At 37.4% G+C, this 144,179-nt stretch overlaps 6 protein-coding genes and 1 long non-coding RNA gene across 13 annotated transcripts in view; 2 read left to right on the top strand and 5 right to left on the bottom strand.

The window, feature by feature from the left end:
- Positions 1-42,422: 42,422 nt before the first annotated feature.
- galt (galactose-1-phosphate uridylyltransferase) lies at positions 42,423-73,284 on the bottom strand. 2 transcript variants are annotated; one of them, XM_008423850.2, is made up of 11 exons: positions 72,875-73,283; positions 71,801-71,970; positions 71,482-71,557; positions 71,304-71,352; positions 63,848-63,977; positions 63,225-63,281; positions 56,419-56,541; positions 51,269-51,401; positions 49,088-49,171; positions 43,580-43,734; positions 42,423-43,122 (listed from the first exon to the last, which is right to left on the bottom strand). In XM_008423850.2, exons 1-11 carry the CDS (start codon positions 72,909-72,911, stop codon positions 43,042-43,044), a joined length of 1,095 nt encoding a protein of 364 aa, XP_008422072.2. In that variant the 5' UTR covers positions 72,912-73,283; the 3' UTR covers positions 42,423-43,041. The 2 variants fall into 2 exon arrangements, with proteins under 2 accessions (XP_008422072.2, XP_081469619.1); XM_081613493.1 differs by lacking the exons at positions 71,304-71,352; positions 71,482-71,557 and having other exon boundaries at positions 72,875-73,284.
- Positions 73,285-74,167: 883 nt separating this feature from the next.
- Positions 74,168-78,531, top strand: sigmar1 (sigma non-opioid intracellular receptor 1). The gene is made up of 5 exons (XM_008423852.3): positions 74,168-74,430; positions 74,546-74,597; positions 75,726-75,874; positions 76,014-76,106; positions 76,680-78,531. The coding sequence occupies exons 1-5, from the start codon at positions 74,286-74,288 to the stop codon at positions 76,907-76,909; spliced, it is 669 nt and encodes a 222-aa protein (XP_008422074.2). The 5' UTR covers positions 74,168-74,285; the 3' UTR covers positions 76,910-78,531.
- A 635-nt stretch (positions 78,532-79,166) lies between these two features.
- katnal2 (katanin p60 subunit A-like 2) lies at positions 79,167-94,953 on the top strand. Of its 4 annotated transcripts, none has more exons than XM_081613445.1 (16): positions 79,167-79,327; positions 80,137-80,207; positions 80,497-80,660; positions 80,778-80,811; positions 80,906-80,984; positions 81,066-81,158; positions 81,505-81,567; positions 81,716-81,793; positions 82,649-82,747; positions 83,525-83,588; positions 84,122-84,240; positions 84,624-84,715; positions 84,839-84,949; positions 85,178-85,340; positions 85,473-85,575; positions 94,773-94,953. In XM_081613445.1, the coding sequence occupies exons 1-16, from the start codon at positions 79,190-79,192 to the stop codon at positions 94,922-94,924; spliced, it is 1,623 nt and encodes a 540-aa protein (XP_081469571.1). In that variant the 5' UTR covers positions 79,167-79,189; the 3' UTR covers positions 94,925-94,953. The 4 variants fall into 4 exon arrangements, with proteins under 4 accessions (XP_081469571.1, XP_081469572.1, XP_008422079.1 ...); XM_081613446.1 differs by lacking the exon at positions 94,773-94,953 and adding an exon at positions 85,679-86,015; XM_008423856.2 differs by lacking the exon at positions 94,773-94,953 and adding an exon at positions 85,704-86,015 and having other exon boundaries at positions 79,168-79,327.
- Positions 85,974-90,315, bottom strand: hdhd2 (haloacid dehalogenase-like hydrolase domain containing 2). Of its 3 annotated transcripts, none has more exons than XM_081613448.1 (9): positions 90,146-90,315; positions 88,312-88,421; positions 88,096-88,198; positions 87,743-87,848; positions 87,531-87,615; positions 87,141-87,306; positions 86,786-86,836; positions 86,485-86,548; positions 85,974-86,236 (listed from the first exon to the last, which is right to left on the bottom strand). In XM_081613448.1, the coding sequence occupies exons 2-9, from the start codon at positions 88,410-88,412 to the stop codon at positions 86,133-86,135; spliced, it is 780 nt and encodes a 259-aa protein (XP_081469574.1). In that variant the 5' UTR covers positions 88,413-88,421; positions 90,146-90,315; the 3' UTR covers positions 85,974-86,132. The 3 variants fall into 3 exon arrangements, with proteins under 3 accessions (XP_081469574.1, XP_081469573.1, XP_081469575.1); XM_081613447.1 differs by having other exon boundaries at positions 90,151-90,302; XM_081613449.1 differs by lacking the exon at positions 90,146-90,315 and adding an exon at positions 89,958-90,125.
- On the bottom strand, positions 91,688-93,302 carry ier3ip1 (immediate early response 3 interacting protein 1). Its single transcript, XM_008423853.3, has 3 exons — positions 93,141-93,302; positions 92,747-92,848; positions 91,688-92,052 (listed from the first exon to the last, which is right to left on the bottom strand). Exons 1-3 carry the CDS (start codon positions 93,229-93,231, stop codon positions 91,997-91,999), a joined length of 249 nt encoding a protein of 82 aa, XP_008422075.1. The 5' UTR covers positions 93,232-93,302; the 3' UTR covers positions 91,688-91,996.
- skor2 (SKI family transcriptional corepressor 2) lies at positions 93,837-107,305 on the bottom strand. Its single transcript, XM_008423858.3, has 9 exons — positions 106,194-107,305; positions 102,356-104,370; positions 101,707-101,770; positions 100,992-101,069; positions 97,707-97,772; positions 97,477-97,575; positions 97,156-97,223; positions 96,188-96,252; positions 93,837-95,318 (listed from the first exon to the last, which is right to left on the bottom strand). The coding sequence occupies exons 2-8, from the start codon at positions 104,339-104,341 to the stop codon at positions 96,196-96,198; spliced, it is 2,418 nt and encodes an 805-aa protein (XP_008422080.2). The 5' UTR covers positions 104,342-104,370; positions 106,194-107,305; the 3' UTR covers positions 93,837-95,318; positions 96,188-96,195.
- Positions 107,306-138,686: 31,381 nt separating this feature from the next.
- Positions 138,687-144,179, bottom strand: part of LOC103473544 (uncharacterized) — a 57,270-nt gene continuing 51,777 nt past the window's right edge. Inside the window, exon 4 of the long non-coding RNA XR_535039.2 lies at positions 138,687-138,901. This is a non-coding gene — a long non-coding RNA (uncharacterized LOC103473544). The remainder of the gene's footprint in view (positions 138,902-144,179) is intronic.

Raw genomic sequence — 144,179 nt, 5'->3', positions numbered from 1 at the left:
ATATTTATGTTAAAATCAACTTTAAAAAAAATCTGATTTCACATCAAATAGCCAAACCTGATGCCTTAAAATTGGCCTCAGTCTTTTTCAGAGTTTTTTTAAGAAGGAAAAAAAAATAAAAAATCTAGGATTCTGCACGCACAAGTCCAGCGTGCAATGAAAGGTTGAAAGTCTTTGGTCCTGGAGACCAAAGTCAGGTTGAAAGGGGCAACCAGCATGAACTTCTGGAAAAGTGAAATGCAGCTCTTTTTAACGCTGCCATGTTCCCTACTTGTTTATTTCAAAACATCTTTGTAAAGTAGGCTAACTGTCTCTAATGTACTAAATCTAAATCCAAATTCTGTTGCCGCTGTAGAAAGCTTTCTCATAAATCTTCATGACTTGACACTCAAGATATATTGAGTCACAAATAAAAATATTAAAAATATATATATTTATATGGTAGCCATCAGAGGCACTTATTTATTGAATAAACTCCTGTTCAGCCTCTCCACCTCCATGAAATGGGTGGAAAATACATTACAGAACCAGCGAAAGTGACATTTGGTTCTTTGTTGATAAAGTGCTGAATAAACTGCAATAACTGCTGAATCTATGGCCGCTGGTGACAGGGAAGGACCTTTTTAGCTGTGCATCAACGAGCATGCGGGAATACACCAAGACACCTACAAATTGAGGAAGTAGACGGGTATGCTAAAAAGGGAATCTTGCGAGTTCAGTAGCTACTCAGGTTTTTTTCTTTTTTTCTGCTTTTTAAGTCTGTTTTCTTTAAAGTTTTGGCATTGCATCACACTTTTCAGAACACATCTACACAAGATGAAAATTGCTCAACATTCCCCTGTCTCATAATTTGCCTTTTGAGAGGCAGGTGTTCTGTAGCTCGCGGGTACTTGTGAGATCAAATCTAAAGCCTTCACATTAATAAGACACTTTTACAAGCAGGTAAGACTTGGGGTGATAAATTGTATTTTTATTTATCGACGTCACTGTATAGAACCAAGGTTAAAAAGGACCTGAATATTATAAAGATGACAGACAAAGTACAGAGATGTGTGAATGTATTACTGGAGACAGTAAAGGATCAAGAGACAGATGGGGTGGGCAGAAAAGAGCAGAGGAGGAAAATGAAAGAGAGGCTTTACAGATCAAGCTGGAGCCTTGAATATGTAATAGACTTATGATGGATGGATGGTCCATAAGCACATCAACTGTTTCTTATATGTGCTATGAAGTCAGCGCATATATATATATATATATATATATATATATATATATATATAAAGTCAAACTGCAGAGCAAAGCATAAACATTCTTTGATGGACAGCTTAAGTAGCTGGGCAAGGAGACAGCCACATGAATATGCTCCTGAAGAGCACAGAGAATGAGGCAGATAGAAAAAAATGAAAATCAAATTAATAGATTATTTCAGCTGGACAAATAAACAGTTTTCAAATGGGGAAAAATGGAATCCAGACACAGAACAGGAAAATGCAGAGGCAGCATTTTCACAAGCCGCTCTTTCTCCATTACTGAGGATAATTAAGGTAAGCTAGTAGTTATTCTTTTCAAAGAGTAATAATCTTCATCTGCATTTACTTACCAGTTGGTGAACCTGGTACCATCTGCAGAGGACACAAAAACATGTTTTTGGGAAAAAAATACTAAGTTAGGACCATGAGAGTTTTATTTTTTATTTTTTGCTATGAAAAATATGTTTTGTTTAAATATTCATGCATTTCAAGTGTCATATTATTCTGGAAATTGCAGTGTTTGGGTTTCCTAGTAATTTTTCGACAAACACACACACACACACTCAAAAATGAAAAGAAACATCACAGTGGATGTGTTAACATACTCATATATTTTTTGATTAATAGTAGCAATGATTGTGACAAAAAAAGCTATCATCTACAGCTTTGCTCTCGAGCAAACTGATTTACTGCTGAGATTCGATTGATAATTCAACAGTGCATGTCAGATGGCTTTATAGAAAACTGCCATCACAGTCGGCACTACAGAGACCTACTGTGATTCTGCAAAAAGTCAGGCTTGCGCTGCCAGACAGATGACATAATAAAGATGAGGGATCAAGTAGCCAGGTAAAAACATGGGCTACGTGAAAAAGGTATAAACTGAATCAGTTTTGTGTTGCTGGTGTGTGGCCAAGCTGGGGAGGGTTTTCGTTTCAAGCAGTTTGTTTGGTCCTCCAGTTCATGAATATGCTCAAAAAACTGCTGGGTCAAAAACATGACTGCACTTGTTCTGGTAACCCGGTTCTGGGTGGATGTTTTCCATTTTTTGGAACTCTAATAATCTCCTCAATGACCCTGACTTTTCATAAAACTACTGATTAGCAGCTATGCAATAATGGGATTTTTGCAACAAAAATAACAAGGGGAGAGGCTGTTTAAGACTGCCAAAGGAGTAGCTTTGACCTCATGAAATTATTACAAAATGCTGCACATAGCTTTCCTGTTATTTGGTTAGATAATCAGGACATAATGCATACTGACAGGACCCAAAAACAACAAACTAACCAAAAACTTCTTAGCTTATCAATTGTTACTAAATAATACGAATTTTCTTCAAACCAGCAATCTGGTTCATAATAGCTCGTTAAAACTATTTAACTTCTATATAAAGAACATAAACCAGTAACTTATTTACAGAATGTCATAAAAAATACTTAATTTTCCTTCTAACTCCATTTTAATTAGTTAGCCAGATGCACAACAATGTTAATGGTATCAACCTCGTCTTGTGCCAGTCTTTACATATAGAAGTCTCCTACGAACATCAAGTCATCTCACTACAAAAAAGTTTATTTCTATGGATACTCTGGTTAAAACATTGCTAGCATGGTGTCTGGGATTTACTGAATGCTACTTGCCTTCAAAGATAACATTTTAACAAGTTTGTTGCTGATACTGACCTTGTGATGGTATATGTTAGGCTGTTTGAGTTTTGTCATGATAAAAATGGTTAAAAGTGGGTGAATGTAAATTCTTGAGATCGTAATTTTTTCCAACAATGATCTGCATTTTCAGTCTTTATTTACAAAAGAATGTACGTTTTACACAAGCAGAAACTAAAATGGCATTTTCAAAAAGAGGTTTCCAACTCCATCATCCAGATATTTTATTGAAGGGAAGTGTGTGCTGGAGTTATTTTTCACCCCGGGGGCCATCAGTTTTGCTTGGCAATGTAAGCAGTGCAATACTTTGCAGCATTGACCTGGTGACAAAGCGGCTATTCATCATCAGAACAGCGCATTGACATAAGCAGCTAATGAGGTCTTTGGTAAAGCTGAGCGATGGAAACTTTTAATAAGGAAAAGAGATGAATACAGGTGGAAAGAAGTATTGGATGACAAATTGTGCTTAGGGAGCATTTCATTAAAAACTGGACTTGAGTGGAAAGGTGTCCTGTAACTCTTTATTCTCTTTATTCAGTTTATAAGTGATTGATGAGAGAAGGTTCTTGCCATTTTTGCTAGAACTCGAGAAACCATTTTTATGTCCAGAAGCAGGTTAATTATTCGCTGTTTGCAACTTATTGGGAATGTTCTATTCTATTAAGATCAATACACTGTGCATTTTTTAGGATCTTCACCATAAGGGACCGTAGTTGTTCTAGAAGGTCACTTTGATTTGTTTTTGTATGGGAAAATCGGGTCTTGTGGTACATAAGTGTTGAATAATATTGAGGAAAAACAGTGTTGGTTCAGAGCTGCAGTGAAGAGGAGCTTATTCTGTCAGTAAGTGAGAGAAAGTTTACACACAAAAAATGGATAATCAGTTCATTAAGAAATAAGGATAAAAATGCTGGTGATTACCTGTATGGTTTACACACAGAAATTCACGGACCAATTTGGCTCGCTGGTGGTGGAAAAGCAATCAAGAGACACATGATTATAAACGTCTCATTCAATTATTATTCATAGATTCCCTCCTCTTGTGTTCTGTCAAGGACTGCAGTGCATGGAGACAATTTATCCACACAGATGTATTATCATCATATCCCATCATTCTTACAACTATGCGAACATTAATTTATTAATGGTGTTTTAAACAACCAGTGTTTGTGAATGCTTCACAGTCCTGGTCAGCTAATCTTGCATTTATAACAGCTGAAAAAGGTGAACCAAAAACAACTCTTGCAGCACAATTTATTAGTGTTTGAAGACCAGCAGTGTTAAAGAAGTGAGTCGGAAATAAATGTTAGGAGTAAAGAGTGAAATAATCAACTTACCGCTGCGAGTGCAAAGAGTTCACCTGCCGTTGAACGTTTCAAGAAAAGACTCCTTAGCGTAGCAAGTTGTTCTGGAAAATGTCAGTCCTAACTTTGTCACCTGGATAATTAACATTGTCAGCGTCCCATGTTAAACTACAATCCTTAAAGGAGAGCTGAAATTGCATCTTAAGCTGTCTTTTCTCTTCACACCTTTCACATTTGGAAGACGTGTTGTCAGAACGTCAAAGCTTTCTTGACCCAGTTAACCTCGTATAGGAGCAACATATTCATCTTCAGAAACTATCGCCAGTACAAGTTTTCTACTCCTATCAAGGAACACAGAAGAAACTCAAGCATCCTGAACATCGTTGTTGTTAACAGCAAACCTTATAATAAAGATGACTTCTTTTACATTTTAATAAACACGTTTGGAAACTCTAACATCTGATGTGACCAGGATTCCCAACAGAATCTGCACAGATTTTAGATTTTCACACCCCATTTAAAAAAAGTAACACCAGTGCAGTAGCTACTTGCTTTGTACAGAAACACAAAATGTAAAATGTTTAAAGCTGTGGGTTGACATCTCTTCATGACAGAAAACATTGCTTTGCTTTGGAATGGAGTTGAGAGCCTTGCAAACAGAAGCTCCTGTCAGCAGCTGAAGGGGGCAGTGATAAGATAAGAGAGCTGGTGAAAACTGGGTGGTGAAAAGCTGACAGACACATATTTACAGCAAATAATGTCCTTAGGGGCAAAAAAAGGGGGGAGAGTGAGTTGAGCAAATGGTGAAGAGAACAGAAAAGGGGACAAAACTGGGAAAAATGAGAAAAGGACAGACACACAGTTTCAGATTTGACGGGACCCCCTACCAAGGCCCACAGGGGAGTGCAGTTATTTCAGGAATAGATCAGTGGAGAAGAAAAACAATGACAAACATCCATACTGGATGGGCAGCACGCACAAGAGAGAATAAAAAGGAATAAAGAGAATTTTCAAGATTAGATCAAAGCCAGAATCTACTTTCACAGAATTACGCTGTAATTTGTGGGGCTTTCAAAATGCTTGTGGATTTCTGAAATTCAATCTGCTTTCACGCTTGGCCTGCTGTTGGCATCCTGTCGGCACCTACTCCGATTCCTTTCTACTTTTAAGTAAAACCAATACAGTTCATAAGATGAGAAACGGGCTGGGACTCTCTACACTGGTTTTCAAGCGAGTGTTTTTATTGACAGGTTAGTTTCAGCCAAATTGAGTTAGTAAACTTGTGTGTAAACCATATGTACCAAGGCGGCACCTTTTAAACTAATGAGGTTAGACGCCAATGGATTACAGTAATTCTTATTCACGCTCTTGGCAAACAGTATTGTAGCTGGGTTATGTGAGCACACAAGTAGACAAACAAAACCAAAATGGTGTCAGTTTGCTTTGTGCACATCCCCACTGCTGAATGGAGCTGAAACAAAAATAGAAACATGGGTCATGTAAGTTTAATTCAAAGGGAACTGAACCCAACAATGGGTCTTTCTCTTGTCTCTCTAACGGGCAAAACTGTGCAGTTGTTGACTTATGTTTGTCCTGTCAACAGATTTTCTCCTCCTTAACTTTGGATCTCTGTAGGTTCTCCAGAGTTACCATGGGCATTTTGGTCCCTTTTCCAGTTAATGTGCTCCTTGCCCAGTTGATTCAGCTAGTGGGTATTTGTACATATACATAGATTCATTTATTTAATACATCTTCTCAACTTTTGTTAAAGTTACAATTTTGCAGATTCAGAAGACCAAATTCATCAATTTGTTCTTATATTTGGCTAACATTTAATTTTGGAGTCCATATAGGTATGGAATGGATAAATAAATCTGGGTTGCATTTAGTCAACTCAAGTGGGTTCCACACAATGTGAAAATATGAAAAGAAAATAACCAATCAGTGCATACATATCCAGACTGTGCAAATCCATATGTTTGCTAAAGGGAGTTGGCCGTTTGTACTTTTGTTATCACTGTTTATGCTCATTTTCTTGTTAAACTACCATGACCCAATAAAGGACAGCACATTTTGTGGAAGAGAATATCCATCAATACAAGGGAAAATTTCCTTCCCAACATGTCAAAAAATAGTACAATAATAGAAGTACGGTTTATCTATAAAAGCCTGGCAAGCAGGTAAGTTGGCACAGCGACACATGGCTCCATTTGAAAGGACTTCAAGTCGTTCTACCACAGAGACAGATGAAAGAAAATCAAACGCACTCACCTCCAAAAATTGATTAGAAATAAATTATACTTTAGAGCTGCAATAAGGAGGTTTACAGAGTAGAGGGCACATATACTTACTGACCACTTAGTGCTTGTTAACAGAAACGGCTAATCAACCGATCACCTTGCAGCGGCACAGCGCATTTAGTTATTTCAAAGTTTTGAAGACAACTTGATAAAGTACAACCTGAGCATTTCAGTGAGGAAGAAAGGAAATCTAAGGCAATTTGAACATGACAGTTACTGATGCCAGACAGGCACGTCTGAGCATTTCAGGATTTTCACACACAACCATCTCTGATTTACAAAGAACGGACTGTAAAAGGAAAAAAAAAGAAAAAAAAATCAGTAAGCCAAAGTCGGGACAAAAATATCTTGTTTTTATTGGAGGTCGGAGTACACTGGTAAGACTGGTTTGATATGATGGAAAGGAAGCAGTAGTTCAAATAGCTACTTATTCCAGTCCAGGTATATGACATTCTGTCTTTGAAAGCAGGTTGAATCTTGAAGCAGATTGACTCTCATGGCAAAACACCACACCAGGTGCTACTCCTGTCAGATGACAACACACAGCCTAACAAAAATTGAAAGATGGCAGACTGGAAAAAATGTTACATGGTCTGAAGAGTCTCAATTTCAGCTGCAACATTCACATAATCAAGTCAGAATTTCACGAGAGCAGGAATCCATCCGGGATTTTATCCACCGTCCAGGCTGGTGGTAGTGATGAAATGGTGTGGTAGATATTTTCCTGGCACACTTAAGGCTCCTTGGACTCAGAATTCCATATTGTTGCTGACTACATCCATCCGTTTTATAACATAAGTGTACTCGTCCTCTGATTGGCTTCAGCAACTAGGGTATTGGGTAACACTTTATTTGAAGGGGTGTGCATAAGACTGACACGACACTGTCATAAACATGACATAACACCTGTCATGAACATAAAGAAGTCTTTATGAATGTTTATGACAGTTGTCATGCAGTGTCACTTGGTAAATAATGACACTTTTAATGCAAAGTTGCTCTAAAAGTTGCATTGAAAGTCCATTAAAAATGCCAAAAATGCATTAAATTATAATTTACAAAATCATGCAAAGTTGGCATTTTTAATGGACTTTTAACAACTGTCATAAACATTCATAAAGACTTCTTTATGTTCATGACAGATGTTATGTCATGTTTATGACAGTATCATGTCAGTCTTATGCACACCCTTTGTGTTACTGAGTATTGCTCCAATACAAAGCTTAAATAATCTACCAGTTTTTTGAACACATCAATAACTTCAGTGTATTCAATGGGCTCTATGTCACCATATATTAGTCCAACAGAGTAGCTATTAGGATATGGTGGAATAGCAGAGTTGCATCATTCATGTCATGTCAGGATGAACTGAATCTGAAGACTGATTAAACTATTCAAATATGTATGTAGTTTGCTCTGAAAATAAAATGTGGTCCAACGCAATACCAGCAATGCACACCTGATTAGGTAACCTGTGAATGGACTGGTGGTAAAAGAACATGATAGAACCTGTATTTCCTGGTTTTGAATATTATTACATAAATGTCAGTTGTGTAGTAACAAGTAGCTTATGGTCATTCCTTAAATGTCAAAAATATGCTATAGCTAAAAGAAACTTATGTTTTGTTGGGGTTTTTTTTCTTTGGAGCATAAGTGAAGAGCCTCCCTTCAGACGTAGAACTTTCCAAAGTCATCAGTGTGACTCCATTATCAGCAATGCCTGCTGCTAGCTGTATTCAATCTACATGATAGGCGAAAGCTACACTGGCTAATGCTTCGTTGCAGCCCTCATAACACTAAACCAATAAACAAAAATAAAGCTTCATGTTTAAGCAAAACTGTAAGTAATCTATCAGGTTATGTTAGGAAAGAACACTAGCAGGAAAAAGCAGCAATCAATATAATTTGTGCTCTGCTGCCCTGACTCCATTTCCATGAAGGCCTACATCTTATTCCTGTCTTGGTCATGCTCCTGGCTCCTCAGCAGATTGCTGTGCATCTTGTCTTCCTTGATGTATCATCTGATATTTTGCAAATTTAACAGGATATTTGCCTACCATTATGGAAAACTTTTAAGTATATTGGAGACTAAAGTAAAAGCAAAGGCTGGAGTTGCAAGTTTTAATACATTTTTATTTATTCATGTCTTATAATACCAGAGCGAAGATGTCTTCCAGTCCCTACTGAAGAAAGGCAACCTCACAGCTTGATGCTGCCACCTCTGTTGTTTGGTCCTGGTTGGGTTTCCGACAATCCAGTAGGCAATGCACACAAATGTAGACAATATTATCAACTACAGTATATTGCTGTAAACCCCCAGCCGCTCTATCACCTTAGTCACATTTTGACTGGTGTGAGCTTCTCACTTACTTGAAATAATTAGTTTTTCACAGCTCGCGAAGTTGTCATCCAGAGAGATACTTATTGAGATGCAGTTAATGAGTGTATTTTTGTACAAATGTTTTTTCTTTTTTCAAACCAAGTGGAGTTTAACCTTTGTGACTTGTGTAAGAACATCAGAAAAGCAAAACATATTTAATATTGCTAATAAAGAGATCAAAAGAGGGGAAAATGGTAAACCACATCTGTGAGAGGGCAGATATTTTTAAAACTGCAAAGGCATTGTACAGCTTAGACTAAAGTTGAAATTACTTTAGTACTAAAAAATACCTCCAATTAACATATTTACTAAAGTCAGGTGTTTATCTTGACCTTTTAGTTTGTATATCTTTCATTATGGTGAGATGAAGTATTTGAAATGTAACTTAGGCTCTTTAACTATCCGTCACTCTCAGAGCCGTCATTTTTCAAACCAACAATTCTGCATTAACTCGTTCTTCACCGTGCCTTCGAGATTCCACGCTGAGACTTGTGCAATTCATTATTGTGTAAGCACCCTGTATTTAATTTACTTCCAGCAGTGCGGTGTATGCTGGGGGCTCGGTTTAATTCCTGATCTCAACAAGAGCCCCCGCAGGATCTCGGCACGCACAGAACATGAACCAAAAGTTCCCCTCAGAGAGTCTGCAGGTGTGGTCTGCTGCAGATGAAGCAGCAATTAGCAACAATTAGCAGCTAGTGTTTACAGCCGATGCAGTAACTCACAGCCTGACTGAAAGGGAGATTTTAATTGTTGTTTCAATAAAAGGTAAGAGTAGAAATCACTAAAAGCCAACCCAACTTGGAAACTTTATCTAACCTTTTATTTGGAAATCAATTGAACAATTGCCTATTAAACAGTCAAACTTCTCAAAAATTTACTGGACATATGTGCCTTTCATCCTAATTGGACTGATATAAAATAAGTCAGGTTTGTGAAGTGATTTGCTCACACACTCCTGTTTGGATCATTTCACAAATTGTCTATGGGCCTGCGATGAGGAGTTTGTGATGGTCACTCCAGAACATCGAATCATTTCCATGAGCCACTAGACTTGTGGATTTGGTTTTACAAAGATAAAGTAAAATAAAAAGTATTCTAACTTTAAAGTAAAATTTATTGTGTTTACACACACATGCTCTTCACGTTCTTTTTAATATTTTATATCCTCCATAGTACATATATTTACAGTTAATATAACACTGTGGGCATGCAAAACCGGTCAAATTTGTGCACAGAAACTTGGCCAATAAATCTTATTCTGAATCTAAAATAAGTTCAAAGTAATGAAGTCATCCTTCAACACAAATCCTTAAATTTCAAATGCGTTTAATGAAACTGTGCACCTTCATAAATGATTCAAACATTGTTGGTCGGCATGTAATGATATGCACTGTTATCACAAACATGTATTTACTCAGCGATATGGAGGAATCACCTTGTTTTGGGCGAGGGTGTAGAGTCAGGTTTGTGTGCGATGTTAACTGAGAGCACAGACTGCAGTGTTGACAAACCAGCTAATTAACTGTTCAGCTAATGAGCCTAAAAGGAAATCGAGGCCTAATATAAGGCCTCTGTCAGGTTCAAACGAAGCATAGATTGTTAGATTTGGACCCAAATTTGCACATGTGAAGTACAAGAGCTGTAACTTGGGAGAAAAAAAAATTGCAACTCATAATTTTATATTCTCGGGGGGGTGAAAAATTCAGTTTAGTTTAATGTAATTTCTCACATAATTCATTGAAATAGCCTTTCGTCTGTTCCATTTCCTGCATTTAGGTTAAGGATACAGTGTACTTGTTATGAAAACTTCAATTGACAAGGTTTGAAAAAAAAAAAGCGTTTTTAGATGGAAGCAAAGATTTCTGAAATGTTGAACTCAATTTGAACTGTGCTGCCCTAATCGCACCAAAAACAGTTTTTCTGGAAAAAAGTTGTTTTTCCCTACAAAATATTAGACATGTTCACAAAAAAATTATTATTAAATTGAAAAATCAGCTTAGAAAGAGCATGTAAAAAAGCAGCATCGGTTGTTTGTAGAAAAAGAGTCCTAAGCCATTTTCATACAGGTTGTTTAAGACTGAATTGATGTTACAATTCAGTTGGTTAAAGCTGATTTTCCTGTGTGCAGCTAATGGTAGTATCCCAAGCTGAATCAAAATATGGTTGGAAGACCTGGAGAAGCACAGGTATTTTTTTTGACATCTCGCATCAAAGGAAAATTATCCCAAGTTTGATGAAAACATGTAAAACTTAAAACATTTGAAATGTTCATATTTGACAGTCAACGAAAAATATTTTCCCTGTAAAAAACAATAAACACAATTTCATATTAAAACAGTGGACCAAGAATATCATATTTTGTGTCTTCTAGACGTGGGGCACACAGTCCCCCAATGTCAAATGTGTAGCAATGATTCTGCACATTTTAGCATCAATAGTACTAGATTTTATTATTACCAATATGCTGAAGTTAGTGCTCCAATTATATCAAACAAACTCCAAAAATATTTACATACTGTATTTAGTTTTTTGGTCATCTTTGATTACAATGCTCAAGTTCCCTGTTTTATATTGCATATTTCATTTGTTTGATTAGGACATAGTGGAAATGATTGTTTTTCAACTTTGCATTTCTCACTTTCAAATGGCATATAATGTGTGGCAACAGAATTTGGGGCTCAGAAAATAAATATTATAAAAGCATATGATCGGAAAATCCAAAAAATAACAGGTCAACACCATAAAATAATTATTCATCTGAAGAGTTTAAAGAAGAAAAAAAAAGCAGGTCAAAAAAGCATGGGAAATGTTACAATAATACCATCATGAACACCATTTGTAATTTAATTGGTCCAAACAAATATGCTATTCATGAAAACAATACTGGGGGGAGAGTATGACTTTAGGTTAAATAGCTTAAAAGGCCTGAAGAACACAATATTTAGAGGAAAATTATAGTCTTTCATTCCAGAGTGATTCTTTGATTCGTAGTTTCCACAACTACTCTATGTTTAGTGGAAACTAATAATGTGAAAATTGCTTTCCTCCACTGTGAATAGCCAATGTGATTATAGCTTGATTTGGATGAGCCATTTTCATCTTTGTGAAGTGTAAAGGTGAGTTAACGGTTAATTACAGTCCACATTATCATGCTGTAGAAAATATTCCAATTTCTTTCCCATTGTACTCAGCAGGATGTGCCTTTTTCTGCAAAAATAGGTCCATTAAATAAGAGATTGTGAGGCTACTCCCCTTTGTGTGTGCCTGAATGCACCAAACATCCCATATTTCAGTTTTTTTAAGCAGTGTGAAAGAAATACTAAAGACATTAGTTCGCAGAGTTCAGCCCATATCTGTGCAAAAGCTTTCTATGTGCTGCAGCCATATGAGTTTGCGTCCCAGGAGCTGCCCTTAGTCAAGAAGGTGTGTGATGCCCTGAAAAGCTCAGACACGTGTGTACAAACAGATTCTCTTTCAAAACACACGTCGGTTGCATCCCACTACTTCTGTTTCTTTATACGAGATTTTTTGACTGGATCTCATTTATCGCCGCCTGGGGCTTTCGAGACTACCAACACCTCATCCATTTCCCCCCATGCCTTATCAGTTTCTCTTTCACACTTTTATCTGTTTAAGTATCCTTTTTATGTTTACTACTTTACTTTTTTTGTTGTTTTCACCTTTGCCTCCCATTTAAATAGATCCTTTCTGTAAACACATTCTCATTTTATTCAAAAGCGGTGTCTTGAAATGTCACTGAGCGGTAATGAAATTCATCAGCCCTCGCCTAACTCATTTCAGATTGCTATGTGGAGGGACTCTATGTGTATTTATCACTTTATTTCTAGAGTTAGATTGTCTTGAAAGCAATCTCATGAATAAACTCATGTGCATAAGGCTCATGTGTCCTTAGTATGACAATGACTTTGAAATGCATGTCCAACCCGTGCTGCAGAAGCAGCTACTTTAAGTAGACCAAGCAATAATAGTGTCATAGATCATCACGGTTAAAACTGAGACTCGATGTCCACAACGCCATCTAAAAAAACAATCAAAATACAAAATTATTTAACTGTGGAAATAAAATCATATAGGCCTGGTTAACTAGAAACATTCCAGTGATGGGGAGGGGGGACGACGACCCCTAATTTTCTTCTATTTACATGTGTTTATTTAAGGATGACATTAGCCTAAATTTATTCATTTTAGTTTTGTTTGGAAATGTGTGGAAATCACTATCATATTCACTGGTTCAGGATTTTTTTGGGGGAGAAATTGGATGAGGGAAAAATGTGGAGTAAAAACACTACCCCTCAACATAAGAAATCCTTCCACTTTGTAACCTTGGGCAGCATTACACTGAAGGTTCCACTAAACCCCCCCACCCTCTCATTTGCTGGAGGCTTCAAACTAGGAATGATGATTGCTTGGACTTCTCCTGGCACAGTGCAGCTCCTTGTTTTTCTTTCCATTCTGCCCTCCGCTCTGCACCTCGTCTGTTGGCTCCTGTAATGACTCAATTTCCCTGGTAGCATTCCTTGCCCTCCGGGATCAATAAAGTTAATCTCATGTTGCCTTACCTTATCTCGACTTGGATCCCAGCCTCATTAAGACGAGCTGAAACTTTTGCCACATGGTGGCTGGATAAATGTTGGCCTAGAACTGATAAATGAGGCCAGAGCCTTAAATGTGGTGGTGGCAGTTCTGTTTTTATATACAACTCTTGATTTGGAAATCATGCCAGATGCACCAATAACTTGTAAGCACATTTTTCCGGAGTTGTTAGTTTTCCCAGTGCATGCTGCAAAATGGGGCATCTCTTCTACTGACTGGTAGCAGACAGCAATCAGTGATGAGGGAAAAAAATGTATTCGCTCTGACAGTGTGTGTTTCGTTGTCACAAGTCTATTCTTGTTTAAGTACAAGAAAAAGAAAGATTCCAAGCTTTTTCTGTTTCTATGCAAATTATGCTTTCAACAAAAGAGGACAAAGCACCGCTGCTCAAACCTTGAGTTTTATTTTAAGGTCAAAACTATCTTTTCCTCATCCAAAATGTGCACATTGCCATCTTCAAAGCCGTGCTCCTTGTCCTTGAGATGTGAATGAACTATTGATTCTTGACCTGAAAAGTTTGCTGCTCTTTGTTGGGGCAGCAGCTCCGTTTGTGTAGCTGCTGTTAAGACCTCAGCACTGGACAAACTTAACATTCCTAGCTGCAATGGACTGGCATTCACAACACGACTTGTTTTCGGGTGTTTTTCTCACTGGGAAGAACATTTCTCTGCCTGAGTGTTGTCAGGTTTAAAATGCACTGTAATGATATGCTGGGAGAAAAATATTTCTTATAGTTTCTCAGATGTCACAGGTAGATATGGAAGGACAATTTTCTTCCACGTCTTTTCGTCTTTAGTGAACCGAGTCAAGTATTTTATTTTCATTTTGAAATCCTTAATGCTGTAGCATAAGCCCTAGTAGTGTATCCAAAAGCATAAAGTGCTTTTTGTGACGTTTGTGTTCTTTGCCTTTCACTTCCTTTCAGGTTGGGCAATAACACTGTGCTTAAGGGTTTGGTCAAGAGTGTGGATGTGCTCTTTTCTCATTCCTCACTCTACTGCTGTTCTGGTCAGTTCCTGTTTGGATTACTGTAACTCACTTATGTTTTGGCTTTCCACATAAAACCCGTCATAAATTACAACTGGTGTAAAATTCAGCTGCCCTTTAATCCATCATATCACGGCAATTCCACAACAGCTCAATTGGTGTCCCATTACATATCACTTCACACCAGCTATATGATACTCCTCCTCACCTTCAAAACTGAACCCTTCTAGACCCCTCACATTGCTACACTCGCCCGCACACTCAGATCCTCTTATTCTGTTCATCCCACTCTCCCCCCGGACCACCTTGTTACCAAAAGGAGCAGAGCAGTGAGCCGCTCTGCTCCCCAGCCCTGGAATTCACTCCCACCTGATCTCCTGTAACACACATGCACATACTGCCACATTTCAGATCCAAACTCATCAGTTTTAACTAGCTTACACCCCCTGACCACAGCTGCGCTGTCTCATTTAAATGCTACCTTTGTATGTCTTTTATTTTGTCTTATATTATTGATCCTGTTTTTATTCTTAATGATGCAAAGGGGACCTTGAGGGTCAAGAATCACTTCTGACAAATATGTAAAATATGTGCATTGCTTATTATGTACCCTATTTTGTACAGGCTGTATATAAGTCTATTGCTACAAGCATTCCTCAGAACAAGACTGGTCAACCTTCATTAGCAGAGACAAAGAATCTGCATAGCATAACATGATATTACATTATTATTGAGTAAGTGCTGCGTAATTTGAGTAACATCAACTGGGTTCAGTCATAAATACACAATTCTTAAAGTATTAAGCAGCTTAGTGTGTAAAAGTGACATAATTTTACAATGTAGATATTTTTTTTCCCAGTGATACTTGTGGAAAGGGTGCATGGCTCCTCTAAAACCTGCTAGAGAAACATGCATTGGGATTGTCATTTTCAAACAATCTCTATTGTTTTAAAATGATGTTTCTGTGTTTACAGCTTACAAAGGTGCTTTTTAAAGGCTTGTAGATAAAGTATATTTGCTCATCTCCAATTCTACCTTGCATGATCAGTGTCTCGTTTTTGTGTTTGACCTCGTCTCTTTTTGGCTCATTCCCACCATCACAGCAATAAGTCAAGGAGGCTAATTAACCTCCCACCTACACACACAGACACACACACACACACATAAACAGACATGTATCTCATCAGCATGATTGCTGTCTTTTGAGTGCAAATGCTGCGCAGCGCTTCTCGGGTCAAACAAACCTTGCCCCCTTGTCTTGGTGCACAGTCAAGCAGCCTAATCTCCCACCTCCAGCTTCCCATGCAAAGTCAACACTGGCTGCCTTCTTCATTTACCTTGTTAGCTACCTGACAGTAGGTTGACTGGCCCGCAGCTGAACAGCTTTAATGAGCAGAGGGCCTCGTTAGCACCATGCGGATGGCTGGAGACAAATGAGCTTGTTAAGTCCAGGCCATGCATATTCTTAATTAGCCTTTTGTAGTGTGCTTGATGGTACAGCCGTTCGTTCGGAAGGTGTATATGGGAGAAAGAGTGCTTCATGGAACATATTCTCGAATAATATCCCAGAGGTTGGTGGGCTGGATTTAGCTTTTAATCTTTATTTATGCAGGGCTATTTAACTAAGAGGCAACCTGTGTTTTACAGGAGCGCCCTAATCATGATCACACCACTAATCACATATGAAAACTATCCAATCTGAAAACACAGTTGGAAACAATCCAGCTCTCGTCCTGATTGGTAAGGTAGAGAACCACAATTGTTCCCACCTCTTGAGCTTTTTCGTGTTTTGTCAAGTTATAATTGCAAACCTCTTTCGGGCTTTATGCGACGGGTTCACACAAAGTAAACACCAGCCGTGAAGCAGAAGAAAACGATTATTGGTTTGCATTATGTTGTGCCAAAAACTTCTGAATATTGGCATTTAATTAGATCAATTAACTCTGAAAATATGATCCAGTACAACCAATTGTCTTGGAATGGGTACATGGAATGTTTTGTGAAGGAGGACATGTTTCAGGTTTATTTTTTGTAGAACAGTTTAAACCACATATATTTTTGTCTTTACTTCACCATGACTTGCAGCATTTTGTTGGTTCATCAGATAACATTTGTTGAAGCCTGTAGTTGTAATGTGACAAAAGGAGTGTGAACATGTTTGAAAGGTGCAGTCTGCGTTTTGTTATGACTTTACTTCCAACTCCTGTTATCTAGAGGATTGAACACAACAAATGAATTCTGTTGACCTCCTTGTAGACAGACAGTTAGATGGATGGAAGACTTTATTGATCCCAAGAGGTAAAGTTTCAGGAACAAATGGAACTCTGGGGGCGACATGGAAAGAATGTAGTTGTAGAAAAGTAAATGTACTACATCTGGGTCTTTAAATGGACTGCATAGTGTACATAACATAACATCTCTGTGTACATGAAATTGTGAATGAAGCTCAGCTCTATCTGTATTTGAAAAAAAAAAAAAAGAACACATCTGCAGCAGATTATGTCTTTTGTTTAGAGCCACGTCTTGGGGGAGAGACATCAGCCAAAGATTCAGAGACAAGATGATGGAAACACATTTCAGTCTTTTGCCTTTAGTTTGATTTTTATCCAGTATTTATTTATATTGCTGAAGTATGCAAAGTTTTGCCAAAGTTATCAGAATTCTTACCATTATCGTGTATGGTTTTTGTAAAACAGATGTCCTCGGAGAAAAAGGCGTAATGTAATTACTGGTGTAGATAAAATAATAACAAATGAAAACAGTAAGCTCTGTGTTATAGCATTTTGTGGAGCTCTAAGAGAAAATGAGAATGCTGAATAATGATGAAGAATACAGGATGGGCTCTTAGCAATGTAGTGATTAAATATTGGGGTATAATCAGCTATTGACCCCTTTATCTCTTCTTATCCTTCCCTGCGGTGGCTTCATTAAATGACTTGCCAAATGACTTTGTAATAGACATGTTTTTATATATTTAAACACACACTTACAGCCATAGAGGCATATTTCAAAACTATGCTTTCCAAATTTGCCAGGCTATAGTTGCTAAATGATGTCAAAGTCCAGCTAAACATTTAACTTTTACTGAATGTGTTGGTCATTTATATTGACTAATCTAACTTGTAAAGTAACAAGGAATATATATATATATATATAAACTAATCTTAATGACAGTAAAAACCAATTCATTTTTCAAATTATATTATTCAGTTTTGTTTTGAGTAACATGACTGTGACTCAAAATTAATTCAGAAGCCTGATGTGCCCCTTTTATGTATTACCACACTGCTGTGCCAGGGAAGCTGATATAAAAAGATTGAAATTCATGGGTTTTTGATAGTGTGGTACATCAACCTCATTAACATGGTTGACATCATTTTGGAGAGATAGTGATAAATCACAGCAGAGGAAAAGCCAGTAATTGGCTCCCTATGGTAATTAAAGAGTGGACCTTTGAAGCAAATAATCATATAAATCCCTAATATTTTGCCAAGATAACACTGGAAAACAATCTGTTCCCCCTACTCCATCTCAAATGTGGGCAAATTGATGGTTTATTTCTCTTTGCTGAACAAATAGAGATATTTTTTCCCCACACAGGGGACGGCCTAGATGAGGCCAAAGCTCAAGAGGCAGGAAGTAAAGAAAGTGGAGGGGTGGGGGGGGAAACAATCTTAACCAGAGACTGCAAAATATTATGTCCAATATCAAACTGTGACCACATGTTCTATGCATGAAAAGAGCAAAGACAAAACTTATTCACAACATGTTAGACTCCAAACACGAGGGAGTCTAAGACAAAGCTGGTTAAACCGAAATGTTTTTATCTATTTCAGAGTCGGCTAAGAAAAGTTTTAATAGCAAAATGTTCCAAAGTCTTCATGCCACAGGCTGAAAGGTGATGTCTGCCCTTGACTTTTATCTGTTTTCAGAAAATATGTAAATTCTTCACGCAGACTACGATTGAAGACTAAACATAAGTGTTTTTATTTAGAACACAGTATACATTTTATGGAACTTGGTTGTTCAGAGCTCTGCAGTTGAGTAAAAAACACCTAAAAGTGATATTATACATGGGAACTATAGTACAGAGCAGAAAATAGGTAATAGGATACTTACAAGACTTTATCAGAGGGGTGATAGTATTTTGAATAACTTGGCTACATAAAAAAAGATGATTATTAAATCTGGTATAGAAGGAATTGTGAAGATTCTAGCATGATGTCAGAAATGCAAAAATAACTGAAGAGACAATATCTAATGATTGGTAAATATTAGCAAAGTTAGAGCAATTATATGTACATTTATAAGATGAACTAAAACACACTAAACCATCAGATATTCTGCTATTAGAAAACTAGAGTTAGCCGCAGAGCAAAAAGGAGTAAAAAGGAGTAATAAGGGACTGACTGATTCTTCAATGCAATTCGGGCAGAAGGTATAATCATGGTCTCAGTCTTGTTGGCATTTAAGACAAGATCATTGTTGGAGCTAGTTCACGGTAAACAATGGCACACACTAAATAATCTATTCAACAGGCACGACTGAAAACACTGAGTTTCCTTTACATGGAATCCAATAGAGCAGAAAACCTCAGTCGAGTCTGATGGAAAAATGTATTAATAAAATGTAATGTCTCAAGGAAAGTATCCTGTGGAAGCATGCCACATGTTTTAGAGCAAGTGTTATTTTACCCATTCACATAAAGCAAAAATAAAACTTCCCAATAGAGAGAGTTGGGCAGTAAATCAATGAAAGATAGCAGGAACGATACTTGACCATTTTTCTCATAAGGACAAGGTTATCATATCAAAATCCATCCTAGCTCCATACTTCGCTTTGAATGATTTTACAAGAACTGCCAAGAAGAAAAATGGTTACAGGGAGCTGTGAGGGCACACCTGTTCATAACTGCTTGCCATTCTTTTTGTGGCACCAGTGGTCTTTATTGAAAAAAAACAAAAAAACATTTTTGACACATCTGACAGCATTGATGCTCATATGTTTATCAGAAGAAGTAAAAGAGGAATGCGTTGTACAAAGGAAGCCAATTTTTCATTAAAAGGGAGAAAACTATTCAAACTATTCAAAATCAACTTTAGGTGACTTTAAAAGGAAAATAATATTATCTAAATGTATTATTAGTGTGCTTGGCTGCACTACCTTGAGCATTGTTTTTTTTTATTTATTTATTACTGCGTTCACCTGAAGGAAGGAATTGGGTTTAAAAATTTCAAGGTCAAAAACTGATTTCCCATTATCGCTGACACAAGTAAATCTTAATGAAACCGGCGGAAATGTTATTTTTTTTAAAAACAAAAAGATGTTCTCATTTCATTAGTAACTTACAGTGTTAAATTAATAACTTGTATATTAAACTAAATAATTGATAATGAGACTCTGTTGCAATTTTCATGGCTAATTGATAAAGCAATTAGCCATCTGTTGATGAAACTGATTGCTAAACACATGCTGACTGCTGTAAACTGAAGACACACCGAAAAAGCTCAGAGGACACAGACTCACAGCTGTCACCAAAAGTTTTACTTTACACTGAGTGCTTGTGTATGTATTTGTCTACATAATCACCTCATGTTTTTTTTTTATAGGCGACCCAGCAAGATATGAGCTTTTGGAAGAGTTTAGAATAACTGTTTATGTGTGTATCAAGTGTTGCCATCTGGTCTTCCTGTTTTAGGGCAGCATGTGTGTTACGTAAATGAGTTTCAGTCAACAGAGCAGTTCAGTCACCTGTGACGAAGCCATCTGATCACCCTACTTAACACTTACAAGAGTAAATATCATTGATTAACTTCAACCTGGAACACTGCGCAACATTTACGGAGAATTAAAGGAGTCTAAGGGGAAGCAAAAGTGGCATAGATATAATTTAAAAGTTATGGAATCCAGTGTACATGTGCATATAGTGTACCTTCCTCCTGTCCCCACAAAAAAATTAAAATAATCAACCTCCATCTGATCTAGCCACGCTGCACCCAAGTTTTTTGAATCAAACCAGAACCCACACTGATGCACAAATTTGTGTAGTCTTGAATTAATGTTTTTCCTGCTGAGTGATTTTCTTTCATTCAGAAATCAACAAGGCAGGCATACAAAAAGTGTCTCCAAACTATTAGTCAGCATTCAAACTGGAGTTAAAGAGAAGCCTTAGATAATCACAGTGACATCTAGCAGCTTCAACCAGGAAAGAAGGATGTCTGTCACTTTGCTTGCTGCAAGTCTCATGGGTGGTAGTGTGAGATATAAAGACAGGTTAGAGGAAACATTCCATAAGAAGCCAAATGAACATCAAAGTCAACTGAGCAAAAGAATCAATGTCATGTTTGACATGCAAATCCTAGCCTGAAGGTAACAACAGAAAAGATGAGCCAAGTTGGGTGTGATGTATGGAATTCAGAAAAGTTTTCCTCAGACACCAACAGAAATATGCAACAGAAGGCATCAGAGTGGTCATCTTTCAAGTTATTTGGTCCTGGTCTTTTGGTTGAGTGATGCTATGGTCATGTTCTGAACTGAGATTCAGTTAGGCAAGTCTTTTTCAGTCGTAGCCTCATGGTAACCCTTTCCTGTAGGAACACCTGTGTGAACTTTCAATGATGTCTCAGCCTGATATTGATAAGTTGGTTTTCCAAGATCTCTTCTCTCCTCCTATTGAGCACCATTAAATCTACATGTTTCTATTCAGTTTATTCATAGAACGATACATTTTAACAGCATACTGTATGTATAAATATTTCGAGAGCCTGTGGTCTGACAGCGGTGAATTATTTTTAAAATATGGATATTGTGCTTGTTCCTTTTTCTGTTGATGTATTGTGGATTTTGTAGATCGACTCTTTGCTGTTGCCTTCCAATCCAATTCTGCTTGATTCTAATTTCCCTTTGGTGCTCCATCTCTACTTTCTCCCATTGACATGAATTTCTCATTGAAACCAGACTCAATGTATTGAGAAAAGAGTAGAACAAGGTTGTTTTTTTGTTTGTTTTTTTATTTTATCAGGCTACACGTGTTCTGGTGTTTGACAAAACTAGGATTGGTTCTAATTTTGCTGAATGGAGGCCACCCTCCATCCAGGTAGGAAGAATGAAGCATTTTCTGTCTTCAGCACTGAAGAAATTATGTGTCAAGTTTTGCAAAGTCTACTCCAATGAAAATTTAATTGTAAAATAATGTGACTATGTTCCAAACATGTGTTTGAAAATTTATTTAGACCTGTTTTAGCACTGGAAGCTTTTAAAGTAATTGTCAGTGCAACTTATTTAGATATCAACCCTTGTCGCAGTGAGAAGCAGCGGGCTAATGAATGACTCGCTTGTTATCATTTTCTAATCCATCTTTAATGATCTACTTGACATTTTGCTTTGAATTTTCCATCATATTCCTTGGAGTCATCCAGAAACTGCCATCTCTGCGTGCCTCTTACAACTTTCATCAGGTTTCTTTTGTTCCCACTCCCCAACTTGGTTTAGTCTGTAGTTTCTCCTTTTCCTTTATCTTTTATTACCTCTGAGTCGGTAATGTCCGCTTTCAGTTACTTTCAGTTCCGTAGATCCTCATTTCAATTTGTTTTGCCGTTTTATTCCCACTTGTTCTCTGTCATTTCTCTGATCAGCTCTCACCCAGCACCTCTCTCTTACCCCTCCAGGCAGCCAATTAATTTTGTTTAGTGCTAATTCCTCATGAGCACCATGTAGTGGCAGCTCAGTGGGAGGATCCATACGGATTTAATGTGTTTATTAAAAGTTTCACTGCAGGTCGATTTGAGAATTCTCCCCCTCGGTGCTTCATTTCTATCTCTGTCAGCGGGACAAGGCTCGGCATGTGTTTGTTTGTGAAGTCTCAGTGTCTGAATTCCTTAGGGCAGCTGCTTGGTAAATGATTTTCAGCGACTGTGACATGTTTGGTGGTTTGAAGCGAAATAGGCAGTCACAGGTGTTTGGGAAACAAAGGATTTAGCCTCTGAAAAATATCCACAAATAATGATTTAGCATAACCCTTGCTTAATTCCTTTTATTGTTATTTAACTATGTACAGCTGTCTGACGAACATCAAGGAGAAACGTTCATTCAGTCTGCAGGGAGTGTTTCTTTAACACCTGCTACCTAACATACAAACCACTTAAGCAGTGTGTTTGTTTTTTGAGCCGAGTAATTTTTGTGTTATTTTGCATCATTGTATGGAATATTTTTTTCCACACTGGAAGGTTAACTACACTTTTAGATTAGGTTTAAGTATCTCTAAAGAACATCCAACTCCTTCCCTCACTCTTCCACACAAACGAGATCAGCTCACAATGATCATGGGTCACCCAGACATTCTGTGACACATTGAACCGTAGAGCAAATATTGGCGATATCATGTCCGGTAAGAAGAGTAAATGGAGGCCAGCATTAGCACAGGTTCGCTAACCCCAAACAATAACAGATTGGAAAAATGTTCCCTGGCTGGATGAGTTATTGTTTCTGCTGCAACATTCAGGTAGTAGGGAGAGAATTTGATGTGGTAAATATGAAAAATATTGATCCATCTCGCTGTCTGTCAGTGGTTCACTCTGCTGATGGTGGTATACAACGCTTTTGGGCCCTTTAGTAGCAACTGAGTATAACTGAAACACCACAGCCCACATGAGTTTGGCTGCTGACGATAAAGTAGGCAGCATGAGGAATGTTTGCAACACCATTTTGAATCTGTCCACCCAGTTCTAGCCAGTTGAAAGTCTGGTGAGCTCATTGTACCGCCGAGTTCTTGTTCTTTAAATTAAATGTTACTCAAATGTAAATAAAAACAGTTAGGACACAAACTAAATATTACTAGTCGCTTGTAAATATTTAGATATAAATCACCAACCATATTTCTTTGCAGTCCTTTTAAAAATGTGTAACAATCCTAAAAACAATTTCATTTTTCAGTGTATTTCCTCAGTTATTTACTTTTTGTTGCCTTATAGGGGTAAAAATATAATATTATGGTAATTGCCACTCTTCAAAATGGTGTTGAGGGGAAGAAAGAGTATTATTCACAGTGGAAGATGATTGTTGATCTGATGCATCAGGAAATGAAAATGGCTTAAAAATACCTATTGATATGCCCATATCTACTGTGGCATCTGCAAGTGTAAAACAATTAGAACTGTGACAAACAAGATTGGGTGAGGACCTGGGTTACCCTCAAAGTTCACTGTTAAAGGAGTGCAACCTAAGTTTCTGTATCCAGTTATGCTCGGCAATAAATTATTTAGTCAATACTTTATGCACATCTTTACCAGATGTAGCAGTAATTGGTGTTGTAGTATTACTAATACATAATGCAACATGTACTTGTGGACATATAGATAATGAATGTGAAGAAGAGGTTCCACTTGACAGCTCTGGAGTAGATGGAAAAAGCTGCATGCAGTCCAAAACTTGTTCTTTAAAGAGCCCCTGCTCAGCGGATAATATGAAAATCAGCGAGGACACTGGATATGAGCTCTTCAGGACAAATGTTTGAAATGCCAAGGGAAGTGGGTAAATACCTTCCAGCTGGTACATACTCTCATGTGCACCTTGGTGCCCAGTAAAAATACAAATCTTAATTTACCCACCCACACTTCATCAATGCGTAAAGTGGATATCAAGATGTTTGCAGAATAAATTCTACTTTAGCTGCTGTGAGAACGGCTGTCTGCTTCATGGCTGCCTGACAGAAGTGCCCCTGGATTTAAGATCTGTGGAATGAAATTACGCCTTTCCTTTTAATAATGTCTGTCCTGAGTTCTTAATCCCTTATTGAGGTTGTGCTCTGACATCCTGTCTCACTTTATTTCAGTGCTGTAACAATGCCAGTGCAAAAGCTGGCAGACAAGATGAATGCAAATGGAAAACAAAATTTTGGCCTGGTTTCATTTGTTTCATTCACTTGGCAGCAATGTATGGGGTTGTTGATGTACGTAATTTTCAGCAGAACATCCAGATAAGAAAGCAGTTTGTTAAAGAAAAGGCTGAGCAAAGAAATAAATTGTTTATGCGATAACTACAATTGCCTCTAAATCTTAATACATAAAAAAATCCTAAAAATATTTAAATATTACAGAGGTGTGTTAATTAGCACTGGTCGGTTCAGATCTCTTTGCTATAAAGAGATCTGAACCGAGAAACAACGAGAAACAAAGACATTCATTGAAGTGCTTCCTTGAAGGCCTTGTCTTAGCATTATGCAACTTCTTTCAACGTTTTATATGAAAGGATAAATAGCTTCACACAAAGTTAATAGTTAGTGAAATGGTTTAAAAAAAATAGGGAGTAAAAAAACAGAATAGCTGAACAATCTCCTAAGGTCACTGATCTACAACTGAGACTGAGACTATGATCCACGCTAGTATCTTGTCATTTGGAGTGATTTTGTTTAATCTGTCAAATAAGATTAGCATTTTCCATGAGTTTGGCATGTTTTGAGAAATCAACGTTATTCTGAAAATTTTAAATCTGTTCAATCTAATCCTTGATTCGTAGTTACAAAACTGATTACACTTCTTACAGTCAGTAATTCGCAGATTCCTCCAACTCTTATCTTCCAAAAAGTTGTTTTTATTTTTTATTTTTAAGAAAACAATCGGTTCTATATGTACTGGTAATTGTTTTAAAATGATTATTTTCCTTTAAATATATGTAATTACAAATCTTTTTTTCTTTTATTATTTTTGTTGGAGTTTTGTTGTCTGTTGCATACATTTCCAATGTAAGTACAATGCTTTTCAGATGGGTACGTATAAAGAAAATAAAATCTCACACTGATCACAATGTCTTTTGCCAAGCAAGTTGTTCTGTCATTTGAGTTTTGCTTTAGATTTATATGATTCGAGATACTTCCCCGGTTTATAATTCACTTTGTTTTATGAGAAAGCCTGTGTCGAGTGGGGCAGCAACAAACACATTAAACAGACTTCCTGAGGAAATACAGAGGCTTGGTTGCATTACATCACAAATCACAAAAATATCTGTTTCCATAACCCTGGTACATGTGTGCATGAATTTGAATTTGTTATCTGGAGATGCAGAATAGTTAGAATAGTAAGGAGGCTGCGAGGCAAAGACCACCGAGGTTCACAGCTACCCTGGAGACACCCACAGGAAACTATAGGACTGAATAAACAAGAAACCCACTACAAGTCAAAATAGGCCAAGCTTCTCTTCATACAATATCACCATAGAGAAGAGAAGATTGGTTGGAGATGATGAGAAGCAAAGTGGTAAAGGGACACAGTGAAATACTTCTTCACACACGCTGCTGCAACTGTCACCCGACCCCCCAAAAACATTTTGGTATGAGGCTCACCATACACTCAGTGAGATACACTCAAATTCTTCCTCTTGTTTTTTTGTACTAGCAAACATTCTCACCATAGAAACACAATTCAATTTAAATACAAGCATAATAAATTACAGCATACTTATTATTATTTTTATTTTTTTATAAATACCTTGAACAAAAAGTGGAACATGGGATCTATTTGAGTTTAGCTTCTGTGAGACCGATATGCAGCCAGAGTGAAGGGGAGACTGGGTCCTTCAAGGATATTGATGGATCGTCACAAACCCAATTTGTGGTCAAATCCACTTAATCTCTGTCCTTTCCTGTTCATTTTGATGTCTATTATACACATAAATTCGATGTTCTTGGAGGCTTGCACTAACGGGCGCAATTAAACTTTGGTTAGCATTAAATTTGATCTTATTTAACAAACTCTTATATTTTTTTAAAAACGACATGGACTGCATAAATTATGAAACCCTATACTATTTTAAAGTCCACCTTAAAAACCCATGGGAAGTTTGAATTCATAATGATAAAACTGATTTGATTTTCACAATGAGGCTGGTAGAGTGATCAGCATTAAAGTCACAATAGTGTAGTGGAAAGAGTGCAGTTAATATTTGATAGTTGTAGTTGAGCTAGTTGATTTTTTTTTTTTTTGTGCTGTTCTGAATACACAGTATACTCTAGACGAACTACCTCTTTGCCACTTTTCAGTTCTCCTGTAGATGAATCACAGAATGACCTTTCAACCACAGATATGTGGAAGAGGAATGTGTTATGTATAATATTTTATCTTCTGACTGCTGAAAAATTTACCCTATGGCAATTTGGAGTTGACAGTAAAATCTAACATTTTTGCTAGGGGCCAATCTGTCAAACTCTTGGCAGCAAGCTAGAAGAAGATAACTTCTGGACAGTCTGAGATACCAGAGAGACCCACTGCCAAGATGAAAGAATGGAGCTGGCGGTTAAAAACAGTGAAGTGAAGATGAGGTTTGTTATGGATAGGTGATGGACAGGCAGAAAGATAGAGGGCCTCTAGGGTTGAGCTACAGACAATGTTTGACGTTTCTTTTACATGTCACAATCGGCAGTGATGTGCATGCATGAAAAGACAAAATCATCAAACTACAATGGCTTGAACAATATTTAATACCTCTACGATGTTTTTACATTTTGTGATGTTACAACCCTAAAATGTCCATTTATTCCTCTAAGAGTCTTTGATGGAGGTTTGATGGAGGTTTGTGATTGTAAAGGGACAAAATGTGGTAAAAGATTAAGACAAACCTCACAAAATGTTTCCTTTGTTTAATGATTCTTGTATGCTGAACATGTTCTAGCTCTAAAGTGTATTTAAGCAGCAACAATATTGCAGCTATCTGCTAGTACTCTTACTGTTAATATTGGGTTTGGAGTTATAACTGTGATTTAGAATTTGTCTTCAGATGTTCTTACATTTTGGATAAACTTTAGGAGTTTCTGAACTACCACCCATTATTCAAAATAGATGGAACACAAAAAGCCTGCAGCCTTGATAAAGTGCAGCCTGACGAGAGAAAGTACAGAGGAGGGATTCTGCTGTGACTGTAGCTGTCAATATCTTAAATCCTTTAACACATTCATTCAAAGTGAATAGATGGTGATTTAAAAAATTATCAATAATAAGTGTTCAACAAAAGGTAGCACAGCTAGACATAGTTGTTAAACAACATTTGTAAGGTAATTTTATTTACATAGCACAGTTTCAGCAACAAGGCAATTCAAAGTGTAATGTCATTTACAGATATCAAGTTGGTTACATGACGTTTAGCTTTATGGTTCCCAGTCTGCTGTTTGTAATCATGTGTTCATTGTATCTGTGCTTCCCCAAATCTGGGCATTTCCGAATCGCCAAATTACCCACACAGGTGTTTAGACTGAAAATCACTTTGATTTAAGCCTCCTTTCATTATTTTAAAGAATACACCTAAAAATGACAAAAAATAATGCTGCAAGATATTATAAGAAAGCATTCAAAGGTCTTAAAAGCAGGTAAATGTAGCATCAGACAAATAAAAAAAGCTTTTTCAATGTCATTGACTGAAATGTTGAAGCAATGTAAAACAAATAATAATTGGTTTATTTCTGCTCCAATGTATAAATTGAAAGAAGTGCTCTATTTTTTATTTATTTATTTATTTATTTATTTATTTATTTATTTATTTATTTATTTATTTATTTATTTGTGCCAAGGTCATTACAATTTTTTCTGTTGTGAAATGCGCTTTTATCCATTTTATTTACTCACCGTTAACATAACATAGACAGCAAAGAAAATGTCTTCCATGTAACCTGACTCAATTAAACCCCAAACTCCACAAATAATGGATGCAATGGCAGCAGTTATGACATCTTGTTTTTAACTCCAGGTCAGTTTGCCTGTTCAACAACATTCAACCAACATAAAACAGTTACATTTTCTTTATAATTAATTTTTTTACATATATATATATATATATATATATATAGTTGCTCAATGTGAGAGGACTGAGATGAAGATGGAAACTCAGTAGAGTGCATCATAAGGGGACTGTGAATGAATGACCAAAGGGTACAATATTATTGAGTATTGGAAGAAAAGCAGAATAGAATAATTTTTTTCAACTTGTACTGATCAGGTCTAATAAGAAAAGTTTGAAATGTAGCCAGAGAAATAATTGGATCACATGTCAAAGAAGCTCTATCTCACTTTTTTTTTATTACATTTAGAAGTAAACACATTTTTTGCCAGATGTCATTTATTGTCTTTTACCAAAACCAGACAGACTCACTCTAATAGTGCACAAAGACAAACTATCTAAGAACATAACTTTGAAACTTTCAAAAACCACTCTGAGGCATCTTATGAAAATCAACACACATCCACATTCATACACACGCACACACTGATGTTATACAAGTTGATGCACTCATCAATTTTTAAATTGCATTACTTAAATATACACTTTCCCTACTGCAACATCACCCAACAGAAATTGGCCACTCCGGGTAAATAGTGTGCTGATCCAGTGAATGCAAGCAGAAGTTTTATTTCTCTTTTCCCCTCTGCTCTCTCTGTTTGCCTTTCTCTTTTGCCATTTCCCTCTAGACATTTTTTTCCTCATACTATCCCCCTCTTTTTTTATTTTGTTTATCTGAACCTCATACAGTCCCATGTCTGTTTATTAAGAGCAACTATGGATGGCCATGAGCTCCCTTTTCTGAGGAGCTTTTGCTCAATAGCTGCATTTTTTTCTAATTTAAGAAACTATTCTTTTTTTTTTTTTCTTTTGGAGCGTCTGTTTTGCCTCGCTTCAAAATGACCCACACACTGCCGAAAATGCATGCGAGTTTAATTGACTGTTTTTCATTCAATTTTTTTTTTTTTTGATTGAATCATCCTTTGTATATTTTTTGAGCTTGGGGTTTTATTTGTGGTAACAGAATGAATGTATATAAAATGCTCACAAGATAAATCAAGAGTTACAGCGCTTATTCTAACATCTCAATTTTCTCAACAAAGCCAGTGTATTCTAAAATATATAATCATTTTTTAAATAATTACATGCACAGGAGCTGGAGTGCTAAATCTTTTTTTGTTGTTACTTCATCGCCTTGTTTTGATCCAGCTTAACGAAAGACGTTTGCTACAAAAATCTTCAGTTATCCAAACAGTCCTGAGCTACGTGGATTGAAGCAAACCAAAAAGCTGACATCTTCGAGAAGCTTGCATTTAATTTGCATGTGAAGGACTTTGTTGAAGAAGTAACAGCAGATTGCTTCCTCTATCACAGTGGTTTCAATCTGCAGTCCACGAGGACCAGAGTCCTGCATATTTAGATTTGTCCCTTGTCCTACACACTTGAATTAAATAGTGAAAATGCCTCACTAGCATGCAGTCGAGCTCTACAGAGCTCTGCTAATGAGCTAATATTGGAGCTAGGTGTGCTGAAGCAGAGAGACGTCTAAAAGTTGCAGGACACTGAACTTTGAGGAAAGCAGTTTGAGACCACTGCCACCATTTATGCTCATTTTATTATTATTTTTTACATGAAACTGCTTCTGCCAACATTTTACACTAAAAACAAAATAAGTAGTTTCTTATAGAAGAAGAAAAGGTCTTTTTTTAACTCAGCAGCTGGGCTTTTTGCTTTTTGCTTTTTGGAAAGAAGTTGGGTAGGTTTAACCATCTCTTAGGAGATGCTATTGTTAATGGGTTGAGTTTTATTAATTAACAAAGATGTTGAAATCCATCCATAATTTATAACGTATGAGAAAGGAGTCATCTCCAGTAGACATTGGGCAAGATGTGGAGTCCACAAAGGAGAGATCACTAGTCCCTCACAGTGTCGGTACATTCCTGACATGATGGCATCACAGCATTAAAGCAGATTTATCAGCTGCACATCCCAAATGTAAAGATATTACTCCTCAACATCTCACAGGTGCAATATTGGCCTTATTGAAATCTGGTGAGTGTGTAGTCCCCTACATACATTCAGCTTATTTTCATGTTCAAAAGTCCAGTTTAGAATTATCTGAGCTTTTCAGCGTTGCCCGTAATGCTGATTTTATCATATGAACGTCACAGCTGATTTTGGGTCTCGTTTATTTATTGTTTTTTCTAATCTGTTCTTGTCCAATCTTTGAGAGCCTGTGTGAATTATATCCTCTGTTTTCTGTCTCTGCTTTGTCTGCTGCTGCCCACCAACTGCCTAGCTTGGCAGTATAAACATTTGATCTGACATCGCTGCATGGGCTGCATTAGCAGTGGTCGCTGAAAATTACAAATCATTTTCTAAGGGATACAAATTAATTTCTGGAATTCAGTCTTAAATCCTTTGAAACTGCATAATAGGCATATCATTCAGAATTTTAATAGGGCCAAATAGGTTTTCAGATTTGTGTAAACAAGTCCATTCTTTGCATACATTTATTATTATTATTTTTTTCAAATTAATGAGATCTGACTTTCTCAAAACCATAAATATGATGTTTCTGGTCCAAAGCGTTTGTCAGAAAATAAGTGAGTTTGCTAACAGCATCTATGTCAGTAAATAAATGCATTTGGGCTTTTGGATGATGCAGAGAGGCTGCTTTTTTTCTGTTTCAAAAGTTGTTAATTGGGTGAATGCACAATAAGTGGATTAAAAGCATTTATCTAATTATGCAGATAAGGAACAATTTAAGTGAGGAATAAAGGACAAGTGTTCAAGAAGAGTTAGATCCTTCAATCATTTGAAACAACCCTTCTTTTAGCTTTTATTTCACTTGTAAAAGGCTGATTCCAATTTTCCGCCCCCCCGCCCACAGTACCACTAAAAGCTCCCCAAGTACCGCAGTTTGAGAACCTTGACTCCGCACAAATTAGGCAAGGGAATTTTAGTTTCCCTAAAAGCAAAATCAAGGCAAGAAGATAATACTGGATTCTTTTTAAGATCCTGAAAACTTTAAACAAATGTCTAAAAGAATTTTGATTTTTTTAAAAAAGGGTCTGTGCCTCACTGAGATATTTTTACCAGCCATCTGACTGCAAGCAGAGAAAACTATGCTTCCTGTTATTAATGACAGGTTTGGTGGAATTATAGAAGTAATGAAAGTTTTCAAATTAAACCTCACATTTTGTCAGATCTTAGAAGATGCCTGGCTTAACCTGAATGTCAAGGAAAGGACTCAAACCTTTGGATGCAGACATAAAGCAGGATTTTTACTACTGGTGAGCTTTGACAGGTAGCATTACCCCGACTTTGCTCTCTGTCAGTATTACCAATACGACTGGAGTGTATCTGTGATCTGTGAATATGTTCCAGTGGACCTGTCTTGTTATAAATCTCCAATAAAGAACATAAGCACTCGGGAACTAAGGGTTCATGCACTTGGAGCAAACATGAAAAAAGACATCTACCGATGTTCAGCTGCCTCAGGCGATCGTAAAATGCTGGCTGGATGTTTCAGTTCTGTATGATGCAACGGATATCATCAAAAGTCAAAAGTTTGTTTATTTGAGTTTATGATTCATTTTCATATCATCACATATTTTTGTATCATAAAACAAACGCTACTTGTTGTGTATGGTAAAATAAATTTAAACAGACATCTAATAAAATGTCAATATAGTTTTGCTGTTGTAAAGAATCGTCATTTGTGATATTTATGACCACTTTTAATATCTAATTCCATAGGAAAAAGGAAAACATTGTGCCCTAAAGAAACATGGTGAAGGTTGAGATTTTTTTTTCTTTTTTAAAGAAGGACTTTTTAAAGCCGTACTGCTCTTGGAAGTGAAGACCAAAAGAGATATGGTGTCCATTTTATACAATATGTTCAAATACCAGTTCCAAGGTTCACCGTTTCCTGTTAGCAAACAAAGAACAATATTGTTTAATTTCTGGTCACGTTTAGCACTAATTTCCCATTATGTTTAGGAGGATAAGCTGAATGTAGCGAATAAAATGAACCTGCTGCTTTCTCTGACACAAATATATATATATTTTTTATTCTTCTTCAATCTGTAGTCTTATAATAACTATTACCATGAACCTATAGACTGATGAGGCATAACATGTTGAGCCTTTGCATGTAATAACAGTTATTATCTCTTCATTATGACACCTAGTGATTGGGCCATTTAAGGCAGCAATAAATATTTCGTCCACAAAGTTGATGTGTTAAAAGAAGGAAAATGGGCTCAAGGATTTGAGCTCTTATGTCAAGGGCCCAATATGTTTTGGCTAAACAACTGTCAGAGTAAGTTGTACTAGGGTATTCAAGGTCTGCAGTGGTCAGAATGTATTAAAAGTGCTTGAAAGCATGAACAGTGATGCACATTGGGAGCAAAGTCTGGCCCAGGTGGTCCGATTTAACAGATGCGCGTCTGTGGCTAAATTGCTTAAGACGTTTATGCTGCTTCTGATATAAAAAGGTGTCAGAATCCATAATGCACTGTTGCTTATGGGCCTGCATACTTGGAAATTAGCCTCTGTACTTTTTCTGAGCCGTGTTGGCAGATAAAACCACCTGCAGAAAGTGTTAGAAGTGGAATCAGTGAATAAAGGTGACGTGCTAATGCATCAGATTTTCTTTTTCATGAACACATGGGGGTAGGAAGTACTTTAGGAAAACGGCAAGCTAGCAGAAGCAGGATGTTTATGACGATGTTCTTCTGGGAAACCATGGGTCCTTCCCTCCTTGTGAAAGTCGCTTTGACACATACCACCCACCTAATCACTGTTTCAGCAGACCATGCACACCCTTTAATTGATTGTGTTTCTTGATGGCCGCACCCTTTTTCTGTAAGTAAAACATGACTTAGGAATGGTTTAAAAAGCAGAATTTTGCAGCCTCAGCTTCTTCGTCTCATACTTGGTGAGGTCTTTCTTGTTGCAACCATAAAAGGATTGATTCATGATCGCCTCCTGGCTGTCAGACTGGCAACTGGCTGACACTTGCTTGGCTGCTACAGTGACTGGTCACTGGCTGCCGGCTGGCCAGATGGCCCCTAACTGGCTGATGGCTGTTTGGCTGAATAGCAATCAAATGCTGGGTGGCTTTTACTCCACTGGTCTGTAAAGCTGTGTGTTGCTTGACACTATAGGCAACTCCTTGGCTGGGCAAAATTAAATCGGTCTGTGACTCTCAAAAACATGTCATGGCTGACATTGAAAGGTTTCTGCAGTGTTTTATTTTGCCAGGAGAGATGGAAATGAAGACCTACTTTTTACTCATCAAACTGCCACATAGTAAGCAGCAATAAGATTGTAGAGTTCAACAATAAACATTTACTTAGAATATTATGGATAACTCTTTTACTGACACTTCTCACATTTAATTAACAAAAGCTGTGATTCAATGACTAGAACTCATAAATAGGGGATTTCTAGTATTCACAGGGGCTGGAGTAATCAAGTTGAGTCACTTTCTAAACACGCTGATAACTGCCTATTTTTGTTGTTCAAACACCACCACCACCATCCCTTAATATGCACACAGTGGAAGCTGTCTTGGCAAAGCTAACATCCAAAGTCTTACTTATATTCTCTCTTGAGAATAAAGCCAATCAGCTTCAAGGAAAATAAATGTCACTCCTGGATTGGTTGTTTTCCAATTGCCAGCCAATAGCTTCTCAGGTAGCGCTGCACACATTTTAACATTAAAAGGTCAATTTCTTTTCAAAGAGTTTGGATATGTTGTTAAAAATATGCAAATCTGCAGATTTTATGTACCGTAAATAACTCAGTTATATCCTCAAATACTGATGTAAGATATTGTTTCCTCTCCCTTTTGTGTTTTAGCCACTTGATCAACACTATATCCCAAGTACTAAAAATGCTTACATGTAAAGTTAAAATGTAAAAAAACAAACAGCTTTTTTCCATTACAAATTTTTACCCACATTAGGTGGATACATTCTAGTTTGTTTATTTATTTTTTTTTGGCGAGTCTTTTATGCACAAGTCCAAATCCTTCCAAACAAACCAAACCATGTTTGAAACCAGGTGACAGAATAAGATCTTTACACAGCATGACACTATGGTTCCTTGTGTGCTGTGATTAAAAAAAAAGCAAAACAAAAAAACGGATTCAACAGCTTGTCTTTGCTTATTCCATTTTTTAACATGTCTTTATGACATTAGTTTTTCTGTAGATTAGCAGTTTGTGCACACACTTTGGACATCTATCTAAGTTCACTTCATATGCCATGTTTGACATATTTCTGGAGCCCTTTATTATTCATCCCCATTAATCACAGGTGTTGCCAACCCATCTATCTCGAGATGTGGTGCTTAAGGAACAATTACTCCCTGTCTTTTTCTGTCAATATCTCTGTGTGTGGTTGGCCTCCCTCTGTCAGCCGTTCAATTGATTCAACAGATATTGGTTTACCATTATTAATCAACACTCTGACAAAGCGCTAACTATGTCCTTGTGAAGGAGAGTAGTAAACAAAAAAACAAAAAAAATCTTGTTTTTTTTTTTGCGATAAGGAGAATGTGACACCAGGAAGTAGGGGGAAAAAAAAAAAAACAAGCCAGGAATAATGATGCGCTCATGCAGAGACTGTACACAGACATGGGCAGGGAGATAAGAAAAACAAACAAGACAGAGAAATGTGACAGAGAGATGTGGCATAACCCTGCTTCGCCAGCTGCAGCATCCATAGCAACATGAGCACCAGCCGCTGGAAACTCCAGCGTTGGTGTGTGCGGCTGCTAACCTTGTCTCCTGCCAAGGGAAATCACTGTGACTGAGGACAACCTGCACACTCAAAGTAATCTTAATTGTAAGGCAGGTACAGAGTCTAGCAGACCCTCGGCAGTCAGTGATGTAGTCTGCAGTTGACATTTGCTTAAGTGAGGATGGTTCAGAGTGAGAACGAGCGGGAAGAAAGGTTATTTGGCTTTAAAATGGCAAGCAAAAGGTTCCCATTTATAAGTAACACTCATGACTTTGAAAAACAATCATTAGTCCCAGGATCTTTCTATTCTTGTTAAAATGAATATTTATCAACATTAACATTATTACCAGATGACGAGATGAATTCCATTGTTTATTTGTTGAATTCCTCTTGTCCTTTGGGTATATTTCCTCTGATCTCATTCCTCTCTAGTTTTGTTCTTATGTTTATGGTTGTCACTTTGCAATTTTCACCCTGGTGCCCTTATATGATAATATAAAGCCCGTGGCACTCTTTTGTTGTCTGTGCCTCTTTGCCTTTGGTACAGTCTGTGCTTCTTTTCTTTCTTCTGTTCTTATAAAAAAAAAAAAAAAAGCCTCAGTGTGATGTTTCGCTTGGCATCTAGGAAGAGCATCATTTCTTTTATGCAAGTGTAGACAGACTTGTGAAACCCCTTGTGAAACTTGGACATTTCATGTTTGATTAAGCTAATTACTGTTCTAGCAGTTATATATATATATATATATATATAAAATACAAAAATAGCTTTGATAATACGTTTTATTTTCTTTTTGTCATTTCCATCTGCAGTGTGTGCTTCTAGTCCTTTAATGTCATCTACAAATGCTGCCTGGATATTTGCTAAAAAGTGTAGAGATATATTCGTAAATATTTCTCTGTGTCTATTGTTGTTGTTCATCATGAATTTTTAAAAACATTCTACCCTCTCCACAACTAAAAAGAAGAAGTTCTGCTATAAAGCTGTCTCCGGCATTTTTCATAAGCTTCTCACAGCATGTAGAGCATTTGAATAATTTTATAAGGGGCTGACATAGCATCACTATTTTTACTGTTGTAAAAGGGGACAGAAACAGTTGTTTTCATAAATAGCAAGAATTACTATGCGTCTTTGTCACTCTAGTGTGCTTTTGTACACTAGTACATACAGTACATCAATTTGCCTTTTTCACGTTGTCACATTATAGCTTCCACTGATTATGCATTTCAATCTATTTTATGTATTTCAAGAAAAAAATAACTGTTATTATTCCCAAAATTAATTAAATGTGAAGTAAAGGAAAAATCAAAGCTATTTATTTAAAGAATAAATATTAACGTGTGTATGCCATCACATGAAGTAGTCAGTTTGGCACCTTCTACACAAGACAGCAGGTCAAAGTGTTTGACCTATGCTGGCTTTCCATGAAAAAATAAACAAACAAATAAAATTACACTTGGGGATCACACCAGATCACTAGTAAAACTGGATTTAATCTACTTGCTTTGGTGATAAAATAAATAAGACAAGATAATAAACGGAACAGTAAACAACACAGAGCAGTCTAGGTGATAGCATCCACACACCAGCTCCACAGATAAAGATTGTTAAACAGTGCAATGAAAAATAAAGTAAAATGTCTTTTTTTTCTGCTCAGTGAGGCTGATACAACTAGTGATTATTTAGTGTTCAGTCCCGCTTATCTTGATTTGACCAGAGCTGAGGTTATCTTCCACAGTCTCTCCGTAGGTGTGTGTGTGTGTTTCATCATCTAAAGCAGTGTAATTTTGCAATCTTTATTTTGAATCTTAGATAATTGGGAAAAAAAGATCAGCTTTCACTTGGATTTGAAACAGCGGTCTTCCCTTTTCAATGCAACTGTGTGATCTTTTTTTTTTTTGCGATTTACAGCAGCTGCAGAAAATCCACACATTTACTGCTAGATAATGAAATCTAACAGTTCACTGCAGTTCTTTGACATGGAGTTAAGGGAGTTTCAGCTCAGTTATGGCAGTTAATGTTTATTTCCTGAAATCCATCTGCTTGGCGGTTCTCATGAAAGCTTCAAAACTCTGATGTATTTCATCGATTGCATCCGTTTCTCTTGTCATTGTGAAAAAGAAAAGGAAAAAAAAGAAAGAGGCATAACCTCGAACAGCTGCTTAGTCAGCTTTCATGCAGATTAATTACCCCTAAGGGTGAGGGAGGAGATGATGCAGGAGAGAATTGGGAAGAACAGACAGACAGAAAAACTGGAACACAAGGATGAACTTATAGTTGGTAATTGTATCTACCTGAAAAATGGTTACCATAGACGAAGTAAAGCCGCTCGGTAGCTTATTTTGCATGCGTTAGGAAAAATGTGATACAATGCAACACCTCCAGTTCTCATCTTTAACAGAAACAGTATAGAATATTTAGCACAGCTATGCGTCTGCTGGTTTATTAAATGTTATAATTAGTTAATAAAAGTGGAGATGAGCAGTCGAGGGTTTGCTACTCAATCTGGAACTAGAATGTGATGAAAACATTTCCCAGGTCTGGAAGAGTACAAGAAAAGCAGAAAATCAATCTATTCGTCATATATCCAGATATAGACAGTGGTAGACATCACTGTTGAATGTCTACCCGTCTTCTTTTGATATGCAAAACTGAGAAACTAGGTTTCTGTCTGTATTTTGTCAAGTCAGCTAAACCTCAGCAACATTTTACTATGTCATTCTGCTTCACTGCGGACAGTGCAGACAGGACAGCTCGATTTTGTTTATTGCACTGCTACTGCCCGACTTACTGCGGGTCCAGACACAAACTGTCTTCAGCTGCTTATATAATGAGCCAATTTAGAGTATACACTGAGCAGTGCACACACTGACCAAATCATCATAACAGCTAGTTATTGGGCTGGCAGCATTCAAATCAGGCACACCAATTAACCTATTTGTCTTCTTAGACTGGAGGGAAGAGAAGTTAAGCAGAGAGGGGCAGAACTGGAAGACACACAAGAGCTACAGCTAACCAGCAGGATTAAACCTTCCAGCTGTGAGGCGAAAGCGCTAACCGCTGCTTCACCGTGCTGCCCTTTAATTCACAATCCATAATTTATTTGAAACTCAATGTTTGACACATGCTTAAAGATTTTCAGTTAAGAAAACAAAATAAACAAAAAATATTACACAAAACCAAAACTACAGGATCATCTAAATAGCTTAAGGACAGTGAGAATGTTGTTGATAAAGAAAGAGACACTTGGTACAAGAACTGAATCCTATAACAAAATATCACAAACTGTGCCACAAGCACTTCATGTTATACACAATGGATGTTCTCTATTCTAGATTCAGATATGTTAATGTGAACGGTAAGAGAGTTTATACATTACGAATACATTGCTTTTCATTTTCACTGTCATATAATAGATACGACATGGTGGTTGCAGCATCATATTGATATCTACAGTGGGGGACAGAAAAGCTGGAAGTTAGTCAGTCGGTGCAAGACGCTGCAAAAGCAATGGTTACATGTTCATGTGTTTGAATGGACCAAAGTACAGACATGAACACAACTGCTTATTTGTGACAGAAGTTGAAATATGATGTTCAGACATTCTTAATCGTGTCTGACAGCATTTGATTTGGGAGGAATGGGCAGATAGTTCAGTCTCTGGATATGCTAAGTTGATGGATACGTATCCAAAGGATTTGCAGCTTTAACTGAAATGAAAGGTGGTTGAAGCATTGACTTACGGGGGCTGGAAAAAAGCGCAGGCCATTAAATTTAGATATATATATTTTTTTACATGTAAACATTTCTTTAAAACCATGTATTTTCCTCAAAATTCACAATGTGCTACTTCATGTCTGATACTAATATAAACACCTAATATAAATTGTGGATGCAAAGTGAGAACTGACGATTTTTTTTTTTTTTTTTTTGGAGAAGGCCCAGGGGGTATAAACACTTTTTGAAAGGGAAAAAAAAGCAGAGAAATGGTTCGAGATTTTTTTTTACATTAATATTGAGTTTCATCTGTCTAGAACCTCATTGCTGTGGTTTGTAAGTCTCCTACTGCCCTCTATTGTTCATTTACATTCTGAGCAGACACCAGCACACAAAGCAGATACACCATTTTTAATGCCATTTGCTCTGTCTACGTGCCAGCTCTGACTGTGGTGTGCATCTTGTTTTCAAAGTTTTTGGGGAGTTTTTCACCACTTTTGTAACCACAGTCTCCACATGCAATGAAACTCATCATTCCTTCTCTATTGTCATTACACAGCTCTACATGGTTCCAGGAGCCAACTGTGAAAGTTTTCAGCTTTATTTTGAAGTCTGGTGCTGCTGCTTTCTGTCAGTGTGAAGCTCTAAGCAAAGTGAGATCAGGAATGGCTAAAAAAAAGAAAAAAAGAAAAGAAATGACTGCCTAAATAAAAAAAAAATCAAATTTTACTGCCAAATGAAACTAGCAGAACCTTTTATTCTCCCTAAAACTTTCCATGTTATGTTCCATTCACAAAATTCATTGCATTTCATTGGGATTGTATGTGAATACAAAGTAGTATGATGCATAAATGTAAGGATTTCATACAAATATCCCAAAAGTGTGGAGTGCATTTGTATTAAACCCCACTGGTAGCGTGTTTAGCAGAAGCACTGCATTTGCAGCTGCAATATTGATGGGGTACAGCTCTTCAAACGTTGCATATTAACAAATTGTTCAAGCTCAGTCTGATTTGATGTAGAGCTATGAATATATTTCCAAATGTTGTCACCAAATATAATTTGGATTTATGCCCAGTCTAATAACATGTGGAGGTAATTTGATCTAAGCAATTCCAACCCTAAGCATACATATTAGGACATAAGACCCAAAGGCAAAGTTTTGCTGCCTTTTTTTCTGATTGCATTGCATCATCTTCCAATAACCTCTGACTGTCTTTTTATATTCCCGCACCTGGAGGCTCCCATCACACAGTTTCACCAGTCACTCTTCCATGAAGCTCATATCAGTCGAGTCCAAAACAAATATTTGTCCTGCTGACAGATTCCCCAACCTGAGCTCTGGATGTCTGCCACTCTCCCAGAAGTGCCACGAGCCTCTTGGGTGCTTCTCTGATTAACGCTGTCCTTCACCAACTCTCCAAACTCTCTTTTGTCCTCTATATTTGTTTGATTATAGCAAAAAATGCTGTATTTTCCCTGCTAGCCAAATTTAATCAACTTTACAGTATCCCAGTCATAAAGGAAACGGCCTTGCAACTTTGCAGTGTGAAACCATTATTAAACAGGAAGTGAATGACATTAATCCCTCTTAAATATCATAACCTACAACTGAATCACCAGTTTTAGGTCCATGTATTAGTAGTACATAAAAAAAAATTGTAAAAAATTGAAATCCCCCACTATCTGAAATCATTTAAAAAGATTCAAAATATTTTCTTTTCTGAATCTGCTAGTATTCCATGACATGATGCTGCAATGGAGACATACAGATGATACTAATTAGGCTTCATAAGGCCAATTTGGCTTCCTAAGCAGGACTGGGAATACAATTCATCACCAGAGCTGACTGAAAAAGACAAGCCAAAGGAATCTGGCACAGAGTTTCCAAACTCTGCTCATTCTTCTGCCAGAACAGAGACAAAAAGTAGTTACACACAGAGAGAAGCTCACATGTTCCCTGCTGTGAGGGAATAGAGGCATATATATCTGCAACACAGAGACATGCGTTCACAGGACAGTCCCTGAAGAGTGATGAAATAGATGAGAAGGGGATCCACGGTGAGTCTGAAGGACTGGATAAATATTGACCTGAAAGAATGAAGTCTGTCATAGTACATAAAAAAGGGTTTACACACACACGTACACGCACACACACACGGTAACATCCATGCCCTCCAAGAACCCCTCACCCTGTAAACCTCACCCACACCTTCTGCTGCTCAACTGCACATTTTAACAAAACCAGGAATCAATATTTTAACGAAAAACCTGAGACTTTGCTCCAAGGAAAGGAGTATGAATAATGAAGGCGGTGAGTGTGTGTTTTACTGATTTGTGTCTTTGTCTATATAAGAGTGCAAGTGTGGTTATGGCAACTTTTTTCATTAGGTGCACAGCTGAATTTCAACACCCTCCTAGACAAAATCCCAAAAGGATAACGTGTTGCACTTCTTTTCAGCTGGCCTGGAGGGAAGTAGTTGGTGTATCATTAAATCGAAAATGGGAAAAAGCTGATAAGATCCCTTTTCCTGACGGTTGCAGAACAAAAATGTTTCAGTGCAAGTGGAATAAGGTTTCCAGAATCAGTTAGAGAGTGTTCCCCCTTTATGTCAAGCCGGGATGGCTTGACATAAAGCCATCCCGGCTTTATGTCAAGCTTCTTTTTAAGCTGCAGAAGATACAAGTTCAAGGATGGTCACTCGCCTGCCACTGTCTTTTGTACACTTGTTTATTTTTTGTTACAATTGGCAAATCTCTCATTTAGGTAGCAATGGTTTTAATAATGGTTAAATGGTTTCAATAAGTCACAATTTCAGTTGCCACATTCTTAGCATAAACGACATAAAAACATGGATTCTCCATTTAAAAGGAGCTTCCAGAAGGTTAATAAACCATGTCAAAAAGCTCTAGTTACCAACTAGTTTAACATAAGACCAGGGTTACCAATGGTCTCCCCAGCCACCAAAACTTAAAAGAACCTTTGGGATGGGTGTTGGAATGGGAGACTCTTCGTTGACATTTGTGGTCAATATTAGAATAAGAAGATTTTCACATTTTTGAGTTTTAGTCCTTTTTGCCCTTTGGTTTCTAATTTTTTCTCTCGCAGCTCCTTTTCAGCAAAAGAAACTCAGATTCCAGTGGATTTGCAGTAAAAGTCGGAGTTTCTTACGCTGAGAGAGATCATCCGTTTTGTCTGCCAGGGAGCGAACGTTCGCCAGGTGCGTTGACTTGGGTGAAGCATGAAGTCTTTGCTGGCGCAACTTTCCGACCGTACGTGCCTATTTTTCCCCTTCCAAGTCTTTGGCAAATCCCACAAAGGGCAGCTGTGCTTCCAACCTGGATCTCGGTAAAACTTTTTTGTTCAGTGAAGGCTGGAGGGAAAATGTTCAGTGAGAACTGCAGATGCTCAGAAGTTGCTCTCTGGTAAAAGCAAATTAATAATTGCAGCAGCAAAGTAGACATTAACCATTTTGTCAAGGCCTGAATCAATTGAAATGTCATCTTTTTCTAATTTCTCTTGCATATATATTCTTACTTGTTAAATGAATGTTTTGGTTTTACTTGAATTAAAATTAATTATGTTGCTAAACAGGCACATGTTGCCATGGATTTCGCCATTAAAAACATTTTACAGAAGAGATGAGAGAAAAGTAGAAGTTTTTCTCATTTTACATTGCACGCACAAAGTGTGGGTTTCAAGTTGTGTTTTATTTCAAATCAATAATCGCAGCAAGAAGAAAAAAGCATTAAAAAACATCCAATTAAAATTCTTCTCTTAACAGTATGTAAAACACACAGAAGAGCAAAAATATGTATGAAACCTGTAGTGGAATTTAAATGCATCCTAGGCAGAGTCTGCAGATGCTGCCTTTCACTTTGGCAACTTCAACTTCAAAGACAGGTTGAAGTTGCCTTCAACAGCATGAAGTTGGAAAGAAAACCGAATCCCATTATGCTTTGTTTATGTTGCTCTTTGCCAAAAACGTACCTCTCCACACCATCCTTCAGCAACAAGATGTATCAATTGATTTATCGTGAAAGTTGTTCTGTGGTGAGGAAACTCAGATTTGAACTGATTAAAGTCTTTTTCAGTTCTTACATGCATTTGGTGTCATTGTTTACGTCTAGACTTCTGTTCAAAATCTGCACCCCCAAGCAATGACAGGGGATGCAACACTCACATTTAAAACTGTCAGGGACGTAATTTGTACTGGAATACACCATCAATTGCTCCCTATGTTTTCTTAAAGGCACATTTCAGTTGGTAGGCCTCCAAACTGAGCTCTTCCAAGAATTGAAGGGATTGTTTCATTTCCTTTGTGCTTCCTGTTCACGGTTCTCTCTTGTTTTATAGTGTTCCTCTGGAAGATTCCTCAGCTTCTCAGCAGCCTGAGAAGGAAAGAAAAGCAAAGGTGGATTTTAAGATTATAATAAATGCAGAAAGAAACGGCTTATTTTTTATGCCATGCACTAGAACTGTTAAACATGGAAATTTTAACAGCAAAAATGGAAGAACTCCTTCCATTTTGGGACAAGTTTGGGGCAATGTTTCGAAATCTAATCTTTAAATTTCTCTAAAATGTTATTTCTAATCTATCCACTGCATTTCTTTTCCCACTAAATGAAGCTTGTTCAGTGTTATGTGACAGTTCTCCCACGGTATCACATTGAGTGTCTTTATGCTGAGATTAGATTCTAAATGGGAGAGCTCTCCTGTAATGCGGCAAAATGTGGACATGTTCAAGAAGTACGGATACTTTAGCAAAGCACTGAAGTCATCCTTATGCATTCTGTATTGCAGAACACAAAGTACGAGCAGATTGCTGTACAATGCAAAGTGTGTTACCTGTTCTGGCGTTAGATCCCTTTGCTCCTGGGCGAGCATCTCGTACCCCACCATGAACTTTTTCACTGTGGCAGAACGTAGCAGAGGGGGGTAGTAATGGGCATGGAGCTGCCAGTGGGAGTTGTCTTCTTTTAAACAAGGGCCAGTTGGGGCTCCTGAAGAATAAACATAACGGAGGGGAAAGAAAGGTAAGATAAGACTGGAGACCGGCCCTTATGTTGATTAAAAAGTTTTGTTCATACCAACTGTGACTGTTCAGCTTATTAAGATGGACTGAGGTTGCCATAAAACACTCCAATTTCCAAAAGCATCTGTAATTTCTCATCAAATCTTTTCATGCATACATGAAGGTTTGTTTTCTGCATGAAGACGGCTTCTAAAATCCCAAACCAACCTAGAGTGAGGTTTGGACTGCATAATAGAAATGTCCTGTTATAAATGCCAACTGTTGCTCAGTTATGTCACATTAAGAAAGCAGCTCACATATTCCTTTCTAAAAGAAAAAAAATAAGAAGAAATTGGAGGTTAAGCCAAACCGGTAGTTTTATACAGTAACTTTGAAAATAAAACTCTGGAACAGTTTGTGATTTTCAAAATTTCTTTAGAAAAACGGAAGATTTGAAGGAGATTTGTGGCTCATGCTCTCATGAGCCACAAATCTCATGCTTCTGCCTTTATCAGTGTGTCTGATCTGACAGGAAAACGTCAATGACCTCAATCTTTTCAGACCTTTCACCACAACATCGTTTTGTGATAAGAAGTCATCTGATTAAACACAGGGTGGCTGTTCAACAATTGTGTTAAGATCACTTTTCATCCCTAAAATTACACTAAATGCTCATTTCAGAGGGTTATAAAGCAAGGTACATGTTCACTAATGTGCAACAATAGTATCCTTTTTATTTTACCCTACACTAACTTAATGAAAATAATCAGTAGAGTAGAAACAGCAGTAACGCTCTCTTAAAACACAATGGAAGTAAAAGAAAATCCCCGGAGAGATTAAAGAAAGTGTTTTCTCTTGAGTCCATTTACTGACAATGGGGACTAATCAAACACAGATAAAGGAGGCAGAGGAGCAATATAAAGGAAACTAATTGATAAAGAGCGAAGGAACAAAGACGAGCCTGAAGCAGACAGATAAAGAATGAACACAGATGGGCACTCCTATTAGAAGACAATTACCCAGTTTTAAATGGTCTCCAGGTTTATTTGTAGATGCAAGCGTATTAATGTATGAGCGTGTTTCCCTAGACAGTCGGCCATCAATTACAGCGGCAACCAGTGTGACAGGAACAAACTCCCTGCATGCAAACAGTGTCAGGAAATAGCTTTCCATCTGAACAAAAGTCCAGTTTCTGAAATTAACATTCTGAGGGAGAACCTGCTCTTTTGAATAATAAAGTTTACTGCCTCAAAGGCCAAATGTCATTGATGGGACATTTAACTCGGCATTGTTTAAAAAGTTCAAAAGATTATGTAAGGCTTATCTGTCTAAAAGTTTAAGATGAATTGGGTGTTGACCTTTTAGGAAAGATGATGATTCAAAACACAAAAGGATATTATTTTTATGGCTCTACTACTAAGTAATGGAGGTTTTCAGAATCTCTGGTCTTAAAAATCCCCAAAGATTTCAGGAAACTGTTCCCAGAAAACCAGTAAGTGGTTGGTCAGAACGCACACAGAAGGAATTTCAACAATCTCCTCATCAGTGATATGCGTTTAGAGGAGAAATAATATGGCAGGTTAAGTGTCTTTTTAAAATATCTAAGCACTGTTTGAAAAGTAATTATCTTACCCTATCTGAGTTCTCGGTTATGGTGCAACAATAAGATAAGAATACATTGTCCATTTTATTATAATTTCATAAAGTTATAATCAGTCTAAACTTTTCTCATTTGCTTTCTTAGTTGATAATTTGTCCCAATTTCAGCTTTTTCACACACTTTAATTCCTCTAAGTACAAGAAAAAAGAGGGTGCTAATGAACCAAACTGACATACCACATATGCGTAGGTGTTGTCTCACCTCCAAAGAAAAAGTGTTGAAACATAAATGTGTGTTATGAAATACCCTATTACTTCATAAAGTGCACAGACCTCTGTTAAAAGGCCAGATTTTATGCAATTAGACTTGGATAAATTCTTACAAAACCTTTTCCACACATAATGTGACATATATCATCTACCTTCCAAGTGGAAAACAAATTAGTAGCGGAAATCATGTAAACAAGGAGGTACAATAACTTTGCTCTATAAGTGCACTGATACTTCGTTGAGGTACAATAACTTTTCTGTATAAGTGCACTGATACTTCGTTGAAGCACCTTTTCATTCAGTCGTGGCATTTAGCCTTCTTGAATTAACACCTGCTATCAATTGTAGAGAAGCTGATTAACTTGAGATAAAATTCAGCTCTTGGAGAAGTATTCTTATTACAATTAATACATTTTATCCTATGCTTTTCACAGTGATTACTGGGTCATTGACGTTTTTCTAAGACTAACGAATAACGAGATTGAAACTTGTCAGGGAAGCTGGCAAAGAGCCAGTCCTGAAGAAGATTCAGAAATTTCAGAGAAATACTTGTGTTCCACATTTGACGACAAGGTCTAGTATTTTATATCTCCTTGGACTGAGGAGTAAGGTTGAAAGAAAGAAGTAATTTGTTCCAAAGAAAACATTCCAACCAAGCTAAAATCTCTCAAACGTAGGAGAATGTGCTATTGTTTGGCAAGATCAACCTGAAACTTCTCTGAGGTGCGTTTGGCACAGAAATAAGTGAAAAACTGAACTGGAGTATGGAGTATTTGCATTGAGAAATAAGACAAAGAACACACAAAGTTAATGGGATTCAAATCTCAGCTAATGACTTTGTCCAGAACAAAAGCTGTAGCTACACACTAAAACAATGGCACTGGAGTACTTTCTATTGGAGAAAAAACAAAATAAAGAGAATACATTTAATGGCAGCAAGATCTACAATAAGAATGGAGAGAGAAAAAAAATCAGACGATATTGAGAGTCAATAGCCTTGTTGATGGCCCTTCCAAAAAAAAAAAGAAAAACTGCTAAACGAAGCAGTGGGTCAGGTGTACCTTCTGAACCAAACAGCTGGCAAGTGCTACTGCTAATCATAAAAAAAAAAAACTGCTAATCATAAAAAAAACTGCTAATCATAAAAAAAAAAAAAAAACTGCTAATCATAAAAAAACCTGTGTGGTGCTGCTGATTCAAACGTAGTTTTGGTATGAGCTGCACATGGAAAAGCAAACCAAGCTTGCGACCTAGTAATGCCATAATGACTGCAGCCGTTATGTGTGGAGGTGGGATAAGATCCAACCACGATAAGCATTCCTCTCCAGTCCTCTAACCCATAACTTTCAGCAAATCACTGTAATCCCTCTGACATGAATTGTACCTTTGAGTCTTGAGCAGCGAAACAGAATATGAGATTAAAGCCAAAACGTATCCAAAGACCACCTGAGGCAAGTTTAAACCAAGAGTTTCTGTAAATATTTGATATGTGATTGAAAAAAAAAAAAGGGAATAAAGTGGAGCCAGGCTTGTGTCCGCTCATGCCCTCTGCCCTCTCAGCCAAACCACATACAGCATAGTACTGTATCATCTTTCTCTTTACCAACTACCTTTCATTTCGGCTAGTTCGCAGAAAGCAACTTTCTTTAAAAAAAAAAAAAAAGAGAGAACAAATACGAAAGAAGGTTTTAAAAACTGTATAAAATCCACCCTTATGTTGAGACTTAAAAGAAGGTACGGCTTTATTTTCTTGAACTCATATAGAATGACATAATCACAGCTTTAAAAGAATACCTCCATGAGGGGATTTAAACTTGTGTGAGTTAATGCCAGTCTGTGAGCCCGTTCACTAAATCAAGCAGGATTTTTCCAATCTTACGGGTTATTTTAGTTGCATAATGGCCATGCGCGATTTCTGACCAGTCTGTTCCTGGAAGTTAAAAGGAAATAATTCAGAAATGGAGGGGTAGAATAACATATCAGAAAGAATCTGCGCATCAACAAGTGATGCATGTAGAGAGCTAATCTTAGGTCATCTTTATTTATGCCTCATAGAAAATAAAAACAAATTTAGATTTTTCTGAAAATTACACTATTACATTCAATATTGTCGAACCCGTGTCTTCCTGCATGATAATGTTCTGTTCTGTTCTATCCTATTCTGTTCTATTCTATTAAATTCATTAAGAATCTTATAAAGAAAATCTTAATCAGATGGTCAGACGTTAAAGAAAACTGCTAAATTCAACTGGTCAGTGAAAGGCTGACCGCTGCATCTCATAACTTTGTTCTAGGAAATCAAACAGCAAACAAACAATGAATCTTGGCTAATGAAACTTCAGCACTTATTCAAGTAGGTGGGTCATTTCGATGGTAATGTGCTTCCTAACATAAAACAGAAAAAGGTCAAAGCAGCTCTCCAATTTTTGGACACTTTATTATTCAAATTTCCAAAAGAACATGTAGCAGTTTCAGTCTCTGCACTGATGCTTGATCTGCTTTAAAAGTCTGGAATTACACCACAAGTGAGTGCCCTTTACGTGCGAGACCTCCTGCTTTACATACGAGAGAGCTTTCTTAATGCATTAAATATTCCAGTGTGTCTGGGTGTGCATTGAAGTGGTAATACGGCGAGTATGAGGGTGACATCAAAGATGAGAGGGTTCTCATATAATTTATTAGGGCGGCAGTGATTGAAATGCAACAATGGTTATCTAACCTCTGAAAGATGTACGCTGCACCCCAACTCGTATCTTTCCATGACATCTGACGGGTAAATACATATTCATATGTGATGCTTGTGTTGCATGATGGCTGCTTTCGCAAAATCAGTTTTGAGTGAAGACTGATGAAACATGGAGATGTAGAGAGAAATACCGTGTAAAATTATATTGATCTGACTTTGTTTGTGCAAATCTTTAGATAAGTGAAGAGAGAAGGAGAAGAGAGGACAGTAAAGCTAATGGACATAAAATGACATAAACAGAAAGGATGGAAAGTAATAATAAAAAGCAAGGTGGTGGAAAAACAGGACTAAAGAGGTTGTAAAGAAATAATTTCTGGTGATTTTGTATGAAGAGTGTAAAGAAGTGGAGCTGAAGAGGATTTTAAGCTGAAAACCTGCAGGGTGTGACTGCCACAATCCTAAAGCACCTTTTCCTTTGATCCTCTTACTGCTGGTTAATTTGATGTGGCATTGGAAGTACATTACAGTCGTAACTGCAAAAACTCCTCCTCATCACACTATTGATTACAGTCACAGATGAACATCCTCTCTAAGGATTCTTAGGTGAATTCACCTTTTAAGTTTCAATTAAAAGTAAGAGAGAGTCCTTAAAGCCAGCCTGTTTGTTGCTACAAATCTGTATTCAGATCCACTAATCCATCCAAAATGCAAAAAAAGAACCCATTTAATTTGTAACACAAGAGAGTATGTTTAAAACCACCAAAAAGCATTTGTCTAGTTGTCTTACCGTGCCAGCCCATCGAGTACGGGAACGAAACTTCAAAGAGGTTATCGTACTTGGTCAGCAGTTGCTTCATGATAGCTGCCAGACCTGATAAACAACAATACAAGTACAAAAAAAAGGAAAAAAAGCAATAAGGAATTTGATTTGAATGGGAACATACTAATGCACAAAGTAACATGGAATAAACTTTTGTTATCATATATGTGTAACTATGGGAGTAAAATTCTAAAAATGGACAAAAATATCACTAAGTGCTGTAAATTTGACAAAATGTCACCAACTCATGTTAATAATGTGTGTTATAAAACCTCGTACTTATTTGACAGCTTTTAAAGTTTCTATTTCTTTATGATGAAAGTAATAATCTTAAAACGGTAAATCTGTAGTTAGACAAGGACTTAAAAAAACTGCTATTCTCTAGGTCACTTTTAAATTTCATTGTCTTCACAGCCTCTTAATCCATGCCGGGAAAACGCCAAGATGTTATTTTATTTTATTTTTTTAATGGTATCAAAGTGCAATAAAATCAAGAGAAAATGCTTGTCAATTCGTGTTACATCCCTTCAGAACTTAATATTATCTAAGTGATTTGGAAATTCAGCAAGCTTGGACATAGTCCTCAGTTATCAGTAAGATAGTATTCCAGATAGTAGATTTTTACACATTGTTTTTGTAAATATTCCACACTTTTATTTATGGACGGATGGATGAAAGGCAGGGAGGAAGGCAAGGCAAGGCAGACACAAAGTAGAACAAAACAACTACAAAAAGACGAGTATAAAAGGTCAGAAGGAGGGAAAGAAACAAGGAAGTCAAGTAGCATGGACACAAGGAAGAAAGGAAAGGAATGAGGGAAAAAGGCAGTCAAGACAAAATATACATGGAATGAGTGAATTTGAAATCCTTTCTGTTTCTCCCAGATTTTGCTCCTTGAATTTATACCAGATAGTGGAACTCTAATTCCGGGCCGTGAAACTCCTTTAAGAGTGGTAATCATTTGATTTGGTTATATTTTTAATAATCTGAGGCAATATTTTAAATGTTTTATTCCAAATTCATAAAACTTCCTCTTTTATCTTTAATTAATTTGTGTAAAATCAGTGTCTGTATGCTTGTTTCTGTTTATTTTTACTTACTTGAATCACCAGAAAATAATTTTAATTGAAGATAAATTAAAACATTGATTGCATAAACCTCTGTCTCTTTACTGAAAGTGTAATTATCTTTTATTAATTAATACTAAATAAATACTAATCTAAAAAAATATACAGACTCTTCTTCCTTTAGTTCTGTGAATTTGATCAATAGGAGATAATCAATTTTTAACACACAATTCTCATATTTTGAGGCTGTTTTAATTGTGTATTAATAAAGCTAATCAATTCTAGATGTTTGCACAGTGTATATTTCAGCACCTCTATTTTCTTTGGAGAATTCACAAGAGACTGATGACAAATATATTGAACAATGTTAGAAACGAGATTAAATAGAGATGCACAGATTTCATCCGTTGACTGAAATCTGACACTTTTCCCATTTAATCGTCCCCAAATGCAGAGTAGTTTGTAGGAACTGAAACATCTGATGTTTTCCCGATCAGTGAACGCACCACGCCTAAGCACTACCAAGTCGTGCTGACATTAGCACCCTTTTATGTGCATGCTGTAACCGACTAGAAAAAACTGAGAGGCAGTGATTTTTAGTATCAGCAGGTCTTTAAAAGAAAAGTCAAAAGATGGACAAGGAAGTTAGAGGCTCTTTAAAGCATGTTGCAGTTATTTGTGCTCTGAAAAAGTTAAACTTTCACCAAATACATAAAGGTTACCCAGTCTTAAAATCAACACCTGAACACTTAGTGATATTATCAGGCAGATACGAGGATCAAATAGTTATAAAATCACTACCGTCTTTTATAAATTACAATAATGTCAAAATTATCCTTTCAATTTGTTTTGATAGAAGTAAAGCTTTTCCCTTAAAAATAACTCTTCATGAGGTTAAGTCGTCATGTAAAAAAAAAAAAGTTACAAATTACATTTTGGTTTCCGAGAAGCTTGAATGTGACATGAATGACCATCAGTAAAACCTGCAGGTTCTTCACCGAGCCACTCAGTCACCTTAGACAGATCTTAATCACCTCCCTGCTCTCTCAGTCACTCGCTGTGTCAGTACTTTCACACTTACTGTCACGCTCCTCTGCTGTCAGTTCATTGATCCTGAGGATGTGTCGTCGTGGTAACAGCAACGTCTGGTAAGGCCACGTTGCCCAATATGGGACCACCACCAGCCAATCAGAATTCTCCACCACCACACGCTCCTAAGAGAACAACAGATTTTTACGCAAGTTATCTACATTTTAAGAACAAAGAGCCAAAAGTTCTTGCAGTCCCAATTTTTTTTTTTTTTATCTTATTTTCTTTGGGGGAGTGGGTGCAAAGATTTTTACTTTAATGAATGCACTTCTTTTTTTAGAAACATTAAATTCTATATAAAACCAAATCATTCGAGTTATTTTAGGATTTTTAACAAATATAAACAAGTATTTGGAAATGAATAGTTGTAAATCTGAATTGGTAAAACAATTTTTCCTTCAGGTGGGGCACCAAAACTGACGTCCTTGTAAATTTGGTCCTGTGTGTTAACAGAAAGCAGGATGTACAGCATTAATGGTTATTGTTTTTTTTAATTATTATTATTTCAAACACATGCATGTTTCACAGGAGTCAATTAGTTTTGACTTTATTACTTTCACACGGTTTTAATCCAACTAACCCATCCTTACCTCCTTCCAACTATCCGGCCATCAGTCATCTGATTGTCCATCTATCCTTCCATCAATCTTTCCACTTTTCTATTAATCAGTTATTCGCCATTCATCCCCTAGTTTACTCTGGCTAACCGTGGATTTTCTTTCTTCTGCTTCTCTCCACAGTCCAAAATATACATGTGGAGTTGGACTTCAACTAAGACAAAATTCAAGGCTTTTTCGAGCTGTTCCATCCAAAATCGCTCTGCTCTTTGGTTGCGAGGAGATAGCACACAACTGATTATGGTTATTTGTGCAAAAGAGCATCCTGCTGTTGAAGAAAACACCAGCTCCAAGTCTATTAAGACTAAGCTGTCAAGCAAAGGCAAGAGAAAACAAAAAATAATGAGCTACCACTGGCTGAAAAGCACTGCAGCAGTCCAGATATTTCCATGTGTCAGTCACTGTGAGGATCTGCCTTATTCAAATACAACACATGGGGTTGTAGGATGTTTGATTTCATTCGCTATTTACCATCAGTGTTGTGAGGTACTGAAACAGAACAAAAAAAAAAGATTTGACAAGTATATATACTTCAGTGCCACAAGCAAGACATGACGTATTATCGTTTATAAAGATTTGAGAGCAGGACGAAAAATATCAAAGTTAGTTGTGATGTTAATAGTGAATTCATTACTTATTTTATCATTTGGTGATAGATTATTTAGTGTTTTATTTCCTGTTTAAACTTGTAAATTGATGATTTTCTTAGTTTATTTTTTTTAATTTAGAAATTAGAATCAGATTTATTGACAAAGACTGTGCACACAAACGAGGAATTTGACAGCAGCTTCACACGCTCGCTCACAGTATGCAAACATTAAGTATTAATTTATAACATAAACTATAAAAAACAATGTGTACACACAGGGATATCTGCTTGTGCAGCCAACCGCCAGGTTGTGGTAGTGCAAATAAGCATATTTTGCTTCAAGTAAGTACAAAGTCAGCTACTCAACAGACTGAAGAAATGGCTGTGAAGATGATGATCAACAGCTCCTTTGAAAAGTTTTATGCCTTGAGTCGCTGTCGGAAGTATGGCCTCTGCTGGGCCTTCTCCCAAACAGTGCAGGATGACGTAAAGTCCCAGACTGACTGCGTCATCTGCAAACCTGCTTGCCGCTGCAGGGGGTCAAGCAGACGGCCTGCGATGACCTTCAGATGCTTCAGCAGCAGTCACTGTATTTCATAATCACAGACGTAAGAGCCTGCAGTCACTTAACCTTGGGACGGTGCGTTTCTTGTGGACCGGGACGATGGCAGAACGTTTAAAGCAAATGTCAAAATAATTTGATATCAACCTTTTCACAGCAAGGCGTTGGTAAATAATTAATGGATTCAGAGAGAAAACAGGAGTGTTATAATAACTGTAGAGGAACCAGTAATTTAACAGAACCACAAATTGCTTGGCTTTTTAATGGAAGTGAACAATTACTGGACTCTACTTAGTGAATAATAATAATAAAAAAATTGTTATTACTACTTTGCTGTCAGGATTTTAAACTTTATTGTATTTTATCAAGGTTGGGTAGAATAAAAGTAGGGGAGCAAAAAAAATTAACTTTGTATATTTTAAGTAAATTTTTTGTGTCTTCTTATTTTAACTGAACTGCTCTACACTGCTTTTGTCTTTTATTTATCTCCTCAACACTGTTTCATTAAAATATTCCAAAGATGGAACATTTAAATGAAATACACAACATATTCAGCTTTATGTAGAAAACAGATCATACCAAAAACATCATAAAATATCTTGCATGATTGTAAATAATGATGACACTTGACAAATGTCATATTTACTTGTTTCGTAATTAGTTATCCTGTTACATTTTTATCACGCAAAGCATTTGAAATGCCTGTTTGCTGTAATGTGTTATGCAAATAATCTTGACTTGACATTATTATAAGACAGTTCTACAGTTTAAGATATTTTTTGGGTTGATTTCTTCTCTTTTTTTTTTGTCTTAGCAACAAAGACGGGACTTGGTTTTCCTTTACACACAGCCTTTTGTGGGTAAACTAAAAAGTTTCAGTTGACCAGAGCTCCTTCATGCACATATTTACTGTTTACCTTGAGGCAAACTGCCTCAATGGTGCCACACTGTGTTAGTCTATCACATAAAAACTTTTTACTTTTATCAGCTCATTTGATTTTCTTTTCTGGCCAATATTTCATTTTTTTTCTCTCCTGCTCATCTTCTTGACCTTAGATGCACTTGCCTGTGTTCACTGATTCCCTGCTATCCTTTTTGCAAGATTATAAAGGGGCAAGCTCAAGACGGAAGAATTGAGGACAAGGAGAGGAAGCAGAGGATGTCCTAAAAGAGACCCCTAGCACGGCCAATCTCAAGGAGTTTTATTCAATTAGCTAAGAAAGTTTTTGTTTCAAAGTGGAGTGTCACCCGGGAACCAAAGCCCAATTCAGTGTCTTCCAAACACTTCGATGTGCCAATTTAGGGTCCCTAACCTTGGGTCAGGGAGAATAGAGCAAAGAAAGAGAGACAAACACACACATAAACACCAACACACTAGCCAGCTACTGACAAATCATTCTTGGCTACTCGCTCACACACAAACACTGTGCTTACGGCTTTCGCTCTGATTTTATAAAGGTTGGTGCCCATGACTAGCTCCCAAGGAGATCCAAGTGCCTACTCTGTTTTTCTCAAAGCCTTAATGTTACCTTCCACATCACACACACACACACATAAGCAAACATGAGTGTCCCCACAGTCCCAATGGAACAGGTCAGCTTATCCCCTGAACAAATTGTTGGCTTTTTTTTTTCTGACGCCCTCATCTTGTATCTCTCTTTCTGACTTATGTGTTTACAGCTCCATGCTCTTCTTTATTCTGTTCTAACTTTCATGCTTTTGCTTTTCTTTGGGTCTAAAATCGTTTAAGTTCATTTTAGACTTTACCAATTATACTTGACCTTATACTTGGAATATGAGGAGGTGACAGCATTTGAACCAAGATCCTGCTTGTAGCTTGCCAACTTTACATCAAAATGACATTACTTTAAGAAGAATAATTGAAGGCTCACCTTTAGTTCTAATGGCATCAATATCAGTGTTTATAGTGAGTGGAGGAGAAATGTCCAAAGTTAAATTTGTCTTTTTTGTGTGTGTGGGGAAAGCATAGGAGCATTTTTTTTCAGAGAGCTTGTTGGTAGTGTGCACTCACAGCTCGGGTCGGTGTAATGTTGTGATACTCTGTGGTCCAGTACTTTTTCTCACATCTCTATAAAAGCACTTAAAAAGTCAAAGAAGTTTGAGTTAACATTTTAGTGGTTTTGAAATCAGAACTTTCTAAAACCTTGGTACACCTTTTATACCAGAAACTGACCCACGTTTACAAAGAAAGTGCATTTTTGTTTAGTTTGTACGATCTAACATGTCTAATTTTGGCTCAATGATAAATTGTGAGGGCTAAAGCAAATCCTACTACAGAGCCAACACATTTTAAAACACTACGACAAGAACAACATCGCCAAAAATCAACATTAGTTATGCTAGAATGAAATGAAAAGCCTTTCCCCAACAGTTAAAGAGAAAATATTCCTCAAATTGTCAAGTCTGATTCCAATGCAGAAGGTTTTTTGCGAGTGTTCACTAATATGACATTTGGCAACACGCTAAAAATCTGTGTGAGCACCCTAAATGTACTCACACAGTTTCCCTAATGTTCAGGTGGGATGAAGACGGACGCTGCAGCATTATGCTAATGAGCATCAATGCCGTCCAATCACACGCTTCACTGACTGGGAGACAGGCAGAGGAAGGAAAATCAACAGAATGATGGAATAGGAGAAAAAAAAAAGGGGGCGAGGAGGAAAAGGGTGGAAGTAGATGGATGAAGGGAGATTTGTGAGAAAAGTAAAATGTGGTACCATTATTTAAATGGGATCTTTTAATCATAATTTTATGCAATAAAGCACTTTTAGAATAATTTGCATGGAAAAATTATCAGCATCATTTACCCCCTAATTTAACAAAACAGGTCAAATAAACATCAGATGATTTTATTTTTACACATCACACAAATTTACAGGGTTGGATTCCAAAAAATATTAAAAGCAAATCCAGCCTTTTATTTGTTCCTTTATCTTACCCTTCACTCCCCTTTACATTGAATGTTGAAAGATACAGATAAAATCCATGTTTTTGAGGCGAATATTCTGTTTTAAATGAAACGAAAAATACCATTGCCATAGCAACGCTTCCATCTTTGTAAACCTTTAAAGGTCGTTCAGAAATTGCCCTGAAGGAAACATGATGTATTTTCAGAATAATGTTTGACTTAAGGTGGAATGAATATCGCTGCTGCTGTGTGACCTGCATGCTCTTCTTGTTTTACCATTTGGATTGTGAGGATTTTATGCACTTTAGGAGCTATTAGACGTAAAAAAAAAAAACAAAAAAAAGTGATTTGTGAAACTGTTTAGGCTGAAAGGCTTAGAGTAATTTGTGACACTGCAACTCAGTGTGAAAGAACATAAGATGTCCACTTATCATCTTACATGTACCTTTTTCTCTGCTTCTTGTTTGGCGTACTGCACCAGCAGCGGCTCTCCGTTTTTCTGATAGTATGCTCTCTGGCAGCGGTCAGCCACAGCAGGCTCATTGGGCAGGAAGCTGCTGGCCCACACCTTTAACAGAAAGGGAAAGAAAACAAAGATACTCTGCATTGACTCAAACAAATTTATAAGTCAAAAAAATATTCATAAAACATGGAGGAAACATGAGCTTCTTGATGACCAATTTCCTTTAAACACTAATATGTGTATTAGAATGTGTACATTATTTTAATGAATCAACACCCACAAATGTTTGAATAACTAAATCTGTCAGTTTGCAAGTACAAATCCACAAACAGAGAATCGTTTGTTAAACTTTTCACAATTGTTCCAGAGTGCCCAATATTTTAGATCTTTTCTTATAAGCTCTTCTCTTCAGCTTAACTCAGTTTTTTATAGGATATAGCTGATTCTATGGGAAATGGGTGGTTTTGAGTTCATTTGTGTAGGATGCCATTTTCATTTTTCTGGCAGAGGCCCCAAATTTTATTTTATTTTTTTCAAAAATCTGCTACTTTCAAAAGTTTGTGGTGAGTTAATCTGTTTCAATTGTGCCCACTGTCAAAGATCTGAATCCAATCAAGCGCTTTTCAGATGAAGTGGTTTGGGATGTGCAGTCCACAAAGCAGAAGCAACTTGGAGGTATAATTGTTTCAAAACTGAACAAAAACTACCAAGAAAGACATTTTGCTGAATCGTTGCCCCAAAAACAGTGAGGACTGTTCTGAACGCAAAAAAACCTTCTAAAGACGCCGGAGAGCATCTCAAAAGCTTTTTTATGTTCGAAATCAGCAAAAACAGCACCTGTGTTTCACTGAACAACAAAGAAACTGGATGCTTACAGCTCTGAAGAGATTACTACAAACTCTGCATTAGTAGTCACGGGGGGGAAAAGTTATCTGGGTCTTTGTTCCTCATTAGAATTCCAACACATATACCCTCCAATGACACCTTCATTTTATCCACCTTCAAATGCCCCCTGTCTGCCACCTTTTTCACATCTCCTGATTATGCTCCTCCCTGTTCCATTCCCTTCCCATTTCCTCAACCAGAATGTCTTTTTGAAGACGCTTCTGAATCTCTCCTCCCAGATTAGTATTGACTGCCTGCCCACCTCTTGTCACACTGTAGGCTTTGTTATTAAGCTCTGTATTCTCCTTTGCGCATTCGGTCCGGACGATCTCTTTCAATGATATAAGACAACGTAAATGTGGAAATATGACATGCGTCCCAATATGTTACACACGTTTTTAGTTCACTTGTGCATGTAAAGAGAAAACCAACCACATCATTATATGAGCTAATTCTTTAAAGCGGATCCCATTAAGCATCAGCGTATTGTTGGATATTCATTCGCATACACACAAACACACACACACACACATGCAAAGTTATGCCCTTATCCGTTATGATAACACTAAAACAAAAGACACATTTAAATCAGCCACACTGATTGCTAACTGAAACAAACACATTGTTCCAGCATTGCTCTCATCAGCCACCAACTGGTGCTCCTTATCAGACTGCATTCACCTTAAATGAGATGCTGGCAATTTCTCCAATTTAGCATCCCTGGAGAAAATTATGCACGACGCTTCAAAGCACGAGACGCCACATATCTGAAAAGAAATATTCGGCTCTATTCGCGCTGCAGACAGAAACACTGCTTTGCATTTTGGTGTGGCTGTATTATACCCCTACATTCTTTGGCCCTCATAACATATTTCTATCACATTTCACAAAGCTTTTTATGGGCAACAATGAACATAACAGAAGACATTTGCACAATTCGGTTTTGAGCTTTATGGCATTTTAATGGGCATTAAAGCAGACAAGCAGTACAAAACAACCCCACAATTCAACTGCAGACTCTGGGCTGCAAGATAATTTAGAACATGAAAAAAAAAATGAAATTTTGAACAAGAGGTATTCGGGGTTCTTAAAATTAAAATCCACATTTATCTACTCGTACTTATGCAAAACGGCAAACAGTGCAGACATACACAGAAAGCCAGATAGACTCTCTGAGGAAAGATGAAGTAGTAATCTACTTTGTGGGGAGATTACCATCATCACATTGGGGAATACATTTGGTTTCAGAAAAGATAGTCCAGTAGACATGGTTTGAATGGGTACCAAAATTGCAACATTCTTTACATTTTCTGTTGGTGCAGTTCACTTTCGCACTGAACTATGTCAAACAAAACTAAACCCTTAGCAAAACCGGTTCACCCCCTTGACAGTTGTGGCGCTGCACCAAAGACCACTAAAGGAAACAACTGAGCGCAACTGCCTTCCTCACAAAATGTAAACAAATATGGAGTGGCGTGAGATATTAATGGTTTGCTTTTTGTCTTTGGCAAAAGACTGAGCCGTTTCTCCCACTAGTGCTGGACTTGCGCGTTTGTTTTGGTTGTAGTTACCCATAATGCCCTATGCTATATTTGGCTTCCTGCTTTAGCAGCTGCCTCTGTCTTGCTTGCCATTCACATATGCATTTTGAACCAGGTTTTAGATGTTTAGCTAAATGAATGAGACCACCTATGTATGGTCTCATTCATTATAAGTCAGAAAATATACATTTAGTATTATTTTCATTTATCCCAGCTATGTTTCCATTCTCCTTGTAGTTACTGTTGACATGTGTAAAGTAATGTGTTCTAGCAAAAGGTGGATTTTGGAACCAGATCATGCAGAGGCAAAACAAAACAGCTATAGATGATGTGTAAGAATGCACAAACACTGACCAGCTATAAGACTCCAGGCATGTGTAACAAGAACTATTTGAATAATGGGCTCTTTAAAACTGGTCCTGAGGCTATTGGTTCACCTCTGTCTTTGCATGCAATAATCCATCTACACGACAACAGTTGTTTCAAGATGCAAAGTGCAGATAACACACCAAAGAGAAACAAAAATATAATCTTTTACTAGAAGATGCAACTTCTGAGAAAGGCATTTCTTTTGATATGATATTTCAACTCCGTAAGTCTGTTAACTTCAACGTTGCTGCTCATGTGAGCAAATGCAACGCTACACAGAGAACCGCATATACACTGATGGCTACTGGAGTTTAAAAAGGGCTATTACTATTCAAGAAGCATATGTTTTCCTTCTTCCTCTCTGATCCTGTGAGACCAAAGTTATCAGAAGCCATGCCGCCCACAGAACAGGATTAAGATTTTTTTTTTTTTTGTTTCTCGTTAGTCAAAGTTTTACATCAATACTTCTAAGGTTTTCACCATGGGGGTGCGGGTGGGAGGAACGTGACTGCACAAACACATGGATTTTAATGCGCTGACAGATATGATAAGGAAGTAACATTATTTTAAAAGACGAAACCAAACTACATGAATGTATTCAGAGTTCTCTCATAGACTGGACCCAAATTGTATTCTGTACAAAAAATTGAAGCTATTGATTCCTTACAACTAAACCAGGCAAAATGGAATATTGATATGAAAAGATATGTATACTTTATAATGTGAAATTAGACAGGATTTTCACCTTGCAGCTATACTTTATAATCTATTTAATCATATTTTTCTCCAGTGACATACTGCCATCTGGTGGTAATTTCTACAATCTTGTTAAAACAAGGGAACAGACTCATTTAGACTCTGGGTTTCTTTGTCATCCACATCTAACTGCATTTAGATGTATAGACATTTAGATTTATAAGAATCATTCAGAAGTTGGGAAGAAAGTAGATATTTTAGGATGAGGAATGAGAAGACAACTTTTTTTTATTATTGATCACTGAAGACCTGGTTTTCGTCACTGTGTAGATTTGCTTAATTTCTATAGAAAGCCTAATGCACTTTTACAAGTATGCAGTTTTCTACTTAAGCTTGATACTCGGTATTCTATAAATGTGTATTTTTCAAACATTTAAAGTAAAAGGTTAACAAAAAGCAGTGCATCAATGCAAAGCTAAAGGGAAAAAGATAGAAGGTTGTCAGAAATGTTCACCAAAACCTGAAAAGTGCAGAATGCATTTGTATTCCACCCCCTGAATCAATACTTTAAGGAAGCATGGTTCTCTGAAATTACAGCTGCAAGTCCTTTGGGGTGCATCTCTACAAGCTTTCCACATCTCATTTCTTCTTTGCAAAATAGCTCAGGTTGAGCACAGCATATGTCAACAGAAAATTGCAAGTCTTCTCACAGATTCTCACATGGGTTTAAGCCTGTACTTTGACTGGACCATTCTACCACATTAAATAAGCTTTAATCTAAATGAGTGTCCATACATGCAGGATACCAGCCCTTGCTGATTTTGGATGCCACTGATCTAAACCAATCCATGTTGCACCAAAATGCTGCATGGCAGGTGCAATAAGAAACTTAGCATTTTAAAATAAAGGTTTTACAATATAAAGATTGCATCACTAAAAATAATGATGTCAAAGTTTTGGGGTTTTTTTCATCCAATGGCTAAAGGGCAAAATTGAAGCACCTTAAAAGCTTCTAATAAGCAGCTCTGATGCGGACTGGTAAATCATTTTGTAGATATGGGACAACAGAAACAGAAAAGACACAGCCACCTTTAATTTTTAGTTTGAACCTTGAACCTTGAAAGCTGCTGTTTGTTTGATCTTTGTGTTCTTGTAGATGTATAATAAAGTAAAAGACCTTTAAATATGGTGGAACAATCCTGTTTCAAACATAAACCCAGTGTTGCTGTTAAACGTTTGTGTTTTCTAGTTCTAAGAATTGCAAGTGGTGAAGGAGTGACTAGGCTAAACCACCAAACACACAACACACACACACACACACACACACACACACACACACACACACACACACACACTCTTTTTCTTGGGTGCTTTTACAGGGAAGATGTACATGGGGTATAACAAATCTCAGCTGGGAAACCAAGTAGGAAGGGATAATTGTGTCTCACCACACATATAATGTCTTAACAGGAGTCCTTCATTTGTTGTAACATTTAGAGGTGTTTCGAGATCATAAAGAAATCAAGCGCTGACATCTTTATAAAGAGCAGAGGATAACAACAAACAACAGGTCAAATAGACATGGCTGTGACAGATGGCTTGACAGCCATCCTGTCTCAAGGTCCACCAATTAGGGTTGTTGTCAAATTTGGTCGCAACTGACCAGGGGACCTTCTTCAAGGTTGTGGCTTGTGACAAACTGGAAACAGGACCTCTAATGGCTTTCTTCAGGCAGCTCTTCCCCAAAGACCAGACGTGTGGCGTGGATAACTGTTGACAGATTGTTCCACCTCAGCTGTGGCTCTTTGCAGCTGATTCAGTGTTCCCATGGTTGTTTTTTGGTTATTTCTCTGATTAATGCACTCCGTGCCAAGTTCGTCCTCAGGCAACCATTCATCACTTTCTTTCCACTTTATAATTACTCCTAACTTTGTGTTTATCTATTACATAAAATCTCCAAAAAATACACTGAAGTTTGGGGATGTAATGTGATAAAAAAGTTCAACGGGTATGACTATCCTCACAAATAGGGAGCTTTAATTTATCAGACTTTTTTGTGAACAATATAACATTTTAAATTAAATCCTTTTGCTCCATGTGTCTTTTTGCAACTTTTCTGCGTCACACCTTCATGAAACAGTTTGACAAGAAATGTCTCTCTCCCCGAATTGAGTTTCCTAAATCACCGTACCGAAGAGAAAAACATGAAGACGAGCAAAGCATCCGAGCTGTAATATAGGTGTGACTATGCATACCCCCTCACGCATAATGTGGCAAAGCTGCACAGCTGCATCTGATTTCTGGATGAGGACTCAATTAACAGCTCCGACGCTGTGACGTTTCTGACTTCAAAACCTGGACGTGTTTTTCTTACACTTTTGTAATTCTTCAGTGGTGTGTGTGAAGGAGCTGCAAATTAGGGCCCTTGTAGATGAAGGTGTGTGTATGTGATAAGTGTTTTATGTCATTTTAAACTCATTCTGCATTTTGAAAGCAGCTGCCCCTCACGAATGTCTAAACTTGAAGACAGGATTTTTCTATAAAGACATACTGAATGAGAGGAATAATGTAATTCTGTCTACAAAGTATCTATACGCCTAGAGTAGACCCTCGGTTTTTGCATATGGTGTAGATATTGAGCAGGAATACCTGAGAAAACCTTTTGTAACTAGCACAATATCAGGGGGATTAACTTATTCTACAACATTCTACAATTTTAAAGATATTGTAAAACCTTATTTTCTTCTAATAGTTATTAAAGTGTAAAGTGCTCTAAGTTTGTTGGAAACTGTGTAAAAGAGATGTATAAAAGGTTTTAAAATAAGTTTAGCTTTTATTGCAGCAGCTAAATCTCATACTTTTTTGGCAAAATCCAATCTTTGATGTATGTACAATTATCAATTCCAGCAATAATGCCACATGAAGAAAAATAAGCAAAACCAAAGAAAATGGTTTGCGTCCATACTAATAATTGAAATGTGACCTAAAAACTGTAATTCACAAATTACATTTTCATGCGTTTCAGTGTCTAGGAATACTTGGTACATTTCTCTCAGCCATTCAAGTGAGACAGATGGGTTTTTAACTTAATAACTTTTAGACACGGCTGCCGACAAACACTGCTACCAGCGTAAACTCAAGTGTTTTTTAAAAAAAAAAAAACATAAAATAGCTGAAATGCGACAGGCTAAGTAGGCGACACAGTTTACAACACCATCACACACAATAAGCAGAACGGTAAATATGTGTGCAGAATTCACTCGGTGTGAGAATGTGGGGTTTAGGTGCTCGTCCTACCTGACAGTGAGGATGTGGATTCGAACAACCCATCATTGCTCCCTTATTTTCAAAGATCTGCAGACAGAAGATGGGAGTCCATGTATATTTCAGGTGTAGATGACACGGCGTGCTTTTTTTTGTCAAGTTAAATTACCATAACCGAGAGCATATTGGATATTTCTGAGAAGATTTTTTTTCTCTTTACGGTGTTGGCTGACATGCGAATGTGAGTGAAAACAGTTTGGGATCTGGTTTCAATCCAACACCTATGGTAAAGCGAATTATTTATGAGAGTAATTTATTCTCTTGGAACATAGCAGCACCTGAAGTTTGAAAAAAAAAAATTGTTTTCACACAAAAGATTTTTTTTCTTTTCCCAGAGGAAGTGTTTTTCATGTAGTTATAGACCTTAATTCATGTTTTCGTACATCTCTCTTTCTGAGTACGTGAGTTTGCCCAGAAGCACCATTAAAGTTTCACCGACTTCAATGGAAGACGCCTTTAAAATACAAAATAACTGAATGGAAAATGTTGTGAAATTTGTGATGTGAACTTTTTTTTTACAGCTCTGCAATGTCGGAGAAAGTAAGATGAGGTGAGAGAAAATAATTAGCAGTAGAGGGAGTGTGAGGTTCACGTACCTGGACCCATGGATACGTAGCACCGAGTTCCTCTAAAATTTCAGCCCACTTATCAATCACCTTGATAATCTCTTCTTTTTTCATCAGAGGGAGGGTGACGTCAGACCAGGGGTGGAAGCACATGACCTTACTAAACATGACACAGAGAATGGGGAAGAAATGGTAATCATGCAACAATATACAAGGATAAAAATCAGTAAGCAGGACTCTAAATACCCATTCTGTCTGAATATAAAGCTTGACATTTTTTATTGTTTGTTTTTTTTAGACAACTAATAAGCTTGTGTCAGGAGAGCAAAACTTTTGGGATTGCGACACATAAGGCTGGGGTGAGAGACCAGATTTATCCTGCCATCTATAAGCCAACTGTTCCTTTTTGGTGGACGTGACAGAAAATATTATTTTCTGCTGTTGCTGGGACAATGTGCTTTGGTCACTAAGACCAAGATTGAGGTTTTTAGAAATGAACGTACCTCAAAAAAACTAATTTCCATCAGATCGCTTGCATGCTTGTTTCTTTTCCAGTTGCCCCTGATCCTCTGATTGTTACACAAAACATCATGAGCTCTTTAAATCTACCCCAAAATGGTATCGGACACTAAATCAAGCTTCTGCCATGGCTTTCAGAGCCCTCGAGTCCTGCAGAAAACCTGTTGCGGCGCCGGAGAGTATAAAACACAAGATCTCCAGCCTTGCGCATCGTTAAACTGGTAAACTGCATCACTTTTCGGTGTGATATTAACGGCTGAAACAAAATGTGTGCATTTTAAGGCCTTTTCTGTCTTTGTCAGGTGTGTCCAATTCTGTTCCAGCTCACACACCTCATCAGAATCTGTTCCCTCTCGCTCTTGCCGTTCCTCTTGGTGCGTCTATTATTTATCCTGAGTTTTCTGCTGTGGTTCTGGTCGGAATTAATAAGTAATAAACGTGCCAGTGCTATCACTGATCTACTTGGCCTGGTTAAATTGATAATCTGCAGGAGGGCTGTTTGCATCTCTGTTGTGAAGCGAGATCGCTGCTCTGGACTTTCCAGAGACCGACTGTCAAATACTACTGCATGCCCACTTTGAGATGTTTTTCAGATTGCACTGCTGAAGCTCAGGCTGTTGGCTAAAATGGTAAACTGAAAACATGACTATACTTGGATCACAAACTTAAATTAATCCTTTATTAAGCATACGATAGATCATTCTTCAAGCCTCACAAACAGGCAGCTATCTTCAAGAAGAGAAAAAAAAGATCTACATTTTATTTGTCAGTTTTAGCATTGCCTGAAACTGATGGTTTAAGGATATAAACCTTCCCTATTTATGGCAAAAATTGGGAGACTGTGAGAAAACCTTTTTGTGCAGAAGGGATACCTATTAAAAGAACCAGATTGGACAAAGAATGAGTAATTTTGTAATTTGTAATTTAGTAATTTATTTCAGACAAACCTTTCACCGGCAGTGTAGAACAAACACAAAGTACATAATAAATTTCTTGAAGACACATCACATCAGTGATTATGAGTCTGAAAAGGAGTATGAAGAAGTATAACTTATATAATCATACCCCTTTTCCAGCTGTAATTTATCACATTATTTTCAGTTTCCAATATCCTTCCTGACAAAATGAAATAATAATTGTAGTAATATTTCCTCAGCCAAATGAAAGTACTGCATACACACACATACACATTTGTACACATACATATATACATATTCACATATACATACACCTATACACATATACATACATACACCCATATACACACCCATCTGCTTATATACAAAATACACAACTATTTACATACCTTTATACATTTACCCACACCTGCACAGACCTGCACCCACTTGATGAAATCATACTTAGAGTTTTAATTCCCAGCCAGGATTATCCCCCTTGTTCTTCCTTATACCTTTGAATAATAGCTATTTTGAGATCTTTCTTAAAATATCTCATGCTTGGACTTTGCTTCAGCTCTTTAGAGAGTTTATTCCAGATCTTCACACCAACACCAGAAATGCACATTATTTTCATTGTTGTTCGAGCCTTCAAAGTTCTGAAATTGAGGTTTTCTTTATAGTCATATCCCCCCACTCTATCAGAAAATAATTTTTGAATATTTTCTGGTAATATTTTGTTTCAGACTTTAAACATAATCTGTGCAGTTTGAAACTCTACAAGTCAGTGAGTTTCAGTAAATAAGAATCTATGAATAGATTGTGGGGTATGACAATAAAAATCAGCGTTATGAACTAAACGGATGGCTCTTTTCTGTAATGTGCATAATGATTGAAGTGACGTTCTGTAAGTGTTGCCCCAAATTTCCACACAGTAACATAGATATGGTAAGATAAGTGAACAGTACATAATATATAGGGCAGAGGAGTTTAAATATTTTCTAGCATTAGAAAGAACTGCAATACTTCTTACAATTTTAGATTGAACATATTTTATGTGCGGTTTCCAACAGATCTTATTTTGAATCAGTACTCCCAAAAACCGAATTTCAGTCACTCTCTCCACAGTGATATTATCAATTTTTATTTGTAAATCACTCTTCTCTTTACACTTACCGAACAACATAAACTTTGTTTTATCTAAATTTAGCTACAATTTGTTAATTTTAAACCACTCTTTCAGTTTATATAACTCTAGATTCATTTCAAGCAACAACTGTCGTAAATTTCCACCCGTACCAAATATGTTTGTATCATCAGCGAATAGTACAAAGTTAAGTCTCTTAGAGACCTTACATATATCATTTATATACAAAATAAACAATTTTGGCCCCAATACTGATCCCTGGGGAACACCACAAACAATGTCCATGCATGAGGACTGGACATCACCCAACTGCACAAATTGTTGCCTATTGCTGAGATAACTTTTCATCCAATGCAATACTATCCTCTTAGACATAACACTCAAGTTTTCTGAGGAGTATGTCATGATCATTGTATCAAATGCTTTTTTTAATCAATAAACACCCCAACAGCATGTTTCTTTTTATCTAATGCACTGGTCACCTCTTCTATTAAATGCAGAACTGCCATCGCTGTGGATCTTTGTGGCCTAAATCCATACTGACTTTCAGTCAGTAGATGATGTTTACTAATAAATCTTTCTAATCTAACAACAAATATTTTTTCCACAATTTTGGAAAAAAATTGTGGCCTGTAATTTGTGAAATCATGTCTATTCCCAGATTTATGTAGTGGGATGACTTTCGCAATTTTCATTTTTTGTGGAAATATTCCTTCCTGACAAACGCTATGTGGCAAATACTAATGGCACTTTGTGGCCAAATTTGCATGTACACTAAACAATATTTTTAAAATTTCCAAAGGGTTTGCAATGTATGAAGGGTTTAGTGTCTGGTTAGCCTTGTAGTCAAACTGATTACAGAGAGAAAGCGTTTTATAAGTTTTATTTTTAAAATTTCCCAAGGCTTTTTTTTTCTCCTCTTTCTCCGCTGAGTATACGTAACTGAGAATAAATGTTTAATAAATTAATAATCATATAATGGCTTTCCAAATTTTACCTGCAACCACCTGGCCGTGCTTAAAAATTTAACATTGCTGGTGCAACCAAATTTTCTATCAAAACTCTCATGGAGAAACACAAAGCTTTTTTTTTCTTTCTTATAATTCTAAAATTGAAGAAATGGGATGAGATCTTTGACCCTTTAAGAGAGAAAAAATGACATAATTTGAACTTGATATGAAGTCAAATCTACAACATTGGGTTTAAATAAAACCATGCTGTGAGTTCAGCCATCTGAAACATATGTTATTGTGTTGTTTCTTCTTCTTGCTCTGTATTATCTGTATGGTGTCCTTGAGTACTCTGAAAGGCACCTCTAAATTAAATGTATTTATAGTAGTAGTAGTAGTATTATAGAAAAATATTTTTGAGCATGAATTGAACACACCACCTTAATGTCTCTGTGGGCTTGGGGGGGGGAAAAAAAGTTCACTGTTGATGCAACTGTTTATCAGGCTTACAAACGGAGCCGAGGCAAACAAACGTGAATGTCGGAGTAAAACAGATATTACATTTCTATTGACAGTCGCAGTCTTCTGGGACGAAAAGCAGCTAGTGTGCGATCAATAATTGAATACGACTTTGGTGTTTATGCTCAGAGCAAAAAAGGGTCTGCATTTGTGAATTGTTCATGAGAAGCCTTACAAGAGCTGAGAGCTCTCTGAGCATTTGTGTGTTTGAATCCAGTTGAACTCTAAAAGCAAAAAAACTAAAGTGTTGCTAGTTACCGTGAATGTATTGTAGATGTCTGAGTGGACAATATGGAAAAAAAAAATCATTTTATAATTTTATCCTAACACCACAAAGTACAAATATTTAGTAGCAATTAAAAAAAGATAAGAGTATTTTGACCAGAGAACAGTTCAAAACAGATTTTGTCAACATCTGTTAAGTACAGAAAGCATTTAACATATTGAAGACCTGAACTTTCTCTCAAACCATTTTCCCTTAATCAAAAATGTGTCTTATTTAAAACTTGAACAACACAACCCAGGTAAAATGTACCATTGCTACCTAAAAGGGATATGAAAACTATGACATTTTTTATCACAAAAATGTATTTGTTTTTTTTTTTCAATTTCATTGTCTCGTCTCCTTTGGCAATTCATATGCCCCCTTACATATCAATCTGCTGCCATTTAGTTTTAATAAAATTATAAATAGTTGCAAAATCTCCAATGCTCAAAATTTATGTATAATAGCCTATAACTCAGGCTGCACAGTGGCGCAGTTGGTAGAGCTGTTGCCTTGCAGCAAGAAGGTTCTGGGTTCGATTCCCAGCCTGGGGTCTTTCTGCATGGAGTTTGCATGTTCTCCCTGTGCGTGTGTGGGTTTTCTCCGGGTACTCCGGTTTCCTCCCACAGTCCAAAAACATGACTGTCAGGTTAATTGGCCTCTCCAAATTGCCCCTAGGTGTGAGTGTGTGTGTGCATGGTTGTGTGTCCTGTGTGTCTCTGTGTTGCCCTGCAACAGACTGGCGACCTGTCCAGGGTGTACCCCGCCTCTCGCCCGAAACGATAGCTGGAGATAGGCACCAGCAACCCTCCCGACCCCACTGAGGGACAAGGGTGTAAAGACGATGGATGGATAGCCTATAACTCAATTCTATATTTTCTGAAAACACTGCATGGAGCCCAATTTCCATTTATTTGGTTTCTGATCCCCTATGATGTCTGATCACACCAAACCAGAAGCAATATCTTACAGGTTGATCTAAATGACTGTCCAGTAATCTCTTTCCCTTAAAGCAGACAAGAGGCAGAAAGTTACTTTAAATCGGGTACAAAATGTCGAATTGATGGATTATTCAAATGACGTTCCCCCATCAGACACAGGATTCATTTCATACCTGATTTTTTTAACTTCAAAGATCATAACTGTCAGCTGGAGGTCATTAAATTATTTGGCTTGATCAGCAGCTTTTGTATTTTATAATTTAACTGGTCTATATGGGCATCAGAAGTACTCAGTAAAAACAGAGTCACAAAATCTTCAGAAAATCATTTTAAAAATGTATAAAAATGTGTGAATTATGAACAGAGTTCATCAAAAACACCTAACTACCAATATATATTGGCTGATATGCAACAGCTTCTTATTTAAAATACTACACTACTACAATGGCAGTCCAAGAAATCTGTCAAGTTTGAACATTATAAAGTGTGCAAAATGTTACCGTAGTTCATTGCTAGGATGCTGAAAGTAGAGAACGGCTTGTGTTGTTCATTCCGGATGTATTTAGGACAAAAAACATCTTCGACATCCTCTTTGTGCGCAGCTTTATGTCCAAAAACAAAGCTAAATTCGGCATGCCCTCTTCACATTTTTTGTGTGAAGACATCTAAGACAATGAGCTTGATAAACATCAAATATATGTTGGTTTAGTGGAGTTGGTAGCGCAGTTTCGTAACAGATCACATGTTCTCTCTGTGCATCTCTCCAGGTACTCCGGCTTCAGAAGCAGGTGAGTATTCTGAGGTATTCAACTGATACTTATGAGAACAAGCTGAGAAGTAAACTGGGACTTGAGAAGTCAAAATGAATATAGGAAACATTACTTTTATACCAAGTTTTGTTTTACATACTGATTAGATTGGTCGAGCTCTGTCTAAGCAAAAGCTCTAATTAATTCCTATAGCATAAGCTGACCTTTCGAGGAAATTTTAAGGAACCTGATAATTAAAATGAGAAAGCAAAGCAAAGTGTGACCACATTTTTCGTCACAGTGGTGTTAATTGGGAGCATATAGCTGAAAAAAAAAAAAAATACAATAAATCATTAGTGTCTGTCTTATCGCTCCCCTTAGCCCATTTTTCTTTGTCTCCCATGACCCAGATCCTTTAAGTCCTGTTTTCCGTATTGTTTTCCTCACTAATTGGCTCTGTGAAAGTTGCTCCAGGGCAACAAGCTATAGCTTATTTTCAAAGTTTCCTTTTTTTTTTTCTTTCTACCCCCAATAGACACAAACTGCGTGACAAACACAACACGAAGATGCACACAGATATTGCATGAGGAAAAACATCCGACGTAGACAAAAACCTCGACTCACTCAGACTCCAAAACACAAAAAAAAAAACACAAAAAAACTTGATATTTAAAAAATCAACACAGAGAAAGCACAACATGTCAATCACCGCTGCTTCAGTGCTTTTCACAGTGCGAGTACCTGACAGCGTCTACATCTGCCAACACTAGGGAATTAAACCCACAGTTCAGTTTTTAACCAGCACACTCACAGAAGACGTTTGATTTAATCTATTATTCAGTTGTTATGCAACTCTGCTGTCAGCCACAATCATCCACGTAGACCCACAAAAACAGGGGATTGCTCTTGAGCTTTATCAACAAACAGACAATCGTACTGTGACAAGATAAAAAAAAGAAGAAAAAAAAATGCAAGCTCGGTTTGTCACTTCTTCAAAAAATGATCTGTAGGAGACTACAAAAGTTCTGGGAGGTCAGGACGGCTGGAAAAAGAAAACATTATTTATACAAAAAAAAAAAAAGTTTTAGTTCTCTAAAGTGATATTGTCACCGTGAACTTTATATGAAATTAATTATTATTCATACAGAAAGAAAGTATGACAAAAAAGTTAATTTAGACAATACCTATTGAAAAAGGAGGATGTGGGGGAAAGATCCCCATCTGCTGGTGATTTTAAGAACCACATCTGAATCTACATAGAGTGTGTGTAAAGAGAATGAAGGGAACTAATTCAGAGCATAACAGAGACTTGCAAACAAGTTTTAACATTTTACAAAATTATACTACTTGTTAGTATTTTAATAGCCTGGTAAAACACTAATTTCTTTCAAACAGAACTGAAATGTTGCTTTAAAATCTAAATAACTTGGCTTAGTCTTAAGAAGGTAAAGGAATACAACTATTTGTGTACTACCATCAGGCTAAAAGCTGTTCTCTTACCAAACACCTCTGGCGGCTTTCGACTGGAATAGCGGATGCTGATCTGAGCCTAAAGACCAGAAAAAAAACACATCTTTTTAGGACATAAAGACATTACAACAATAAATAAGAGCAGAAGTCTTGCTGCTACTGCAATTTCTAATATTGTGTAACGTATTACTTCAACACAAACACTCACCAGGATCTGGAGCATCAGGCTGAAGAGCGGGGAAGTCATTTTCAAACACAAAAGTGCTGTCATAGCTTGGATTTACCTGGGAAACGATGAACACTCAAATGTAAGTAATCAGTCGTACCAGGGCTTACGACAAGCCATGTGACACATAAAGTCATGTTGGTCCTTGTATCTGAAGAAGGGAGCATCATAAGCTACGTTATTTTAGAAATCACGATCCAGACAATATAACTTTAGAGAACTAAATATTCCTCTTAGGACCTCAGCAGTCAACATTTTAATTTGTTTCGAAACCCATTCTTGTTTAAGGAAGTCTTCCTACCTCTCCACTGGCTCTCGTGTTGCCGGGGCAGAGCGGGTTGCGGGGATCATATCTGGGTATGTGCTCCTCAGGGGGTTTTTCCACCTGTCCAGCCCAGGGTCTCTTCATGCGGTGGGCCGAAACCAGGACCCAGTTGTCCCTCAGCGGGTTGTAACGCAGATGCTGATGCTCTGGTGGTCAAAACAGAACAGATTAAAAAAAAAAACAATATAAAGGAATGACGAGGCCAGAATTGATCTTCTGTGTAATACTATTCTCATCCCTTGATTTTTTTTTTCTTTTGTCACATTGCAACCATTTAACTTAATTTACATTTTTACACAACTTCACCTTGATGTACTTCATCCCACTTAAGTTCTAGCTTGTCATCTTGTTGGAAGCTATTTCCAGCCTCTAACATGTTTTCTACCATAAATATCTTGTTTTTTAACTCCATAACCTGTGTGTTGATAGGAACACGGGTTTCAGTTGTGTTCCTTTCAGCTCTGACGAGCTTTCATTTTCATGCTGAAAAAAATACATTCCATCATCACAATGCCTCCACCACCATGCTTCACTGTGTCTACTGTTGGTTCCCCTCTGACCAGACATGTTCTTGCATGAGTTTCCCGTTTCAACAGCGCAGCTTGTAGTAAACTTTAAAGGGACTTGACTCTCCTTTGACCACAGTTTCAGATTAACAGTAAGATTTTCAGCCAATAAAGAACACCCTTAAAATTCCTGAAAACAGATTAAATGTACGCGACGTTCAAACATTTACATCACTACAAGAAACACATCAAACAGCCAGTCAAGAGCAAATCTGCTGATATCGCAACTTGCAGATATAAAAACAACAGGAACTCAAGTCACATGAAAGCCAAGCTGACTGCGTGTTTATTGTAAAGCCATGCTGCAGAATTAAGCATTGTGACACGTTTGCTTCAGTGTTTTACCCACTAAACAGGGAAAACAAACATTCACGTTTGGATAAACTGGAACAGCAGTCATATAGTCTGTTGTAAACAAGGTCCTCAGCATGATATCCTGAATGAATCGACTTCACAATGAATCGGTGCTAAAGTCAGTACATACCTTTGGGATCGAAACTGAGATCTTGATTGCCGCTCATGATCTTCGTTCTCTTCGATAACGCTCAACTCGGTGTTGAACGAACGAATCATAAACTAGTTGTGAACTTTAGCATGGTCCCACACTTTCCACCACTATCCTTTAAGCCTATGGAGGAACAGAAACGGCGAAAAGGCGTTCCGTTCGGGACGGATCATTACCATGCAACACCTTAGGGCTTCAGTAGAAATAAGCGTAACTGTGAGTCTAAAAGTACAGAACAGAACAAACAATGTAGAAAATATAATATGTAGTTGTTATGTCCCTATTCTTAAAATATAAACATACATTTAAGACCTTTTTAAGGTTTCGACTGTGTTCTGGCAACCTTGCAGCGGACCCGCCCACTATCGATGGGTCGGTCGCTGTTGAGCCGACTAAATGTACCGGCTCTTTTAAGTGAACGATTGGTCCGGTACAGACTGGATGCCTCTGGGTTAAATATCAATTATGATTGAAAATGTGCACATAATAACTTAACTTTGACATAATCATTTAGTCATTATGACATACTATCAATCAAAGTTTAGCTAATGTGGGGTTGATCAAACCATGACAGTTTCTGTCTCCTATCCCTACATGTGCCCCTGAGTCTTTTTCATCCCTTTTTTCATTACAGCATTATAACAGCAGAGCTAAAACACAATGTTTTGAGTATTATTTCAACAATGGTAATACAATGACAATTAACAGCAGAAAAGACACAGACTGGTATAACTTTTAAAACCTTGTAAATTACAGCAAAAACCAAGGTGCGTCTTCTTCAATGGGTGATCTGGAGGACATTCTAGTAAGCATGAGGTTAGATGAAATGCAGGGATTAAACCTATTTTAGTGAAGTATGGTCTGGATATTTCAACAGGATGCAAGTGCAAGCCAATTTCTAACTCATTCAGTTCCTAACTCCTACCTGGCACTGTTCTAAATTGCCTTTAGATCGTGTCTTGTTATATTATAAAATAATACAAAAAAATAAAAATAAAAAAAAAGATCCCTATGATCACAATAAAAGACAGTGGAAAGTCCAGATGTATTGGAACAATGGTCTAACATTTTATAGATATAGCTCAGCATGACTAGTTAAAAAAATTAAAACAAACTTGTGAGAGCCCTTTATATACTCTTATGGATAACGTTTCTCAAAACAAGCAAGGAGCTGATCAGAATTGAAAGATCTCAGCCAGATGAACCGAATCCTCGAGAACAAGAAGAAGTCCCACGACATTGCGCATGCGACATTATAAGATTTGTGATTGGCCGAGTCTCAATCTCTCGCGCTCATGTGATAAGGAAGAAGCAACCAGTTAGCAACCTGTCTGCACGCATGTAGTCTAACCTGCTGCATTCTTTTAGCCTGTCAGTTTTGTTTGTGACCATGTCTTTTGCTAGAAGATTTTCTAAACTGTTAGCGTTCTGTGCAGGCATTGTCGTGGTTGTGTTGCTACTGCGGTACTGGATGGCCTCAAAGAAGTACGTTTTTAGTAACGAAGAGGTAGCTATGTTGGCCAAGCAGTATGCAGGTAAGTTACGTTTTAAGTGTAAATGAAAGTTGAGTTCTGTTGCGTTTTATTTCGGTGAGTAGAACTTGACGTCCAAAGGGTCTAAATTGCATCTATTTTTGATGGGACTCTTCAGGGCAGGACCATGAGCAAGCTTTCTCCAAAGTGGTGGTGGAACTCAGAAAGAGGTAACAATGCAGTGTTTCAGAATACTTCCAGACCACATAGTAGTGTTATGTCAGAGTGAATAGAGATTGTTAAATTGGGACGTTTGCCTTCAAATATCCCTCCACTTTAAGTCTAATATTAGGCAAATTATGTTTTCAGATTGCACTAAATAAGTTTTCCAAATCCTTAATAGAAACCAATGTGTATCAGTTTTCCTCTACAAATTAGAGTGTGCAGATGAGACATTTATTTGTACTGTAAACGTTAAGCATGTTTTTTTTTATTGTCTATTTGAAACCAAAAAGAGTTTTTAGAAAAGGCACTCTTCTTATCAGCTATTTATTTTTCCAACATACCATAAAATAAATCACAAATTGTGCACATTCTATTCTTGATTCCAGGAGCTTAACATTATTTCCCTGTTGCAGCTGTTTTCAGTAGGGTGATCACCATCCTATCTCTATATTTTGAGGTTGCGCAAATGGGTTACATTGTGAAATCTTAAAGTCTAAAAAAGCTTTTACTCTGTGAGAGGAAGGAGTCAAGAAATGCGTATTGAACTATGAAGAACAGGAAAATATTTGACTTGTTGATTGCTTTCAAAACCCGAGCATGCAAACAGAGTTTAATGCTGCAGGCTCCAAGCTGAGGACTAACTAAAATCAATAGAAAATAATTGACAGAACTAAAAAGACCAAAAAGTAAGAATTGGGGACTGCACAGTAAGAGAAAATACAGTGTTAGTAATACCATAATCATATTTAAAGAGTTGTGCAACTAAGTAATATAATTTGCATGTATATTTGTGCATATAAGAACAACGGTAGACTATTTACAGAGAACGGATGCTGTCCAAATAACAGCAGGGATGTAAACACTTGAGAAAAATACATTTATAATACAATTGATACATTTCTCCATCCACATAACATGTGGATCATGCTACCTGCATAGTTCATTGTTAAGATTGGGAGTTGAGGTGAATGCGTTGTTTTTTGCCACATCTGGAGGGGAAACAAATATACACACCTCACTTACATTTGTTAAACCAGATCTGAAAAAAATCAAGGGACATGAATAGTTTTGTGAAATCCTGTAGTTTTATTTTACCGTAGCGTTTTTGTAACGGGGACGTGTGTCTAAACCAGGTATCCGGGTCACATCCTACCAGATGAGGACTTGCAGTGGGTGTTTGTGAATGCTGGAGGCTGGATGGGCTCCATGTGTCTCCTCCATGCCTCCTTAACAGAGTACTTGCTGCTGTTTGGTACTGCAGTGGACACTGGAGGACACTCGGGTAAGAAACCATGAGGTTACATTAATCTCCCCATTTTTATTTTATTTTATTTATTTATTTTTTTTTTCTGAATTGTTGAGACTCTGCTAGTTTTCAAACGTTGCATCTTTGTTTTTTTGACGTTTCCCGTTTGGGTCAGGTCGATACTGGGCGGAGATCTCCGACACCATCATCTCAGGTACTTTCAGGCAGTGGAAGGAGGGGACCACCAAGAGTGAAGTGTATTATCCAGGTAAAGAAGTGGGAGATTTAAATCCTCAAATCTGTAATGGATTTTGCAATCTAATAAAATGAACACATTATAAATGGTTTTAAAGCTTTTTCCAACTGCAATGACTCGCATATCTATTGAAATTTTAAATAGATTTTTAAAAATCGGTGTAGAAGTGTGTAATGGACTGGCAAAGCAAATGCTTAAGCTTTGGGTCAGAATATTGTGGTGGTGTTGGGGTTGTTGCCAAACACTGTTTGGTGGAAATCACTGTCAGGTTTATTTTATACCATCTACATGAAATGACAGTCAAAAACTCATGAACAGGTCCAATTAAAACTTTTAAGTTTGGGTTCTGTGTGGAGTCAAAGTTGGCAGTATCAACATGCAGATGGCAGAAGTTTTATACCAAGTACAAGGAATCCAAAACAGTGGAGAGACCGTCTCTCTACTGACTGAGCAACTGTATTCTTCAGCTAATTCAAAAACTTTTCTTTTTTTTTTTTTGTTGGTACACGCTCTTCTGATTCCCACTTTATGTGCCTAAATATCAGTTATTGAATCTTTTTCTACATCCATGCTGTATCCCCTCAGGTGACACTATTGTTCATGAAGTGGGCGAAGCCACGTCGGTCCAGTGGAGCGCTGGGACGTGGATGGTGGAGTACGGCCGAGGCTTCATCCCCTCCACGCTTGGCTTTGCCCTGTCCGACACCCTGTTCAGCACCCAGGACTTTGTCACCATGTACTACACCGTCCGCGTCTACCTAAAGGCTCTGATGCTGGAGGCCGGCACGCTACTCACAGAGGCCTGGATCTTCTAAGCAACGGAAGATGATCGCACACTTCCAGATTGACTTGGGACATCAAAACGCTGTCCGCAGTTTAAATCTGGGATGGGGAGCGGGAGTTTTTTTGTTTTATGCAGAAAGTTCTCGGGAGCAAAACTGTAACATGTAATTTATGACAATCCAGTTCATAGATATTCTCTTTAAAATCCCTGTTGAATATATGAATGAATTTCACAAACACAGTTACACTACATCAGATCTCGGAAATCTGCAAAACGGTTAACACCCCACGCTGTTAAATAATTCCCGGCGACAGGTCAGACTGCTCAAGTGTAGCAGTTATCTGAATGTCTGGTTTATTGATTTTGAGGCCTTACAGTTTCTTATGCCAAATTTTAGATTATGTATCATTTGGTGTCCAAAAACATCTCGAAATTCACAAATACAAAGTATACTAATATTTAGATGTGGTATGATAACCTTGAGAAACAGTATTGTGATTGTTTTCACAGAAACAAAGTTTATAACAGGATTGACACAATAGAACAGAAAAGCAACAAATAATCATATTGCTGCTGAGATACCAGTAGGAATCTTGTAATCTACAGTACAACATTTTCTCACACAAACTTGAGCACAGAATACTTTTGTAATTCAAGAACCAGTTGATCAAAATGTTGTCATGCTGATCTTCCTGGAATTGTCCAGCTGATATTTGCTAGAGTATCCAGCTTTAGTTTCTACATTATATTTCCAAATTTTTCAACTTGTCTTTTTTTGAAAGTGCAGGGAAAAGCCATCTGATCATCTGTGTGCAGTAACAAGTGGGAGATGTGGAGGATTGCTTTATCCCATGTGCCAAAAGATGAGGGGGGGAGGGGGGTCCTGATCACTCTGGAAGTTTTAAGTTAAAGGACCATTAAACTGCAGGAATGGTAACATATCAATTTTAGCTGATTTTAAATCATCTATCTTCAGAAGCTTTAATGTACTGTGATACCAGTGACCAGCCCACATAAACGTATACATTTCTTGTTTCTATGCACATTGATGCTCTGTAAGGAGGATCATAGCAACAATCACCCACAGAAACCAGCACCAGGGATGGAAAAGTGATGTTTTCTCTTACTGCAAGCATTTTTTATCAGACTTGATTCTTTCATTTGTATCCGGCCTTCTTGAAAATATTTAAAAGCTGGCAGGATACGCTGATGAAATCTGTGCGTTGGTGTTTGCCAGCCATGAGAACAGCTTTATTGCAACTATTTTTGTTCAGACTTCTTGCAAAATAATGCAATTTCCTTTCACACTACATTTCTTTATTTACAATGATTAAAATTTTTATTTTTGTCTTCAACAGAAAAGTTCAGTTTTCTATTTCCCTCATGCTCTTGAAGTCTGTCAAATAGTTAATCTGACAATTTTTAGTTCTAGAAACTCTTTTGAAATATGTGCAGGTCATATCTGTCCCAGCAAACTTTGCACTGTAATCCTGTGCTATTACTGTTTAATTTTTCTACTGAATGTTTTCAAAAAATGTGTAAAACTTTTAGAAGTGTAACCTACTGAAGACAATAATATAAAATGACAAGGCTCAAGTGTTATTTTGCATCACGTCTTTAAAAAAAATAAACTTGCGTTGTCTTAATGTTGAACTGCGACTGTATCTGCAGCTGGATTTGTCATCTGAGAAACCAGCCTGGATTTATAACCCATCCAAACACTTAGAACCATGACAAGAACCATTGACAACTACTGTGCTGAAACAATTTATATTATTATATTGCTGTACCAGGTGTGCAGTTTACTGGTTAAAGATTAACTCTCATGGTTGAGGAATAAATGCATTATTTCTGAGCAAAATCAGTGCTGTTTTTATGCACTTATGTAAGAATTTAATTAAAGAGCTCAACTTTGTATGAAATCTAGTCATAGCAACAGCACATAGTGTATTAATGTTGCATACATCTTTGATTTCCAGTTTAGCAAACTGAGTTCAACTTAGACCTCTCATTGGTTTGAAGAATTTTTTTGAAATTATAAAATAATTACATACAGTAAGAAAGGTCCTATCTGGCCTTATGTAGTTAAGAGTCCCGGCTAATGTATAAAAGCACCTCATTCCAAATCACCCATCTGCTAAATCCTTATTTTTTAATTTTAAAAAACAATATGCATGGCAAACAATTTTACATACTTTACAAATGTAAACTAATTTACAAATTATTTCCCTGCGTCTTTTTTTGGAAACGTATGCGGACTTTGGCGACGACAGATGACGTCGCATGTTGCATAATAATAGATTTGGTTGCTATGACGTCGACACAGCGTGTGTCCGCTACAGCATCTGATAACCAGCAGCACTGTTTTGCGTGGCAGCTTTCAAATTTCAGAAATATGATGGAGCTTTCGTATCAGTCCATGAAAATTGCCCATGAAGCTCGGGAAGCTGTGAGTTGATATTCTGTTCTTGTTTGTTGTAGCTTCAGGAAGACAACACGGAGAACATCCTTTAGCTAAAGCATCTTTTAGCTAAAACATCTTTTAGCTAAAACATCTTTTAGCTAGCTTAAGTTTATATACTTATAAACTTAAGACGCATAAAAGTATGAAATTACAGTTAGCTAAATATTTGAATATAGGTATACTTTACAGATGCATAAAAAACTAAACATTTCATTTAAAGTTTAGCAGGTAGCCGTTAGGCTAATTATAGAAGCCACATGAATCGGCGTTGTCTGGTTGCCTAGATACCGTGAAGGATTGTTTTGATTATTTGTCTCCCCCTGCTGGCAATGTAGCGCTACCTTTTTTTTTTTCTAATTTAAATGAAATCAATAGTTTAGCTGTCTTGGGGTGAATTTATTTTGATTATGTTATATATTGAAATATCTGTTAGGTCAACTTAGTGTGTAGAAGGCTGGAAATGTCGTAATCTAAACAAAATAAATGACCTTTGTCCCGGTGTGAATTTAAATAAAATTATAATCATGCTATATGAGGTAGGCTGACAATAAAATAAATCAAATAAAATACATTCATAAAATATCACACATAATTTTAACATGTTCACAAACAATGTATAATAAAAATGTATGCAGGTACATACATTATTCCTAAATAAATAGTAGAAATATGTATTTAAATCAAATTAAAAGTATTTGATTTTAAATAATCAAATAATTTCCCGTTTTTGCTTGTATAATTGGAAATTATGAAGTCTTGTATTCCTGATCCTGTTCATTGTTGCTCTTCTGAAGGATAAGCTGAGGACCGAGATGAGGAAGAAGAGCATTCTTGTTCTCATTTATCAACATTTACTTGGGCAAGGGTCGGTATGATTTTTTTTCCCTCATAATTACAAATTAGAAGTTTACAGAAACTCTGATGAAGTTAAACCATTTTGTAATGAATTTCTTTTAAAATTACTGCTTCTTAACAGGCAACCCTCCCAAGCCCCCACTGAATTAATGTATATACATTATCTGAGTTAGCTTTACAAATCCTTTACTATGCTTCCCAAACTAATTTGCCTGCATCTGTGAATGCTACAAGACAGGGACGGTTGATGTTGTCTGTCAATTTGAAATCTAACGCGCGCATTGGTATTTGCCCACCAGGTATGCATCCGCAGCGACAGCTTTGGATCAGGAGACAAATGGAGGTGTGAAAAAATTTGAGGTTTGTGACAACGTCGATCTGGAGATAGTGCTCATGGAGTACGAGAATTATCACTACGTCAAATTCCAGAAGTATCCCAAACTCATCAGGAAAACAGAACCAGGTGACAGAAGGCCTCTGTGCGCTGAAGTTATCGTTGACGCGCATTGAGATTAGTAAAATGTTAGACTGCTTCAGCATTAATGCTTTTTTTCCCTAAAGTGTTTCTTTTTGTGTCAAGGTGAAAACAAGCAGACAAAAAGCGATGTTAAGAAGTGAGTCACCACATCTCTTGAAAACTCATCCTTATGAATTCGTGACATAGATGTTTAAATTGTCTTCAAGTTAAAATGTCTGTTTTGGTCACAGGAAACAGAAACCTCTTCACAAAATCACCCCACTCTGCTCCCCCCGAACTGGAAATCCAGTCAAGAAAACAGCTGCTAATGTAATAGCATACTTTATTCAAACAACTCAGCTAATTGAATGAATACATTAAAAAAAATAACTTATGTAAAATCTTTTGTAGGAAAATGGCACCACTGTAACACCAGAGTCATTGGATTTGGGGTTGAACACGTTCTCCATCAAAACTGCCGGCGAAGCTGCTTCAAGCAAAAAGGTAGGGAGGAAGTCATAACTCAAAAGATTTTTCAGGGATAGACATTACATCAGCTCTGTTGTTAATACACTTTCCCAACCGATTTTCATATTTAACAGGGTTGATTCAGGCAGCATTGGTTATGTCATAGTAAACATGAAGTAAGAAATATCTGATGTCTGCATCAAGAGAACTAGTTTTGAGGCCAATCAACTTTAACAATACATTCAGCATTTCTGATAAATGTTTGAAAATTCCCAGGTGAAATTCTGTCAATAAAATGTTATTTTACATAGGATTTTAATGAAATAATTCATAAATGTGTTCTACAAGCATCCGTTTTCATTAATACTGCCTTTGTCATCAGGCTGATGGGAAAGCAACAATCCACGATGTCTTCAGCGGATCAGTTATCCACTCAGACCACATGGTAATTACACACCACATAAAAACCAAAGGAAGAGTCAGTCACATCACCATAAAGCTGCAGTTTAATTTTGGTTAGATGCTATATAATGTTTTTATAAGGAAATGCAGCTGTATGCTTTTTTTGTTTTTTGGGTTTTTTTATGTTGCAGGAGCGGTTGCTGAAGCCCCTCAGTGGCTTTTCTGGGATTAGTGGTGAGATGAGGGAACTTGCTGTAATCATCAGTGAGGTACAAACACACAGACACAGGGTCAAAATTATACATACAGTCTCAGATGTATACACATATTCTACTAATATTTACGGAAATGCTCCTCTTTCCATCTGGTTTACACACATTCTGTAGCCATTAAGCTGCCATCACATTTTTATCACTGGCCAAGTTTGTGCAAACAAACAATGCGTTTGACTTTGGCTCCACTTCACTCTGAATATTCATATATTTTAAATATAAACACATGCCAAAAATCCAATGAATATCAACAAGCTCTACCATTTCACCTGTAAGTGGTCAAATACCCAGACGGTATTATCCCAGAACCGTGTCCATAGAAGTGAAAAGTTTGTGGTTTCTCTTCAACTTGCTAGTGAATATTTATCAAAATATTAGTGGGAGTATATATGTAAATATTTGAGCATGTATTTTCACCGAGTGGATTAGCAAAATATAAAATAAAGTCAAGCTTCTGTACCTAATTATTCGTCTTAATAATCACTGAAGTAGTAAATTGTGCAATGACATATAAAAGTATGTCTTAAAAAATTTGAATACTGTGAAAAAGTTAAATATTTTTTGTCATTCATTTAAATAACCCATATATTTCATGCACCTGTAAATGCAGTAGCTTATATAAATGAAGGGTTTTGATTCTGTCCACCAGAGAGCAGTAAAGAGCTTTGCTGTAAATTGACTGATCTGCTGTATTAATGAAGGCCTACTGTTCCATCTATATTACTTAAGTGATGCTTCATCCTAAAGGACACCTACTTACCCAAACCTAATTGACCCTCGGCGTCTTCTTCCTAATGCAGCCCTCTCTCTCTCTCTCTTTGTGTGTGTGTGTATGTGTGTTCACCCCTAAAGGACATCTATTTGCACAGCCCAAATGTGAGGTGGAAGGACATCATTGGTCTGGAGGATGCCAAGCGATTAGTCAAAGAGGCCGTCGTTTATCCCATTAAGGTGAGACCGGCACACACCCGCGCCTGGTATTTCGATTCTGAATACATCTCCTTTAGGGGCTTAAAGAGAAGGAGGCCATTGGGGTCAGGTCACTCTATTAGACTGACATTAAATCTATATCTGGGATCTTATGGCAACACGTAATACACAGATGGATTGACGGAGAGGGAGGCGGGAATGCACAAACACCGAAGGTCATGTAAAAATTTGCCATAGCCATGCACGTTCACACAATTTCACCGCTGCGTATAGATAACCGCCACACACACGCACACACACACACACACATTTTTATCATCATCACATAGACCTTTCTCGTGACAATGAATCAGGCTGTCTGCATCCTCTTGACATTTCCAGATGAAGATGAGGACTGATGTGTCCATCTTCTTATGTATACAGTGCTGGTCTCTTTTATTGAATAAAACCACCTCTCTGTTGCCCCTAACTTCTGTCTCCATTATTATTCATTCTCAGTCTTATAAGGTCAGGCGGATTTGATTTGAGTCTCTTCACCACCTAAAATTCAGAACAATTTGCGCCCCGTGGCATTTGGAGCCCTGACTCAGCTTTTCATCTGGCTCAACAGCTTCACTCGCGCATAGCTCAGCTTTTAATGGGTCTGCCAAAACGGTGTAGACAGACATAGATATAGATATCGAACAATAGACTGATTTATAGAAGACTTGTGCAGTATTATTCATAGCTTGCTCACACTTGGATTAATCACCTTACCCTCTTTTGATTCTTGCCGTCTTTAATTCCTCCTCTTCACAGTACCCTCAGCTGTTTACCGGCATCTTATCTCCGTGGAAGGGCTTACTCCTTTATGGTCCCCCAGGTAACGCACTGCTCACATTCACACGGCTCCCACACAGTTTTTATGTCCAAATCCCACTCTGTTCCAAACGTACTTTTCCAAAGGGCTCAATGTCTTGTTAGTTAATATTAAAGTATTTATACAAAATTTGACTATTAATGCAAGGTAGATGCAACATTTTTTAAGTGTCAAGCCTAGCTCTAGGTTGCAAAGACCAGTCTGTAAAGAAAAGGACACATGGACAGACTTCTAGATGATGGATGGACGGACAGATGGATGGTTTGGTCAATAGGTCAAAAGATGGACAAAAAGATTAGAGAATAGATGGATGAATTGTTGGGAGAGACCGATGTGTTGATGGACTAAAATATGGAAGTGCAAATCTTCCTCCATACTTTTATTTTTTAATGTCCTTACCTAATCAAACCTGGAAAATACCTTACTCATCTTCCATACCATTCCAGACCCTTTAGAAACCTTATTTAATAATTTTTTTTAATCGACCATTATGGACTTGATTGAAAACCTCATGGCCATGTCTCCTGTACACAAAGGCACAGGTAAAACTATGCTGGCCAAGGCTGTGGCTACAGAGTGCAAGACAACCTTCTTCAACATCTCAGCCTCTAGCATCGTCAGCAAATGGAGAGGCGACTCTGAAAAACTCGTCCGGGTAGGTTGTCACTGAGCATGCGTCTCAATGAATTTGAATTTCATCAAAACGTTTATTTGATGAAGTAGCTCTATTTAAACAGAAATGCTCATGTCTGTAATAAAAAAAAACATTATGCCGACTTTCTAACAAGATGCTAAGATAAAGCCTTGCTACCAGACAGCCTTTTGAGGTCTAACCTTCTTCATTTTCTTGAGTTTACTGGTCAACTGTTTTCTCTGGATTAAAAAAAAAAGTAAAAAAATAAAAGTTGGATTTAATGACTCCTTTTTACATTATTCAAATGAATTCACTTTTTTACTTATCGAGATGCACGTGACACACCAAGCATAAGCTGAACCAGATTATTTACACCTAGGGAGAACGCATGTTCTGTGCTGCAGGTTCTTTTTGAGCTGGCGAGGTACCATGCACCATCCACCATCTTCCTGGATGAGCTGGAGTCAGTGATGGGCCAAAGAGGAACCAGTTCAACGTGAGCTTTGCCACTATAAATCGTCAATTCTGCTGCTATTGGTCTAGGGCTGAAAACACTCCCCTGAGCGAGCAAAGCGGAGAATAGAGATCAGTTTAACGGAAACCAGATGTCTGTGTCCAGGAACGAGCATGAGGGGAGTCGGCGGATGAAGACGGAGCTGTTGATCCAGATGGACGGCCTCGCAACATCAGAAGACCTCGTTTTTGTTCTCGCTGCTTCCAACCTGCCTTGGTAAAACCATAATATACATTCGGCCAGCTCAGACATCAAGTTGGGGAGAAGTTTGGTGAATTCTGCACTGTTTTATGTTGGTCTATTTCTTAAAATCCCTACAAAATAAAGTCTGAGATTGTAACATTATAAAATATGAACGTTTGCAACATTTAAGGTGACTGCTTGTTTTTCTTTTTTTTTTTATTTATTCCTATGCATTTGTGATAAAAGCAGCTGTTGTTTCAGGGAGCTGGACCAGGGGATGCTGAGGAGGTTAGAGAAGAGGATTCTAGTAGGTCTTCCCTCGTCACCTGCTCGCCAAGCCATGATAACTCATTGGCTGCCTCCTCTCAGCTTCCACGGTGGGGTGAAGCTACGGACTAGCTTACACTACAAAATGCTGGCAGAGGTTTGTCATAGCCAATATCAGCAAATTAAATGTGATTTTTCATATTGTAAAATAGTTTTTTGGAATTATATTTTTTCTTGCATTCATTTCTGTTACTTCTGTATAGTGAATCTTTCTCGTGTGCCGACACAGGCGATGGAAGGATACTCTGGCTGTGACATCAGATTAACATGCAAGGAAGCTGCCATGAGACCAGTTCGCAAGATCTTTGATGCTCTGGAGTCGCATCATGATGGTAAATAAAAAAATAAAAAACACACACGCACACACACACTTACTCATCTTCCATGACACACTAACTGGATCTTCCTAACTGGAGAGCCCCTACAACACTTCAGGGTCTTGTGTGATTCTCCTTCACAGCAAACATGGACATGCCCGCCTTTGAGCTGGGAACCGTAACAACAGAGGATTTCATGGAGGTTCTAGTGTACACTAAACCGTCAACCCAAAACCTGATGGACAGATACACAATCTGGGAGAAAAAGCACAAGTCAGTTTGATGTCCAGGCTGAAAATATTAATCCAAATTGTTTTTCTTTTCTTTTTTTTTTTTTTTACATCAATTTGATATTTTTTTTAGTACCACTCTGTAATTGCTTTTGCACAGATAGTGAGGGTCGCAGACGCATATTGCAGTAATCAAATAAATTTGAACCTTCTTAAACATCTGAATATTGCTTTTCAGAGCCAACATTTTTGTTTCACAAGATGTTTTTCACAGCGCATACGCTTACATTTACAATGTTTAAACAGCTTGAAAGTGCAAAAAGTTTCATTCTCGATTGAAGCTCATAGCAGATTCTGCAGGATGTGTTCGACAGCATCAGGGAAACTGTTGCATGTCAGGTAAGGAGGTGGCTCAATTTTCCTTTCATCTCCCTCTCTGTATTTACCTGCAGGGTGAGAAGATGAAATATTATGAGAAAAACGGGGAAAAAAAGTTAAAAATTTGTCTCTTGTGTCCAGAGCTCATCCTTCCATGTTTGTTTCAAACTGCTTTCAGTTTTGTTTCAACTTTATGTTGCTTGCTCACCTCTTAAACACTGAATATACGAGTAAATATATTAAAGTTAATTTAAAGTTGGTGGTTATAACAATAATCATTCCAAGGAGTATGAATAATCAGGAGGACTGAACTCACCTGTTTTAACAAGAATACCCAGCATTCCTGCATTCTGAGCCCCACCTACATCGTCTCTGGCATCCTGCAGGAAATAAGGCGTAAAATAAGGGTTACAACTTTGTTGTGTAAGTGGCTTCCAATAGAAATATGTATATTTTTCCTAAACTTATTAGATGTTTAAAATATTTGGAATGGTATTACTGAAGAAATGTAGGTGAAAAATTTTTCAATTTGAGTTCCATTGAGAGCTTTATGACCATCTAAAATGAGCTTCTTATCGATTTAGATGATTATCAGTAAAGCAGATAGAAATACTTACATCTCCTATCATGACGGCTTCACTGGGGCTGCATCCTAAATCAGACAAGGCCTGTTTAGGAGAAGAAAATAAGCGGAATTTATTCAAAGGGTGAATAAACTCTAAAGTAAAAATCTGGAACTTTTATTTAAAAATTCCAGATTTCTTAGTTCACTAAGAATTGTGGATAGATGGATTCATGGGACAATAGCTAAATTGGCTGACGGATAATGGCATGCAAAGATTGAAGGGCAGATGACTACCAAATACTCTTTCAGACATACATCATGTAGAAAATTTCCAAAATTAACCAGATCTGAAAATATAACATTATTAGCTGTACTAACCCTCTATATGTACTTAAAAGAATCTTTACCTGTGTGAAAAACGTCTTTTCGGGTTTTCCCACCACTGTAGCTTTGCAGTCTGTGGCATACTCCAAGCCTGTCACAAAGGGTCCGGGGCCAAGGGCCAAGCCGTCCTTACGTTTGTAGTAACGAGCCTTATGAATGGCAATAAGAGGAGCTCCATCCAAAATCATTCTAGAAAGAAACATACATGAAAAATATGTATAAAACAGTTTTGAAAGTAGAAGTCAATATGCGTCAACATATCAACAATAGTGTTAATTGACTTGGGTTTTAAAATGTCATATCTTCAAACAAAAACAAAAAAAAGAAAGAAAAACTACCAAAACCTGCACTGAGGTACGCTAGAATCTGTTTTTGAAATTATCAAGAAGTACATCTACAAATAGTTTCCTCACCTGAAAGCCTTATTGAGACTTTGGTAGTTGAAATGGTCAGGAGCGAGTCCAATGACGACAGCGTCTGGCTCCGAAGTGTCAATACCTGCAGACGGGAGGACAACAGTCTGGAGTTAAATCTATCATCTATTTGTTCAAACTTATGGACGGATGAGGAACACAACTTTGTAAAGTGGAGATGAATTTGTAACAGAGAATTTTTTCTACGGTACCAGTGAAGTCTTCCAGTGCGCTGTCCTCCACCAGCAGCAGCGGCTTGTGTCGTTTTTGTTCCAACAAGCTCCTTGCAGCACTCAGAGACGTGAAGATTTCTTTTTCCTGCGGGTTCAGAGAACAAAAGTGCTCCAGATTCACTTTATGTGATGATTTTGAACGCTTGTCTCTAAGCAGTCTGGACCTTTACAAGTTATTCTACTAAATAAAACAGGTGATGTTTATTAATTACATAGATTTACTACCTTTAGGAGGCTTTTCAATAACATTCAGATTTATTGAGATTAACTGATATTTCTTAACTTTCTAAAACTGCACTCTATTACCCACAAACAACTTCTGATATTTTCACCTGGAGGTCAAAGTTAAGTCGTTGCAGTCGCTCCAGTAAGTTCCTCTTACTTTCCTTTGTTGTGTTGGTCACAAACTTCACAGCTACTGGTGCCTGCCGCAACCTGGCAGCCCCAGAACACAAGGAAAAAAAGGCACAATCAAAAGCACATTTAAAAGTCTGCCTTTGTAAAGTGTAAGTAGAGTCTTTTCTTTTGGTTTGTGGCGTGTCTCCTACCGGTTGAGGGCGTCCTGCGCCCCGGGCACTGCAGTGTCCTCTACGTGTAGAGTCCCACTGAGGTCTATGAGGACAGCCTTCAGAGCCCGTCGCCCTGCCATGCTGCAGGTCTGAAAGGGGAAAATATAATGTCTGAGATGAGTCCTTCAGCAGAAGAATTACACATTTTTGTTATATATTGTCTTCTTTTGCGCAAGTCCAAAAAATGTACAGGGAATTTGGAAATCAGACTTTAAAACAACAGTAATACAGCCACCAACAGAACCTTTGAATATTTTAGATAACAGATAAGAGCAGCTTGGACTCTGTTTAAAAAGGCTTATTCTTCCGTAATAATTCATTATTTCAGAGATTACTTTTTTTTGTCATAATCATAATTCTCATCGGTAATGGCAGAATTTATCAGATTATAGAGTTGATCAAAACCCACATTGGCACAAACTGAGAGGATTACCGAACCGTTTCATGTGTGAGGCTCCTCCCTGGATTCCAGATGTTTTTTTTTGTTTTTTTTGGTGTTTGAATTTAAACTGTGATCCGTTATTATTTAGACATATTTGGATTTCTGTCATGTAGTTATCAGTTTGATGCTGCAATTAATGCTCTTAATACCTAACCAAAGACCACACGCACACAGATGCTTGATAAGGCCCGGCCACTAAGATCTGTATTTATCTCAACTGATCAACTCAACTGTCATGGAAATGCCAAGCTGATAATTAAATCAGAACCTTGATAGTAAACTAAATTACAGTTGTAAAGGTAATCTTATAACCGTTTATTTGTAAAAGTATTTGCGTTTCCTGACCTTCTTAAAAGTTTTCATTATACAACCACAAACATCCATGTGCTTTCCTGGAATTGTAAGTAGCAGAGCAAAACACAGCAATGTTTTAATCTAAACTAAGTTTATGCTCAGGTAAAGACGTTGAAGCACAGAGTTAATTTGAATTACAAATAGAAAGGCATCTGTTTAGAGATGTCTAACTGGAACATTATTAATTTAAAATGTTATTAGGATTTTTCTTTGAACTGCCTTTTAGTTGAAATGTACTATAAAAAGAAAATTGTCTTGTATCTCTGGTTTCAACACCTGTCTGCTGTGTTCTTTTGTTTTTATGATGCTTTCTTTCGCTAATATCATCCAACAATCTGAGTCCATCACAGAATGCATAATTTGTAAACTTTAATAAAGTGACTTTTGAGGAGAGTTGGTCACACTGGTTTTATTTTTCAACCAGAGGGGGAAACAAGTCTGAATATATGGTAAAATTGCAAAGGCATCTATACTTTGCCATGGGACTTTATGTGTTCAAATCTCTTTCCAAGAGGGAAATTTACTGAAAATAGTTTAATAAAAGGAACAAGCCCAAACTTGACGTATTTAAAACAAATAATAAAAAAGACTGCATAGACAGGAGATGTATGTCTCTGCGGTGTTTCTATAATATTCAAGAATGACTGGTTTCATGTTTAGTTTAAATTTGTCACCATACAGTAACTATTGAAATAATATGGTACACATACTTGAAGAATGCAGAACTTAAGTACCTAACTCTTGTCAGATCTTCGCTGTAAGATGTGAAGAAATTCATAATAAAAGAGTCTCTTATTCTGTATTCAACTCCTATGTTTGTGTTTTCTACCTTCACGAAAAACACGGTGCTGGTTTACCATCGACTTGCAGCTGTGGGAGATTTGTATGGTAGTGGCTAAAATCCTTGTCATAATATCAGTTTAACCACAAAATGCTTCCGTTTTAATAAGCTAAGAAGTCCAAAGACTGACAGCATAACCTTAGATGACAAAAATGCACACAAAAAGCAATTTTAACCTTACTGCAGCAGCGCCACTCCTTCCTGTTGACGTCTCTTCTTTTTCGGCTATTTTGTTATTTAGTGCTCGCTGCTGCCCCCTACAGCCAAGAGGTCGCTTCCTACGGTAGAATTATTTCGCATTTTCCACATTATGCATCTTGCTAAATTGAAAACTATTTTGCACTTCTCGCACATTTTATTACAACTGCTTCAATTTTAATATAGTATTATTATTTTTATTTTTCTTCAAATTCAGAGCTTTTAATCAGTTAAGAGGGTTAGCCTTAACCACATAATCACCCAGAGGAATAATAAAGAACATATGTGCCCCATCAAACTAACAACCAACAGATGTATCGCATTAGTAGGTCTTTTAGATTTAACATAGATGGGGGTATTATGAGAGTGATAAAAATATTCCCTGCATGATGCCAGACGCTACTGATCCTCTTTTTATCTTACATCCAGAGTGAATAACACAGTTGTTTTCAACATTTACTTTTTTCATACAGTTTTTTTGTTTTCATATTAATTTCTGTAAACAGGATGCCAGGAGCCTTATCTAACATTCATTTGTTATGGAAAAATATACAAAAAGAAATGTTTATTATTTTAGTGCACTGTTTTGCTTCTGATTTATTGTTTCCGACCCCCACCTGATTTTTTTCACTGCATTAATTATTTCTATCACTTAGTAATGTTTTTTTTCAGTTTCCCTTTAATTTATTTTACAAAAATTTTCACTTGTTTTAAGTTTAAACTATTTTATTAAACTGAACAGAGACTGGCGTTTAGTTTGGAGATAAATTTCACAATGTCTCCTTTTATGAATAAAAAAAAATGTATATATATATATATATATATATATATATATATATATATATATATATATATATATATATTGCAAAACAAAAACATCCAAATCTCTGAAAGCTGCCACTCGATCTGTGATCGCTTACAGCTTTCCTCCTGCTAAACCTGTACTAATCACATATCAAAGTGGCTTTAATGTAGCAATCCCCCTTAAACATATGCTTCTAATTCCAGCAGGCCCCCTCCTGATAAATCCTTTACATTTAGGTTCAAAACTAACATGAAAAACAGATATTTTTTTGTAACATAGAATGAAAATAGTTACATTTCATAACATGTCAGGATAATAAGACAGTGGGCTATGGAAGATGTACAAACATAGTGTAAAATATATCATTGGAGTTGATAAGGTAAATATTAGAACCTCTTACTGAGCAAGCTGAAACAAACATCACTCCCAACCAGCATCTTCACATTTCATATTTCTAAGTTTATGAGTGTGTTGACATGGGGATATTGAGGAGAGGAAAGTGCAAACACGAAACTAGTGCCACCAGTCTGCTTCAAAGTTTTCTCTATTGCAATCTGACAAAATACTTAACTGCTGTTAAGATGTGTAAACAGCACATTGGTTTTGGTTCAGTTTCAAAAAAACCTTAGATGATTAAAACAACTGGCATTTACCACAACAGTGAAACAACTGAATGAACGACTTGAACTGTTAATCAAAAATAAAGAACATTACCTTCAATAGATAGCAATAGTAATTTTTATTCCCTTGTTGTGGGATGTTATTTAAGCACCAGTTAAAGTTTTCACAAAACATACAACAGGTGAGGAAGCATTCTCAGATTATTTTTGACTTGGTGATGGTTTGAATCCTCTTTTCTCTGGGAGAGATTTTTCGCAGCCCATGGTTTTTCCACTCTGCTGCTGGCAGACAACAGAAATCCTTGAAGAATGTGCAAATTGTTCAGTGTGTGAGGTTGCATTTTTGCAGCCGTTCCTTGTAACCTGTTGCAAACTTGTTACATTAATACATCAGTGCTCGGTTGTCAACCAAACAGCAACAACAGCACAATGCATGCGGAGTTCACAATTATCAGCGGCACTGTAAAAAGAAAAAAAGAAAGTTAGGAGAAAATGATTAATCTTACATCGCTACAAGTCATTAGTTATTAATATTTAATTGAAGCCAAGTATCAAACTTCAGCTCATAAAAAAAGAATGGGATTTCACTTTATTTCACACACACAGGCATTTCAATCAGTGTATATTAGGACAACAAAGCAAGACTTCACCAATACTATGTTAAATAAAACTATCAATATTAATTGTTTTCTCAGATTAGATTAGTCATTTACATGATCATTGTAGTAGCTACAAATCATTTTGTAACCAAAAAAGCACAGCTGCCAGTTACATAGGCACAATGCTAAATCACATGTTCAATGGACATGTAATGCATAGTGAATGCAAACAGAAAAATAATTTTGGCACATCTGGAACTCCATATACTTCAACCAAAGCTGTTACTGGATATTTTAGTAGTCCTAACTTTTTTCCTTAAAAATAAAATATATATTTTTTGCTGCACTAGTTTTATAAGTAGAACAACATTTTTGTTTTGTGTTTAAGTGCTGGTAACTGCAATTAATCAACTTTTCTTCCAAAGACTGATAATAAAAAGTATTGTTATACATTTCTTTTGAATAAATTACATATTTTCGAAGTTTTCCTAATTGCCGAGATGCCCTTATTTTGTATTGAATTAAAATGTTTGCTTTACTCTGCTTATGTCTCACCTCTCATGACGGTCCGAACTGAACGAATGAGATTCAGTATCTGAGCTTTGACTCCTGGGTCATCCCCAAAACCTCCAACTCCCTGATCAACACCCCAACCGACTGCGCGCGCGCGCGCACACACACACACACGCGCACACACACACACACACACACACGCGCACACACACACACACACACACACACACACACACACACACACACACACACACACACAAAGCAGAAAGAGTACAAGTCAAGAAACAGAATTGAGCAAATAAATATATAAAGCCAAGTTTCCAAATGTTAGAATTCCAGCTCATTAATTTATCTACAGTTTGTGTGATGATGATGACCACCAGACTGCTAACATACACTAATAAGGGTATTCGCTTTACTACAAGCAGCTACTTACTTTTGCTGAGAAATCTCTCTTCGTGTAACACGGCGATAGCATTGGTGCACAGAATAGCGGTCTGGATGAGGGTGTACAACGTAAACGCCATGCTGGCAAAAGATGTTTTATCTCCTCCCTCGTTGCTGTCGTCGTCCTCCACAACCAGAAGAATAACAGCCGTAAAAAAGCAGCGAACGTCGTGCAAACGGCGCGAGTTGTAGTTTATAGTTGTAGTTCAATGCCTCGCTATAATGCCGTTACAAAGTGACTGTGTTCAAGCAATGATCAGCTTATCTTCTTCTTTCTGCTAAAACATAACTGATTTGAGCCTGAATTTAACCAAAAACCTTTAGATAGTTGAGACTTTAACATCACTGGGTTTTCCAACAAAAGAATCCCAAACACTGGTTATGGAAATAAAATGTAGGCCGACATTAAAATTATTACTCAACCTTATTGAAAATTTATGGACAAAATTAAAAAGCTATAAATAATATTGAAGTTCTCCAGTAAGATTAAGAATTATGTCATGAGGTGGTTGATGACAACAAAACTCTGTTTTGATGGATCTTTCCAGAAGACTGTTCACCTAACAAAATGGACACTGTTAATTGTAATTGTGTTTTTTTCTTGGTCATGGATATTACATGTCATAAATTGCAAAAAATAAGTTCTTTACTTTATTTTTTTTTTAATTGCAAATTTCACAATTCATCTGTTTTTATAGACATTTTTTATTTACACATAGTAGAGAAACTACAGGAACATTTTGAAATACATCTGCTTTAGCAGGTTATAATAATAACATATCATTAGATGACAACTTCATCCATTCATTCTATAAACCAGGTGGGGGAGATGTCATTTGTACTTTTATTTTTGACATACATTTAAACACACCATCTTAATAATCATTGTTACTGAGTCTTTTACAACTTCTTTAAAATCTATAATAATATTTTCACAACAGGGGTCTCGGGATTTTATTTTCAAATTATAAATAAATAAAACACATAAAAAGACTGTAAGATTCAATACTCTCATGTGTGATGATTTATACAGTTAGGTGAAGTAATTTACAAATAGATACACAATAAGAATGAACTGCAGTCTTCTCCTTGCTGGCCATACATTAAGCAGGCGCTTGGAGAGCACCTTACAATTGCCTGATCAGCCTGATTAGCCGATTAATACTTTTACTTAAAGTTCTTGCGGTGGTAAAAATCTGAATTGGTGCCTTTCAGCTGCTATAAACTCGTACAGAATAAATATGAGAGTGAATGAAATACTTTTTTTAGGGTAACTTTGCATGTATAAATAAAATATGTACTAACAGATGTGATACATTGAATATTGACACGGGAGTTACATCTGCAGTGATTCTTTTTTTCGTACATTACAGAAATGATGGTGACTGTACATTTTCAGCATGTAATCCCTTTTTTGTGAATTCAAAATGTGAATTCTTTTGTTCTTTTGTTGGTTCTCCATCTTCCTTAGACATCAGTCAGAGCTTGTATCACATGTGATTGCTGATAATTGGTAACAATGATGACCTGTGTACAAAAGGAGTGGTCCTAGATCAACATGCCAAGAAGAATGTCTTTGGGCCCAAATGCTGATACTTAATAAAGGGAACTTTTCTTTCAGGCTCTCTGGTTGGTGATGCCAATGCCACAGCAGTCCAGTGCATTCAACCAACAGCAGTGAGAGTCACAAGTGACCCCTGTCTTTCAGCATTTTCTCTCCGTCTTGTTGACCTCTACATCCTTCATCCAGGCGCTTGCTTTGGTCCCGGTTGAATAAAGCTTGAAATCTTGCAATAGCAAAATGCCAACAATGATCCCGTTGATCCAGATGTTTTCAGTTCAGTTAATTTGGGAGTGTGAGTGGAGAAAGTTGACCAGGAGAAGATGAAACAGTTGGTAAACTTTTACCAACATGCTGGTACAAAAGCAGCATGAAGTCATCCAATGAGTTCAGAAGAATTGAAGGAATGAGTCAAACAGTTGCTGTCCTTGGAAATCCAAGAAATGTGTAAATATGTATAATTGCATTGGGATTCATTAATGTTGGTGTTTTGTTCATTTACAGTATATCTCCTTTTATGTCAGTACAGTATGTGTCTTTTATGAAAAAAATATGCGACTTTCACAAGTCCAAGCAGCTTCGTCCTGTTGAGCGTAATGATTCACCCTGTGAATGAAGCAATTTGTAATTTAATTAATTATCAAATTCAATATAGATTTTCACATTAGTTCTATATTTTCAAATGCTGATGTGGAAAAACCAAAGGCTAATTTGTTGGGTGTTAGTAGTTTATCAGCATTTTGAAGCTAAATGTAAAACTTTATAGTATATTGCATTGATATTTATAACCATTTAACTTTTCAAACTTAGATGTGTTGGGATGATTGTGAAGTGGAAGAAAAAGCATAAGATTTCAGAAATATTTGATTATGTTGCTTGTGCATAGTTTATGAGATGTTTCCATGGCTTACATGGATGAAGGTAAACACAGGGCAAGATTGAAAAAAAATAACAGTTTGCTGCAAAATACTATAAAGTCATACACACAGTCAGCTACAATGTAAAATGTGATTTAATTCATAAATCACATTTATGAATTAGAATGATCAAGTCAGAATTTAAACCTAATTCAAATAGAAAAGCCATATGAGAATTTTAGTGTATTGTTGTGCAAACTTGGTAGGGATATTAACACAAAACACTAGGAAATATAACTGCAGCAAAAGGCTACAAAATATTGGAATCAGAAGTGCTGAACTATAATGGAAGCCACATTTACAGAAGATTTTATAAATACATTTTCAAAAACACTTGTCATTTTCCTATAACTTCCCAATTCTGCAATATTCCATGCCTGTCCATCACAAACACTTTCAGTAAAATACACTGGGATTGTTGTTGTTGTTGTGTGAAAAAGCTAAATCGGCTTAAACACTTTTTCAAATAAATAATTGGTGACTGAGTTTAACAAAAATTGGAGGTTAGCCTCTGCTCATCATTTGATCCAATTCATCAAGTTAATTCAGTAATGTTACCTTTTCAGCTACTTGCCAAGATGAGGGCTGATCTTTTCTTTTCTGATGATGTTGGTGTAGGGAATCTAAAAGACAAACAACGAATCAATTAATAAAATGCATTTACTTCAAACCCAGCACAATGTCTGTGAATTTATCCTTCATCTCATTCTGATTAATATAGTTTCACCGACAAAAAATGTAAATTGGCAAGTAATGGCAAAACGTAAAAGGGTTTTGAATTGCAACATACACTACATAAATTATACATTTCTGAAGTTCATTTAAATGTCTGTGTGGAATTAATGTGTCATTACTCTCAGACTGATCCATCTGCTGCTTCTAGAGACATTTGTCAGTTACTGTGCATACGTGCACTTTAGCGCACACAAGCACTCGCAAATGAGCATAAAATCTGTTGTCTGTGTTTTCTGCTTTTATAGTCACACAGATGTAGTTTGCTCGTGTGTGTGTGTGTGTGTGTGTGTGCGTGTGTGTGCGTGTGCGCACACGTGTGAGGGCTGTGTTGTGCATGCACGGTTCGCTGTCACAGGCGTACGAGCGCACACAGTTGAGTCGTGTGTCAGAAAACAAAAGACAAACAGCATCTGTCAGCCGATCTGCCAGCTGCTCCTGTGATTGATGTCAACGGAAACAATCAGACGACTGCAGAGGAACTTCTCACCCATGAAAGACAAACTGCGTGATTGGTTTTGTCTTTTGCTGGACAAATAAACAACAAAACTAGTGTTGATTTGAGTCCTGATTTATTATAATTTGATTTCTGATTCGGTTTCACCATGACTTTAGATTTCCCTTCTGTACTAGAGCGTACTGAAGCGTTCCTGGAAATTCGTCTTAATATTTTTTTAAAGTATTCAGTGTGTTTTTAACTCATTGATTTATTAGCCATTCAAAGTCGATTCCTAATTAGTGTTCAGTATCTAATGCATCAGCATGTAATGTACCGGGGAGTTACGGATTCTCACCATCTGTAACTGTTGGACCATTTCTTCTCTGTAGGCGAGCTCTCGTTTCATCTGATCTTGAAAATTATCTGGAAAAGTTGGTGTAAAACATTTGTCATTTTGCAGAAAATTACTTTATTGCAACAAATTAAATGAGGTTGCATCAGATGATGTATAAATATGGAATTTTAAAAGGTGCAACAAAATGATAGCAAGAATTAGAAAAAAGTAGAAGAGACATTTATAAGGGAGCTAAAGTAGACAAATGATACAAAATAGTCTTGGAGTGAAAACTAGATAAACATTTAGATTAATATAATGATAAAAAAAAAAAAGACTTACGGAAGACAGGAAATGGGGAAGTTCCTTTTAGGGCATGAAACTCCTGCTCCAGTCTCCTCCTGAAGTCGATCTGCTCCAGGAGAACTTTCTGAAGTTCTTCTACATAAAGACATAAAACGTGGGAAGACATTAAACTTTTCTTAAGGTAACTAGGAGAAATGCTAAGAATGCCTACATAAATAGTTTGCTAAAATATTGTCCAACAGATTTATGAATCAAAGAACATCTACCTTTCTCCATATTCTCAACATCCTTCTTCAGTGTGACAGGAGAGGTTGCGCCTCTGCTCTGATCCCCTAAAAACGAAAAAAGATTGATTCAACAAACAGGTTACATAATTCCACGTTTTCACTAATTAAAAACTTCTGGAAACGTTTCTCTCAAATACTGGACATTTTTATTGACATGTACTGAGATAAACATCCGCAGACCATTTTTTAGACTAGATCAGTCACTACAGAGAGAAGGAGAAGGATGGTCCAAGGAAGAGAAACCAGTTGAGTCTGATATTGAATTTTACTTGAAGATGCAGCAACATCTTCAACATCAACAGATTTTGAAGAACATGAAAGAAGAAAGTTCTATTTTTTTTAACAATATAAGACAATATAATAATATTTGGGAAGATTCCAAAATGTTTCAATCTTATGTAAGGTCTTTTGTAATTTTGACCTTCTTGCCATTTTTTTCACCCGTTTTGTAAAGTACTGTAATTCATCTTCTGGCCTCTGGGTGCCAGTGTAAGTTTAAAATAATACTAATATAAAGAGGACCAAGGAAAAAAACATACACGTGCAGAAGTGTTGGTAACCAGGGAAAAGATGTATAAACACGCTTAAACTAAATTCTTATTTTAGGCACTAGCATAAAAAAATATGTAAAAAAAAAAAAAAAAAAACCTGTTGGGAAAATTATTTTTTTAACTTGATCACAAATGGTAAACTTGTTACTCCTGCTGCCAAAATGTGACATAACATTACACAAAGTTGGCGCATACAAAGAGCGGGATCTTTTACATTTACAATCTGTAACAACTCTTCAGAGTCCTGTGTCAAAGAGACAATGTGGTATCATGAACTGTAAGAGGGTTTTTAGGGCCATTGGAAGAGAAAAATGCCCATAACATGACAATTTTTCTTAACAGTTAGAAAGAAGACTTGGCCACCCACTGGTTTCTATTCTTTGCTGTAGCACAATTTGGGTATTTTTTTAAAACCTCTCTTTCCATCCTGCTCAGTGTGCATATTTGATTTAAATATGATTCCTTGTAGGTTAAGAAGGAAGCCTCCCCTTTTTAAACCATGGGGAAACCAAAATTCAGTAAAAGAAAATCATTCAAAAAGCTTTGCTTGCATTTATGTAAGGGCTTGTTAAGAATACCAATGCTTGTGTTTCTTGTGATGTTTTATTTAGATCCCCCCACCCCCACCACCACTTAATAAATGTACTTCATTTAAAGATGAGATTTTTTTTCAGCTGGTGATTATGTTACTCCAATTATTTGTGAGCTCTATATGATGGGTGCCAAAAATCTAATTTGTCCATCTTTTTGTCTTCTTGTTGTTTCAAATTTTATTTACATGGAGTAAACTGAATTTTAGAGATGGGAAAAGAGTGTGGAAATGGTGCTAAAAATAGCAGCAAAAGTGCTGACAACTGTTGCAGCATCATGTCAGGATAGCCAACAAATAATTCTAGCCCAGGAGTCTGCAACCTACGTCTCTTTTGACCCTCTACATTGATGCATTCGAAATTTAGCCAAATTTGACAGAGCTGAAAAGTTTTGCTACATGAAGTTAATAAGAAATATAATACAGCATTATTAGCATACAAATCAGTTTTAATTATTTTGCTGAGCTGTTAAATATGTTGTCTTTGGGTTGCACATTCAATGTGCCTTTTAAATATTTACAGAAATATGGACAGTCCCTTTTTTGTAGTAAACATTTATTTCTCTAAAAATCTAAAAAGTATAATTCCTAAAAAAATGCACCATGAAAGAATCACTTTTTATACAGCTGTAGTATTTTTTGCTAAAGGGTCATGCGGATTCTATGATTCTGCATGAATTTTATTTTCTGGGATGAAGGGAAATTATTTGTTTTCGAATAGAATAGTGCTGCTGACCCCTTCTCTAGCCAAAGGACACTGAAACATTTTCAGTGTTCTTTTCAAATACATTTTTTTTATTTTGAACAGCAACATTTAGTTTTCTAAGTACTAAAAAAAATGAATCTACTCTACTTTAGGACTTTTTGTGACTCTGTACTAAACAACTCCATCACATGCCGTTTGAATTTGTCTACATTGTCATGCATGTATGCATATGTGACAATGAGGCATTTTCTGGCTTAAATGAAGCAATCCAGTCCCCTCAACATGTATATTCTCTTCCAGTCATTTCGAGTCCTGGCTCCTTCAGCCTCCCCATGCTTCCTCCTCTTTCTCCCATTTAGAGCTCTCCTCCTCTCCTCTTCTCTCCTCGCCTCTCTCTGTCTCATTTGACAAGCAAATTTGCAGACAGTGCCCGAGGATAACAACCTCGTTTGACAGTCAATTAACCGTGAATAGTCAAAGCCAAGGCGGTTTGCATTACATAAATGGAAAATTAGATTATTTTTTCTCCCTAGAAACAGAGAGAGAGTGTAAAGACAGTGGAGGAGGGAGGGCGGTGGTGGGACTCGGAGGAATCAGGCCTTCTAATCACGTAGAGCTTCCCACCGCCCAGGGAGACATTTGGCAATCAGGGGAAAGGTGGTCTCATTTAATTTGTTTCGTGTAATTTTTTGAAATACATTATACATTATGCGCGGGGATCATTACGATGTCTGCATGTGCAGGGGGGAGGGGGGGAGAGTAGATATAAATGTTGGCACAGATGTCATAAAGCACTTTTAATGTCTTCCTGACAGATATAAAAAGGCAATAAGCTGTGATCTTTTTCAAACGGGAAGGGCTGTTTTGCGCTGAGAAAGGAGAAAAAAGGCAATTATGCCGGCGAAGATATGGGCCTTGGATGGAGATTGCCGGCGCGCTGCTTATCTCTGAGCTGATGTTTTCTTGTTGAACTGTAACAGCCCCCCTAAGAGTAACATTGCAGGCGACAGAGAGCTGCCGCGGCAGAGCGGCGACAGGAGCAGCTCTCTGCTGTTTTCTCATTTCTGTGTGTATTTATATAAATCCCTTAACTCCACATCTGAATACAGAGGAGCTCTCCCCTCACCGCGTTAAGCATCCTGAGTGCCATTCGTAACAGAACAGGAAAAAAAAAACTGTAATGTTTGAACATCATGTCCCAGTTTTACCATGTGAGAAATTTAATCAGCATTACGAGTTTTATGCATACCTTTATTTCCTCATTAAATACCTTGTCATTGTTTCCTCGTGGGTTGGGTGATGATTTCAGATTTAGGGTGCAATATAGGGAACCAAATATGAATTAAACTAAAATGCTATTCATTTGTTTTCAATCTGACAGTAGCTGCTCTTTATCGCTTTAGCTTGTTTGATCATACCTGTGCACTCTCTCCAGTAGTCAGGCGCTGAGGTTTCACTCTCAGGCACAAAGAAACTTCTCTGCTCTTTGTTTTCATCTGGGAGAAAATGAGAGAGAAGGACAGAAAATGAGAGATTCAGTAAGGCCCATTGGTTGAGCTGGTTATCCGGACACCTAGAGATAACTAAGTGCGCCCACGGAGTGAGGTTTTCGGTGTCGGGAAAACACACAGAGGACATTTTCCTCAGGAAAAAAGGTCATCCTGTGAGATGAGTTTAACAAAATGAAACCTCACAAGGATGGTAGCCTTGTAGGGACACATGGACACTATAAAACCACTGAGTCAGACAAGAAATGAAACAAAAGGCAATTAATACAATTGATTCCAACATCAATTGTATTAAGTCACTTCTGGAGTGAGGAGGAGACATATATTATTGTACAAAGAGATTTTATAGTTATATAATTTGATTTTAAAATTACTTTCATATATCACGTTATTAATCTGTTATTTATAGATAAGTGCAGTCAGTAAGTCAACTAATGTCATAGTTAGTAATTTCAATTGCTGAAACTTTTTGTCTAACTTTTCTGTCACTGCTGAACTTGACATTTCACCATTTTTCCTGAAGAAAAGCAAATAACCAACCCATATAAAACACATCAACAATTAATAAGTTTCTTCTAGAACTGTAAAAAAACATTTAAAAAATACTCAACATGTTTGCACTCACCAGAATTGCTTGAATTGTCTTTGGTTGCATATGCAGGCAGTCCTTCATCTCGATTTTTCTGAGCCTGGAAAAAAAAGATAAGAATTTCATCTACATGAACATGAACTACACTTTGATAAAAAAAAAAAAAAAAACATTATTATTATTATTATAATTATTAATGAATGCAATTTTCTTGGCCTGCTACAGTTGTAAAGGTTTCTTCTGTTTTGTTGGCAGTTTTCTTTCAAATAAACGTTGGCATTAATTTAACTGATGCTGATTTTGCTTTTTTTTTTTCTTAAGAAATGTTTGTGCTTTGCAATATTTACAGTAAATATGTTGGCTGGTTCAAAATTAATATTAGCCAGTCTTGACAAATCTCCCTCCATCTCTCCTTCATCCTGTCAGGGCCTTGGTTAATGTGGGAGTCAGAAGGTTAAAGATTAGAGCTGCCCTAACAGGTTGGGGTGACGGGGGCAGAACAAACACACTGCGTCCATTAAACAATCCACGCCTAGGCCTATTAGCTGAGATCAGAGTGGGGTGACTGTTTCAATTTCTACAGGGAGAAACCAGGCTATCAATCTGCTTATGCAGATCACAGCACTGCCTGACTGCGGCACCATTTAAATAATAATTAGCTAAAGTGGCCTGTGGGGATATTTACGTTTTTGTAAGCTGTGTCCTCTCGGTGGGGCGGGGTGGAGCTGGAGAGAGGCAAGCTGGCGTGTGGAGAGGCAGGTAGGCTGGGCGACTCCTGTACGATGGGATTCGAGGAGGATCCCGGGGAGGTGCTGGGATACATTGCGCCACTCCCCCTGTCCTTCCCCCGTTCCTCTCCAGCACTGTCACTCAGAACAGGGAGATACAGGTTGGTCTGAGTCTGTGGCGGCCTATTTGTGAAACTCCCCTCCTCCTCCTCGTCTTCCTGCTTCGAAGACTCCACATCCACTTCACCCTCTTCCTCGCTCTCTGCTCCCTCTGCTTCCCCGTCACCTCCGCTTTCACTGCCATAGCTGCAGCTGCTGGTGGGCGACAGCCGCTGGTGTCGGTCCGATCCGGGAACCACGACTCCAAAGTCCTCATCTGTAGCTCCGTTGACTCCTCCGCTGTTGCCGTGGAGCTTGGCGATGCTTTCTGCATCCTTGACAACTGGGCGAAAGGCAGAGCCATAGCTGGGCTTCCTTGTTTGGAGAGCTGGGTTGTCTAGAAGTTTCAGCCATCCCTCCGACGTCACAGGGCGAAGGTCTGGGGTTGCTGTCGTGCACTCAGTGTCAAACAGCCCGGATCTTGGTGTGGTGGTCCCATTGCTGGGGGCCATAGCTGCACTAACAGCATTCCCATTGCTGCTTACAGCTCCAGCATCACTAGGGTCTGACAGATCCAAAAAGGCCTGCCTGAGAGATGGGTTTTCAGTCAGAGTGGAAAGGGTGCTGGGCTGAGGCTGAAGGTAGGTAGGGACTGGAATCCCCCCAGCTGCTCTCGGGGGCCAAAACATACAGAAAGGAGGATAGAAAGCGTCTTTGCGTCCAGGCCATAAAAGACCCGAAAGCCCTGGCCCTTTCTGAACAGTTGAAATGTCACTGTCCTCCTTTTTCTGCTGGCAGAGGCCAAACGCAGGGAAGGGGTAAGGGGACGGGAAGAGTGACGTAGGGGGGAACTTCTGCAGCATGCTGAAGCCTTTGCTTGGGACAGGGATGACAGGGTAGTTGCGTGGTGTTTTACGAGGAGAGAGGCTGCCTCCATCCAGATCATCTTCATCCTCAAAGCGGGCTCTTTTCTGTGAACCCAGGTCAGGTCCTATCATATGCGGCACCACTGAACCTGGGAGACTCTTCATGGGACCCATGGAAGCGCACTGGACAGATGACGGCAGCGCTCTCTTTCGGCTTCCTCCATTGAACATGGCTTTGACGTCTTCCCATGCGTAAACCATTTCATCCTGTGGAAGTTTGTCCGTCAGTCTGAGGTGCCTTCGCCAGGAGTTGAAGTTGGCAGCATCAGGCTGGGTGTACTTGGCGTCTGGTGTGCGGTGAGAATGGAAAATGAACTTGTTTGGAGAAAAATACATGTTGCAAAAGGAGCACTTGATGCATTTGGCCCTGGAGCTGTTGTAGCGCGCTGGTATGAAGTTACCCCGGCAACCCCAGGCGCACTCGTGTGTCACATCGAAGGCAAAGTTGTCGGGCAGTTTAGGGGGCGAGTTTTCTCCCAGGAAGGACTTGCACAGGCGCTCGGCTTCACGCTTGGTGATCATGCCGCACCGGCGTGACGAGATGGGCATGGCACCGGCCCTGCGGAGGATCTCCAGCTGAACTGGAGTGCACTGGACACAGGTGATCCCGAGGGCCACTCGGCGGTTGTGAATCTCGTTGTAACTGTAGTTCTTCAAAAGAGTGTTTGAGATCTGCGCCAGACAAAGTCTCTCATTGTTGTCAATGACGAGTGACACAATAGGAACGCCGTACAAGATGACCTGACCCACCTGGTTGGGTTTGAGGGGAGAGGAGGATGAAGGGGAAGGGGAGGATAATGAAGAGGATGAGGAGTGCAGATGGGCAGGCCTGGGTGGAGTGAGAGGCTCCTGTTGATAAGAGCCTGTTGAGTTTGTCATTATTATTTCATTGGGGCTTGAAAGATGAGCCTTGTCCATGCTTGGAATAAATTTTTTTGCAGCTGAACCTGTTGGAAAAGGGAAATAAAGAAACGTGATTGTCACGTTATTATAAACATATAAATCATCTTGTTAAACTTATGTGCACACTGCGTAACTGTTGCCATGCATACACTGATTTTGATGAGTTTCTAAACATGAAAAATGTAAGGAGAAAAAAATTTAGACAATGTATAACATTATCATTTAAATGTTTCTGATTTCTCAGGTCAAATAAAATTGTTTTTTTTTTTTTTAAATATGTGTTCTAGAAAATCTTGGGACATGTAAAAAAAAAAAAGAAATCCCAGTCAATTTATTTTAATTTTCCTTTGAACTGCAACATATGATTCCAAAAATTGTCACAACAAAGTTTTTTTTTGAAATGCACAAATTTAATTTACAAAACCTTCATATTCAGGATTTAAATTTAATTACTTTATCCACAAATATTTTTTTTACAATTTTATGAAGCTCTACACATGTGTGTTTTAGCTGTCGATTGAGAAGACAATTAAAGAAGACAAGAAAACACATTCTAAAAAATAATTTAGAACCTAATTAAATAAATGTGAAACGTTTTTAAAATAAATTCTATGTAAAATATACTATTATGTAAAATATAGTGAGAAAACTTTATAGTTCAATTTTTTTTCTTTCTTCCACTCAGTAATTTTTATGACAGAAAAATATATAGAAACTAAAATATTCCTAAAGTGATCCAAGAGCACTTCAAAATGATACAATTTTAAGCAGCTTACAATCAATGTTTTTTTTTGTTTTTTTCATTATTAACTGATTACATAAGAAGTGAGTTTTATTTTTCTGCATCATGATATCTGGTCCTCCTGTTTATGCTTCCGTTTTTTGTTGCTGGTTTAAAAAACGCCCCACCTTTTTAAAAATATGCATGATGACAGTAATACAAGTAAAATCTCACCATACCGACATAGTCAGAAAAATGTCTGCGTTAAAAAGGACATAAAGTTCTTCAGTCCATCATCTGTGAACGTCTCTAATGGGACTACTCCAATAAAACTCATTTTATTTGCCAATAATCACCATGTGATGATAAACTTGTTATTTTATTCTTATTTTTAATTACTTACATAATGTAGGCTACGAATGTGCCAAAAGCAATTTTCAGTTTTAGTTCAGTCTGAATTTAAACCCTTTCTCAATTTTCAAGCGCTCGTTGACAAAACAAATTTTATCCTCATTTAACTGTTTAAATTTAAAACAGACAGCACCTTAAAAAGATTTTTGCTTGCATTGACTTTAGGAGGCCCGAAAACTATTGGTTTTATTAAAAAAAAAAAAAAAAAAGCTCCTACGCTGTAAAGCGCTGGTAACTAACAAGAAAGATACGTAATATCTTAAAATTTAAAGTGATAGTACAGCCCCTTGTTTATGTGCATTAAATGTAAAACCTGGATCACTTATTCGTTAAACTGAATGACCATTGGCCTCCAACGAGAAAGAAAAAAAACTATTATCAAGGAAGTTTTGGACACGAGAACATAGAACTTTTTAAAAATATATATTTTTAAAAGACTATTTCATTGTTATTTATAATATTGTAATTATTTTCTAACAATACGTCGGACTACAAATACAAACTAATGATTATGACGAACAATTAATTCGCTTTTTGAATCATATCCTGCGTGTAAGGCTAAGACTAATCTCTGTAAACTGCTGTTTTATTATTAACAAATAAATAATAATAATAATAATAATAATAATAATAATAATAATAATAATATTGAAAAGTGGTTAAGAAAAGTGACAAGAACTATAGCATTTTAGCGATCAGCTTCAGAGCAGAAGTAAACAAATAAACAATTCTTACCTCTGACTTTTTCGGGGTTTCCCAGTCGCGTCAAGAATAAGGTACCCCGTCACAAACTGGATCGATTTATCCCACTCAGCAGGAAAATGTTCATTTTTTCTCACTCAGGTAATTCCGGGAAGTTCGCGCTGGAAGTACCGGAGTTTTTTGTTGTTGTTGTTGTTTTTTTTTTCCTTTAACTGTGGCGTGAACCCGCTCGTGAGATGTGAGTAAACTGCGACGCTCGCGCAGGCTTTATCCCTCTTTTCAGCGCTGCCACGCGCCGTCCTAATCTCGCGCTCCTCCTCTCCCTCTCCCTGTGAGTGCCTTCCTCTCTCGCTCGCGCTCTCTCTCTCTCTACCTGCCTTGAGCTTGATTGGCGTGCAGCCTTAGCTCAGCCCACCGCCCAGAACAGCTTTAGTCACTTTCCTTACCCTCCGCTTCACACGCTTTGCTGCTCTGTCCCACTAAACTGCTTAAATAAAGTCTCTCAACAACAAATACAATGTTGCAAACGCAAATCTCATCCCCAGGAAGAAACCTCTTTAGACTACTTAAACACGAGTTCATCAATTTACTTGCGTTGTGTATGTGTGTAGGTGTGTGTGGGTGGGTAGGTGCGTGTGCATGTGTGTGTGTGAGAGAGAAAGATCAACATTGCATAAGAATCAGTATTCCAATTTTATTCTGCATGAAGCATAAAATTCCTGATCAAATTGTATGTCAGTGACGACTAAGTTGGAATATATATCTTATGCAAACAATGATTTCTAGTCTATGTATGCATTTAAAAATGTACAGATGATTGTGCACCTTTTTCTACCACTCTTTTCCTTCCACTCAACTTTCCATTATTATGATTGGATACAGCTCTCTGTGAGCAGTCATCTTTACCATTTTTTTAAAGTTACGCTCCTTGTGAAAGGAATCAATCTATTGGATAACTGACAAGTCAGTAGTCTTTGGTTCCACATGGCATAGTGTTACATTTCTGTATTAGAAATGTGTTAAATTATCAAATATAATTATTTTCAATATATATTTTTTATTATTACAACAAAAGCACAACTAGATATTAAAATATAGATTTGTACCGCAGGAAATAGCACAATAGAGGAGAGTGTGTTATGTTAATTTCCACCCTCCACTTAGATACAAGATTTCCAAGAACTAAAAAAAAACGTTTTCTACTCAAAGTTAGGAGTACTGAGATATGGCACCTAATGGTAGTTGGAAGGCGCCCCAATCAAATTCTGCTCAAGGCCCTATGCAGTCTAGATCCGCCCCTGCCTGAGTTACAAATTAATTACCAGTAAACTGATGTCCAAACAGACTTCTGGCACCAGACAGCCAGAAGCAGAGAGTGGCAAAAGGAGATGTGGCTTTTAAACACAGACAGAGTGTGGACTAAAACAATATTCCAACCACAGAAGCAGGAGCAGAAGAGAGGGGGAAATAAAAAGCTGAGGCAGCAGACAGACAGGTATAGGCTGCACAGTCTGGGGGATCAGAATAATGTCTGTCAGAGCAGCTGATACCCACATTCAACGCTGAGGAGGCTTTTGGAAACTTGACTCTCCCTGCATGTGCAGGTTGGTCCCAAGGGATGCGCGGCAGCAGGAAGCACGCTGTAGCCTATGGGCTATCATCTGTTGTAATTGAAGGTAAGAGGAGCTCAGAAGGAGCGCACCGTGCTATAAAAGGCACCTGAACAAGCTCCTCAAAAACCTTTTTTTCTATAAATGAAGGTTTTCAGGGGACCAACAAGTTTTAGAGCTACACCAAACTCTAAAATGAACATGACTCTACTTCTGACTTACTCACTTCAATGGTGCATCTAGAGGTACGTGTTTGAAGGATGAATAAACGTTAAGGCTTCGTACAACATGGGTTGTCTGGATAAATCAATGAAATTCTTAAAAAATGTTCATCATTCAGCATACATGCAGAAAAACTCTTACAGAAGTTTCATCATGCAAAACTGTCAAACATTTTATGTCTGAAGAAATACATTTTAATGAAAGTGTTTTTAGCATTTTCCCTTTGTTTGCAACAAAAACGTAATTTTTTTAGACGTTCAACATTTTTAACTGAAAAAAAAATATATACCTATTTTGTCTTTGTATTGTGCGTATTGCTATTATCATTATTCGCGGACTTCAAGTTATAAATCCCTGCCTTAGCAGTCAGGGTACATATTTTTGAAACTATCTGTAACTGTCACCTGATATATTTTAACATAAGAGCATCTTGATTCAGATAGCAGAGTCGCTTTTAGTCTCCGCTTTAAATCTGTGCGCGCATGCCCCCGATGCATGAGCGACGCACCGAGAGAAGCACGAGACCCCATCTGCTCCTTTTCAACCAATTTAGGTTGTCACCGCGCGCGCTTTTGTCTCGCGGACAGACGCCACGGGAGGACACCAAGAAGGAAGGGGGGTGGGGTGGGGGGGGGGGGGTGCGCGCACAATAAACATAAAATAAGCAGAAGGATCTTTTTATGTACATCTTCGGTAAAGTGAAAAAGTACTAAAAGAAAGATTTAAAACAAAAATTATTTGATAAATGGAAAAATATGCGAAATTATATATCAGGCAAAAATACAATTGGAGAGACGTTTGGAAAGAGCATAATGAAACAACTTTCTGTGTCCCGGGATAAGCATGTCTGACATGTTATCAAACCTACTGCATGACTAAACCACGCAAAGCAGGAAAAGGCCTTATTGGAACACAATAGCGCTATTAGCCCCTTTGGAATACATTTGACTTTTTTTCCGAATGCATTAGCCGCTTGCCCTACTGAGGAATTAATCATGCGTTTAAAAAAAGAATTGCGTGTATGACCTCTGCGGGTCAGAACGGGAGAGTGGTAAGAGAAAGAGAAAGAGAGAGAGCCAAAAAAACATAATAAATTAAGAGCTACAAGACTAAGTGAGCTTGAGACATTTAACATCAAATCTGTCAATAAATGACGTATGCCCCGGGCCAGTGATTTCCATATTAAAACGCTTCACCTCCTTTTGTCAAAACGCTCTGAGTCGAGTCTGCATTACAGAACAGCCCTGATTTCATTTTTAATATAAAATGTCTCCTGTCATAATTTCTTTAAACTCTTAAAAAATAACACAAATACAAATCATAGTCCAGACTGTTCGGTTCAGTTCTTCGTTGTGAATTTATAGCTAAACCGCGTTCAGTTTGTTTCTGTAACAATACAGTGGCTCTGATATTAATTTGTTATGGATTTAAAGCCATATGTAGGCTATAGTATATATAGTATATGGTACAATCGCCCCGCATTTCGCTGTTTTAATCCTTGCTTAACGCTTCACGTCCTTTCACTGCTCATCTACAGCAAAGATTAAGCTCGCATCTTATGCAAATTAGGAAAAAAAAAGACTATAATTGATATTTTTAATTTTATTTTATATACGAAATATTTTAAGGGGTTTCCTCTCCTGGGTTTTTGGATTTCAGCGGGTGCGCGGGCGCGTCTGTGCACTCATCCCCCCTGTGCCAACACATGCAGGTGCGGGTCATTACTCTCCCCTGCTTCATGGAAGCATCACTACATTATCACAATAAAAGAATGCAGACACATTATTGGTCTATTTACAGTATTAGTCTTGCCATGTCACAGCCTATTAAGCTGCATTATTAGCCACTGTGTACCAGCAATGGCCCGTCCTGGAGAAACAGGCCGTCTGCAGCAGGCTGCACTCTGTATTTTCAGGTTGAAATCAGTTTCTTTCATTTCAGATTTTTTTTTTTCACTTAGAGTACATATATTAAAACAAATGTTTACAAAGTCAAGTTTTCTGATTAAATTTGTATTTCTTTTTCTTAATTCTATCTCAGCCCCGTGAGCCATACATGCACGGCCTCAGTTTGTTAAAGGCGTTTTTGCCCCGAGGCGCTTGCACCAATTAGCTCAGCAGAGCGTCCAGCAGAGGTTCTCATAATTCACGGAGGATCTGGAACATCACCCACTGAAGTATTTAGAAATTCGCAAAATACAGCTGATGCGATTGAAGTAGATCTTCAAAAGATTAGAAATCAATGCCTTGGAAAGGGAATTATGCGCAATATTGAGCAGCGCCTTGTTTTAATTTATCGTGCATATTACATAATCACTCATACATACATTCGCTACCCAAAAAAAGATGCATTTCCAGCATGTATTGCTTTAACGGTCATTTATTATACCAACTCAAAAATCCAACATCAGCTTCTCAGTCATTAAGAATTTTGGGGGAAAAAAAGACCAGTATAATGTTATGTTGTTTACACAGTTATGGAAAATACTTATTGTTAGTTGTCTAGTGATCCGGGGATGACCATAATAAGACAATATAAGGTTTCAAGCCTTAAAAATGCTGTATCAATGAGCATATTAATGGAAAGTTGAGTGGAAGGTAAAAGGTATATCAGAAACTCTGATTTAACAGGAGTTAATGACTACTGCACAACATTTCTAAGTTGTGCAGTAGTCATTGACAGGTAAGCCACAGAAGGTCATTGTTAAAGCTCCATTACCAGAAAGTTGAGTGGAAGGAAAACATGTGGTAGAAAAATTTTAACAAACAATGGGTGTAGCAGCAGCTACACTTCATAATAACCCATACAGGTTATTATGAAGCAAAGGCCAGTTGGTAGAAACACTGAAATACCCTGGTATTTGTGGAGTTGGTAAATGCACAAGTGCCAGTGAATAGTTGAAATCTCTGAAGAGTTCAGAACGTCTCTAAAATGTTTAGAACTGCTTATTTTAATAGTTAAAACACCGAATAGATTCCAAAGCTGCATTTTCTGATATTTTAGATTTGGTATACAATAAATTTGCAAAAAGGAGAGTTTTCTGTGAATCATTTGAAGTTATGTTGCAAAGAAAAATCCACAAGGTGAATCCGCAAATACTGAACAATGAATAGGCGGGGTCTACTGTATGTCCAGAAATAAGATATAACCAATGGCATGTGCCTCAGCAAAATGGGTCTGGCAGTATGAATGAGTTGAGTTTGAGTTATTATTTTTAAAGATCAGCTGTGCAGAAGAGTCCAAATACTTCTTTTGATGCTGCTATTGTCACAGAAGTGAACATATCTGCAAGTGTTTCTGTGCTTGAATTCAAGCCTTAAATACACACATTATGTGTTCTACCATGCAATGTTAAGTTCTCAGTCTAATTCACTGTGTATAGTGATTTATTAACTAAAAAAACTCTTAAGCTGGCAACAATTAAGATTCTCTTAAATTTGTGAATCATTTAAAAACCTTGGAAGACATTCAAGGTTTATAAATACTCTAAATCAATCACAGACCCTCACTCGGAGGGCTTACTCCTGTCTGTAAGAAATTATCCATTTTGGACTGTGAAAAAAAGCTCCGTCCTTTATTTTAATTAATTGAGAAAGCATTGACCTCACTCTTATTCAGACACATCTTCCTCTGAGACAGAAGCTGGCGATCCCCTTAGTCTCTGCAAATGAAAATGGAGCAGTCTTGTAAATTACCGCACAGTGTGCTAAATTATTGTCTATCTGTCTTACACGCAGAGTAAATCTCTTCATGACTGAGATCAGGAAAGTCAAGAGAAGTTTTTTGGGCTATTTAATTTCAGAAACTTTCCACACAGCAAAGAACTTACAATCATAAAACTTGTGATTAGATATTTAAAGATTTTATTTCTGTGATTGTATTTCAAGAGAATTTGATTGGATTTTTAAGTTTTTAAAAAAAGGACTCAATAAGATTGAAATATAATTTTATTTACCAAACAACCAGGTCTTATAATTAAAGGCTTGCTTGACTTTTAATGATCCCTGCACACAAGCAAACTTGTGGACGTTATTTTAAGTGGAATGCATAATGAGACGTTAACAGTGAACACTGAGCTGAAGCCAATTAGCTGTGCAGTGCAGACAGACTGCTGGGCGCTACACTGTGCTTTTAAAGCAAGCAAAGCTGAGAGGCTGCAAGGTCACATGTGACTGTGTGTGTGTGTGTGTGTGTGTGTGTGTGTGTGTGTGTGTGTGTGTGTGTGTGTGTGTGTGTGTGTGTGTGTGTGTGTGTGTGAAGAAGCAATCTGTTGTCTTGGCCCTATTAGAGCCATCAAAACACATCAAACAAACACTGTGAAGACAAATTGTTAAACCTTTAAGATGAATTGAATGAAATTGGAAATCCATTCCAGTGAGTGTAAAGTTGTGTTTGTTTCTGTGGTCAAAATTACATTATCACTGAATCATGATGGATTGTCTGGGCAACATTTTCTTCTTTAGAAAACCAAAGTAAAACCAGACAATTCAGTCCAACATTCACATTTAATGGAATACTAATGCACTACACATGTATAACAGCTGTTTTAAGGTCTTAAATCTTTTCTATATCAAACATACCAAATTTTGCAGAAGTATCCATGCCACTGGCTGTGATTTTTCTTTAAAAATGACACAAAACGGCATGTAATTGTAGAGTGAAACTGATACACGGCTCTCATTTATTTTTTAGAATTAAAAATCAAAAGTGTGCCTTGCATTTGTCTTCAGTTTCCCAGAGTTAATGCTTGGCAGAGTCACTTTTCACTGCAAACACAGTTGAAAGTCTTTTTAACTATGTACATCTACAGCTTGACAGTATTGCCTGTATGCTATTGTAAAATAGCACAAGCCTAGTCATATTAGATGGAGAGCATCTGTGAACAGCAATATAAACGTTTTGTAGACTTTGAATTAACAACACATTGGGCTTTTTCCTTGGCTGTTTTTGCAAAGGAGATTGGATTTATTGTTGTCAGCTTTCCGGTTCCCTCAGCATAATGCTACCACCACCATTGTTCACCATGGGAATGTTATTTTAAAGGTGCTGTGTAGTGCTTATTTCCTGACATTTGTAGCATTTTGTATACAGAAAAAAGTGTCATTTTAGTTTTATATGATCAGAGTACTTACTTTGTAAGGTTTGTTTTGTCCTCCAAATAGATTGGAGCAAACATAGAATTATTTTTCTATACTTCAAGAATAGCTTTTTTTCATATAAGCCCATAGAAGTTACATGAGATTATGCGTGTAAAGTTGGCTGTCTCATTTTGAATTTTTAGTCTGCAAAAAAATGTGGAAAGGAAATCAATTTTCTTTCTGCTTTAGAAGTATTTATTGTGTTAGTTTATCACTATTCTAATTATTTCTACTGAAGGTCGTAGCGTAACAGAATCAGGAAGATCAATGAAAACATTTGCAAGGCACCGATGTTTTAAGAAAGTGTGTGGTTCGGACAATAAAATGAACCTTTTTATTAGTGTTAGAATCTGCCTATCATGGTAATCACAGGGCTGGAGAGGGGATGCTCCAATTTCCATGCACTGCAGTGTCTTAGATTTAATCAAAGGCTGGGACTTACCTGAAGCAGCTAGGTAGCATAGCTTCAAATTGGAATATATGTTAAATGCAGCAACCTCCATGCATTCATAATCCATTTTACAGTATGAATGTTTATAAGACAAATTAATCATAACATACACAGTGAATTACAAACACAAAACAGTCAAATAATACTTTTCTTATGGCATAAACCGTTTTACACAGCTACAGCTATAATTGTTATGGTTTAGACGGGGGAGGAAATAGTGACAGAATTGGAGGTGAGCCTCAGTTTTAGACCTCTCGTCCAAGAGACTCATTCAGCTCTCTGCAGGCCATCAGAGCGGCGCATCTCGGCAGGGAGAAGATAACTAACAGAGATGATCTTGTAGTATCATAGCTTAATTTTCTTTACTGGGAGAATTTTCAGGACTAATGTAACTTAAATAGGCTATTGTGGGGCAAACTGCATGTGTTTTTATGGGACATAAAATCATAGAAACTCACCAAAAAGGAAGATTGGCACTTAGGCGTGCACAATGTGTTAAAATGGAGCCTGAATAAATTACCACAGTGCCACTCCAAAAGGCCTGCACCAAATCTTTTCAATTCCCTGTGTGTGTGTGTGTGTGTGTGTGTGTGTGTGTGTGTGTGTGTGCGCGTGTGTGTGTAGTGCTCAACAACGTGTCTTCTTGTTCTTGTGTACTCTTCATTTCTGTAATGATAAAAATAAATCCAAAGAGCCACTGATGGAAATGTCTTCCCCTTTATTTTACAGCTTGCTTACAACTTAATTTCTTTGAAATTACAGTTAAAGCAGTTAAGGGTGTTGCTTAAGGGGAAAGCCACAAGACATGTTTGGGCTTTTGCTGGAATTGAACCACCAACCTGCTGATTGCAAGTAACCAGAAAACAAGAGTAGGTTGAAAAGCAGCCTCACATCTAATGGAGCACTAGATGAGAGGATTATAACTTTTAAAGAACAACCTTAAGCGATGTGCCTGAGCACCAACATAAAAGAAAAACTTGGTTTGTCCACAACTTATTATTTCTGGCACTGCACCTTAACGGGAAATTGGTTAAAGTGGAATGTTGTGGCAACATAGTGCTTTCTTTGGAGCAAAGATTAGAAATAAATTAAAGTTTGTTTTCAGTTTGTGAAACGTGCTTATTTTCTGCTCCTTATTTACTATTAATATTCTTGCTGTATTTCCCGTCTTGCAACATGTAGTTGTAGTTTCATCCCGTGGAATGGCCTCTGCCAATTTAGATCCACTTGTATTTAAAGAATCTGTTATCTATTGTTCCTTTTGCTGGTTTGTGGTTTGGTGTACACTGTTGCTGTGCAATTAAAGAAGTTTCTACTGATGTCATTCTGAGTATATTTGTATGCAACGTTTGGGTCCCACCTCCATGTCCGTTCGACCAGCGTGACAAGCGTGCAACACAAACCATATTCTCCACAACTTTACCTCCGTGTTCCTTGGTCTCCATGGTGCTGCTGGTTTACTGCTGTATTTATTTTGAGATTAAATTTCATTTAGTTTGAGTATTTACTAGGTTAAGCCAAACTGCGAAGGCAGTTGGTGTCATTGAATTTTACTTAGGGGTATCAGTGTAAAAGAAATTTGAATAAAATGCAGCACATTTTACATATTTCCTTTTGTAAACAATTCTGAAAACCATGCATCTTTTCCCTTCCACTTCATAATTATGTGCTACTCTGTGTTGTTTGTGGTGGTAATGTAACCACATCTAAAATGCATCCTGTATATCCAGCTGTGTGGTTTGCAATCTTGAGCTTGTTCTGCCTGCTTCCTCTGCTTCACACTCATGCAGCATCCAACATACGGTAAATAGGCATATTATCAAGGTGTCTAACTCATGGCTGTGTAGTATATTACATGCATTGTACTGATGCATTTGTGTGTTTCATGTTGTCTCTGACTTGTCTGTCCATCCGCCTGAGTAAACAAGAGCTACGTTAATGCAGACGTTAAGGGCTCTATTAGTGCTACTGACAGGAAGCGGAACAACCCAGGCTTTTTCTATTTGTCCATTATTCATGAGGACTGGAGGTTAAACTACCGCTTAATCACCAGGCAGTATAGAAAGTGATGCAGAGATACAGAGATGGGAGCTGGTCAATAAAATGTGTGGGTGGAAAGAGTTCTTTTTTTTTCTTCAGAAATTAACCAAAGAAAGGAAAGAATAATGGCGAGAGTACTAACAGAAATTGACTGTTATTTCCCACAAGCTTAATTAACAAGTGTGTGTTTGCGACTGAAGATGTGTTCCATTTCCGTTTTGAGATCGTACAACTAGAAATTCTTTCTGCTCCTCTTCATAGTAAAACGCTACTTTGTGTTGGTTTATTAGATACAGCCAACATAAAATACACAGAGGTTTGGTAATGACATGACTAAATGGGTAAAAGTCCTAGAAGACACAGAGCATCACAATAAGCATGTCCCTCTCACCTCAGAAAGGCATTCATTTTGTGTAATCCAGGCATGATCAAGCATGTAATCTCCTTAAATAGAGAGTACAGGGAGGAAATGTCCTGCGTACAGACATGAACAGACATGAGTGGTCTGTGTCAGATTAAACTGAACATATGTAATCTTGTTTTAGTTTTTATATAGTTTGTGTTAGAAATTCTGAGGTACTAATTTTTTTCTGCAAGTGACTTTTTAAATAATGACAAGGAATGTTACAGAAGCACCAGGACTATCCTCTAAGTAAATTGTTGTGTCTTTGTGTCAAATTGAAGTTGTACCTTAGTATTAGATTTGTTTTAATCTTCTGATATTTCATTGAAGATCTTATTTTATATGTTTTAATGCACATTTTTTTCTGGAATTGTTTCATGAGTGACTTTAGCCTTTTGGCCGAGTTTGGTATGTCATTCTCTTTATTTTTGCACTTCAGTATTTATTCATATTTATTTGTTAAATTATTTCTTTTTCAATTTCAAATGTATCTTTGCAGTGTTTCTCAACAATTCAGCTAAACTCAGTTTACCTGTATTGCGTCATCTCACAATAAATGTCACGAGGCATATTGCAAAAAAAGTAAAAAATTAAAGTGAAAACAAAAACACAACAGCTGCTAATACCTATATTACTTCTGATAAATTATTTTTTCTTGGTGTTTATTAATATCTTTTGATTTCAACTGTTTTCTCCATAAGTTTTTAGTGGCCTGGATTTTTAATTAAGTCATGTAAAGCATCTTGTTACACTACGCAAATAAGGGAAAAGAAAATTTCAAAATTTCATTTGATTCAACAGGTTTTTTAACAGAAGAGGAGGAAAAAAAAGAAAGTGTTGTTTTGGCTCAAATATTTTAACAAATAATTATCTAGCACAATCCAGAACATGCTGTCAGAAACAGCTGGTGTGCATCTTTCTCTAGCAATTAATTTTCAAACGCACACACAACCATGCGCAAAAAGCTTGCATTTATTTTTCAATTATTTCACTTTTAATTATTTGATATAAATGTGGTTCTGCTTAAGGGCCTACCATTATGGATGGAGGCTGGCTTTTAAAGAGGGGCCACTGGGCAAAATGGTAAACAACGGAATTAAACGGTAATAATTATTGTTCCAGAAAATAATTATTGTTCAGCCGCCTATCAGCTCTGGTGTTTAAATAACAACAGATATTAGCAGTATGTTTTTTTCTGAGTGATGACAATGTGTGTGTGCGTGTGTGTGTGCGTGTGTGTCCACACATACTGGCTAAAGCTGAATCCTATGTGCAGTAGATAGACAAGAAAAGCCAACCATGCTGAAACACACAAAAACACACACACACACACACACACACACACACACACACACACACACACACACAAAGGCAGTGGAGATTAAAACACAGAGTGTGCCATAGAGATGGGAAGAATATATAAAAAAAAACATGAAACATACTGGATTATATTTCCCCAAACATGGGAATAATTCAGAAATTAAAGCGTTTCATTCATTCTTATGGCCCGTTTGTGTAGCCTAGATATAAATGGAACAAGTCAGTCAAAAATGTGAGGAATTTTGTACATTTTTTGTTCATTATATATTTTGTTGAGCAATTCTCAAAATGGATTTTGATTTTTCTGACATCTAAGCATTTTTTTATTTGACTCAACAGCAATCTGTCATCCAAACAGGCTTAGATACCAAACATGTGGATGAATTTCACATCTGTATTGTTTATGTCCTGCTGATCCCCCCAACCCCCCCCCCAACAAGTCAACATCAAAACAGCTTTTGTGGCCATTATTGTTTTTCATATTTTTGCCTGATCTCTCACTGATCCACTGCTCCATAAATACCCATCTAGACTTCAGCACCAGAGTGTGAATGGAGGGATTAACAGAGATGCAGGATGAGTGAAAGGGATCTGACGGCACTAATGACGACAGACGTGTCAGCCTTTGTTGTTTGTGCTAAACAAGCATATGCACAAGTGGAGACGTCCACAACCAATGATCGCCGTCACAAGTACAAGTACAAGCACAAACACAAACACCCTGTGCAGCAAGATGTTTTTCATGCCTTTTGACGGATTATTTCTCTTTTGACATGAATATAATCTTCAGGATTTTTTAGCAGATGTTGAAACCGAATGAAATCATGAAAACATCCATTCTGGAAATTATCTGGTGGTCATTTATACAGAACACTTTATGTGCAAAACAATTTCCCTATATTCCAGTTATAGCCAAGACTGATCATGTAGAAACATTAATGAAAATATAGCAGAGAAAGGGGTGTTATGTCACTGTAAACACAATATGTTTTTAAACATAGTTGAGAGCAGAGAAATAAACAGAACTACAAGCTTTAAATAAATGGCTCCTGAAACATCATATATATAAGTGGTAAACTGTATAAAAAAATGTATTCATATATTTTATGTTGACAATTTTTTTTTATTTCCAGTCTTTGTGTCCAAGTCACTGTTCAATATAACCAGAACAAATGTTTAATCACAACTGTTGGAAAGCTGAGGGTCAGCTAGCTTTGCAAAACTCTGAGGGATTCCAGAAATGTAATTTATTATTACATTTTCATACATGACAGTGGTAGTATTTGTAACTGTTTTTTATGAGTTGGGACTAAGTTAAGAGTACTTATTGACAATTATTATTTGAAAGACAATCAGCAACTTCTTTTCTGAAAATCACCAGCAACCAAACTCGACAGAATGATGAGTAATATGGATAGTGCTGGAATAGCTTTGACATTTAATCAGGAAATAATATTTTACCCAATTGATGTGGATTGTAGGAGCCAACATTGCAGAGTCTTGGAAGCCAGCAGACTGACGAAAGACAGTCTGACAGACAAAAAGGAAACAGGAAGGAGACAGAAACAGATCAGGAACATTGACTTGGCTGTAACAGGAGTGACAACAGACAAATTTACCGAGTGACTGCAGAACAGGAGTCTATGAAGGCAGCAGTACAGGTGAGCAATCAGCAGCCAGCTGGAGAAGAGCCACAGGTGAGAGCAACGTGCTATTTCACAGACAACAGGGAGGGGAGGGGCAGTGAGCAGGAGCAGCTCACCATGCCCATTCAAAGAAGCCTGTAGCTATCCTGCTAATAGCTATGGCATAATGGAGCTCATATACAAGTATATAAAAATATGTTTATATTTTATGTTTCTTTTGCAATGTTGTGTAAAACTGATACCGGCAACAAATGAAACATTTCTTATGTATCAGACATTGTAGAAAGTCAATAATTGTTCAACATTACAACTTCCTGTCATCGTTTGTGTTGGTTCTTAGTAGGGTAAGTTGTTCAACTAAACATTAGGCAAGGAAGCTACTAAGTTAGAACACAGCACCAAAACTACCAGGTCGGGTTCAGGCACCAGATGAGCCAGTTTAGGATTGGGTAGAAAAGCTATGATGCAATATGGCAAAATATTTCTTGATTAGCATAAAACCAAGCCAGAAAAGTTTACAAAACACAAGAAGTTTGTGGTACAATTTTAACTGGTTCACAGGTAAAACTTTTCTTACTGTACATCTGGAGAGTTTTGTTTCTTGATGCAGCTGTGAGAAATATTGCTGGCAGCTGATGTGTAAAAGAAAAGCAAAACACAATGTTGACTTAAATCATAACTAATCAATAGTCACCTAAAATTGTTAGTTCAACTGATCTGAGACACACTGAATAATATGCTACGCTGTGGATGTTTGTTTGGTTTTGGCCACATAAACACACCACACTCTCGAACAGAAGTGCAGCAGGAAATATGAGACTGAAACACCATTATAAGCCGATCTTCGTCGAGTGACTGATCTCTAAATGAAGGCTACATATTTAAATCTCTCTTTCTGTCTCTACACTTACGTCCAAACATGACCTGCTGGTAAACCTCTAAGCTGTATTTGAAGAACAGAAGCTGCAAGATATAGAGAAAGTAGATCTTTAAATGCCATGTCTGCTGGCCTTCTTATCCGTTTAGCTGACCTTTGCTGGCAGATTTCAAGCTGCAAATGGAACCAACAACAAGAGTGATTTTAAATACTTTTTTATCTTGCGTTTTAGTGTTACACAAATTGGTGTGTGTGGCTGTAAGCACTTTAATACGTAAGAAGCTTGTAGAGAAGATGTTGGTATAATCCTGAAAATATGGAAACAGTTCAGACATTTATAATAACATAAAATATGTAGATGACCCCCTTTAAGAGTCGAGAAAAAAAACAACAAAAAAACTATTAAACCTACTTGACACACTCAAAAAATGTAGGAAAAGATCAAGCTTTGAATATGCATTAGACATGAGGGTCCAAAACAGAAAGGAAAAAGGAACCAAAAGCACTGGGGATGCTGAAGGAATATTCAAAATATCCCAAAAGAAAAAAATGAGACACATTATTGGCACTTAAAGATGACTCCCATATACTCACACTTGCGGCATAGTAATTTAAGAAGCATTGAGACACTAATTATTTCATTGCGCTATATAAGTCCAAAGTATAGGATGTAACCACATTGGTTTAGGAAAGGAAAAAAAAGATGTCGACAAAATGGATTGAAAGACGAATTACAAAGATTTTTTATATGGCCTTAACATGTGATGTTAGAGAAGTGATATAAGAGACTTCCTGACTTTGAGTTCATCACCACATAAATGTAGGATTAAACATAGCTTCGTTCGTTGAGTTGATCCAGGTCAAATTTCTCTAAGCCTTTAAGTATGCTTGCATCAAAGTTCATCCTAAGCCAGACTCCACACAAGATCTGGAAATGACTGATTCTGATTTGCATGTTTGTGTACTTTACACGCACATCGATCATGAAAGTGCGGACAGATTTTCCTTTCTTTAACCATCTTTAATCTTTCAGGTAGTTCCACACTACAGCACATCAAAGTAACATTAATTAAATGACAGCTATTTACTTCCCGATTATTTATTAGCTTAACAGTGTACTTCAGGACTGAATAAGGGTCTAATTGACAAATTAGTTGGTCTCTTACAAAACCTTGCCCTCAATTTATAAACAGGAAGAATATTTGCTTGTGGTCACACACAGAGCAACACACTCCTGATTTAACACTTCTTTATTAGCGACTATAATTGGAATGTTATATGCAAAACCAATGTAGGCAATGGGTAATTAGAAACTGATTACAGTTTTCACACATTCACTAAACAAGATAGTGCGATGACAGCCAGAGTATGGGTAGGTAACAAAGGCTGGTGTTCTGTATAGTCCACCATGTTGTATAATGAGATGTCATTAGTGATTAAGCAGAAAAATAAAGGCTGTGTCAGTAAACTGGCTGATTTATTAAATATGGGAAGCTAATAGCAAAGCAAAATCCATCATTTGCAATAGAGATTTGTTCTCATACCAACAAGTTTAAATATTACTTTCCAAAAGTACAAATTATAGGCTAGTAGTAACCATGAACAACTGCTCCATGCGTAGAAAAGGCAATCCCCACCATGTAACATGGTGGCTGCACCAACATGCTGGAATGCTTTACTTTAGCAAGGACAGAAAAAGCTTGTCGGGGTGTGTGTTTAAGGCCTGCACAGCAAGAAACTGTTCATTATCATGAACACAAATTGAGTGATTTTTATGTTTGCTTTTTGCTTCATATATAAAAACATCTTTCTTATATAAAGCTTCGATATGTGACTGATGGTTGACATCACTTTCTGTCTGCTCATCCTTCCCTCTCCGTCCTTCCTCTGTCACGTCACGGGGAGTCCTCCGGGATCCGGGAAATGATTAAGGACGACAGTTTCAAATACCTTTCAAGTATCTCCCTGATGGCGATGTAAAGTAGGTGGGCACCGAGAAAGTGGTGGCTAGCAAGAGTGTGCCAGTCTGGCCTTTCGGAAAGTAGAAAGTAAAGATTTGAGAATGATGCAAGTAATTTCATATTTAACTATGTCTAAGCAGTGAAGCAATATACATATATATGTTTAGTTTTAGAAGAAACATTTATTCACCTGTGTTCTTTTTGAGGATACTTCCCTTATTTTCTAAAAGCAGTTGTAAAAGTGAATCAAATGTTTTTGTTCTTTTTCCAAATCTCCGTTAAATCTATAATGTACTCGTTCATGACACACATTCAGGGTCCCTCATTGTGACACTTTGCTCACTGTGGCATGACGAGAGGTGTTCATAAGTGAATACACATCCGTGTGTGAATGTCTCTGTACAGCATGTGGTTTCATGTGTGTGTGTGTCTGCATAGGTCTGCGAGGGAGAGATAATGAGATCTTGTTCAGCTGAGGCCCGGTCTTGATCCCCAGAAGCCCTGGACTCATTTCAGTGAGAAACCTCTGAACAGAGTGAATACAAGACAAAGAAGTGCCGGCAGAAACATAAACTTAGTCTGGTAGAGGGATCACAAACCGGAGGAAGTACAGGATGATCGCTTTTGTCCTTTATTATTGGAGTACAGCTTTCAAACATCCTGCCTTCGAGTTAAAGATTACACCAAAATAAAAAAAAAAACATATATATAATATTTATGTAACACAGAAAAGCCTGTTGTTTGTCTTGGAGAAGATTTGACTGGAGTATAATTAACAAGGAAAATTAGAATTTTAATATTTCAACCATTAATTTGACTGCATCTATTCTAGGGGTTGTGGAGAGTGCATCATTAAAAAAAAGACTTTTTTTTTTTTACTGGTGAGTTTAGATAAAAGATTTAAGTTATTTGTATTTTTTCTAATAAGTTGTTTAAAGTTTCTCTTTACCACTCATCAAAATGGAAAAGACAAGAGAACATGTCATTTAAAGTCGATGTGTGCTGATCCTTAAAATGAAATGAAACCTAAAAATGCTGGCGATTCTTCCAACTTTTTTATTTTACAAATAGAAAATTAAGTGGAAGGAAAACTGTAGGATAAAAATAATTAAAATAAAAATTTAGGTATTAAACAAAATCTGTAGGTTTTGTCATGAACAAGCCGGCCTCATTTGAGAAAGCTGTTGATTTGCAGTTACCACAGATAAATGTTATACTTCCTAAATCAGGAAATATTTGATAACGTTGCTTGTTGTCAAGTGAGCAATAAGAACAAAAAATAAACGGATGCAAATATTTTTTTTTCAATAAATATACGTTGAAAAAAGTGAGAAAGGATTGTAAACTACTCCATGTTGAGTCTCAATTTAGTTCAGAATGTGTCATAACACTGCAGTTAAGTAGCAAAAAGTGGCATCTTGTGATTACCAACACGCCATAACTAAAGAATATTGTTTTCAGTTTGTTGAATTCTTTCAAACACCCTTTATCTGCCTTTTTTTCCCCGCATTGTCATGTTTATCAAATACTGTCAATATCCTAAAAACTGAAAGCAACAAAAGTTCCATCACAATTCGTCCTGCAAAAGCAGCAAACGCTTCCAATGAACACTGACTGAGTTTCTTCCCATCTCGTCCCCCCCCCTCCTCCTTCCCGCATCTTCATACCTGTCAGCTAGATTCACTGTGTGGGTTAGCCAGAGCTATCACTGTTCCCTTTTCTTTTTGGCATTGTTCAAACTAAATGGAAACAAGGTAATTAGCTTGTTACAATTAAAGCGAGACGAGCGGATGAATTGTAATCACCCGCAATGGAGTTCCTGCTTTCTCCCCTGCAGCCTCCAACAGGCCAGCTGAGCTATCCTCATTTGCATAATTAAAATATACAAATGATAATGGATTTTGTAGTCAATGTCCAGAGGCTGCAAAGGCAGGAATGAGAGAGAAAAAAAAAAATTATGAAATCACAATAACAACCACAGCGGTTTCGCCTAGAGGGGAGGCAAAGGGGGGTAGATGGGTGGGGAGAAAGAATACGGAGAAAGGTTGGTCTTGTACTGGAAAAGATGGCAAGAGAGAAGGATGTGAAGATAATGAGAGATAAAATGAGTGAGAGAAAAGACAGCCTGAACATCATAGGGAGCAGAATAAAGGTGAACCAATTACATTTGCAAATAGCATATGCCTGGCCCTGGCCTGCGCTGCCCTCCCTCTGGGGAAGTCTTTCGCCTGATTACATGAAATTGGGATAGAATTAAACATCTAAAAGTTGTCCTAAGACAAACCGAAATGAAATTAGAACCCGACTTCTTTTTTACCTCGCATGGCCACAGGGCCACACGGCAGAGACGTCAGGAGAGACAGAGGGATTGTGCAATTAGGCAAGGGACAACGTTGCTGAAATTAGGCCTTGAAGCTGACTTTATTCTACCTTTTCTTTTTTTCTTTTACCTTCTTCTGGGCTTTTTCCGAGAGTTTGCTTTCTGTGTTTTTGGCATCAGAAAGTTTAGAGGCAAACCAGCTGCCATCCCTTGACGATGAAGTGTGTTCGTCCGAACACACACACATTCACACGCTTCTCCCCTGCTGTGCCGAAACACATTTACACACACTCTTGTGCCCCGGTGATTTGAGAGTGACATTAGAGCGGTGGAAGCCGAGAGCACTGGGCAAGGCCCCAAAACACAAACTGAAAAGCTCTCCAGTCACAAAACTAACTTGTCTTTCTACAGTAAACGATTACAAAAGAGGGCTCTTCTGTGGGAAATATTAGTGCCTTTTCTTGAAGGCAAGCGAGTTTCTGCATGTTTCCTTCATCCTATTTTCTTTTATTTTCCCTTTCAAGCCTGATTCCACTAATGCAGAAAAAAAAGAACCATAAAGACATACTTTTTCAGGCTGAAATCTTATTCAGGAGAGCATCAAATTAGAGAGCAATGTGCTGTTATTACGATTATAACACAAATAAGAAAAGTGGATGTCTTCTGTTCTCTTCCACTCCATTTAGCACTCCATTCAGTTATCCCACAGGGATCAAAAACAGTGCATTTAACTTGTAATCTGATCAGATTGATCTGAAATGAAGATGCACATCATACAGTTATTCTCATTTTATTACCAGCATCTCCTTCACTTGTAATGATATAACAATGCCTTCTCAATGCCTTCCATAACAATTGTTAACGCCAGGATGTTATATCTTCCATAACGCTTCCAGAAGCCAAGATCATCACTGAAAAATGAACTTATCTTATGACAGTGTTGGTTCCAGTTAAAATAATACAACCAATAATTGACAAAGTGGTGTAGTTCTTTATTTTGTTTACACTACAGGACACAATTTAATATTTTAATAGAAACATGAATTTAAAACTCAAAGTTTATGGGTATTTTATGACTATGTTTGGACCCTTGCTTGACCTTTGCATGTCAACATAACTCCAACTATGACATATCAGGTTGTTCTTGGTTCTTTTGTTAATATAACTATGAAAACCAATGGATAAAAATGTTCAATCATCTTGGGTAACTTAATATGCAATTTCTTTAAGATGAGCTGTAATTCTAGCCTGTTGACTCATATTTATGAACTCAAGAATGTTATTTATTATAGCCATGTGTCTGTGTTTTCTTACATAGATGGCTACCGTTGAACTAGTATTCTGCCTCCAGCCAGTGATAGCTTCATTTCAAAGTATTACTTTTTTAAGTGTCAACAATGTTTAAAAAAGTGATTATTTCCAGTCATATTGTCCCATAAACGTGTTCAAAACTCACCTACATCTAATGACTTTGCAGAGTCAGATTAAAATTCAGCTAACTACGTCTTTGTTCTTTTTAGTTGGCAGCCTGTGTTCTTTACACACATTCCCATTTGCAGATGACTTTTTCTCAATATTCAAACTCTTTATTGCTAAGTCTTTATGCTTACATAAATTGCATTTTCTTTTTATGTGCATTTCTATAAAATTTGGTATGCGCAGCTGCCTTTTTACATTCCCCCTCTGTTATTTTTCTGTATGTGTGTATGAGTGAATGCAATAACAGCAGCAGAGCTGTAAGTAAATAATGAGGAGTAATCAAAGTTAATGGAACCCAATGGGAGACACAGCTTCTGTGTGGCAATAATCTCATTTAGAGAGAGGCAGAGTTAGTGGATAATTGGGGCCTAAGTATTTACCGATTCCCCTGCTAACTAACTAACTTGCTAAGCTGCTGATGCTCTTTTTGCTCACACCGCCGCCAGAAGGTGAACAAAAGAGCAAGTGATGCACTGTGACTTAGATTCAACATGTTTCCGTTTGATCATTTTTTGTTATTTATTATTTTGTTTCCCATTTCACATGACTCTGTTGATTCTTCCTCTTCATCTGGTCATCTTTTCCCCTTTTTTCCTTTCCTTTGTCCCATTTCCTTATGGCTTTTACATTTTCTATATAATTTTGTCAAAATTTTCCTGCACTTTTGAAGAAAAAAAAATCCATCCATCCATCCATTTTCTTGCACCCTTTTTCCCTCAGTGGGGTTGGGAGGGGTGCTGGTGCCCATCTCCAGTCAACGTTTCGGGCGAGAGGCGGGGTACACCCTGGACAGGTCGCCAGTCTGTCGCAGGGCAACACAGAGACACACAGGACACACAACCATGCACACACACACTCATACCTAGGGGCAATCTGGAGAGGCCAATTAACCTGACAGTCATGTTTTTGGACTGTGGGAGGAAACCGGAGTACCCGGAGAAAACCCACGCATACACAGGGAGAACATGCAAACTCCATGCAGAAAGACCCCAGGCCGGGAATCGAACCCAGAACCTTCTTGCTGCAAGGCAACAGCTCTACCAACTGCGCCACTGTGCAGCCCAAGAAAAAAAAAAAAAAAAAATGTTTTAGTAAAAGTGTTTAAGAGATCATGATTTTATTTTTTATTCTTTTACAGATTTTTATTGATAAATTGTAAATACAATATAAATCCATGCAACCAACATATTTCCACTTCCCTTCCCAGTCCTTCCTATTCACCTGCCAAACCCAGAACCAGATCAGTACTGACACATAACTGAACTATAAAAACACAAAACATCAAAAATTAAAAAGTAGAAAAATAGCAAAAAACAAAGGGAATAAATTTTAGTGTATACTAAAAAACAAAAAGTTAGTGCAACATATATTTTAGCACTTATTTTCTTTATAGATCCCACTTTGCATGTAAACCAATTCTCCATTGGTTTCCATGAGAATTTGCCACTCACAAGATGGCAGATATGCCGAATTATTTCTCTACGACAATGACGGCAACGCTGTTTTGACTCTTCTGAGAGTCTCAGTCCTTTAAGAATAAGTAAATGCTTTTCCTGTGTATTTAAAAATCCAAAATACCAATGTCCTCTTGGTTCTCTTTGATGATTTGAATAACCCCAAAGCACTTTCTTCTACCTTCTGGTTTCATCTGCAGCAATACTTTTGTGACATTGCATTAGCTGCTCAATCAAAAATTTGAGTTTGTTTTTTTTCTGTAATTTATGTTTTCAAAAGTTTTAAATTTTTCAACAGCAATGGTAACTAAATTAGAACAGAGCTGTATAAGCAGTGATACTGTTATTGCTACTAGAACAAAGCTATTTCTAAACTGAAGGAAAATGAGCAAAACAAAACAGTGTAGGCAAATGCTTAAAAATATGATGGACAGTTGGTGACCTCCAGGCAATACCATGATTTCTCTACGTTGGCAGATTGTTAAACATAATCCAGTCCTTTACAGTCTTATATCACTCATCACTACTTCCTGAATTTTCCTTTCTTTTCATTAATGTTTTTAAGTATTTGCACCCTTTGTCTGGACTTTCTATCATCTATGACAATAAGATATAGACATGATTCTATCTGGGTGTATTGGGTGTAATGGAGTTAATGGAGGGTGGTGTCAGCTGCACAGCAGGGCAGCTCTCACTCTTGGAAAAGCCCAGAAAGCTTCGCTCCACCTTTGTGTTTGACTCTGTGTGTTTTTATCTGCGAGGGCTCCTCAGGCGCCTTTGTGGAACAACTCTGCATCTGTGCTGCTTTCTCCTCAGTGGTCATGCACTTAAGTGCTTAACCTTCAGTTTGATCACAGAGTCAAATCATTTGTACTGAGTGATGACTAGATAGCTGTCAAAACACCACTTTTTTCCTTCCACCCTGTTTTAATTAACATTCTTCCTCTCCTTGCAGTAATTCTGTTTTTCTCTCAAGTTATTATATTTCTTTTGATTTCCCTTTCTGTATTTTGTCATAAATCTCAGATGAACAGTATCAACCAGTAATCTAAATACAGAAGGATATTAGCTTGAGAAATAATTAACAAACAGATAAAACATAAACCAGCTGATTTCCCCACTGTCTCTTTCATTTTTTTACCCGTGTCTATAATCCTTTCTTATCATATTTTCATCATTTTTTGCACACATTATGGGTAAACAACAATACAAGCAATCCTCTCTCATCTGTCACATCACTGATTGTTGCCTGATTGTGCCACGTTGTCAAGTAATGCGCACTCCTGGGGCCAGGTGCATAAACAACGCAAATGCAAACCCTTATGTGTATCATGTATCATTTCCTCCATAAAATGAGTAATTAGAAAGACTGAATGTTTCCTGAGAGTAGATGCACGTAATGTGTTTCTCAGGTTATGCAAATATCTGTTCATGAAGCATTAAGTCTGCTGATCAAATTTGAAATGAGAAAGAAGCATAAGGTTAGAACTGTAAAAATGTTTTTCAATTGCAGGAATGACAGAGCTAAAAAAGAAAAGTACATTTTATCCAAGTTTATAAAATTAGCTGGTAGTAATCCTGGACAACTCTTCCCCATTTTTTGTCCTCACATGAGGGACACTTAAATTGATTTGATTGACATCTGACTGCATTTCTGGACTGGTCCTTGACTTATGTCACCATAACCTCCACAGCATTGCACCAACAGATATGCCGTCTAACAGAGAGCTGCACAGCATGGAGGAGCACAATTATGAGTTTAATCAAACAGCGACAAGAACACATGCATCAACTTTGTGAGCAGAATCAAAGTGACTTCACAGCCCTGGAACCAGTATGGCTCTCAAAAAGAAGGGAATGAAATGAAACAAATAAAATCGCATTTTATTAGTATAGCAACTTTCAGTAACAAGGCATTTCGAAGTCCTTTAAATCATAAAAACACAAAAATACAAAGTCTTAGAACACACAGTCAACAACATTACATTTTGTTGTTGTTACACATCAAATGATTGATTAATGATTATGTTTCAAAAGAAACTCTAAACTCTCTGAACTCAGTGTTTTGGCTGTTTTGCAGTTTTCTGGAAGTTTGTTCCAGATTTGTGGTGCATAGAAGCTGAATGCTGCTTCTCCATGTTTGGTTCTGGTTCTGGTTCTGGGGATGCAGAGCAGAATCAGAACGGGAAGAAGGGAGAAACGGTTCAGCTCTGGCCAACATTCTGTGAGATGAAGCAAGCTAGCTTTTCGTCAGTCAGTGTGAAGCAGTGGAACTCCATAGTTTGTGATATGCACTTTATTTTTCATTTTCTTTTTAATAAAATTCATACATGGATATTTGTATAAATCGTTTGTTTGCATTGCCTAAATCTGAAAGGTTTCAAATAAAGTAATGATTAATGATCTGTACTTGTAAAGCGTTTATCAAGTCCAGAGGATCCCAAAGCTCTTCACACTACAGTCATTCACGCACTGACATGCACTGGTGCCACTGGGCCCTCTGACCTCTAGAAGCAGAAAAGGTGGGAGAAGCGACAGGCGGACAGAGCAGGAATTGAACCGGTAACCCACCGATTGAGGGTTGAACTACCATCGCCACCACTGTCCCGATTTATATCCCAAATATATATCTATTTGTATGTATAATATGATTAAATAATCTGATTTGCTTTCCATATGTTAAGCCCAGCACTAATTTTCTATACAAAATTAAATATCTTGCTTTAACCTGGAGTTTCTCCATTGCTGACTCCAAACAGTAGAACCGAACCAAACATTAACCGGTTCACAGAGGGGAGGTGGCTATAGTGTATTTGCAGGAAGAGTGTCAATAAATCTGTCCTACGCTGTACATTGCTGTGTTTATGATATTACATAGTTTTATGCATCTGGCTCCTGGTCCTGCTGGTAATTAAATCAACATCTCCAGCGGCATTAATGTCTTGCTTTGGCCATTCTCACAGAGAATCATTACTGTACCAGGTTCTTCTGCTCTGTTTGACAACACACTGAAGAGTTGCGTGATGCACCGTTGTTGTTGTTTCATACTCATCATACAGAGTAATTTATCCTAGGCGCCAAAAAGGCACTCAGGTCAAGTCACACGTTTAAGTGCAATTTGCAAAACCATCTAGTGCCAGATTTAATATTTTTAAGTATGGTTTTGTCTGTGTGATTATAATCACAAGCATGCTGGAGCCTCAATGCATGAAGAGTGTGTGTCTATGTGTGTGTGAGGACAGCTTAGTACAACACAGCCGGCCAAAGCCAGACTTTAAAAGATGTATTTAATCTGAAGATATTAGGCTCAGGTTATTTTTACTTACCATCACCCGGTATTAAAAAGCATGGTTACAGTTATTGCAAAGCTTGGAGGTAGTTATGCTTATGGAGGGGCCTTGGGAAGGCAGCAAGGAGATTAAAAGAGGCTCTTTAATCAAGGAGGCAAAAACTGCCAGTAGAAAATGCAAACCCAAAAGGTTTATTAAAATACATTTGGAGATTACACAATTGCACAATGAGATACTTTTACACTAGCTTTAAGATACTTGTAACATTTTAGCTTGAAAGAGAAATGCTAGTGCTACACAAAGCCATTACATAAATGAGCAGGATAAGATGCTTAGACATTATTTACACCCAGGCCAAGAGGGGATTAGGATTTACCCCTTTTTCCCTCTTTTCTTTGGTTTTACCACATAATGTTTGCTTTGAATCATTCTCTCTCATCCCTAAACAACAGTTGTTCCTTACAGTTCAGGCTGAATGAAGTTAAATCAAGTATAAGACTGCAGTCTTGCTGGTCCATGTCCCTCCCTCCGACTTTCCCTCCTTTTAATTGTAGTCTCAGTCAGATCTACTGGGTTGCTGACTAAAAAGGAAAGAAAAAAAGCCACTACAATTAAAAAACAAACAAAAACTTTTAAGATATGCCTAATAATGTTAAAAATGAACAACTGAAATAGAGTTCAATACGCTGATGAATGCATGGAAACTGTGCTGCGGTGCCACGTCATCCTCACCTCTGTGAGATTTGTGCCATAAAAAGGATACAAGTGAAAAGACGGAAAATTAAAAACTAGCATAACAGAACGCCACAGACGAGATTTGTGTTGATGAAGCGTCCCAACAGTATCATTCACTGAATCAGGGAGTGAATCGACCTCTGTATCACAGTGCTAACTGGAGCAACTAGTCATCTTGTCAGAAGTCCTGATTGGCTCATTTAAATACCGCTCAGGTGTAATTGGATGGCAAATTAAACTGTCATTATTGGACAGGCAAAGAGGGAGAGAAAGAACAGAGGAGTGACAGGACAAAATGGCTGCTGTTCTCCTGTGGGAAAACGTTAGAAAGTAAAGGGAGACTGATACGCATTGAAACACACACTCTTGAGACCGTCTTCTGCACTACATGCAGTAAGACATGTGAAGTTGGGCAATTCTAAAGAAAACCTCCATAAGAACAAAATTCATAATAATGGATTTAACTTTTTATAGAACCTCAATCTTTTATGGGCCCATTTCCTTAATCTTTCTCCTATCTGGCTTTATAGTGCACGTCTAATCATTATGTTGTTCTCCCGCACATTTTGAACATTCCCATACCAGTTCTACTTATTTTATACCTCCAATAATCTCCCCATTAATTAGCAACAGAGATGAAGCCCTTCAGATGGGAGTATCTGTTATTAGAACCGTTAGTTGTTTAGTCCACAAAACAGTCCGTTTTGGTGGAGAGGCAAGAACAAATTCAGTTTGCAGTTTTCTACAAACCAGACAGGGCTAAAGCTGATTTTTTTTTGTCAGAAATATAAAATGGTGTGTGTGGTGTTTAACTTACACCACCCATTATGCTAAACAAGTCATTTCCACAGTAAACCTTGGCATGGCACAACTTCATCCAATCAAGTTCAGAGTAAGCTCTCTCTCTGCCAATCGTTGGTTTCAATAAACAAAACTGGCGATAAATGGGAAATATGCTACTCTCCAGTTTGTATGAATACGATTTTTTATAAAGTGGCAATTTCAGTTTCAGGAAATTAATACCAACAGTGGTAAAGCCTTATTATTAGATATTAGATTCACAAACAAAATCTGAAACATTTTGTCTGTTTTCATTTTGAGAAGCAGCTTGTATCTTGTATAATGTTTCTGCTTCACCATTAGTCATAAAACTGATGAATGGAAAGTGACCAGAGCTTCTCCAGGTGAACCCTGACCTCCCACAGCATGTGCACGCGTGTGTTTTGTCAGTATGACTGTAGCCCATCTGTGTGGCCTGTTAAGAGCCCCTTTCTCTCTTTACCCTCTTATTCTGACCCGTATCCTCAGCGGTCAACACTCAAGAGCAGTCTGACCCAGGGGGATAGTATCTTTTTTTCTGTCCATGTCTCTATACACATTTATGAGTGTCAGTGCAAGCAGGGGTGAACATTAATAGGGTAAACACACAAAAAAACATACACACAAATTTTCATGATCTCATCAATGGATTGTGAATACAGTATTAACGATGGCTGGGTGGCCCCTGGCCACTACTTACTGAATCAGATATGTGACATCTGATATGGGTTCAATTTGAAATCCATTTGTAATGCAATATAGCAGCGCGTTTCATGTCGAGGTCAAGACCCAAAGTTGGGTCATAAGACGTCATAATTATGTCCTCAAAGAACCATTTACTCTCTTTAAAACTATGAAAAGCTAGAGATAAGTGGCAGGCTTTAAACATTATGGATGTCATACATTGATGAAAAGGTTCTCTTTTAAATTAACCCTAGAAAATTATAGCAAGAAAAAAGTTCATCTGATTATTTTTTGCTTGATCATTTTAAATGTACGCTGCTCAATAGCTTGAAATTTTAATATGTGCAGAAATAAAAAGCAAGTATTTGCTATCACAGTTTCTTTCTTAAAAACATTGACTAATTGACTAAAATGCAGAAAAACATCCAACATTTTGCAAGTTTAAAACGTATTAAAGAGCACACAGAAATGGTCAAATGCAGACCCTCCAGCAAGTTCTGGAGGGGGGTGCTTGAACCACCTCAACTGACCCCTTTCAATGGGAAGAAGCAGTTGAGCAGCTTTCTCATCTTCTTAGACATGAGAGAGTTCCTCACCTTCATCTCTAAGACTGATTCAAGCCATCCTCTGGAGGAAGCTCATTCCAGCCGCTCTGGCTCCTGACCCACCAGTGAGGTGAAATTTGTTGTCCTTAAAGCCAGATTATCCTCCCACCCCGTCAATCACCCAACTGTGTGGCACAAGATTGGGATGCTCTTCCTGCCAGGTGGCGAGCCCACATCCAGATTCCTGTTCTTTGTTTGAGCAAAGCCCCAGGAGCTAAAACTCGACCATTGGCCCCGTTATTAAGTAACACTGGAGAATAGGAAAAAATACTTTAGACCAACTTTGTGCTCCTATTTTGGCAGCACTTATTCTACTCTTATAGGATTTCCAAAGGTTGGAGCATACAGAGACAGGGGTGTTTAATCAGAAAATCAAAAGTCCTGCTTCTTTTGTGCCCACTTTTCAGCTCATTCCACATATTTTCTGTAATATCGAGTGTTGGTTGAACAAGCACACATCATCACAGATCCCCTTCTTCTCCTCTATATTGAACTAACGTGAGTTTGATTTAGGGGTAATGGTTTAGCACACAACTCTGACTCCAGAGATTCAAGTGAATCAAATCCCTTTAATGAATTAAACCGTTCAACTTGAGTCATTTTAATTACTGCATAGACTGTAGATATGAATGAGAGGCTATGTTCTTGCAGCCATTTTATGATGCGTTAAAATCAACCCACGTTTCTCTTACTTGAGCGGCTTTTCTCTTGTTTTTCCCACTTTGATGGGTGGCTAAGAGAAACGGGCCTCACTGTAACACAGCTACATCACAGAGAAGCAGGACGACTGATTACAAGTCAAAATGCTGTAGATAATCTGGCCAATTTATCAATTTATCAAAGTATAGTATAACTGAACTGTATTTATTTTATTATTACTTAAGGTTATTTAGTAAAAATCGATTATTTCCTAACATGTTAATTTTTGTCCCACAAGACTGATTCATGGATTGGTTCAAGAAGTGAGGGATTGTTTGATTTGATTGCACTTATGATCAACTGTACTTTGCTAAAGACAGGGTCCTTGGAACGATCAGTCTGGCGAATGAAGAAACATCAAATAGTAGACAATCTGTCAGAGGTGATGCACACACGTGAATGTGATACTTTGTGTGAGATGAGACGCTTAAAAATCTAACACAAGCACACTGGGTGCCATTAAATGCTGTTTAGGGTGGAGAATCTTTGCTCAGAGTGTGTGTGTCAGGGTGTGTCTTGGTGCACAAGGCTCAGACAAATGGATTCAATCCCCCAGCAAACTGAAAGTGAGTCTCAAAGCCCCATGCCCCTGTTGTGACATCATCTATGAATGTCATAATTGAGGGTCGGTAAATTGCCGCTTTTCCCCGCTCAGCGTCGCCCCATGTGTCAATACCGAGGTTCAAGGTGACGGAGTGGATCAATATTTCGAGACAGGAGCCATCCGCTGAATTTACAGCCCAGTAACAAGAGAGCTATGAAATAACGCCGCTGTAGCCTTCAGCAAGCTGCTGGACGGGACTGCAGTGCCGCTGGCCTGCATTTGTCACACATGCATACCTTCGATCCTCCAAGGAATTCAGCTTTCGTATTGTTTTGAGGAGTAATTTTTTAAATTAGTTACTATTTAAATATGGCTGTCTTTTCACAAAGCTGGCGCAGTTCATAGACATATCTAGAAGCTCTGATGCAGCAGTGAAAGAAAAAAATAAAAGGAAAATATTATTCGCAAACTTTGATTTATGCGTTTAATCGCAGAGTTGTTTTAAACTTTTTATTTTCTGTCGAGCTCAAATTTTCAGATCAAACCAATCTTAATGTCAGAGGTGACTTCAGAAAAGATGAAATTCAATTTTAAGGCTTTGGGGTTCAATTTGACGGCATTGAAAGCAATTATCCACAAATGCAGAAAATTCCTCAGGAATTTGGGAAGTTCCTGAGGAATGGCAAGTCTGGAAAAAACATACTCCAAGACTACTTAGCAAAATGTCACAGAAAAACATCCTCAGAACTTCAGGTTTTTCTTGCTCCAATGTTAGTGATTTTACAATTAAAAAAGATGAATAGACAACCATGGGACAGTTCTAAGCTGAAAATCAGTTACAATCAGAAGACAGTTACAATCTATATTGGAATAAAACACATTTATAGATATACTTAAGGACAAGAGGGGACAAATAATTAATTCTACAAAACTGAAAACAAAATCTCTTGAACATTCCACTACTGAATAGACTAATATGCATCCCCGAATATGTATACAAGTGCATTTATGAATCCATCACAGCGGCTACAGTGTCCAGCAGGCAGAAATGTCAAAATCATAGTAGGTGAGCTGTGAAGGAGACGATGCCTGCCGTGAGTGTGTGCCCGTCTGGTGATGGATTAGCTTCATTTCCAGTGTAAACTGTCTGTTGTGAGTGAGCGAGTGAGTGAGAGTCCACATGTTTGGACCAAAGCAGCAGGACGCTGTGTGTGATGTGTGTCTTCTGGACCGTGTGTTTTTGAGTCTGTTCCCGTCATTTTGAGAACATTCGTTCGTTTCTTTACCTGCGTTGTGTGTGTATCTCTGTAAAAGTGTGCGACCGTGGCTGAGTGATGGGTCCAGTACAGCATGTAGTACAGCGGACAAGACGCTGGGTTTATAGTGCCGGGGGCAACAATGAGAGGTGTGTACAATCAAACGTGTGCTGACAGGTGCGATGGACATCACGGGGTTATGATGACCTCAAAGTGCTGCAGGTGTCAACTGCTAACACACACAGACAAACTGAAGTGATGGTTGTCAATCCCCTTAATTTGTGGTGGGAGGAAAAACATCCTTTGAATAATAATATAACACTGCAACTGTTGTGCAAGATAAAAAAAAATACACAAAAATTCAATTTGTGTAAATCTATAGAAAATAATTCATCACCTCCTTAAATGATTTGTATTACGGTGAAGGAGTTAAAAAATTAAATTTGTAAAGTTAATGGAGTCAGAAAGGAATTCCATGGCATATAAAATATTAGCCACTAAAGTAATTTCAGTGTTAATCAAATAACTTTGTTTTTTTTTTTTTGTTGTAATTAGATTAATCAGTTCATTGTCATCGGAAGTAATGATGATATTTCCACAACTTCTGTCAGGAGGAATGGGCAAAATATCCAGCAAACTACTTTGCAAGCCTTGTGAAAGGATAACTAAACTTTTAGCCTTTTAAACTGTATAATTTGAACCAATTCATTAAACTTAAAGGTATGTTATACAATTTCTCAAAAAAAGTCAATCTGTGGGATGAAGAAAGGTTATGACAAAAAGACTCAATCTAATATGTTTGGAAAACTTTTGGTTGGATATTGTCCCATCAAGATGACGAGACTCCCACCATGGAAGCTGTAATTTGATCAAAATGTTACCCTGTTTTCTGTTTTTTTTTGTTAAACTATGTACATATATGTTACATATAAAAAGTTTTGAAATGATCAATCATGTTCATATCTTTTTGCAACATAAAAGTCCATATAAAGTCCAGCTGTATATTTGTCCATGTATGTGTTCTGCATTTGTACTTCCAGTCTTTTTTCTCAGTTCCCCTGTGAAACCAAAACAAGGTAAACGTATAATAATAACATCTTCAGAATGTATCTCTCCTTCTTTCTCCCTTGAGCCAAACGACCCACATCCCCTCACACACACCTCCTCCACACACCCCCTCCCGCCTCCTCCTCCCGGCGGTCCGAGGAGCGCCCGGGTGTGAAATGTAAAAGGGAGAACGCTGTCGTTCAAACTGTCCCAACCACCAGTACATGCTTGCCGTTTCTCCTGGCGACTCTTCCTCTTCCTCTGTCAGAGTCCGCCTGTCCCTCTCACCCCCTTCCCCTTTCATCACACCTCCCCTTCTCAGGTGGGCCCGGCGCTGCAGGTTGCAGGTGCGCAGGACCCCTCAGCCAATGAAAAATGAGTGCTTCCTCACGTTGTGACTTTGATGAACTTCACTGTACGTCAGCCTATCACTCTTCTCCATTTGGCTTCCCCCGGAAAAACTGGCCCATGACACACACGCAAGCACGCACACACACATAGTATGCACATGCACAGAAGTGGTGAACACGCTGGACCATGTATTTGTCTTGTTGAAGGAAGACGCTGCGCTCGGGTAAATACGAGGGTCTCTTTGTCTGTGTGTGCATGTGTGCAATTGTAACATACAATCCAGAATGAGAAGGACTTCTGAGAATTTATTTAGACACATTTGTTCAAGATAGACTTGACTTTGTTGAAAGGCTGTAAAGTTTCTTGAAGATAAAGTTTTTCCAAGTGTGAAAAGTACTAAGAGTTTGGCATGAATATCCCCATCACCCTTTTTAGCTGCAACAAAAAGCCTCAATTGTTCTATAAATTGTTTGAAAATGTGATTGATGACTGGAAAGTGAGTGTATATGTTTTTGTAACATAAAAATCCACAAAGTCTGCTTGTAATCTTCTCTGTATTTAGTTCCTCCCGAAATACAGAGAACAATTTTGAATGTAAAACCTGCCAGGAGAAACATGCTCACATGTGTGTGTGTGTGTGTGTGTGTGTGTGTGTGTGTGTGTGTGTGTGCATGTGTGTTTAGATTGCACAAATCTTGTGGGTCTGCTAACTGCAGACAGAAGAGTCAGGGGGCTAATCTCTCCCGGTTGGTCCCTAATCCGGTTCTAATCCCTTTAAAACTCTCTATCACCCTCCGAGGACCTCAACATGATTAAATCTTATGAAGACACGTGAAACACAAAACACACATACACGTACAATTCCGTTAACTCTACAAAAGTGAAATGTTTTCACGTAGCCGTATTGAATATGTTATATGCATTTCTTTTTAATCCCCTTTCTTCTGATACCCTTAAGTAAAATCCAGTGCAACCAGAGCTGAGTCAGTGTTTTGCAGAATTTTGCAGGTTATTTAGAGGATGCCTTTGCCGGATTTGTGCACCTGTTGACTGACATTTTCCCCTATTGTTCGTTACAAAATGGCCACAGGATCATTCAGATTAGATGAAAAAATATGTGGAAACATTTCTTACGTACTGCAACAGATTTTTTTAGAATTTGATTTGGAGCTGGGCGCCGACTTCACATGAATATGCTTTGATTTAAAGAATTACATTTTTTTAAGACTGCCCCTGTATTTTCACCTCATCTTCAAGAAATCATCCTCACAGCATGATGCTGTCACCACCATGTTTCTCAGCAGGGCTGGATGACTATGTTGTCCTATCGACAGATTCTCAGAAATAAACTGAGGATTTCTGCAGCTCCTCCACCTCGGACTAATGCTGTCCTTTTATGATGTTTCCATGGTAACTTTCTACTGTACATTATTTAAGGGTATCAAAGTAAAAAAGGTTAAATACAAATGCATGACTTATTTATTTTTTAATAAATTTTCAATTTTGCACAAACTAAGTTGATCTTTCACAAGAAAAAAATTATTTATAGTTAAAACATGAAAAAATGGGGGGGACTACTTTTGCAACTCTTTATTATCAGCAAGCGTTAACAAGACACTGCTGCTCTAAAAGACATTAGATTACAGGCACTTGCTAAATTAGATTATGGTTTGTCTCTGCAGGTTTCCTTCTTGTGCCATGTTTGCTTAGTTGTTGTGCTTCCTCACATTGCGATCCATCTACCACCCGTTTCTGTCTGATGAAATGACAGGGTGCGTGGGCGAAACAACCTGAAAACAAGCAGTTACAAAAACAGATGGTAATCTAAGTGCTGTTGAAATGTGCTTCATGTGCATAGTGATCCAAATCTTTGAGAGAATACAACAATATTCAACAGAGCTCATCCCGGGGGAACTGATGGATGAATGACTGTGTGTGGTCTAAACAATCCTTAGAAGAGTAATAATGCTTATTTTAGTCTAAGGAAGCAGAGGATGGTGAATGTGGTTTCTCTTCTACACTTGCTGTGAGAGGTAATGCAAAAAAAATGGTCTGTGTTTTACTTTTAAGTGGTTTTCTTATAAGTTTTTACCAACGTTGATTGATTTTGTCAAGTAATTAACTGCATCACTATGTAAAGCTTTAATTTTCAAAAGAAAAAGAAAATTCTGCCATTTTCCTGCAAATTTTTATGAAGTGTAAAAATAATGTACCCACTTTCATTATACAAATCTACATGCTTGCTTTAATCCTTTTGTTCTCCTAACCAGCCCCCCCTCCACCCTCTTCAGCTTCCCAAACAGACAAATGCATTACACAAATGAAAAACAAGTGAGAGGCTTCAGAAGAGGGGGGGGGGGGGGGGGCAGGAGCGAGGGGAAGTGAGATTTTATTTAAGTGTTCTTGTAAGCCATCTAAGATATTAATGTTGCAAAGCTACTTATCAATATTTAAGAACATAAAAGGAGTGTGAGGGTGGGGTGTGGAGCTTTGTGTGGAGAGAGGCCAAACCAGAAGGGACATGCACTCTCGAGGTGTGTGTTTGTGTGTTCTTTGCCGAAACCATAGAACAACAATCAGAGAGAAGATGAGGTCTCTCTGGCAGTTAGAGAAGAGGAATAGCTCAGTCTTCCATCACGCTAAAAGCTTTCCTACACAAAACCCACACACACTCACACACAAACAAAGTGAGCACTGTTAAGTGATGGTCAGGATTGTAAATACAACTGCTAATGCCCTATAACCACAACATACCTATTTTATGTTGTGGTTAAAATGAGTTGATTTATGTCCAAGTATGTTATGGATGAATATGTAAACATATATGAATCATGTGAATTAGTAAACTTTAAATAGTCACTCAGCACTGCTTTGGCAGTATCTATGTATGTATTTGCGTGTGTGTGTGTACATAAACTTCCATAAAAAATGTGTAACTGAAAAAAAAATATTTAATTTGCTATGCTGTCGTCTCCATTTATTCAGATGACATAACCTCGAGCCAGATTTTTAAAACCGATATGAATTTTGAAAAGATTTGGAAAGTCTTATTTCTCTTTTTTGATTCAATCCAGAAAATCTGACTTTTTTTCCTTTTACATAATTATGGTAATAATACAACAGACTAATGTCGATACCGTATGTATTTTGCTGACAACACCAGTGAAAGCATGATTGCAGGTGCAGTGGGGTTTATCGGAGAGTAAAGTTCTGCAGGTTTCGTTACAATTGATCTAGCTGTTTAGGTTCTGTTAAGTATTATGTTCCCAGAATTATCCAAATCTTTTATTATTATAGAAATCAAGGAAAAATAATAAAAAAATATTCTCTTCACTTCAGCACCCCATCTATATTATGCTCTGGTGATCTGCAGGGACACAAGGATGGGATTCCTTAAACCAAAGCAACAGGGTTTGATCTGCAACTAATAAAGAAAATTTGTCGGGGTAAGATTACAACCTGCACTCTGCAGGTCTATGCAGCTGGCCTGCACCATAGACACACACATACACACACACACACGCACGCACACACGCTGACCTCAGGACAGTGTTCGGTCTTCCTGTGTCTTTCCATGTCATCTCTAGTGTTACACATCCAAAACACTTTCTGAACACAAACCACTAAATGATGGCTGCAGGCTTGAACAGAGATGTGTGTGTGTGTGTGTGAGATAGTCTGAGAAGAACACAGAAAACAAAAGAAGTTAAATTCTGCCTCTGTGTGTGTATGATGACCCAAGGCAGGGCTAGATGGATGGATGTGCTGAACCCCTACAGGGGCCCAGGTACGCTTATTTAAACAAAGCACCCTAAGGTCTGTGAGTGTATGCGCGTTCTTGTGTGGATTTGAAACAAACCTCCAAAAATGAGCCTCTTATGTTGTTTTTTTGTTTTTGTTTTTTTCCCAAAAAATCTAATCATGTTGTTGATCAGGTCCGATGGACTTGATCAGAACACATACCATTTCAGAGAAAGACAAGGCCTTCCAAATGTATTCATACCCATTGAACTTTTAGTCCCCCATTTGCCACATTACACCATGTGCAATGTGGTGCACAAACAAATTAATACCTGGTGTTTAGTGTGGCATACATTATTAATCAGAGCCTTTTAATCTAACGACCCTAAATAAATTCCATTGCCACAATCTGCCATGAGAAGTCACCTAACTTTGGTATAAATACCAATACCATTTCTGTTGGAAGGAGAATCAATGAACAAAGAGCATCAGAAGACCAAGAGACAATCCAGGCCACTCCAGGATCAAGTTGAATAGAAAATTAAGATGAAAAAAATATTTAAGGTTATGTGGCTATAAGTGTATAAGTGTGCCAGGTTGAAGAGGATTGAACAACAATGCACGTCAGATTTTTCTGATATTTTTGTAAAAATCATGCAACATTTTCCTTCCACTTCTCAATTACTTTCTACTTTGTATTGATGTTTCATTTAAACTTCCAATGAAACAGACCAAATATAAAATCAATATATGGGACAGTCTTTCTGCACAATGCAGTAAAGTTGTAAATTACTAAACAAGACCATATTGATTAATCATACATTTTCTGAAATAGGCACTTCAATTTGTGTTTCATTAGTGTGTATTTCAAATTAACAATAGAAAAAGTATAAAAATTTCATCTTTTATAGCCAGTGTGCTTTACCCCACCAAACTTTGATTAAATGTGTGAGCCGAACTCTATAAAGTATATATGCTTTCAGAAAAAGATGATTCTTTTATTTATTGTGCAAAAACTAGAAAGTCCTGAACTCTGCTTCATCGAACACTTTTAATGAGTCACTCTGACTGAAGCTACAGCTCCACGTTTACTTTAAGGGTCTTGGGTTTCTGGTATTTATGAAATGACCATCGAAAGTACTGTACTTAAAATACATTTCTCCAACATATTTTTTAAAACTGATCAACATAAATATGGTGCACAGATAGAAAACATTACAGAATAACTTTTGCTAATATAAGTGAGGTTGAATGTTTCTTCAATTAAAAATATATTATGTAAATCTCTGATGTATCTGTTATAACTCTGCTGCAGCCTCAGTGGAAATTTAAAATATGCTTGAATAAAAACCTTCTGTTTTTTTTATGCTCAGAGAGAAATTTGTTCTACAGCCACAGAATCTCATCGATTTGCCTATAAAAGGTGAATAAATTCTGCATGTGCTTCATGGAAGCTAAAAATCCATGCCACTGTGCCTGCTGCTTCTGTAAATCAGAAAGTGATCAATGAGTTTATCGACTGATCCATCGCCTGTGTGTGAGTATATAGTATTATTATAGTTGCATGTGCATGTTTGAAATAAGCACCCAGGCGGTTGCGCTCACGAACGGCGCATTCTAAATGTGTTGTACAGGGATTTTCTATGTGGTTGCATGCATTTGTTTGGGTATAATCCTTCAAGAGATTATATTAAATCTGTTCAAACATGCAGCTGTATGTTACGGTGGGCATTTTGTGCAGAAGTTGTGTGTATGTGGCTTTTCCGCCCTCCAGCAGGGTCATTTCTGTATTGACAACCTGCTTGTCGCTGTCATACCGAGGACATGAGTAGAAAGGCCATTCTCATTTACCATGGTAAAACATCCATTGTGTCATAATGACCTCTAGCCATTTATAAATCATACTTTAACATGAGGGAGATGGACCTATAACCGCTGACTGATTGCAGAATTGATCAAAATTACTCATTCATGAATCAGACAAGCGTTTTTTTGCAGCAGGCTGAGCACAATTTCCTAGCAATTTTAAAAAGGTGAAATGTTCACAGGGGAAATAACAGTGGTTATGATACGATAAAAGTTGTGGTATTTATACTTTGGCTGATCTTTAGTTTTTTGTTTTTATGACTTTATCCAGCATACAAGTCTGGCGCATTTACTTGTTTCTGTTCTCTCATTCTCCGAGTCCACCTTCACTTTCCTCATTTCAATTAACTGCCTCATATTAATCTGCATAGGAACAATCAGCAGCTCATGTTTACTGATTCACTCAATCAGGCATCAGTTATCCCTTGAGGTTCAAGGTCCCAATTGACAGCATGTGCGTGTGCATATGTGTGTGTATGCGCGCCCGAGCTGTGGACAAAAGCAGGAAAATCCCAGGGTGAGTCAAGCAGAACGTGTTGATCGATCCTCAGCAATTACCAGCCAATCGAAATGTGATTTATTTCCCAAGGAATTATTTCAGTATGAAAAGAGCTAGCCATTGGATGGGAAAGTGTACACTTGTGTGTGTTAGTTTGAAGGCAGATCCTTGTTGAATTACCACTTATCCCTTCTCATCTTCCTGTATTCCTTGATTCATATTTTGTCCATCCATCTACCGCTGCATTCTAGGGATCTACAGTTTTGCCCTTTCCCCCACAATATCTTTCCCTCACCAGGAAATTCTTCTTCCAGACCATTTTTATAAAAGATGGTGAATGGTGACTCAATGGATGTCCACAATTATTAGGAGGAAAAGTCTAAGTTGAGTACCTAGTTCTTATGCTCCAAGTCTAAGCTGATGGACTGTAGGCAAAAATGATTCAGTCTGATCGTGTTGATGACAACACTGTTGTCTCTGAAAATGAACTCTGAAGTGGATGACTACTAATTCAAATCCATAAAAAAACTTTGTATGAAGTCAGCTAGCTAAGGAACAAAGACACTTCCAGCTTTTCTAACTATCATCTAACTAATCATCCCTGATCGCAGGGATGATTAGTTATTAATGTAAATAAAAACTAAATTCTTAATAAATGCAAGCACCTCTTAAAAGATCTCGATTCACTCAGGAATTTGACATCAACAGGTGTCAAACCAGTTCTACAATTTTTCTGTAAGCACAGTTATATTTCTGATTGAGTAAATATTACACCTTATTAATTTTTCAAAATACTTCATAATTTCATTTGAAGAGCGTGTTTAAAACAAAGATGTGTAACAACATGCTCTAGAATTAAATAAACCTAAAAGAAACAAAATATTCTTAGAAGTAACTAAGCTAAACAGAAATGCCTTATTTTATTTTATTATTATTTTTAATCCAACCTGCCCTCAGGCCTT

This window comes from Poecilia reticulata, chromosome 12 (assembly GCF_904066995.2).
Source record: "Poecilia reticulata chromosome 12, P_reticulata-male-v2, whole genome shotgun sequence".
NCBI classification, from domain to species: Eukaryota; Metazoa; Chordata; class Actinopteri; order Cyprinodontiformes; family Poeciliidae; genus Poecilia; species Poecilia reticulata.
The sequence above is the reverse complement of the archived record's forward strand: the minus strand, read 5'-3'. Positions and strand labels throughout refer to the sequence as shown.

What these genes read in the sequence shown, in the direction of transcription:
- galt (XM_008423850.2), bottom strand. Translation starts at nt 72,911, where the DNA reads ATGAGCGGCAATCAAGATCTCAGTTTCGATCCCAAAG. An exon ending in GACAGCAGAGGAGCGTGACA is followed by an intron (nt 49,172 to 51,268) that starts GTAAGTGTGAAA and finishes GTTGTTTATCAG; the next exon opens with GTCTGGCAGCTATCATGAAG. An exon ending in GGGATCTAACGCCAGAACAG is followed by an intron (nt 43,123 to 43,579) that starts GTAACACACTTT and finishes TTTCCTTCTCAG; the next exon opens with GCTGCTGAGAAGCTGAGGAA.
- sigmar1 (XM_008423852.3), top strand. Translation starts at nt 74,286, where the DNA reads ATGTCTTTTGCTAGAAGATTTTCTAAACTGTTAGCGTTCTGTGCAGGC. An exon ending in GTGGTGGAACTCAGAAAGAG is followed by an intron (nt 74,598 to 75,725) that starts GTAACAATGCAG and finishes TGTCTAAACCAG; the next exon opens with GTATCCGGGTCACATCCTAC. An exon ending in GGACACTGGAGGACACTCGG is followed by an intron (nt 75,875 to 76,013) that starts GTAAGAAACCAT and finishes CGTTTGGGTCAG; the next exon opens with GTCGATACTGGGCGGAGATC.
- katnal2 (XM_081613445.1), top strand. Translation starts at nt 79,190, where the DNA reads ATGACGTCGACACAGCGTGTGTCCGCTACAGCATCTGATAACCAGCAG. An exon ending in CAAAGAGGAACCAGTTCAAC is followed by an intron (nt 84,716 to 84,838) that starts GTGAGCTTTGCC and finishes GTCTGTGTCCAG; the next exon opens with GAACGAGCATGAGGGGAGTC. An exon ending in GCTGCTTCCAACCTGCCTTG is followed by an intron (nt 84,950 to 85,177) that starts GTAAAACCATAA and finishes CTGTTGTTTCAG; the next exon opens with GGAGCTGGACCAGGGGATGC.
- hdhd2 (XM_081613448.1), bottom strand. Translation starts at nt 88,412, where the DNA reads ATGGCAGGGCGACGGGCTCTGAAGGCTGTCCTCATAGACCTCAGTGGG. An exon ending in CGCACTGGAAGACTTCACTG is followed by an intron (nt 87,616 to 87,742) that starts GTACCGTAGAAA and finishes TCCCGTCTGCAG; the next exon opens with GTATTGACACTTCGGAGCCA. An exon ending in GGGTATTCTTGTTAAAACAG is followed by an intron (nt 86,237 to 86,484) that starts GTGAGTTCAGTC and finishes CTCACCCTGCAG; the next exon opens with GTAAATACAGAGAGGGAGAT.
- ier3ip1 (XM_008423853.3), bottom strand. Translation starts at nt 93,231, where the DNA reads ATGGCGTTTACGTTGTACACCCTCATCCAGACCGCTATTCTGTGCACC. An exon ending in AGAGAGATTTCTCAGCAAAA is followed by an intron (nt 92,849 to 93,140) that starts GTAAGTAGCTGC and finishes GCGCGCGCGCAG; the next exon opens with TCGGTTGGGGTGTTGATCAG. An exon ending in AGTTCGGACCGTCATGAGAG is followed by an intron (nt 92,053 to 92,746) that starts GTGAGACATAAG and finishes TTCTTTTTACAG; the next exon opens with TGCCGCTGATAATTGTGAAC.
- skor2 (XM_008423858.3), bottom strand. Translation starts at nt 104,341, where the DNA reads ATGGACAAGGCTCATCTTTCAAGCCCCAATGAAATAATAATGACAAAC. An exon ending in TGTTGAGAATATGGAGAAAG is followed by an intron (nt 97,576 to 97,706) that starts GTAGATGTTCTT and finishes GTCTTTATGTAG; the next exon opens with AAGAACTTCAGAAAGTTCTC. An exon ending in TGGTCCAACAGTTACAGATG is followed by an intron (nt 96,253 to 97,155) that starts GTGAGAATCCGT and finishes TTTGTCTTTTAG; the next exon opens with ATTCCCTACACCAACATCAT.